This window comes from Choristoneura fumiferana, chromosome 9, assembly GCF_025370935.1.
Source record: "Choristoneura fumiferana chromosome 9, NRCan_CFum_1, whole genome shotgun sequence".
Classification (NCBI taxonomy): domain Eukaryota; kingdom Metazoa; phylum Arthropoda; class Insecta; order Lepidoptera; family Tortricidae; genus Choristoneura; species Choristoneura fumiferana.
The window spans coordinates 12,117,098-12,261,276 of record NC_133480.1 but is presented as its reverse complement, the minus strand read 5'-3'; the positions used below and the strand labels follow the sequence as shown (position 1 = coordinate 12,261,276).

Sequence of the window (144,179 nt, the reverse complement as noted above, 5' to 3'; positions counted from 1 at the left end):
GCAGCCTACGCGGATCCTAGAACATTGTCAAATGTCTGCGCGGCCACGGTGGAATGCTTGCTATTTTGTTTGTTTATGCGCTACTTGTTCTTGCCTTGTGAACTTGCCTTCGAAATCCAAAAGCTTAATGGTTACTTGACCTGAAATGTATATTTCAGAACTAAATTACTGTTATTATTATTTTAAAATTTATGACGGTGGAAGCATTTCTACACTTCCACTGAACGTAGATATAGTTTAGATATAGTTAATGTTTAGTATTGTAACTAAGGGACCCCGTACATCCCTGTATTTTTATTATTATTTTTTTTGTATTTTTTTTAAATCTCTATAATTAAAAAAATCTAATAATCTTATAATCTTTTTTTTAATATTCTCTTTATTTTTTCTCTTTAATTGTAAAATATAGGTTTTCAGTATTTTATTTGTAATTATATTATTATGAAAAAAATACTTTCTGCCAAGTTTCTTGCGGCGCATTCTTCTTGGCAATGATGGTCTTTCCGAAAGCGCTGGTAGTTTAAAAAATGACGTGTAAAAGTGCCCATTGCGACCTATTTACTGAATAAATCATTTGAATTTTGAATTTGCTATCCTTTCAAAGACAGATTTCTGTAATCGTTACCTATTTACTTTGCCAGTAAGCAGAGGCGGCCTTAGGGGGTGGCGAACACGGCAATCGCCCGCGGGGCCTCGCTCTTGCAGGGGCCTCGCGCAACAACCCAAGCAAATTTAAAAAAATATAGATTTTTTAACTTTAGTTTCGCATTACATACTTTTCACGAAGGACAAAGGGCCTCGCAAAGACCTGCCGCCCGGAGCCTCGCAATGGGTAAGGCCGCCGCTGCCAGTAAGTATCTATCTCTGTTGCCTCATACATAACAAACATTATAGTATGCAAAGGTATTCGCGTTTGTTTTTATTTCGCATCAAATTAGAAGAATGGATTAATAATAAATTAAACAGAATAAATGACATACCTAAATCAAATTGAAGGTTCTATTATTTCCTACAATTTCAACTCGAGTGTTCTTACATCATCGTTTTTTATTTAAGACGATAAAAGGCTTTTGTACTTATCTTCGTTATCGATTTCAAATTTAAACGAGTTTAAACGTGCCCTTGATATCAGCTTGTCTGTGATAACGCTTCTGCGATAACGAGATACGTTATTACGAAAGCTTTCTTTAAAATGAAACTTACCTAGTAGGTACCTAACTTAAATTAACCTTACTTACTGTACAGGTCAAGCCGTGGTGGCCTAGTGGTTTGACCTATCGCCTCTCAAGCAGAGGGTCGTGGGTTCGAACACCGGCTCGCACCTCTGAGTTTTTCGAAATTCATGTGCGGAATTACATTTGAAATTTACCACGAGCTTTGCGGTGAAGGAAAACATCGTGAGGAAACCTGCACAAACCTGCGAAGCGATTCAATTGTGCGTGCGAAGTTCCCAATCCGTACTGGGCCCGCGTGGGAACTATGGCCCAAGCCCTCTTGTTCTGAGAGGAGGCCTGTGCCCAGCAGTGGGACGTATATAGGCTGGGATGATGATGATGATGACTGTACAGGTATATATATATATAGATCAGTTCAATCATACGAATTATGCGCTCCACCAAATTTCATGAGTGTAGTGGGGTAAAAGTTTATGGTTAACATAGACATGTTTGCGTAATATGAACGCATCCACTAAGACATCGTTGTAAGCATAAAGCTTTGGGGCGCCTTTGGACTAAGTAAACATATGCTCGTTCTTGTAAGAATTTCATTTCAGTTACATATAGGTTACACAATAACAACGTAATACTTTTTAGTTAGCGTATATTGTAGCTATAATCCTTATTAGCAAGTTTGTAGCGTAAAGTTGGATTTTCCGTTCGACTCGCACGCGAGCAAAGCGTTATAATTGGGTAATCAAATATGTCAGTACGCTGGTGATATAATCTGTTGCCGTGGTGTCATCTGCTTAGAATGATGTAACTCTTAGGTTCCCATAATGCATTGAACGCGTAATCACAGACAAGGCAATAATTTTAACACTGGCAAAGGATTTACCTAATATTTTAACTTAAAATTATGTAATCAATGATGGTTTCTGTGCCGGGAACGTGTCAAAATAAATAAAGTTTAAAAATAATAATGGACGAAATACATAGTGGTTGTTTTGATACTAGTATAACATAATTTTCGGTGAAACTATTGATTAAACAAACTCTTATGATCGTGCAATCTACAGATTGATAACCTTTTTTTCTCTGTGTACCTGTTTTCTGTATCGCTTATTATGTCTGGTGTACAATAAAGAGTCTTTGTATTGTATTGTATTGTATTGTATTTCGTTACCATTATGTATTTGGTATTTTTTATAAATCTTTATACATATATTTGGATACATACGAGTACGTACCTACTCTCTATGACTGGCTAGTTGACGCTAGTGCCGGGTCCGTTTGGCAACTTTAACATAAATGCCACGTTTGCGTGTAGGTACTGCCGTTTCGCACAATTTTTTTTCGAAAGGTTTGATTTGGCAAATGTTCCATTTCCCAAGTATCGAAATTTCTCCGGTCTAGAGGTTAGGTTAGGTTAGGTTTGTTTTATGAAAGTTCTGAAAATATTATGGTTTCGGAGAAATTTGATACTTGAGAAATGAAACATTTGCTAAATGAAACATATGCGAAAAACATTTTGCCCAAAAACCTCCACGTTTGGGATTGGTTTAAAACTAATTGTACCAATCACAAGTCACGCCAAATGTGTAAATTTGTAGCATACCCATGAAGTGACACCTAAGTAACGTCAGAGAAAAAGGACGTATCTAATCCTTTTTGAAAGTTCTTGTACTTAATTAAAACCAACTTGATATCTCATACTCATATACGCTTTGTATGCCGTTTTAATTACCTACTGTATCAATAATTGCCGATTGATTTCAAAATCTATGTCAAAGGTTAGCACGTCCATCATTAGTACAGCGTTTGATAGCATATTTATATGTAACGAAAGAAATAATCTTTTATTATTATTAATATACTAAGAAATCGTTAAAAATATAACGATTTAGTGCGCAACTTATTGCAATAATTAGCAGCCACTAGATAGGTCGTAAAAACTTATATTTAGAAAACAGAAATAACACTTGCCTACGACCATCTTACAACATCAAAATAAAAGTTACACCGCTATAATGTAAATATACCTACATTACCATAATTACCCGAGAGTAAGGATAAAACCAGTGTTAATTTTATTAAAAATCCTTTGAATCTTCATTATACAAACCTTAACCCAACTATTAGGTAAAGTTAAATTAAAAAAAAACTATAAAAGCTGTACGTGTACGTAAATATACTGATCGGCAAAAAATCTGGCCATCATGTGTATGTAGGTATGCAGTTATAGGTAATTTTGTATGGAGAGTGGGCCAAATTTTGTGCCGCTCAGTATATCTAAAAGAAAGGGACTCGCTCTTTTCAAGTGAAACATGACGTGCTTATACCTATTGTTAGACACGAAATACGAAATAAAGTGCTACTGTGGCGAATATGTCGACACGATATTTGTCGAACCTCTAACTGCACTAACAATCGAAAACCATAATTCTCACAATAAACACAGCATAACGGTAGTTGACTTTAATGGTAAAAATCTAGATTCTTGCTCTAAATTTCACGGTAGCGATTGGACGGCGTCTACACACGACAAAGTCGTATACGGCCTTCATAACCAACATGCGTTCTCTGAGGGCGTACCATTACACAGATAATAAAACTTTACCTTTAACCTTTTATTATTTATTTTGAAACTCTTTCTCTCTTTGATAACAAGCAAAAAAAAAATGTAAGTACATCTCACAATTGATGATAACTAACATCTTGTCACATCAGCCAACCTGAAAGAAAAGCATTAACGCCATGTCTGAGGCAGGCAACTTTACCTAATACCGTAAACTGCTTCAACTTTGCTCTCTGGCCCCAACATTGCCTGATTCGATTTAGACTTAGCACCTTTTTGGTTTTTAAACTTTTATCCCCCCGTAATAATTATTCCCGTGTAGATAAAAGTTTAAAACCTGTAATAGTGCTAAGTTATCGACTCTTAATCAAATTAGGCAATGTTGGGGCCAGAAGGCAAAATTGAAGCAGTTTACGGTGATTGATGTTTTTAGATTATAATTATAATGAACGCATTATTTAAAAATTAAAAATAGTAGGAATATTATTAGGTGCGCCTAAAATATTACAATATCAACCGTTTAAATATAAATTCGTATTTCATTGAAAAAAAAGTAAGCTGACTTTACGACCCAAAAACTGGTTCTTAGCTAAAACGTAGACAGAATATACATCAAGCATAAAAATACACTATGAACCTTAATCAGGAGACAAAAAAGTAAAAAAAAAACTTATTTGCAAGAACATAACCGAATTAATTCAGCCGAGCGCACGCGACTATAAAAAATAATAGTATAATTACTTATCATTTCGAACACACAATCGAGAGTGCCCCAATTTATAATAAGCATCGTACAATAAGAAGAAAGTGAAATTACGTTCTCAATACAATCTTGTTTTGAGCCTTTTCCTCCATCGAAAATAAGTAAACGGCATTGTAATGTTTTTGCTCCACTTTTCGAGATAGTTTTGAATGTTTCCACAGCTATCTTAGAATAGAAGCAAACGGAAGTACCGAATTCAATGTTCAATTTTAAAGAAACAAGGCCATGTATCGTTTTTTTCTTACCATTATTTCTTACCATTGAATACATCAAAAGATATGGTTAACACTTCGTCCTTATAAGAGCACAACAGATAGATGTGTAGATAAGTCTCACCGGGCTATCAGAAGCACCTATCAAACGCGAACCTCTTACCTATCATGTGATTTTTCTAGTTGAAGTTCGGAACCAGCTTCTTCATAATCTGAGACGCCTTCTCATAATTTATGTGACCAATTCTATAAAATAATCATTCTATATAATTAATTCACCCGTGCTTGTATTTACCCAAAAAGTCTATTTCACAATGTGTTTACCTTACCTCATTAACCTTGAATATTCGAAATAGAATAAGGTAATTGCAAATAATGCGAACCTTAACTTGTGTGCTTAAGCGTTGACGCATACTATTACGACATCGTTCTATAAATATATAAAAACTTAAATACGTTCCTTAAATATCGAATGGCGCCAAATCTATAGATCGATAATGCTTAAACGACTGTTAAAGGTTTACTGTCAACCATATTTGATACGATTCAATTTGATCTGTTATACTACGCGAAGCAGATATAGTGTGCTACAAACTTATCGGACCAGTGACATTGTCGCTGTTAGTGAATATTGTGTTCTACACGAACATTGATATGGTTGGGGCATTATTTTCAGCTTAGATCACCCAGGTCAATTAAGTTTGTTTTACTATAATACATGTTATGTTGCTAGTTAGCTATAGGTACATACACTTGACACTGACATTAATATAATGACTTCATATATTCGCTCTGGCTTGCGGTTTTGTGTAAACACGTGTAATATATGAAGCACGATTTGTTGTTTATTTACTTATATTCATTAAAAAAACAAAAAGTTTTTCATTGTAAAGTCGTGGGTTACAGGTCAAACTCGCCTTTTTCTTTTATATTATAAGTATTTACGTAGACCTGCGATTTCTATTCACTCGGGCAGTGTATAATAATTGAATTTATATCCGTTCATTCGGATCGGACCACAATATCGATTCAGATCAAACTGGTGGTTGGATTTTGTAGGAGCTGTAAAGGCGTTCAGCCAAGAATCACTATTTTATTTTAGCTTTGTCAACTAATGGATTCAACAAACAGACAAAGTATCAGTGCGTCAAAGAAAATTGCTCTTAAGAAACATATTGAGAACTATCTAGATTATGCCCGCGACTTTCCATTGACTCATCCCCCGCAGGACTAATCGAACCCAACTAAAGGAAGATGGGGACGTGTAGCCGGGTTTTTTATCCGATGAGAAACCGGCACCGTCTGGGTTTTCCCAGTCGTCTATATGGATTTTTCCCGACTACATGTCCCTTTCTCCTATAAAGCACCTTATATAAAATTTAAAAAGTGAACAAAAGCAACGACATAGTGTATTTGGCCTTTAAGTCAACTCACCCAAAAAAAAACCCGGCTTAATTGTAGTAATTTTTCCATGCGACTATATTTCGATTACTGCGGAATACCTCTTCTCCCAGTGTTTCGTGAGGCGAGCTCATATCAAAACATCGCTATTTTAGTGCTTTATGGCTCTATTCTCGTGCAAGTTGCACCTTGAACTTCATGCATGAATTCAGAAATTATGCAGAAAACTGTTAGACTAAAATTCGTGCACGTGATATTTTCAATTGCGATTTGAACTTTGCAGTATAAATGTGAGTAGCTTCTATATAAAATGTAAACTGAATATTTTGTAACACATAAATAAAAACGTCTTTGATATGTTCCATTGCACTGAACATTATAATTGATCCGACTTCGACTGCGCGTTAAATATGTACTTATATAAATGTATGCATTTAATGCGAGGCTCTAGGGCACTTAAAAATACTGAATATTCTCATACGCTCACCTATCCCTATCCAGGCTTTTTCAATACAATAATATCTTAGATTTATACTTATCTCCCTACTTGAGTCGAGGCTTCATTAACATAAAAACTTATTTGAAAGCGCAAGGGCTCAGAATAAGCATCGCTTTCTTTCGAAAATACTAAGCAGATTGGTATATTTTTGTATACAAGCTTGTATCTAGTACCTAGTTGCTTGTAAACAAAACTCTCAGCTGTAAATATCAAGAGAAAAATTTATGTGAAAACTTTCATCAAATAAACTACACTTAACTCTAAAGAAGTCCTCATCTTGCGGTGTAATTATTCAATTATGCTAACAAGCCCGTCCACTACCACTAATTAATGTGCGCTTCACAGATTTACTCTTCACGGTAATTGCGAAATATAGCCATGATTGTAAATAAACAGAAACAAAGTTCGCAAGTACATTAAAAGATTTTTAAAAGAGGATCCTCAGTCCTTATTCTAAATGTCAAGGAGAAACATGATGGCGTTGATAAAATAAAAATGGTGGAACGTAATGGCGGCGCGGACTCACACTTTAGCATCCTAGCCAAAGGCTGAGTTTTTTTTTAATCAATATAACATGAGCGTTTCTCATTCAGACAGTAATAATACGATCGTGAAATTATTTAATGTTGGTAGGCGTGCTATTTAAAGCAATGATATTAAAAGTACCTAGTAGAGCTCTTTGAAATCGAAGATCCTGTTCGATACTCGTATTAGAAGATTATTTTTATTTTTTAATAGTTATTTGTAGGGTTCACACCCTTACTTAGCACGACTTAAAATAATCGTTATTTTTGTATTAAAAGTGGTTAAGTCGTCATTAAAGGTTCACTACACCTATCCTAACCGATGATCATGACCATTCCGTCAAGAGTGTAGCGGCTAAGACTTGGTGGAACTTCTCAGCAGGAACAAAGTTGAAGTTCATCAGAACACTATTCTAATAAAAAAAATCCTAAGCAAAATCTTCTAAAGCTTTAATTTTCATATCCTCAACTTCTACAGCATTATCAATTTAAAACGATATTTTAGCCAACTAAAAGCTTGACAACACCTTGTGACGTTGCCACCCGACTAGTTTGGAATCGGTCGAATCTTTCATTTAAATTATAACGACAAATAACTGGAAATTCGAGGTTTGTCGAATGTATCTAGCTTATTATCATATGCCGGAGGCCGCAGCGAGGTAAAGATTCTCGTGTTGGTGGCAAGCGTCATGTTTCTACATCTCATATGTTAAAATGTGTCAAAAGTTAAGGGCGAACTGGTGCTGACTTTACCCTGGCCAAGACAAGTAGGTATGATGCCGCCTATAACATTTTACAAAAAAGCAATAGTAATTTCATAATTTCTGCCACAGTTTTTAACTTAAAAAGGTTCATTTACATATTGACTGATTTCAGGAACATATTTACACTGCCCTCCCAATGCAAAAAGCGGGAGGTATCAGTTAAAAAAAATACACTTTTGTTTTACTTAAATCATCTGATGCCAATGACTTAAACTACACAATGTATAACCAACTTAAAAATGTTTTTTTTTTTCTAGATACCGTCTTTTGTCTTAAAATTGCAGGGCATTTTTCCACACTTGAACTCTATGCCAGCAGTGTTTTTTAGTATTTTTAGACTATGGATGAAAGACCGTTGAAAAGTCTAAGAGACGTTATCCAGTAAGTATATCACCACTCTGGTTTTTCAATTTGCGAAAAAAAATTACATTCACTACTTAACTTACGAACAAACCTGAATTCATATCTCTAATTGAAACACTACAAATTTTCCCCCTTATTCATAAAACTTAACAAGCCTATGTTAACTAACAAATGCTTTGTCCCTTTCTAACAAATACAAATGTCGAAGTGACAGATAAGGACAAACGAATTTTAGCGGCATTTTAACTAAAATAAGTTTGATTGTCGTTTATGAATAAGGGGGTTTGTCTACAAAATAAGATCTGAGTCAAGAATCTATCTTTAAATAGTATTATAATAAAGTGCTCAATCCAAGCACTTTGTCTCAGTTGGAAAACGTCGCCTAGCGCGAGCCGGTTTCGAGGGGTCAACACTTTCACGTGCCCATCCGCCTTTTTTTCTGATATTTCGTTTAAGATACGTAATAGAATCGCTTTATGGACGTTAGACTCTCACATAATAAATATTTTGAAAAGATTAGAGTAAAAAATTCATGTGCCAGGAAATCGAAGAAATGTGTGGGTAACCAACTTATACTTAAAACTGCGTCTTAAATTGTTACATATTTATTTCAAAACTCTGAAAATAATTATATACAGGGTGTCCCAGAAGTACCACGTCACAGTGACACCAGAGGTAGGCCAGCTCAAGAGGAATCTAACTAACCCAACATGACCCCAGTAAAAGTTGCACGGTTTTCGAGTTATTACCGAAATAAAGATTTTTGGGGATACTCCCCTTTGTCTTGACATTTTTAGTACCAGCATCGACTTGGAAAGCTCTTAATAACAGTTTTTATGTGTATCGAATCGTGAATAGTTACTTCAGAAGTGCAGTGTGTTATTTTGTCAGTAACTACCGTAAAATGCTGAAAAAAACTTTATTAATCTTGATTTAAGTTGTCTCAAAAATAAGAATTTCAACTTTAACCATCTGCCATGAAAAAAAATTACTAGAAACGAAACAAACAAATAACGCCAATAAATTAGACATGTTATGACTCCAAGAACATTAGGCATTCTTATCACTTTGCTGATGCCGCAAGCCGTCACTGTTAAGTAAAAACATGTTACATTACCTACTAATTTATTGAATCAGGCGTTACTTTGCCGAGGTTCATATTAATGAACTGAAACAATCACCTACTTTGCTCACCCGCGACCTTATGATAGCTACGTTTATACTAGAAATGTGTGTTCATTCAGTTCCTCCTCCTCCACACTGCAAAAATACAGGGTAGTTCGAGGGACTCGCGCTGCTAGCAGACTTGACACCCCACACTTCAGTCTACTCGTGACCACGGCCACTGTAATGTTGCCGAAACGTCGAGGTAAATATTACTCGTGTGTGTAAGCGTGATAAGTCCCGTTGGTGGTATTATGAATATGAATGAAAATCACGAAAGTTTAAAACGTTAGATAATATTATTTGTTAACGCTATAATCTGGACATCTTTAAGGTCAAAGTGAACAGACACCTTCTAGACAAACGTGTACCATCTTAGGCCTCATCTTCGCCTTCCATCAAGCGAGATTGAGGCCAAACGTAAGCCTATTAAAAATATTCTAAAACCCGAATTTTTTCAATGAAATATTGTGGACTGAAGAATCGGCTTGCAAAAGGGATGGATATTTCAATTTACACAACGTCCATAGCTGGCAGACAGAAAACCACACAGACACATGAAGAACGAGAAGATTGGTCCCAATACCAATTCAAAATTAATTTGTGGAGTGGAATTCTTAATGGACAAATTGTGGGACCGGTCGAGTTGCCTCCTATTCTTAATACAGTTTTTGCAAAACGACCTGGCCTGGTTTATTAGAAGTTGTACCGTTGGCACTGACACGAACCGTGTGGTACCAACAAAATGGTTTCTCGGTACATTACGCTTGGCTAGTCCGTGAGCACCTCAGCGAAACATTCCCTGAGAGATGGTTTGGTCGATTGGGACCAATTTTATGGCCACCGCGTACCCCGGATCTAAACCTACTAGATTTTTTTTATTGGGGATGTTTAAAACACAAAGTTTACGCGAAACGAATACGCTCTGAAGAAGGATTGCGGCAACGAGTATTCGACGCGGCCCGTACCATATCGGAAGTCAGTTTACTTACGAAAATTGAGCCGAAATTTTATTAAACGATGTTTTTTGTGCATCAGAGTCCATGTAAACTAAATTTATTCCAATAAATGAATGAAAGATAAACCTGTTTTAACCACCCACGCAAAAAGAAGGGTGTTATAAGTTTGACCGCTATGTCTGTCTGTCTGTCTGTGGTACTGTAGCTCTTAAACGCGTAAACCGATTTGAATGCGTTTTTTTTTATTATTTGAAAGCAGGTTTTCTAGCGATGGTTCTAAGACATATTCTATCAAAATCGTTTCAGCCGCTTTTGAAATATTGAACTTTGAAGTGACAAAGTTGGGGATTTTCCAACTTTTTTTTGGTTAGGTTATATCCGGTTCTTTAGGATCCGGTCCTAGCCTTGAAAAGGGAGACAAATATTAATATTTAACCTTCGTGCATTTGGAAAAATAATTGTATCAGATAATAGATGAGCTATCGCTATACACAGCATTTTTGTACCACTTAGCAGGGACTGCTTTCGGAGTTCCAGTTTTAAGTTGGTTCGATAGGGCTTCGCTAAAGTGATAAGAATGTCTAATGTTCTTAGAGTAAGATACATGTGTTATACCATTTCTGAATTTGCATAACATGTCTAATTTATTGGCGTTATTTGTTTGTTTCGTTTCTAGTAAATTTTTTTCATGGCAGATGGTTAAAGTTGAAATTCTTATTTTTGAGACAACTTAAATCAAGATTAATAAAGTTTTTTTCAGCATTTTACGGTAGTTACTGACAAAATAACACACTGCACTTGTGAAGTAACTATTCACGATTCGATACACATAAAAAACTGTTATTAAAAGCTTTCCAAGTCGATGCTGGTACTAAAAATGTCAAGACAAAGGGGAGTATCCCCAAAAATCTTAATTTCGGTAATAACTCGAAAACCGTGCAACTTTTACTGGGGTCATGTTAGGTTGGTTAGGTTCCTCTTGAGCTGGCCTACCTCTGGTGTCACTGTGACGTGGTACTTTTGGGACACCCTGTATATGTCGTTGCTTTTGTTCACTTTTTAAATTTTATATAAGGTGCTTTAAGGAGAAAGGGACATGTAGTCGGGGAAAAATCCATATAGACGACTGGGAAAACCCAGACGGTGCTGGTTTCTCATCGGATAAAAACCCGGCTACACGTCCCCATCTTCCTTTAGTTGGGTTCGATTAGTCCTGCGGGGGATGAGTCAATGGAAAGTCGCGGGCATAATCTAGATAGTTCTCAATATCTTTCTTAAGAGCAATTTTCTTTTTAATATTTTTTTAAAATTTCATTTATTTCAAGTAGTACGAGTATGAAGTTTGTTAGTAGCTATGTCTAAAACGTTAGAGAAAGAAAGCCTAATAAGTATAAAATAAATTCACTAAACGCATGTAACCCCTGACAGCGCATAAGAGCAGTCAATTCTGTCACCTACATTATCTCAAATATTTAGCTGATAGAGATTTTAGATTCAATAACTTATAAAAAAAATGTTCCCTAACGAAACGTAAGAGAAAATTTCACTTGGGTATTTAAACTATTAATTTACGCAAGTTACTCCATTTCAACAAATTGTCCGACTCTGTAAGAAACTACATTTGGCGTAGGTACAGTGGAACAAACTAAATCATGTACCAGGATAGAACCTTTATGCTACTAATGTCATGTTGATATCCCATACTTTTGTTAAGGAAATAATTGTCATGTATATCTATCATTACATAACATTATATAGGTTGATTCACATCTGGCACGAATGGATTAAATGAGTGAATGAGTATCTCTGTGTTAGCTATTTCAATACACTTCACATAAATATGAAAATGTCATGCATCTGTCATTTTCCATCAAAAATGTCTAAGTGTAAAATAATTACTTTTGTTCAATCCATTCGTGCCAGCTCTTGCGAATCGATCTGTTATTCTGTTTCCAAAAATTTACCTCTTTGAGTTTCTTGCCGGATTATACTCAACAGAGGTTTTTCCGAACCGGTGGTAGATTTTTTTGACATTCAGAAGTGCTTCTTATAGCCTAAATTGAATAAAGATATTTTGACTTTGACTTTCACTTTGAAATCATAGTAAAATTGATCATTAAAAGTTTGTTCAACTTTACCTAAAAAGACAGTAACTAACAATTCTAATACGGTAATAACTCAATAGAAACACCTGTTCGTTTGTCCTAATTGGCAACGCATGCGTGATATTCGTTAACTATAATTAGGTATAGTTAAATGTAATTATAGCAATCGGACCTACTTATCTTACAATGCCACCGATGTATTTATACAAGCAGTTGCAAAAATAATTTTTCATTGAAGGGAACATTTTAAAAGTCAACAAATAAAACGGATTGATTTATAAATTCGAACATAATATAATGTAAACATATAATATGAATATGAAATTGTTCGTAGTAATGAAATTGCAAAATATCTGAAAATAAATTTACTTAAATTATAATGTGAAAGTGTTGAAAACAAACATACCTACCTACTACACTCGTATTTATAAAACACGACGTAGGATTAGTATGGACAAAAGAGTGAGCGAGGATTTTTCTATTTGCGGCATTTTTATAAGATAAAACAAAACTTAAAAATTCTAAGCTTAGTTTATTATAAGAATATAATATTAACCACCTACTTACAATTAGTAGAATGTATATTGTAATGTGCAATCGCCAGCATCAATATCTGACATAACAAAGCGTGCATAAGGCATAAATACGAGTATATGTATTGCGACTCTATCTCTAGGGCCGGTAGACGTAGGAGGAATCCAGTTATTTTTGCACGCTCCGTTGTGACATATATGAATGCAGGTGGTATACATAACATGAAATTAACAGACAAGTATCAAGATAATAAAACGTATGTAAAATAATTGAACTAAATATTTATGTAATATTTATTTATATTTATCGTGTACAAACGTTTGATTTTATTTTTAATGTAAGTTAATTCGATGAGCTTGCTTCATCGTTTTACATTTTAATAAGTTCGAAGGACCATCTACGATGCTACAAAGGCTGGTTAAAAACGAAATATAAACTGGTTATGGTCAGAAAATTCTCGTGTGCTTTTAATTATCTATTAATAGGTAGGTATATGTTATCTTCATAGCAGTGATCATCTTGATTTTAAATAAATATGCCGTCTGTTGTTTTGGTTTTAGGTTAAGGCACCTAACTAGTATGAAACTTGCAATGTCAAGTCAATAAACAAATTTATCTATTTTTTTTTGTTGTAAAGATGAAAAAATATTAAAAAAAGGAAAAAGAGCAGATGGGTCACCTAATGAAAGCAATCATCGCCGTCCATAGACATCTGCGTGCGTTGCCGGCCCTTTAAGAAATTGGTTTGAGGTTAAAAAATATTATTTATAAAAAGTAAAACATTGAAAGATATGAAATTTAATTTAAAGATAAACGCGTGTATTTTCATCGTTGTTAAACAAAGTAGGTAGCAACCACATTGTGGTGCCAGCTAAGTAAAGAAAAACTTTGTGTTGCCAGTCATATTCGCTGAATTGGTTACAAAAGGTTTGGTGTAGAGCCAAAATTAAAAGCCTTGAATACCTACCTAAATTAAGCAAGTTTCAATCGCAATAAACTTGATTTAATTTACCTTTTACAGCGTAAGTAAGTATATTGTTTAATGCTGTAATGCAATATTACTTCACTTATAAAAAACCTTTTTGTTCTTATAATATATGGTAAAAATAATGAAATGAAATGGATTGATGATGATGAATGGACTGTATTAACTGTGATTATCGATGTCTCTACTTAGATTATATATTAGCAGTAAAGGGATATATGTATGTTTTTAAGGTTTCATAAGTACCTCAAAGGTAAAAACATAATCATCTAGAGATTACTCGTGTATCTGTCTGTCTGTCACAGCCAAGTTGCTTCGAATGTACTGGACCAATTTAGTTGATATATACCTAATATTTATATGAATTTCTGTGGCCCAAATACGAACGTGAATTAATTTTAAGGTCTCTTATGAGATGCTTAAAGACTAGTTTTGCTGACTATACTTACCGACCGTAAAACATATGAAATGAAAAGGCTTAATTTTTCTATAATGTTAAAGTAAAATAGATGAAAAATTATCAATATTCCTTACATTTCCGTAAATACGTTGCAATTTTAGGGAAAATACATTTTTTTTGCAAGAACACCCAGTAGGTACCTAACCTACCGTCTACCAACCATCTACCGTCCGTACGGGATTTTGTTTGAACATGTCCGGATTTTTTTTACCCGTCCGTACAGTTTTTTTAAGGAATGTTTAATGGTATAATTATGAACTTTCCCGCCTGCTAAGGACCTTGAAAAATTTGCATATTTTTTGTAAATATGGTCGTATCAAGAAAAAAAACTAATTTCGAAATGATAACGTTACCCCTAGGATAGCGAATAACCGGCTGACAGACTGCTACCATTGCCAGTTTTTTATTAAAAACACTTTAAAATTACCCATCATATTTATTTAACTAGTATACAGGCGTTAGTTAAATATCTAACTGAAAACCTGGAAATAGTTTGAGGATCGATTGGGCTACCTATAAGTACTTTAATCCCCTTTTTACTGTGGCCAGTCTAAAAGTTTACCAATGCAACATGCCAATTAATTGTCTTAGCGAGGTTGCATATACCTAAATTATTAAGATAATTTAATACTAGCCGTTTTTTGTAAGTGTTGATTTTCTTAAAAAAAAACAGCGAAACACAGCTGACAATGACGGCTATCGCGTATGAATTTCGCCACTAGAGGCGCTAGTGTAGCGTGAGGTCTCCGAAATGTCAAATCTCATAGTTTTTGGGTGAGCTACGCGGGTTTATTTAGAATAATTTGCAATATCTGAAATTAATTGTGGCAAATATGCGTTCCGGGGCAATGAATGTCTGTGTTTTGAGACAGTTTTGTCTTTCGGAAACCTTTTTCCTCCCTTTTTTCCGAACAAAACGGGGACTATGCAACACTGTGGCATGCTCGATATTTTTATGGTACGGTTTTAAGGTATATTAAATATGATTTTAATCTAAACTTTGTCTTTACGCCCGTAATAACTGACTTCGAAAGCCATACTTAAATACCTCACGCCACAGTGCGCCATCTAGTGAGACAAAAAACGATAGCCCTCATTACAAATGTTGAATGAGAAATTAAGTAGAATTTCTGCTACGAAACGAACATTTCTTCAAATATTTAAATTTAAAATAAGAACCGGTCGGGTTACCTCATGTTTTAAGTTTAACAATTAACACCTTGTATATTTTAAAGCTATTTTCAAAAATGGAAGAATGTCTCTACCTACAAAGGTAATTTTATTTAAATCAAATCAATCAAATTACGTAGGTACTTACCATCGTGCGTGCGCGAATTTAAAGTGAAGTCGATGATATACGGAACAAAGTTACAAATAAAGTACCTACTAACATGTGCGTACGTACTTACCAATTTAACATTATTAACGTTCTCTAACACGACAAATACTTCAAAATTAACAATAAGGACCACTTATAACTAAAGTTGTCCAATAAAAAGGGTCGTTCCGGCCAGTGATCATAACATATTCCATCAGTTTCCTGTTTTATTTAGGTTGGTACTACTTACAACAGCAAGTAAGGATTTCCTTCCGACACACTTCCGGTATCCTGACCTATTTTATTTATATTTACAGATGTTTAAAAATACCTTTAAATGTAATTGAATATTCAATTTACGTAGGTAAAGACTTAATTTTACTAAACTTCAAAAAAATAATAAATAACTTACCTTTCGCGGAAGCGCGAAGGGAGAGTGAACCCGTTCTTCCGGGCCTTATCCAGTTTCACATCCACTCCCTTTTGAAAGGGAATTCCGAAAACAGAATAAAACACTACTCCAAATTACAACGTAATCAGTCACATACAAATTCAAAGTCTATCATCTTAGTAAAAGATTCTGTCCACTTATAAATTAGAAAAAAAAAACACGATCGTCTGGAATTCGAAATTCGAAAATGGAACACTCGTCGCGGTGTTTTAAATGGCGGCGGGTAACGTGTGTGCGGCAGAGAGGTTGGTTATCAACTGCAGGTGAGTCGGCGAGAGGCTGGGCGTTTGAGGCCGCGTGAATGTAAAGGTTTTCATTCGAATAACAGCCGGTTTCCTAGATGAGCCGGTGCGTGCCAGACGGTGCATTTCGTGAGGTAGGTACATCCACTGTAATGACTTGAGGTTGATGGGTATTGACCAACTTGTAGGTAATCGGTAGCAAATAGTTATCTATCTTCAGGCGAATGGTCTTTAGGTAGGTCCTTAGGTCTTAGGCCTTGGTTCGTAGGTATATAGGTATAGGATTGTTTTTTTTTTGTAATCCAGTAGTACCTATTAGGATCATGTTCATAGTTGATATTACGTACTGTAACTAGTGTACGAGTTTTCCAGTTGTTTTTTGGTAATTAAAACGGATAAATTATTAATAAAGAAATAATTAAATATCTTACTTCAATAGGTATTCCCACTATTTCCCACCTGTTACCACTGATATCAAATTGGTGGTTACAGGTGGGAATAACCGTCAGCAGCAGAGGTGGATGAGCGGTCATGGCGTTCAAAATGATCTTACACGCGACTCCACTGCCAAGGTTATAAGAGTGTTTAGATTATTTTGAGCACTACAACCGCTGATCCACTTCTGCTCCTGACTGTACCTAGACAAAAATATGATATTTAGTTCGAAATCAAACAATTAAATTGTTTTATATCTGTTATTTCATTTATTTCTTTTTCTATGTAGGTAGGTATATAATTTGTATCCCACAGCTGGGCAAAAGCCTCTCTCCTCTAGACGTCCAAATCTCCCTATCCAGATTTGCTCTTTTTTGAACCGACCGAAACGATATAAAAACAGTTTTGGGCCCTAATTAATACTTATTTAAAACTATAAATTGCCTTTAGTACAGTCAAGATCACATATATTTATACGTATACAATACAATAACTCTTTATTGCACACCAACACAGTAAGCAGTATAGAAAACACAGGTACATACATAGAGATTTTCTAAGGTAAGCAATAGGCGGCCTTATCGCTTCAGAGCGATCTCTTCCAGGCAACTTTTACAATGGACAAAAGTAAGGAATAAATTTACGTATCTACGTTATCAAGACGTGAAACATGTCTAAACACTTTTATGCCAATAACTGTAAGGTCGATGTACCTGTACATATTATATGTATTTATGGCCTCGACTGTTCAGTAAAATTTGTATCAAGTGCGGGAGTTCACTTTAAAGTTCAAACAAAATGGATATTTTCTACTTTCGTTCCTGTGGATATTGCAGACCAGGTACTTAATTGTTATGTGCATATTTTTTATCATATAATTAGAGATGTGCCGACTAGTCGCCGACTAGTCGGGAAAGCCGACTATCCGGCCACTTTCGTAGTCGGCGACTAGTCGGCGAATAGTCGGCAAAAAGCGCCGACTATCCGGCTTCTTACTTTGTACGTATAATTTGAATAAAATATTTATTTTCATGTATGTATGGGTACACAGAGGGGGAGTTACATTATATAAAAACCTTAAGCTGTTAATTTTTGTAGTATAGTACTGTGTTTCCTTGCCCACACGAGAAATTATATTTTGTCATTAGTTATACCTACTTGACTTTACGGGAATCATTGTCTAATTGTTCAAAAAATCCATACACGAGACTTTCTGTTTGACATCATCATGTCACATGGACAGGCCTCCTCCAAGGCTCTCTCCACTCAGACCGGTCTTGTGCGATCCCGCGATCTTAACCGGGTCGTCGCTCCGTCTTGTTGGAGGCCTACCGACACCTCGTCTCCTGGTCCGCGGACGCCATTCGTGAACCTTCTGACCCTATCGGCCATCAGTTCTTCGAGCAATGTGCCCTGCCCGCTGCCACTTCAGTTTCGCAATTCTTCGGGCTATGTCGGTAACCTTAGTTTTACTGTGGATAACATCATTTCGGATTCTATCCCGCAGTGAAACCCCGTGCATAGCCCTCTTCATAGCCCTCTGAGTGACTTTGAGCTTCCTCATGAGGCCCATCGTTAGCGACCACGTCTCAGATCCGTAAGTCATCACGGCAACACACATTAGTCAAAGACTTTTGACTTCAAACACTGCGATAATTTGGAAGAAAAGACACTGCGAAGCTTCCCGAACGCTGCCCAGCCGAGTCGGATTCGACGAGTGATCTCTTTCTCGAAATTGGATCTACCTATCTGGACCGTTTGTCTCAGGTATACATAGTCGTTAACAACTTCGAGCGCAGAGCCTCCGACTATTACGAAAGTTGGCACAACATGGACATTAGACATGACTTACATCTTGTCTATGTTTATTTTCAGGCCAACTCGGTCGGAAACTGCTGAGGTCGGCGAGCATAGCACTGAAGTCCTCCATAGTCTCTCAGCCATGACTACAATATCGTCGGCGAATCGAAGATGAGTAAAGTACTCGCCATTAATATTGATGCCTTGTCCTTCCCAGTTCAGAATCCTGCAAGCATCCTCCAGTGCAGCAGTAACAGTTTCGGAGAGATCTCATCTCCTTGTCTGACTCCCCGCTGCAGAGGAATAGGCGTCGTGCTCTAGTCCGGTAGTCGGACGGACATAGTGGCGTTTTCGTACAGACACTTCAACACTTCGATATACTGGTAGTCAACTTGACACCGCTGGAGAGCCTGCAGCACAGCCCAAGTCTCGATCGAATCGAAGGCTTTCTCGTAGTTAACAAATGCAAGGCAAAGGGGGAGGTTATACTCTTCGGTCTTCTGTATAACCTGCCGCAACGCATGTATGTTATCTACGATTCTATAGCCTTTTCGGATGCCGTTCTTTTTGACATGATTAAATTTTAATTATTATTTTTTTAACTCTCACTTTAATGAACAATAATAGTAGGCATTATTTTTACACAATATTTTTTTTTCACAAAAACACCGCTTTGACACAAACGCTTTGATACAAAAGCAAAAATCTAGAAATAAAATAATACGAATAAAATAAAATAAACAGGTTCCGAGACGCTTACAGGCGTCGGTTGCGACTTCCGCCCAAATCAGCTGGTTAACAATGCGTCACGGAAATCCCCGAAGCTGTGATCGGCTAGTCGGCTAGTCGGCCAAAGTCATGATCGGCACATCTCTACATATAATAAACTTTTGAAATAATTTTTTTTTTTCAATGTCAACTCCATGGTTCGCTTTTATCTTACCATGCTACCGAAAACAACTATTACTAATAGGCACGTATCTGAATAGCGAAAATTTAAACATCAATAGTTAAAATATCGACAGACAAATAAATATTGAACCTAACCTAACCTAATTTCGATATTTTGACCATCGACTTTTTAAGTTTAGATATATTCACTTTCGATATTCAGATATGTCCCTTATATTAAAACTACGTACAGATCGATTCCTAAGAGCTGGCGCAAATTTATGGATTGAACGAAAGTAACATCACTTTAGACATTTTTGTAGGAAGCAACAGATGTATGTTGTTTTCACATTTGTATGAAGTGTATTCAAATTCATTTGTGCCAGCTCGTGTGAGTTGACGTAAAATGAATATAATGATAAGTTACAAAAAAAACAATTAAAAATTAAGAATGTGTTTACAATGAAAAAATTAGTTTACATTATTTTATAGCAACAGACAAAATGTAAACAGGTTAATCAGCATAATTTGTGTCAAACAGTTTGTTTGTACTCTATTACAATCTTACAAACATACCAATTTATATCAAATGTCATTTTATCAGTCACTAACTGTACTAATATAGTTAAGTTAGTGTACCAGTGTTTTTCAACCTTTGGTCCACAGTACCGTGACCCCGGGGGTCTATGGTCCTATATTACTGGGGCCATAGACAAAATCTAAGTAAATAAAAGATTTTGTTAGAAGTTATGGTAAGGGGTCCCTTGAATAAGGTTGGGAAAGACTGTCCTATATGAATATTTGAAAGTGAAACAACTTAAAAGCATAAGTTACACTAGTTAACAGTCCTCAATGTCATCACCGGTGGTGGTATCCACCATGTTTTTTTAAGTCCTATAACATTTTCCCATCTTTGTTCAAGATTTGAGCAGGGTTCTGCATATCAAGCTGAGATTGGGCAATGTCGCTGAGGGCTCCTTGGATCTTCTCAAGCAATATTTCTCCTTGACGGACCGCCTGTAAAAAAAAGTTTCGTTTTTGGTCATCTCATCTTTAAAAATGCCTAGACCACAAAAATTTGTATTTATTATTGATGTTTAGATTTAACTTGCGTTTATATTGAAGTTAGCTAGCACAATAAATTTGCACATGTGCCCACTGGTAATAAAGTAGAAACCCGCAAAGTTTTGTAGATGTTTTCATACTTCTAAGAAACAAGTTTGCCGTTTAACATGTATCTCAACACTTGTCAATTGTGTTTCTTTCTTCAGATTTGCACAATAAAGTGTTTAGTTTATACATCATATATTTCTTGATTTCCATTAGCTTAAACGGAGGCACAGTTCATTAAAAGAAACTACTTGGTAAATAAATTTTTGGGCAGCTTATTTTTTTTTATACATAATATAACTTCACAGTCACATTCTAAAAGGTCAACTTATAAAATTCACTATCTTAATGAGTGACATTAACAACCCATTATTCATTGCTCGCGCCAAAAGATCGCGTAGTTTACTAGTATATTAGTATTATAGTTTATTTTCAAATGACATGCTTTAATCACTTCTCAAAGTTCACTAACCTCTTCCAACCTCTCCGCAGCTTCTTTATTCTCGGCCTCCAGCCGCCGCAAGCTCTGCACTTGTAGCTCTGTGGAACTTTCCTCACTCGGCAGCGACTCTATGAGGGTGTCGATGTCTTTGGCACAGCGAGATATCAACGTAGCAAAGAGCAACGCATAATCTTCCTGACTTTGTTGCTGCTGCGGCGTTTGTGACCCACTACGATCAAACCCGGGGAATTTACTAGGCGTAGAAAACTGCTGCAGTATACCGATGCTGTTGCAAAAGTGCTCGGCTTGCTGAAAATTAAAAAATACGTTTCAAAAAACGAAACACAGCGATGGAGAAACATTATATCGACGCTCACCTGATTTATTGTATCTTGCAATTGAGTTAGACGATCTGCCATTGCGGATTCGTTCAGATATTTGGATTGATAGCTGAATTTGAACTCGAATACATAAGAAAAAAAATTGTAATGAAAGGAAATCTACAGCTTTCGAACAAAATTCGTGTCGAATCTAATCGAAACTGACACTGCCTGCCTACACTGACTGACACTGAACTGACGTCTGACCGAGCTGTCATCTGTATTCAGCAGGGCTACTACGAAACCGAGTCTAGTTTCGAGTTTCGTAGTAGCCCAGCTGCTGTCTGTCTGTCAATTCGACAGCCATCTTCAACACTATTTTTGAACCCACCCCACCCAACCTCTAGCGAAAGTTACGTAGAAAATAGCGCTCATTATGTGTTTTTTTTATTTATATAAAGCATAGTAAAGAGAGGTTTTTGGGGGCGAAAAATCTATGGAATTGAAATAATGTCTAGGAAAATTAATTTTAAATACATGTTTAATTTTGGTGTGTAACGCCATCTCTTGACGAATAGCCAAACGAAAAAATACTATCTTTGGCTTATGCTTTTTCGTTCGCTGTTTGAAACAACAGTAGGGCTACTACGAAACTCGCAAATCGAATTTCGTATCGCGTCGTCTCTTTCACTCGCGTCGTATTAAATGACATAGGCGTCAGCGAGTTTATCACTTCCTGGTATAGGGCCTGGACCTACACCAGGAAGTGACAAACTCGAACTTCGTATGTTGCCGTCCCGCTGACGCTAAATGTCATTTAATACGCGAGTGAAAGAGACGACGCGATACGAAATTCGATTTGTGAGTTTCGTAGTAGCCCTACTGTCGTTTCAAACAGCGAACGAAAAAAGCATAGAAGCCAAAGATATCATACCTATAACAAACTAGCATCACAAAACGACACCACCTACATAAACTGTGTCAAAAAAGGTGTGGCATCAAAACTGTGTCAAACGGCTGTCTATTATAGTTTGCACATGGCGGTGCAGCCTGATTTCAAACAGAAAAGCCGATTTGGATAAAATTAGACACATATACCACGCGCCATATAAATCTGCCTAAAAGTTCATTAATACTCAGTTTTGACGCATTTTTGAGATACATTTTTTATGCGACGTCTTTACGTTACTCCCGGATTGTGTTCGAATCACTGCCTATTCAATTATTGGAATTATACCTTTAATAGTTTTTGTGGTACTAGTCGGGGCAATGAACTTCTAGGCAAAGTTAGGCGGCGGAAGGTATAGATGATTTAGTTTACTTTGATAGCAATTATTATGCCGTAAGTATTAGCAATTTATGTACTACATACTTAAGTCAATTTGTTATTAAAAAACTACTTATGGTTCCCCTGTCTGAAATAAAGTTTTTTATTTATAACCAGGACTAACCCTTACAATTAAATAAATACATAATTCCAAACAAGGTGATTCTTACGAGGAAAATGAAACAGTAACGTCAAATTTTTTTTTTACGTAAGCGGTATCATTTATTTAGTAATTTCTGATGTAGAAGGAAAAATGTCACAATCCTTTATACATTTCGGGTGACGGTTACTATGGGATCGACAAAACAAATTAAGCGTAATCGATATAATATTACTAGATTTGTGTACAATAAAATAACTTATCTTTACTTAATAAATCTTAAAAATAATTAACAAAAATATGATTTCATGACTAGATCTGGTTAATACCTACACATTTAAATGATAAGCCTCAATGTAAATTACAATATTTAATATACATAAATAGAAACACTGAAAATGATTTGTTTGTTTAGCTTAATCTGGTTCAAAGGACCAATCTTAACTGACAAATAAATAACAAAAAATGGACAACATTTCAAAGCTTTACATTTATTATGTAAATAAATTGAATAGTCCTCTATATAAAAGTAAAGAATTTGGCCTAGATTATAATCACACATTGGTAAAAAACAATGGGTTGGTCCAAGCCAAATTAGGCTACCAAAAAAAAACTTGAAAAAAACAATAATTAGGTATAAACCACCTAATATACCTACTGACAACCTACATGATATGAACAGCGAATGTGATATGAGATACGACTTATACACTAATGCAAATGGCAGCGTGATGATACATTACAATACATGAATATAACATAGCAGCAAAAAATGTAATGCTTGTAACATAATTTCCTTTTACCGACCGTTATATCAATCGGCAACTTTTTTTTAAAACATCATCCAACCACAATCACAAACCTTTCACGCTGAGAATGCCACAAATATGCAGAACCTGATTTAAGGCACAGGCCAATACTGCCTCATGTCTGACAGGGCCCAAATCAAGCCCTGAAAATATATTTATAATATAAGGCTTATATCAATACAAAATAACACTGTTACAAATATTAAAAATAGTAGATTAACTTAATATGGTGGAATTGAAAAAGTTAGACCATGTTAACCGGTTTAACCAGTATATAAAAAAAAGAGTGACTAGATAAAGTTCTGTTGTGACATCAAAATTTTTGACAGTTGTATACTTTAATGTCTAACGCATAATGGAAAAATTCATACTATTTTTAAATACCTGTGATAAATGTCAACTATTTAAATTCTATGCCACTATAAATAATCAGTCCATACTGAGAGACCTGCCTCAAAGCAGCCTTTTTCAGTACTATCTCGAGGTCTGTTTCAAACAAAATCGTACCACCACAAGGCGGCTCTCTCAATGTGGACCCTTCATTGATGTAACACTTAATAATACATGATACAAATGTTTCATTTACATTATTTTTGAGTTAACTAAAAAGTTTAGACTAGAACAGGTGCACAACTCCGTTACAATGGACTTAATTAACAGTCTTTTAGGGTGAAAGGACTTAGTTTAAAATGCAGTCAATTCATATTAATGAACCCAAACGTTTGTTTAAATTAAGCAGACAGCCATTAAATGCTATAATAAGATCAGTTGTCTTATGTTACAATTAAAGCACTAAATAATCTGCTTTTAAGTTCTGGAAAAAAAAAACCTAATGCTTAATAGGGAGGTTAAACAAAGTTGTAAAAGCAATGAAATAATATTAAGCACAGTTAAAATATGAAATGAGTATTAGATACTAGAGATTCACAACAGTTTTAATTATACATACATATTACATATATATTGTGAAATTCAAAAATATAGTTTTTTTATTTTGCTAGAACACCTAGCTTTCTCCTCAATTCTGAATCAACAGGTAAGGCTACGGCCCATTTACGTAGACCTACAAGTATAACTGAACTGAGAACTAACACAGCGCCCATGACAGAGGCCTTACTAGGCATTTCGTTAAAAAACATAATTTGCCAAAGAAATGCAAAAACTATATCGGCTGAACGAGCAATGGCAACTGGACCAGCCTGCTCCATTTGTAGCGCCATGGTCAGCAAAATCTGACCCAAATAACTGAATAATGCAAGGCAAACAACTAAAAATCTCTCCGTACCACAATTAGGCATACATAGTATTCCTGCAATCATTGAATAAAGCAGTGTCTGCAAAATGGCATACATCCCAAAGTTAGTCATAATAACAGAAAAATGCAAACCCTTCAGTATTCTAAGCAGCACATAAGCATTGGCACCAAATATGGTTGAACCAAAAGCCGCGATGGCACCTCTTACAGTGTTATAATGGGCATTCTGATGAACCTCTTCGTCTCCACCAAATATGAAGGGTGGATTAGTTATCAAAATAACACCTAATAGAGTTAAAACAATAGATATTATATTCCAGATACCACATGGTTCTTTAAGTAGGACACAGGCGAATATTGAGACAAATACGGGTACAGAAAACACAATAACTGAAGCATCTGCTAGTGGCATGTGCCGGAAGGCATAAAAACTAGAGAGTAAGCCGATCGTGCCCATGAGTGAACGTAACGCGAGCATAAGCCTCTTTCCCTTAGGGAATAAAGGTTGATTTGTGTAAATGACAATAGGTATTGTAGGGAGTAAGATTCCTATGAAGCGACACATGGCGAGCTGGAGCGGGTCGACGTTGACAAGAGTCTTGACAATGACCGAGCACAGTGAAAAAAATAAAGAAGAGAGCGTCGCTAGGATCAAGCCGAAGAACGGGCATCTCTTTATGAGTGGTCTTTTATTTTCGAGCAAGTTAGGAATGCTTTCGTCGCCACTGCCCGCCGACATATCCACGAGGTGCTGCAGCTCCAAGTGTTCCGGCATTTTCCTTCGAACGAGGCCTGCAATTGCACTATTGTTTTACTGAACTATAGTCGACATGTCGACATCAAAAAAAGCCACTTTCCACGGTTATACTTACCCATTCAATTTTTAAGTCCGGTAATCGATTACTTTCTGTTGTCGTCCATTTCGTAATTTCATAATTAGAAAAATAATATTTTCTGCTATGTTCAAGGAATTGAATTTAGGAGTATTTTCGCTCTCGCCCTTTTCCTTTTGCTTGACTTGACGTGAACGTGACAGAAACGGACCAATATCTGCAGAGCTACTACGAAACGAAACTCGAAACTCGAAGTTTGTGTCGTGCGGTCCCTCTCGCTCTCGTATTAAATAGCATTAGTGTCAGAGGGACCGCACGACACGAACTTCGAGTTTCGTAGTAGCCCTGCTGAAAGGAAATGTCAAGATTGTATTGTGATCATCGAAATAGTAAGTACTACGTACATACAACTGGAATGTGCACCGTGCAGGAATAACGAGCCGATAGCTTGCCGATAGAGATAGTTACCACAGGGCTATTTTATCTCACTCTATTAGTATGACCATAATTGTATGCAACTAATGAGACATTCCTTCCGATTATCCTAGTATATAGACTGACAGCAGTCACTTTTTATATTCAGTGTTGCCATTCCAAAACTAATAAAGCGGGCCACTCACCTAGAGATTCGCGCCGGTCGCGACATGTCTAACGCACTCTGAATGAATCGTTTTCATATTTTCTTTCTGTCAAATGGTTAAAGATGAGGGTAGAAAGATATGGTGAAATCTATCGAAGGCACCCGAGCGTTAGACAATATAGTAGCAATATGGTCTCTGACCCTCATTTGAAATTCGTTTAATACCGTCCCTCCTACTCTCATATTAAAATACTATTAGCGTAAGCGGGACGCAACAATATGAAATGACCTCCAGTTAAAATTATTCAATCAGATAGGCATACCTACGTGTAAGAAAGGCACAGTATGGCGTCTAAAATACAGATTTATTCACGTGCAGTTTTTTTGTCGTAATTTTGTTCCATACATGTCATAATGCTAGAAAGAGACAAAAACGCAAGTAAAGGTGAACGACTCTGTCTCCAGCCCTGCTCATGTTGAGCGTGACATCTCCATTTCTTTTTATTCTTCTTGACACAGACTAATATTTTGATTTGATTTGAATGTGATATTCATGTTCACTGACTCACTGACTGATGTGATATTGATATAGTGTTGGTTTGAGTTTTTCTTTTGTTTTGAACATTATTACTGAAACAAAATGTATACAAAGGTTTAGGATGACCAACTTCGATTCTAACGTACCTACTGTTGCAGAATATACACTCAAAAATATCGAAGATCGAATTTGCCAAACTGTTGAAAAACATTGTAAGTTTACAATAACTTAACTGGTTTGCTAAAAGTAAAAAAGATGTTTTAAATTTATTTTTACCAGTTTCAGATAGCGAACTGCTGGCTTTGCATTCAGTATTTGGTGTAGTTTTACAAAGAGCATTGGATATATTAGAAAAGTACCCTACGCTCGTCGCATATACAACGTCTGATAAACATCGAGTTTTAATTGAAATTCAGGGTGACAACGACCGTTGCTACAGAGTGTTTCCTCGTATAAACTTCTGCCCGTGTCAAGCCTTTAAGCGCCAAGTTATAGAAAGAAGAATTCAAGTTACTTGCAAACATGTTTTGGCAGCTAGAATAGCTACAATACTGGCTAAAACCGTTCCTCACGAGGTTACAGCGGAACAGTACTTGATGTTATTAAGATCAGTATTCCATATAGAAGAAAAACAAAATGGATGATGAAATGTCAGAATACTACTTCACAGCCTCTATGGACTCTGGGAAGACTCTGTGCAGCTTGTTAAAAGCTATTCAATTTCAAGAGGTTGGTTACACTTCTGTTGACACTTAACCTTATTACAGTACAGTCACCGGCAACAATATCTGTTAAAACTATTTCTAACAGTGCTTGTTTGCCAAGAGACTATACTGCAAGGCGCAGACTTTTTTTCTATTTCTAGGGCCAGTAGAATGTGCCTGATATTTTAATATTGGTTCAGATTTCTCAGTTTTCTTTGTTTTCCTGAAGATTCAAATGACAAAAAAAAATCTCTTGTTTTGAGTTCGGAACGATATTACGAAACTAGATTAACCCCCTGTCTCACCATCCATTGGTTAAATTTATCTGACCCATGAGGGTGACATAGTCGCATTTAGTGTATGTACTAAAGCCTCATTAAAATATGTCAAAAAAAAACTGACAGATAAATGTGATGCCGTCTCTCTTGTTTTGTTTGAATAACTGAGACTGCATCACATTTACCTGTCAAAAAAAAATCAATGGATGGTGAAACAGCCCCTAATAAGTGTATGTTGAGTTGCTAATCTATATCTATCTTTTAGGGCTAATCTAACTTAGTGTTATCTTTCAGTTTGCTGTGTTTTGTGCCCTGGCCGAGGGTCTCAAACTTACTGTTGAGGAAGGAAAGTGTGTGCAGGCCTCTGCCTACGTCCCTGCTGATAACTTCACAGAGTACCATGTCCGAAGTGATGTTGATGTCATGTTTAAAGTAAGATTGAGTACTTTGTTTTAGCGTAAACTAACATCTTGTTAAGTTTTTGTAAACAATTTGATTTTCATTAAAAATTTGAGTCAATGTACTTAATCCATTGTAGCTACTTATTCTTTACTCAAAAAAATAACCCCAATAAGTTTTATCTATGTAAAAATGTCATTTCTAATACAAGCTTTTTTGCCATCGTCTGTACTTGCATTGTCATCTAAACTACTACATTTTTATTTTCAGATTAATATTTCAGTTTTGGCTGAATGTCTCAACATTTTTGGCTCCGGGGAAGAATCCAGCCTTAAAATGTACTACAGATGTGAAGGATCTCCACTTATACTTGTGTATGTTGAAATCTAAATTTATACTGAATTTGAAGATAAGAGTGTGTAAATGTTAGAAAGAACCATAGGAGTAAGGGCCCATTAGTGCATTGCGTCGTGGATCAACGCATTGTTTTGTCACACCTGTGTTGCGTCGACGCCCGCCACGCTGTCGCGGGTTAGTCCCACCAATTTTTATCAGTGGTAACAGCTGGGAATTTTTTTCCCATCTTTTACCACTAAAGTACTCAGTGGGAAAAAAAAACCCAGTAGTTACCACCAATTACTTTAGTTGTAACAGATAGGAAAAATAGAACCTTTTTTAATATGTTGACAATAAACTGCTGAAAATAAAATGAATGTGGTGGTAACTAACTGGATTTTTTTCCCATCTCATACCCACTAAAGAAATTGGTGGTAACTACTGGGGAAAAAGAATCCCATTTGTTACCACCAATTAGTTAGTAATAACAGGTGATAATCCCGCACATGAATTTCGAAAAACTCAAAGGTGCGAGCCGGGGTTTGAACCCACAACCCTCTGCTTGAGAGGCGATAGGTCAAACCACTAGGCCACCACGGCTATTACATTTGAAATTTACCACGAGCTATGCAGTGAAGGAAAACATCGTGAGGAAACCTGCACAAACCCGCGAAGCAATTCAATGGTGCGTGTGAAGTTCCCAATCCGCACTGGGCCCGCGTGGGAACTATGGCCCAAGCCCTCTTGTTCTGAGAGGAGGCCTGTGCCCAGCAGTGGGACATATATAGGCTGGGATGATGATGATGAATAACAGGTGGGAAAAAAGTTCCCACCTGTTACCACTGTTATCAAATTGGTGGTGACAGGTGGGAATAACCCGCCGTCGCAAATGTCGTATCGAATCGTCTGTTACCAACAAATTTATTGAATCAGGGAGGTCCATATCACAGAACTAAAACAATTTCTCTGCTCACCTGCGACCTTATGATAGCTATGCTTATGCAAGAAATGTGTGTTCATGCAGTTCCTCCACCTGCACACTGTAAGAAGACACAAATCGCACAAACCAATCTATCACCACCACCACCATCACACTACACTGACGCGTTTCGAACTCAACCTGGGCTCATCTGTAGAGCAACACAACCATGCTACCAGATGTTAGACTATCATAAAATGAGCAAAGTAATTGTTTTAGGCAGCTGTCTCACCGCCGGCGAGGAAACGATTGGCTATCGACTATTTTCTCGCTCAAGAAACGAACAAAAGATATAAGATCCTGTGTGAGTAAAAGAGACATATATATTAATAGTTGATCGCTGGCAGTTCACACTGCCGGCGAAAACTCGCTCTTACATCTTTTGTCGCAGCGACAAGAGCTATAAAACTATCTCAGCGATACTCGCTCAGCGCTGTTAACTTAGCGGCCGCCCGGCTCGAGCGAGTGGAGCGAGTAATCGCCCATCGTGCTCGAACACTCGCTTTTCACTGCTCGCCCACTCGTTTCTAGTTACTCGCTCTGCTCGCTTCTCGCTCATCGTCGGCGGTGGGACAAGTGCCTTAGTTCATTAATTTTAAGCATAAAATACCTACTTCTTTTTCAGTTTGCAGCCCCAGTCAGTTCATAATGTCATGACAGACTGTGAGATATCAACACAAACAGCCGACTCTGTTTTGGAACTCCGAGATGAGGACACATCAGAAGTTGCCAAACTAGTCCTAAAGGCTCCAGCGTTTCTTGGATTGTTAGCAGACCTAGAGCGTTCCTGTGATATAATGGAGCTGAAATTATCACCTGAACATCCTAATATCAGCATTATTACTTATGGAATGCAGGTAAAAACCTTTGTCGGCCATTTGTTACGAAGCTTACTTAGGTTTGAATGATGTCGCCTTAAATATCATATCCAAGGGGCGGAATTTTCATAGCAAAAATCAAAAGTCAAGAGGAATTGACCATTGCTTTTTTTTTTCGACTATTCCGTTGTCGATTTTTCGCATGTTACCGACTTTTAACTTTATTCTGTAAAATTTGACCTCTTTGATAAGCGACTTGCATCTCTTTTTTGAACATGAAACTACCATGAGACTCACTCATATTAAATGATATTGTAACGGATAACTCACGTCTTAAATCGAGTTTAGCGCGACATGTCGAGCCAAACTCGATTTAAGACGTGAGTTGTTATCCGATACAATATCATTTGACTTGCATCACATTTGATGTCGCTTGAGTTTTCATAAGTATTTGTTATTTTATTAGGTTCCCATGTTACCAAAATGGTTAACCCTAAGAGAAAAATGATTAACAAATGGGTAAAAACCTTCTCTTAATTGGTTGCTAAAACATATTTTGCTTACTGACAATTAAACATCGATAGTTGATAAAACACAATATCATTGAGATTTGTGAGTGTTTGTGATTTGTACCTAGGTAAGTAGGTAGGTACTATAACTGCAGAAGCCTTTGAGCCTGTCCAGACCCAGACAGAGGGCACTCGCGCTTAGACACTCGCGCGCAAAACGCTCCGTCTGGACAGGGTTTTATTGTCTAACACGGTTTACTAATATGTTGCATAAAATCGAATCTCATAATTTCGTTTCTTATAAACAACCTTGAGCAGAATCATCATATCACCGAATTACTTTTCGCATATATTTTTTCTCATACTATAATTTCTCATAATTTTGTAACGCAGAATATTAACATCACATAATGTTGATGAGAATAATATTTATAAGTTCGAATAGTTTCTAAGTAGAAAGACATATCTCATAATATTACTTTGCATAGTAATATTATGTGTCATTACGGTTGTGAATCTGACACTGGCTCAGTATAATGCTGAAGCGTTAAAAAAAAACGTTTATTGCCACAACTTAAAATTAAAATAAAAAAAAATGTGAGAGAAAAAATAAAAAGTCGGGACAATGGGTCCCCAGTCTCAGCATATGCTGGGCTTGATTGCCCCGCGCTGGTTTTCAGACTGGTCCCTCACAGGGAAGACGGCCACCACACCAAACAAACACACCAGCGTTGTTTTAATTATAGTTCTATATTAACCTAACCTTTATTGGCAGCAGTAAGATTCTGGCGCTTCGCCGGCCGCTGCCGCGGCACGCTCGGCTCGCGCGCTGTTGTGGTTGCTGTTCTTACATAACCTAACCTACTATGTAGCTGCTGTTCTGTTTTGGCACTTTGCCTGCTGCTGTTACAGCACGCTTACTTTGCTGGTCTTACCTTAACCCATTCTTATGGTAGCTGTTAGTTCCTTTAACTATGTTATTACGCCATGTTAAAGTCAGCGCTATTTAAAATTCCTTGAAAATACAATAGTCCAAACTAGTATTTTGCTATGCCATTATGCCATATAAAAATCGGCGATACTAATGTTCTGCTATTTAATATTCTGCAGAAGTATTTTCGGCGATAAGTGTTCTGGTATTTAATATTCTGAGAAATGGCTATAATTCGAACTAAAAAAATGTATGAGATACCTGTTATGCGAAGTGTATTTCGGAGAATCGATATTATGCAAGATAAAGGGAACCCGTCTAACACACTAGGAATTACAAACAACTATCCAAAATTTCAATACTCTAAACCCAGCGGTTGAAATTTCAAGATTTTATCCCTATCCCGTGAGAATATCGGGATAAAAAAGTAGCTTATGTGTTAATCCAGGGTATATATTACCTGTTTGCCAAATTTCATTCAAATCCGTTCAGTAGTTTTTGCGTGAAAGAATAACGAACATACTACTAATATTATAAACGCGAAAGTTTGTATGGATGGATGTTTGTTTGGAAGTAAGAGTAACGAACATACATCCAAACAAACATCCATCCATACAAACTTTGGCGTTTATAATATTAGTGAACCTGTACCTTAATAATATAATCTAATGAACTCGCCTCTATCCAGGACAGATCCTGTATTGACATGCCGAAGTCGTCAGAAATGGTTCAGAGCTTCAACTGTACCCACGCAGTTACGCTCAAATACCAGCTGCATCATATCAGGCTCATCATGAAAGCCCTGGCTGTCTCCACGAAGGTATATACCTAATTTAATTATTTATTGTGTGTAACTAGATCCACTTCCCACAATGTTTTTTTGTGTTATAATTGATTTTCCAGAGGATTTAATGTAAAACAGATACAGACAGACAGGTGGCAGATGGTGCAAATTTTCCATACAAACTCTCAACCCTCTTGTCGAACCCTGTTATTGAACTTTGAAAAATCCTTTCTTAAGATTTTGGAATCTTTTTGTATTTTTTATTTTAATTCCAAATTTTTACTTTTACGGTCATAAACCCGTAAAACCTAAATTGAAAATACAAACTGAAATATAGATGCACAGAAAAACCAGAATACCGAGGACCTGGGTTCGATTCCCAGTGCTGGTCTTATTTTTCTGGTTTTTCTGTGCATCTATATTTCAGTTTGTATTTTCAATTTAAATCCTTTCTTATTCCTAGGTTTCAAAAGCACATATGAAAAAAAAAACAGCTTTCTAGATTCAAAGGTTTAGGCTGGGCGTTGATAAGTCAGTAGGTCAAGTCTTCTCTTTTTATACATAGTATATGTATATAGATAGATAAATTGGGCAAATTTATAAATATGTTATATATTGTAAAATTGTAATATGTCATTGAAATTGAATTCTTCATGTCTTTCAGGTTGTAGTCCGATGCAGTTCCAATGGCCTTCTGTTACTGCAATTGAAACTAGAGAAGGAAGACCAACGGCAAATGTTTTCGGAATTCTATATAGTGCCTCTGCTTGATGATTGAAGTGATTACAGGATCAAGAAATATTTTTTCTTGCTGCGGTTAAGAAATCTTCATAGTAGAGGCACCACCAGTACTTTAAGTACCCTCCAAAAACAGCTCGTGCTGGAATTTATTTAAATACCTACTGTTACAATTAAAAAGACTTGAGTGAAGTGAACGGATTACTAACACACTTCGTCTTGTATTGATTTCGAATAAACATAAAACCTTCATCATTCCATTATCTGGGTCAATCATCTTTTGTGTTGTTATTCGGTCCCGTAACGCAGGAGACATCAGTAACTTTATTAGATTTTTTTTGCAATGTGTAGGTCCTATTAGCATGCTTAGGAGATGAACCACGAAGAAATTACCTTAAAACTGTCATACCTCCCAACTTTTAGTGGATTTGTACCCCATAAAATCAAACTTTTAATAGGTAACGCAGGAGACGTTACCAAGGCAACAAAAAGTTAACTAATCCATCTAACAGTTACACTCTTGTCTGTGGAGTATCTTCTACTTATCTCTCCTATGTACCATCCTCTTGCCCCTGATCGATGCAGTTGCGCCTATATATGTCGACCTCTTCGTCTCTTCCCCTCGATATTTCCTTCTAGACGTCTTAAAGAAGCCGTCGTGTCGTATCAAATGCCAAATCTTTTTCCCGCGTCTATTATCTATAGTATTCATGATTGTTCTCAGTTGGTTAACCATTCTCGAAACTTCCTTTTTGATCCTTTCCATCCAACTTAACCTTTAATTCTCCTCCAGGACCAGATATTAAAATCTTCCAGTCTTGCCCTAGCCTTCTGTGTCAGTGTTCATGTTTCACATTGACAGCAATACTCCAAATATACCTACACACTAATCGGAGGTCTCTTAAATTGCTTTTGCATGACAAGATGCGTTAAAACCTTAAACCTTGGTCTATGTTTTCGTTCACTTTTTTCGACATAGGTACGCTCTAATGCCACGTAAAGATGCTCCAATCTTGATTGTAGGTATGTAATGTACTTCAACTCATATTCCTGTGGCAATACTAATAACGACGAATAAACAATAAAATATCACAATGCAAAATATAATTATATTTCATATACCAAAATTTTACATACACTTACGTAAGGAATGTATAATTATTGTGGTAAGTATGCATGTGTACAATGTACATTGTTCGGCATATAAGTATAATGTATAATTTTTACGTCTGAGCATTATCTTGAATAAGCAGAAAACCATACTATTTTAACGGAGTCTTACATTCAGACTTTTATTTTTATAATTGTCAAACATTTGTTAATACTTAATTTTAATTTTGATAATTTTACTAACACGTTAACATTGTTAATAAGTTAACTCGTGCATTTCAATTCCAACAACATTTAATTTAGATGGGTGCATCCAGCAGAAATAACTTGGGACCAATTTTATCAGATTCGTAACAATTTAGCACTACTTCATTGTTTTACAGTAAAAACGACGGACGCTTTGTCAGGCAGTGGTGTTAACTTTCTGCTAAATGCAGCCATAATTGATATTTATTATCCTATCCTATTTAAATAACACACGCAACGATAGTCATTCTATCCGTCTCGAGGGACCAATTTACTTCAATGCTTTAACAATAGCTGTATTTACACGATAATTATATACCATTCAATTTATTTAGTTCGTAATTAACTGCATTGATATTACACTAACCCCTGTAGGTGTATCCTATTATGTAATGACTAGATTTTATATGCTTTGCCAGAAACTTCGTTTCTTTTCGGCAATGAACTAATATCTTTCAAAATATTGAATATCGATTTTCGCTAATTTGTTTAGACACATTGTTTTAAATTTCCGTGATGAATTCAAATGAGCACGCGTTTAATAATATCTGCGTCGCGTTTATGATTGATTACTTATATTCATAACCCGTTATCAGTGTTGCAGATCCATTGAAACTAAGTCATAGGCAAACCCCATTATCATGCAGTGTTGCAGAAACATTTGAAACGCTAGGGATGGCACTGCACATTTTTTTTAACATGTACCTAGGAATACACGATTTTACAAGCTTTTATTTAGTTTCACCTGTCCCGTTGTCTGTCTGTCTGTAGTCAAATGTTGCAAGTTAAATTCGACCAACTTTCAGTAGTCGGATTGACTTGAAATTTAGCATACTTATTTAAATGCGTGGCAATACAATAATCTGGTAGTGATATCCTGGTAGTCCAGCCAGGATCGTCTCTGCAGGACGGAACTCTTCAACGGTTAATGGCATCGATTTGAAATTTGGTATGAAAATGTAGTTCGGGTGACAATGCAAGTAAAGCCGACAAAAAATGCAGTCAGAAAAAAAAACTTGTGTTAAGAATGAACTACCAATAATGGAGTTTAAAAAAAGAATAAAATCTCTTTTGATTATGGGCTGAAAAGAGGGTTTATTTTGTTTTAAAACTAAATATATAAATAAAAAAGGTGCATCAAATTACATATACATACATATACTTGGTTTGGATAGGTATTTAACTATAAATGTAAACAAAACAACGTCAATGTCATAAATATTGAAATTCCCCCATTAAAGTATCTAAACATTTACATTTCTATTGAAATACACTAGTCTAGTTTGTATTACAATGATAGATTAGTAAAATGTTTAATATCTTTAAATGTAAGTACCAAATCTGGCAGCTGAAGTTTTTTTACATTTAGTTCAATACCTATCCAAACCAAGTCTAGGCATAATGCTAAATAAAATATGTGCAGTGCCATCCCCCCCAGCATTTTGAATGATTCTGCAACACTGATAACGGGGTTCTTATATTCTTTTTTCCCCCCTAGTTTAAACATCGTTACAAATAGCCGTTTAAACATGCTGAATACAGATAAATTAGTTTAACATACACAGCAAATACACCAATACCAAAGAAATTATTTTATATTTGGCTAAGCCTTATTAACTAAATTGACTTATAATAATTATAAGTTAATAAGATAATTACTCTAATAAGTACAGTTATCAAATAAATAACACCACACAATATTGCACAAAATGAACCACAAAAGAAACTATTGCATTTCACTTTAAATTCTAAGAACTTTCATTTAAAATTAAGCAGCAAATGTAATACCAAAAATTTTGCTGGACAAAAATATAATATCAGCTACAAATCATTCTGAGAGTAAGGATAATTGAGGTCTAAAAGTACAGCAGTTAACACGCAAAGTGCTTTCAAAACATTCTGAGAGTAAGGATAATTGATGTCTGAAAGTACAGCAGTTAACACGCAAAGTGCTTTCAAAACATTCTGAGAGTAAGGATAATTGAGGTCTAAAAGTACAGCAGTTAACACGCAAAGTGCTTTCAAAACATTCTGAGAGTAAGGATAATTGAGGTCTAAAAGTACAGCAGTTAACACGCAAAGTGCTTTCATAATTCTTTCAAAAATTGCCTAAGCCAGAAGCATAACCATAAAATACACATGTACTTTAATACTTGCAATGGCAACTTGAACACAAATAAAACATCGCTGAATTGTCCTTTCCCGTATTTAAATATGTAGTTGAAACTCGGTGCATTTAATTGAAAAATTACTTGTCGCTTTCAGAACGCGAGTTTTCAAAAATGATATTCAATCAAATTCAGACCAATCTTTAACTATAAAACCGCGGCTTCAGATATGTACAATCAGTCAAATATGTGGTCTACCACCCTAAAGTTAATAATCGTTTGTATTGTCATAAAACAATAATGCCAATAGACGTGTCTGTCAACTTGAAAGTTGAAAGACCTATTTCTTTGATAGGAACTTGTTTAAAAATTGATAGACCACTTATTTGGTTGATGGTACCTTATAATCGCAGACAAAACCATTTCTGTCCAATTGGATTAATTAGCTACTCCAACTAGTTTAATTGTTCATACATACATTCATAACAACAAGGTTACCGTGCTAGTTCTTGTCCAAGACCTAAAGCAATGTATATCCCTTTCTTTTACTTTTTAAGGAGAGCAAAAGGGATGGATACTTTATGCCCACGAGAAACGTAACTTAGCAGCAACTGTAGTACTGCATTTTTTACACAAAAAATACCCTTGATTGACCCCTATCTCACCTGGCGAAAACTGCAGATGAGACCAAAGGTAACAGCCTATACTCTCTTAGTGCTGAAGAGCTGTAGTTTGTATCTATCCGAAAATAAAGACATTTCTTAGCAGTTCGCATTATGTAAGATGAAGCGAACCGGTGATTTAATTTCAGTTTACACGAAGGTGTATTGGTTGTCGACGGCCCTTATGTCGTGGTGGGCGGCTCCAGTGGCGACCAGCAGTGCCTCCAACTCGGCTCTGTGCATTCTGACGTCGCTGCCGTGAGAAACGATCCCGAGCTGTTAAAGAAAAAAAAATGTTAAAGGAAAAAAAATGCAAAGTGGTCCATTTAGCTCAGAATGCTCGAAGATAGATCTATAGATTTGTTGAATTAGTAGTTATTCATGTCCAAATCTAAAATATAATAGGTGCGTGTAAAAACAATCGTGAAATCATCCAATACAATAAGCAAAACAAGAAGCCAAATAAAAAAACACAGAACACTTACCAAACACAGAAAGCACGTTCAAAACGGCACCAAACCAATACTCATAACAAAAAAAAACTGCAAATAAAAACTAAAAGCCATTCCACAGAAAAATCTTTAATAATAAAATTTACAACCAAGAAAAATTACGTTTAAAGCTTGGAAGAACATGAGTTCGATTTGTACAACTTACTTAGGTGTTATTTATAAACAGTAGTCTAAATATAAATACGAATAAGTAATTTATTTATGAGATAAACAGTCCTCTATCAATATTATTAAAAAGAGTCTTATTCTTTTTAACATTTTGGCTTACATTTGTTACTCAAAACAAAATGGATGAAACGAAAACCTCTGGCAAGAAATAAATGAGGTACTACTACTAAAATTTACGAATTTATGGATGATGCACTAAAAAACACTGATATTGATATATATGTACAAGACACCACTATCACGACTGCAACAGTGAAATGATTCAAAATGACGAAACCAAATGTATTTTTTCAAGCACAATGCTTACAGAAACATTTACTATCAACCACGAGGCTTTTCACTCCAATACGGACTATTTACGATATAGATGTACGACTATTGGAATCTAAACTATCCAGTCAAAAATTTAAAGCCTCACATTGCTTTGTTAAGATATATGGCTAGTTAATATAAAAAAAAACCTTTAAAATTGTTCCATGACAGACTTACACATATCAAACTTATATTAACATATTTCTTTTTGGGCTGGAGGTTAAAATGAAGTTTAAGGACTATGTATGCTATATCGCTTGAACCAACAGACGCTTTCATTTGTTCAAAATGATACGAGTCAATCCTCATCGCATGAGGAAGCAGAAAATGTATGAGGTGTTGCAGATGTTTATGGCCGGTGGTGATCTCTTACCATCAGGAGACCCACTTGCTCGTTTGCCATCCAGTCGAAAAAAAAAGGTGGTGTGAAACCACTTGCATATTGGTAAACTTTATAGGTTTTATAACTTATAATTTTATAATGTATACCTTGTGTATTTGATTTGTTTCACGACAAAAATAATAGAAGCGCCCAATGGAATTGATATTATCTGTTTCTTGTCTGTAGCTAACCATCGTAGAACGTTTTAAACGTGACAAAATGTTCGATAACATTGAAAGGCCAGTGATTGAAAGGTAATTAATTAATAATTAGTAAGTGGAAATGCATCGGGTTAAAACTATAAGTATACAAAAAAGACAACTCCAAACACAAATTTAAACATCAATCTTAAAATCATTGTGTTCCTTATTTTATGCAATACATTATACAATGTACCGTTTTTGTGATATCAACTTATTTCTACGCCAAATATCACCTATTGATATTTCATCAATTAAAACTTAATTACAATAACATAAATAAGAATTTACAAATTTCACAATAAATAAAATGCATATTTAGGAAACCACAAAATACTACAAACAAACTAAATATTACAATTTCAAGTTTGGTAGCATACACTCTGCTATAATATAATAAAATTATTTATTTAAAATAAACTACACTCCGTGAGCTGTTAAAGAAACCTTCGGATTTTAGAAGGATGCTTCGGGTATTGACGATGACACGCGATCGTGATATGCGGTTCTGTTCCGTTATCAACTTGCAAAACTTTTCAGTTACCGTAAAAAGTTATGTAAAGAATAACCATCAGTACAAAATAAACCTTACTGTAATAATATTACGTTTCTTTATCTTTTTCTAATTTTAATACAATATGACTTTTTGTCATGATACAAATAAAACAAAATCAGCATTTTCGAATTTAAATATAGAACACCCCGCCTTAACACACTACTTTTATTTCGAAGTATATAGAGCTGTTGTTATACTGTATCTACTTCTCATGGGTATGTCAAATGATTTTTTTTGGTCTGCTTTCGTTTAATATTTTTTAATGTAGGTACTTTTCGAAATCCCCGTTGCTCCTATAACTCGGTCTTGAACCTTATTATAGTACATTGTGTCTTAAGGGCGGTAAATAAGGAATTACGAACGAGAGTCTATTAGAAGCCCGAAGTCGAAGACTGAGGGCTTTAATGAGTCGATGTTCTTAATTCTAGTACCGCCCGTGCGACATACAATGTTTTTCATAACATTTGCGAGTAAAATTTTATATTTCTAAAATAAAAAATACTTCTAATTGTTCCAAATATTGGCGATACCTTGGGCTGCGCTTTTGGCAGCGCCGCCCTCCCCCTCCCTCAGCATGTGCCTGAGCCGCGTGTGCATGTGGTCCTGCTGTGCGCAGCAGCGCGCGCAGCACCATCAGTACGGGCATTTACTCATTTACCGACCTTGGGCTTTATGACAACCAAATTTGTACGCGCAATGACTCATTTACCGACCACGGGTTTCATGACAAGCACATTATGGTCGAGGGTTTTATTTGGGGGGTTGCAATCAAGGTAGCCTTCATGTTTTGACACTGTTTACGAGCAAGTGTGATGAAAAAATATTTACGATTAACATTTTTTTTGGAACTTTCAGCTTTTTTACAAAATATTTATATACATTATAAACAATTTCCTGTGATTGGACATTTACAGAAATACCCTGTTTAAATTGACTCCACATGGAAATCAGTTTCCGAAAAATAACAAAGTAAAGAAATATGTAAGTGGTGATTTTAACTGCTCTATATAAATCAATGAAAACGCAACGAGTGCACTCTTCGCGTGATGGATTGCTACTAAGTCAAAAAGACAATTGTCATTTTCTACTAAAGAATCCTTCCGATTTCCCCCGAAACCCGAAGGTTTTTCTAAGAGCTCACGGATTGTACCTAAAATGCATAATCAATATCAGATCATAGGTTTATATTCATTGAAGTACTCTGAGCAAATAGTAAATTGATTTTCTTATTTAAAACAAGAACTGGATAAAGCATTTTTGATGTACTTTCAAAATTTGGAAGAAAAAGAACAACCGTCAGATGAATATACGCGGATACTAGTGATCTTATTGCCCAGAAATAAACTTATTGAGATTTAGACTAAAACTATTTAATAACTAAATTGCAATGGCAATTGTGCTTCCGATAACCCGAGGGTCTATTGCGTATCGTTTCTGGCACTCGCAATCACAATCAAATGACAGTTTTCGCATACAAAAACTGTCATTTGATGATGATCGCGTATGTCAGAAACGTTAGACAATACGTCCTCCGGTATCCTAGTAAACTGATGAATATCCAGATCCAATCAGGGACTGAGGCTTGTGAAATAATATTTTGCGTTGGGCAAGTCAAACCACCAGAGTTCACTAGCTTTCAATGTAGAAAATAAAATGAAATCGATGAACACAGATTCAACTTGTTTAAAATAGTTGGACCTAAAACTGCCCACAAGTTGCAACTATCGCAAAACATTAAAGGCACAAACAAAACAAAGAAAAAAGATATAGGAGCTGAATAAAAATTGTTAAAATTAAATTAAATTGATAGGAAAGTGAATAGAAGATTGGAAGATAAGAGTGAAATTTTCAATTAATATAATTAAACTTGAATCGTTTAATATCCCAATAGACAGGCATACAGAAGACATGTAAAACAATGTACTTACACGTTAAAAACCATGCAATAAAAAACTACAATGCATTTCTATTTGTTTCATAGCTTCTTTTGCATCCGGTGGGAATAATAATTGTAAAGTTTAACTTTCCTTTTAGATTTCCAAATTAGGCTAGGTATATAAAACAATAGCATCCGTAACAGCGTTGTCAGACTTAACTGAGCAAATTAAATGCACAATAACTATAATCCGACCATTGCCTTTGTTTTGTTGGCGTTAGAATAATCTTATGACAAGCAGCATTCACCATCAGAAAATTGATCATTTTGAAACACTGAACTACACAATATCTTACATGTTAGTCAGATGGTTAAAGCTTAGATAGTGTATGTTTTGACGTCAGAGTTTGAAAAACTTTACTATAGAGCTGTTAAATTACTCCTTCCATGTAGGATTTGAGTGTGACGGTCCAATAGTATCAGATCTTGATAAAATTTAGATCGGATCCCATTACATATTAATGCCTCCGTTAAAAAAAAAAGCAAATTTAGGCCAGATGAATTAAGGTCCCCATTTATAGTCTGCTCAAACGCTTGATGGGCGTGATGCTTACTTGTGGGTTGGCGTAGCAACTAACAGTACCGTCAGAGACTTAAATTGAACAAAACAATTGAGCGTTTCAACTGCTTCATTTTCGTGGTTACTTTTTATGAATGGGCTGTAGAATTTGATGACATTACGATTATTTTTTAGACGTCCTGTACTTCTACTTAAGATAACCATGATAACCTGGATTTTAGGATTAGGATAACCTGGAAACTGTACCAGAATCTTCTACCATGTCAACAAAGATGTGTCCATGAAATTCAAACGGGATAAACCCTCGAAGAATAACGTACCTAAATTCGTATGGCGGATATCGTGAACATGCTCAGTACTAAAGGTCTAAACGCTACATGGTTGTGATGCTCACTTGTTGTCGGTTGGCGTCGTGGCTGACGACGAACTCCGTCAGCGTGACGTCGGCGGCGCCGCCCGACTCCAGAGGGATTGGGTTGGCGCGGAAGTGTTCCAGCATGTCGTGGACGTTGGGAAACCAGAGGTGCTGGACTCGGCACTGACCCGTCTCGTTAAGCGTCATCCGAAGATGCTTTGCGCGACCCTGGAGACGAAAATAATGATAATTTACTGCCATAACTTAAACTGACAAGACACTCTTGCAAATTTTATATTACTCCTTTAGTAGGTAAGGTGACCCGGGGATATTGTGTCTGAGCCGTCTGATGGCGTTCCTACGACGCCATGTTCTTCTCGGCCATTTTACGTTGTGTTCGCCAGAAGACTGTCTTCACACAACAGACATGAACATGGCGAACATGGCGTCGTAAGGACGACATCAGACGGGTCAGATACAATATCCCCCAGCTATAATAGTCTCGGGTCACCTTAATGTAAAATTTTCAAGTGTGTTAAGTATATTTTCTTAAAAATTTACACCTCAAGACTTACGTAAATTGACTGAAAACCGATAATCTTTCTCAGTGAACTTTAAGAACATATTCAAGGGTATCCTTTTCGACGCCAACGACCCATACGGTTCCACGCCTTGCGCCACGCATATAGAAACCTGGCGTATGGGTGATCTCTTTGTATTTGACGTTGTGACGAAAAGGTTAAATTTTTTTGACGTATTGGTTTGAGATACGCGCCCTGAAGTCCAGTAGCGTTCACATCACCACACAGTCTCACCTGAAAGTTGAAGGTGAGTACATATTCCCCCCTCCTGGTCTCGCTCTGCCGCACGAGGTAGCAGCCGTGCGCGCCCACGCCGCCGGCCAGCACGAAGGCCGCGGCCGCCGAGCGCGCCAGCGTGCCGTGGAACCACGGCCACTCGGCCAGCGACACGCGCGGGGACGACTCGCACGCCTCCTCTGCTATAGAACCTGTATGCAAGTGGAAATAGCATTAGGGAGGGTCAATTCCAGGGCAGGCAGCGCTATTTTAGTAACTGCCTACCCTGCTGTCTACTCAATGAATGCCATCGAGCAGGCATGTTAATATTATACTCGGGAGCGCCAAAGTTCGCATACTATGCTAGTCATACCGTATTTTTTGTCCGAATCATTGTTGTCATCATTTTTTTCCCACTGAAACTTTACAATTTGCTTAAATTTTTAAATGGTCATCCTATAGAAAACTATAGGCTTGTTATATAACAATTCTGAAATGACAAATGATTTTTCTGACAAACATTACATTCAGACTTCTAATAATATTATGCGAGCCGATATGAACCCATTATACTCATATAGTATTTGTCCAATTAGTGGTGTAATCTTATGCATGTACATGTGCATACTACTCAATCAAGCAAGGGTGTTAATATTATACTCGTGTGTATTCATCCAACCAGTGGTGCCTTCAGCATGCATTGGGTTAATTCCAGGGTAGGCAGCGATAGTTTGCGCCGCAGCACCGCGTTGCAGTAATAATATCTAGAAGATTCACTCTAATACCTAATTCAGCCTCTTCAGGGGTGTCAGTAGCCAAATCAGCATTGCTGGTGCTCGCAGGAAGGTCTCTTCTTGGCGGCAGATCTGGAGGAGCTGGTTCCGGCATTCCGGGCAGCGCGTCGGGCGGCGGCTGCGTCGTCGGTGCTGCCCTCATACAGTACTTGATTGTTGCCAGCCATGACTTCATGTCGTCTACATCTGCTGCTTCTATTACATATTCCATGTTGTTGTCTGCCTGTAATATTTAATGATAAAGATTAGATTAAGCAAATTTTTGGAGAATGTGGTAGTTTTCTACTTGACATGTTTTCTTTTTTCTTTAAATATATACATGTGTAATGTGTGATCATGATCAGTGAAAAAATACGATTTTCCTTCCAAACCTGTCTATGCAAAAGTGACTTCATCAGGGTGTCAACTACAAATCCAAACAAAAATCCCTGACTTTCCCTGACCACATTTCTGAATTTCCCTGACCAATCAACTCTGTACATATCAAAGCAGGTTACATGACATATATATATGACTCTTATTACTGCCCAAAATACTAAGCTAGATCCGATGAAGGGAATTCACTGCACACAGTGTGTTTTTTGTTGACTGTTTTTATAGTGCCACTCTTTAATAAGTCGCCCAGACTGGTGTAAAAATATCAAGCTAAGCTTTGGGAAATCACAAGTTTTTTCCCTGATGTTTTGGATTTCTAGCAAATTTCCCTGATTTTCCTTACCACCTTGAGCTTCCACGACTTTTCCCCAGAAAGTGGAGCTTCTGTTCAATAATTAAGCAGTCCAAATGATATCATGCCTATAATATACTGTCATAAGGCTGCATTGGTGTTGCTTGTTGGCATCTCTGTTGCTTGTACTAGAAATATGATTGCATCTCTTTTAACTATGCAAATAATTCAGGGCATAAGCCAAGTGACTTGAAGGATTAAGTTTTAATATTTCACTTACATTAATAAATATAAATATCACAGGCCACTTGACATCAATTGAACAAGTCCCAACTCAAGTAAAGCTTGCGTTATGGGTACTAGACATTGGATAAATATACTTTTTTTTTTTCCCTCTGATATTTTAACGAGGCTTTAGCACACCAAATGTGACTATGTCAATCTCATGGGGAGCCTCAGATATACACCACACTATAGACAGATATTACACTCTCCCTTGCACTGAAACCACGTCTCTGGATGCAAAGGCCCATCCAATGAATCTGTAAATTCACATCGCTTCTTCTGAAAGCGGTCAACTGAGAATAAATATACTTAAATAGATAAATACATATAAAACATCCAAGATTTGTGAAAACATTGATATCTTTTTATACAAATATCTGGCCCAACCAGGGATCTAACCCGAGATCTCGAGATTTGTAGTCAGGCTCTCTAACCAAGGGGCTATACGGAAAGTCAACTATTTTTGCTATCAGCATGATCAATACAATACCTAAGTAAACTGTCACATTATTTTTACACAGATCAGAAGCATTAATGGTAATATTGATGAATCATTTCAATAAAAATACTCAACTGTGACAATATAAACATTCATATCAGTAACTTGGTAATTAAAGAAACGGGCTTCTCAATTGTGTCATAAATTTTGAGTCATTGTAATAACAAGAATATAATTAATTACTTTAACATAATTTAAATGTGTCATCCTTAAAGAATGAAACTACTTTACAAGAAAATGGTTTATGTATGTTTGAATACCGTACCTTTAATACAAATGTGTTTTCGTGATCTGGCATTTCTAGAGCAGTTGTCTCCCTTGCTTCTGATATGAGAAAACAAAACACACCACTTCTTGGTTTTTGAGCTTTTGGAGGGGAGTAGAATTCCAGCATATAGCCTCCAACAGTTTTTACTAAGGCTAGTCTACACTTCTCCCATTTTTGGGGACCCGAAGGTTGCTCCAGGCTTTCGGGCGTTAAATAATTAACCAAACCTTCTTTCCTACATTCTACAACTATTTTGGCTAGTTTAGTCTTACTCTGTTTGTTCAAATTCGTCGATAATTCAACCTCATCTGAATGTTGTTTGTGAAAGAGACCTTTGCCTCTTCTCAAACCTTTGAAAGATAACCTTCTAAAGAATGGTTTGTGCTGCGTTTTGGGTGAATCTGTGTCTTCGGAATAGTCGCTCTCGTCGTGGCCCGTGTGCGTCCCATGCGTGCCGTTTGGGACCTTGTGTTGCGCTTTCAGTTTACCAATTTCTATCTCGAATTGCTCAGAAAAACAATCGACAAATTTCTTCAAGAGGTCCTTGTGGGATACCCCGGTTCGGGCGGTGGGGTCTACGGGGCCGGTCTGCACGTACTGAAAGCAAGCCTTGGCGAATTCCTGAGCGGCGGCTTTGGCCTGACGCTCGCAGAACTCGACCCATCCGTCGGGATCTCCGTCGGACGGGCCCGCCATGGCTAGCAGTTTCTTTAACAGCTCCACTTGGATTTTATTTTCTTCTTATGGTGTACACAATAACACTGCTACAATAATTCAATATTTCACGATATCTTATCTACTTTCATGATAATTTCGTAATCAAAATACTCATTCCGAATGCTTCTTCACAAGCTTCACAAGTTTTCTCGCGAAAACAAGTTTTGTTGCCACATGAAAATTGAATATAACAAGTAACGAATTACAAATGAGAATAAAATCAAGATAAAATATAAATCACATACCAAACTTTTCAAAAATAAATGTTCATAAAATGATAATAAAAGTTTACTAATTGGTTAATTACTAGAAAATATATATTCAAAACCTAAGCCTAGATTAAAGTAATAATCTTTAAATCTGTACAAAAAAAGGAACTTTAAATCTTCAAAAAAATCTTTAAATTTGTACAAAAAAAATCTGTAAAAATGTAAATTGTATTTTGATGACAAAAAAATACTGCCCTCTAGTGACGAATAGTTGAGAAAAGATACAAAGCTACAAATAATCATCCTTAGATGGCACTACAAATGTATCTGTTATCTTTACCCGTTTAGTTTATCAAACTTTTGAGGAATCTTAATTTGGCTTTCGAGTGACAACCGCGAATAAGAATACGAAGTATGTCAGGCCCTCAGGTCAGACCATAGTGAAATAACAACTTTGTGAGAGTTGCGAGCAACCGTTGGATGCAAGTGGCGAGTTGCCATTAATTGTGGCATTCTAAGTGGAGTCTTCCCTCCGGCTGATGATGATGAAGGGCAATCGAATCGCTTCTAAACAGATTCTCTGTGAAAATGTTCTAGCTGTTGAATTTACAATGAAATTATTATGAAATTTTATGCGTATGAAATTAAGGTTTGAGATTGCAGGTGTTGCTTTACATCGCCCAGCATCGCGTCGCCTGCGACGGCTTCTGCTGCTCCCATTTCATCTCGGGTGCAAAAGGATTCCTACGCGCAGGCGTCTCGCGGCCCGCCGCGCCGCCCGCGCCCCTTTAACTCTGCAAAGGGAACGCAGGAACAGCCTGCGGCCGCCGATCAAGCAGCGCCGAAAGTAATTGTGAATGATGATGGCTTCACTCCGGTTGTAAATCGGAAACGCCGTTTAAAGCGCAATCGCAATCAGCGTGGGACCATTCCTGCAGCGTCGTCCTGTATCTAAGCTGCAGTACCGTTGGTGAACATCTACCTATCGCGGTTGGACACGAAGACGACGGAAGAGAAGGTCTTCGAGCACATCCGCGAGGCAGCTCGGGGTCGGTTGAAGGGAGCCGAGGTTTTTATCCGCCCGCTCGAGTCTAATACAGCCAACAATTTTCGCTCTTTTAGACTCCAAGTGCCGGCTAAGCACCAGCAGGCGTGGTCTTCCGTCGCTTTAGGGAAGCAAAGATAAAAATCCCTAAATAACTTTTTTTTGTTTTTAATATCTTTTTGTGTTTTTTATTGTATGTATAATTTGAATTTTACAGCGCATTGGTTTTACTGTACCTAATGCTGTAATTTTTTATTGGCAAATAAATAAATAAATTATTGCATGGTGGCGGCCATCTTGAATTGAATTTTTTGACATAGTTTATTGTATTTTACTAGTCGAGCACTTTAATTTGATTGATACCCATATTGAAGGGGTTGTAAAGAAAAGTCAACAGAAAGGCGACCAAATTTCAATTATTAGATTTGTGAGGACAATCTCGCTCTACCTTGATCAAGGACTAGAGCTGGCACTGCAGATTTATATTATTATGTAATGGCCTAAAGGCGAACCCGAACTACGAAGTGCCACCTTAACATTGAGTTTGATGATTGGTATCTGAATGCATATAGAGCGTAAAATAGCGCAGTCGAGTTAAAAGTGCGGAATAAAAAATTCGAACGCAAATTCTACCTAACTTTTAAGCGAATACCTACTTTGATGTCAGTGCTGGCCTATAGGTGGATAATATAATAGGTAACTAAGTAGGTATATTGTTATTTAGGTATATACCTGCTTTTGCAAATGTTAAATCTGAAACCGAGTCAGCCATTGAAAACGCATGGAAATTAGTTATTTCTGTGCAATTTGATCGGCCTAACTGACAGATTTAGCTAACCTACGTAGAGCGCCTTTCAACACTTCGTTCTACCCTTGTCTCAGAAAAATCGAGCAAGCTTCTATTTGTACCGTCCACAAATAGTCACAAGGACCACTTATATGCGTCAGCAGCAACAGATCTTTTCACATAAAACCCGTCTAGCGGCGTCGATCATAAAGCGTGCGTGTGTGTGTCAAATTTCCAATAATCTTATTTTGGCGCGCATCAGACGGCCCGTTGACGGAAATATGGGCGCCATCTTGCGAACGACGCGCGCGGCCATTCACCTGGACCGCGACGACGGCTTTACGACACGATATAATAAATCTGCTGATGAAAATAATACACCTTGACCATTAGGTATTGATCCGTTTATTGATCTTTTTATCGCAGTACCTATGGTTCAGTACTGGTTGGTCAACAATTTCTTTGTAATTTTGCTTTATCTTTTAACTTCGCACCCTACTTTGCCCGGTGGGCCAAAAAGCTTGTATAGGTACCTAAATAAAGCGCAGCCGTAGCCTGTCAGTAAAGTTTGTTCTTGCAGTAGCATACGTAGTTTTTAGAAACAGCCAAGCTTTTTGCGTTACAACTCGTCAAAGTTTGGTACGAGTAGCTATTTTTCCTCCGGTTCGCCCGGCAAAACTGCGCGTCACGGGTAGGATTGCTAGTCGATCAGGGTAGTGATAGTTTAATTCACGTCACTTGATAATATTTATCATCCGAAAGTAGTACAAAACAACGTATTACCATAAATGTAGAGCTGAAATTAAATACTTTTATGGACTAGTTGACAAAGCGTAGAGCGAGCTGAGTCAATAGAGCATTAATTTTTTACTACTCTATCTACTCGTATTTCCAATTTTGTATAATACTTTTCACCACTTTTGAATAGTATTTTTGAGTGATGTTTAGTAACTACCTACCAAGTAAGTACTTAGGTATAATTAGTCTTATCACATCAAAAGCGTCAAGAGTTTTTTCTCTCCACTAAAGATTTTTGAGTAGAAGTTCCTATATATACCTAGTCCAAATTGCAAGGCACCAAACTATGGCCAACATAAATTATAAAATGGTAATGACAGGCAGCGTAAGTGCCAGTTTAAGTACCAACTTACGCTTCTCCAAGTTGAAAGTTTAACGACGGCACTCGATACTGTTATTGGTGGGAGGCCCATCTTCGAGGAAGCGAGCACTTGAGGGCCAATACGGAATTAGATAAGTTTACAATCTAGTTTACGAGCTCCCGGTAAACATACGCCACTGTTTACACAGAAAGTGTAGTGGGAAGGGTGACCATCACCTTAGTATTTTTACTTAGATAATACCAAGGCCTTTGGGAAACAACGAATTTTGGGCCCCGTTTAAAGTTGACAACGAGTAAGCGAATATATCCGCCTTTCCGCGAGCCTCCATGAGGTCGAGGACCCTGGTTATGGGCCCTGTGTACCCTTAAAGGACGGTTGGTACCTACTGCCAGAAACTATCAAATGCTTAGTTAGAGCAAGGGTTGGCTGCATTTTTCATACTTCTTAAGTACACACAAATATTGGGACCGCGAACACCGGATTCGAAAAGGGGGCAACTCAACCAGCATTGTGTTGATCTCTTGGCCAAACACTGTGCGAGATAGCCAAGCGAGTAGTATAACATTGCACAACCTTTACACGCAACTTCGTTAGCCTGAATAATTAGGTCGAGCGGTTAAATTGAAATTCCGGTATTTCGTATGAATCTCAAAAATTACATAGCAATCTTCCTTTACGTTCAAGAACACCCCCGTGTGAAATTTATGGTGTATATCGGAAGTTTACATACATAGGTAGGTATATCAAGATTCCGTAAGAATATCAAAATAAAAAAATCAGGTTGTACGTTGTTTCGCAGACAACATTTTAATAAAATTTCGTATAAGAGATTTTTTTCTCATATTGTTGTTTCATAGAATAATCAATACATGGGACACTTACCTACTTTGAAGAAATTTGTATTATTGATTTTTGTTACAAATAAAATTCATTATTTAGGTATTCATTTCATAGAATAACAAATCAAATATTCTTTATTCTTTTATTATTTAGTTCATATAAAACTTTGTATTTTTTAAAATGCCTGTATAGTGCCTGTATAGTGCCCACTGCTGGGCAAAAGCCTCCCCTCCCGACCTCCACAACTCTCGTTCTGACGCAATGTCAGGCCAGTCCTTTGCGTACGTGTCCAGACGAAAACATTTACAAACAGTTACAAAGAAAAACATTTCATGTGAAGTGGTAGTTTCTACACGTTTTAATTCATACTTGCGACAAAATGCATACCCTCCTACCTATAACGGTAGCGATTCACTGTCTGGTGTGGTCACAGTTCTTACCTTACCTAACCTTCTTTTCTGGTAGCGATTCGCTGTCTGGTGTGGTCGCAGTTATTACCTTACCTAAACTTCTTTTCTGGTAGCGATTCGCTGTCTGGTGTGGTCACAGTTCTTACCTTACCTAACCTTCTTTTGGTAGCGATTCGCTTTCTGGTGGGGTCACAGTTTTAATCTAACCTACGTTTCTGGTAGCGGTTCGCTTTATGGTGAGTTTACAGTTCTAACCTAACCTAATTTTCTGATAGCGATTCGTTTTCTGGTGGGGTTACAGTTCTAACCTAACCTACTTTTCTCGTAGCGATTCGCTTTCTGGTGGGGTCGCAGTTCTAACCTAACCCAACGTACTTTTCTGGTAGCGAGTCGCTTTCTGGGGTCACATCTAAATAAATGTAACCTACATAAAATTACTATATTAAAATGTGTTAATTTTTATTAAATTATGGACGACATAACGTCTATCTATTTTTACATTTTCATTGAAACCAAATATCGCCAATAAATACCTACCTACAAAAAATATTCTTTAAAAAATAATTGTATGGTTTGACACAACTGGTAAATAAAACAATTTCATTATAAAATCCATTGAATTATTTTTCTTTTAAATATGTTTCATTCAAGTAAATAGTAATTGAAACAATAATATTCGAAGTAAAATTACAAGAACTAAATATTATATGAAACATTTTCTGCGAAACGAAATTCTGTAGGTAGAATTTCAATCTGTGAAAGAAGGGCACACCAAAAAATCAACACTGTTAAAAATAAAAATAAAAATCACTAGAATTCTGGTAACTACAAACTTACCTAAATGTTAGCAGTCGGGAGCCATTTAAAATCGTGACCAGCTGCTTAAACCTTCCATGTAATGGGTTCCTAAGTACTGCTTGGACTACCTACTGTACTTGTTTTTTTCCATTTTAGTTTTTACTTTAAATTTTGTTAAGACAGTCGGGTTTTGGATTTAATTAATATCTTTATTTCATATTTTTTTTGATTGACCTTAAAGTTAAGCCTTACAGTTAAGCTGCGTTTCTACCATTAATGTGTGAGGATGTGGTTTTCATTAACCAATAGAAACGCTTCATTTACCATCGCCTCGCACAGCACATCTGTGGTGGAAACAGTTGAGCAGAGCGGGGCGAGGTAAATGCAGCGTTTCTACTGGTTAATGAAAAACATCCTCACACATTAATGGTGGAAACGCAGCTTTAATGATGAGTTTAATGATACCTCATAGGTAATTATGTTGAAAATCATCCAGGCGTTTAGGCAACAGAGATGACTAGACAGACATTATTTATGTAATTACCAACTCTTGGCCGCGGCTCCGCCCGCGTGGTATTCGGTTATCGCGCGCTGTTCCCTCGGGAACTGTGCATTTTCCTGGATAAAAAGTAGCCTATGTCACTCTCGGGCTCATAAACTATCTCTATGCCAAAAGTTACGTCGATCCGTCGCTCCGTTACGGCGTGAAAGACGGACAAACACACAAACATACAAACACACTTTCGCATTTATAATATTAGTAAGTATGGATGTACCCTCTATACTTACCCTCGAAAAACATAAACCTCGAGCAGTCGGGTAAAAAGTGCTTATCTATGTGTTATATACATATCGTTTTAAATTTTCGTAATTTTCGCAAAAACTAAGTATTACAGCACCCGCGGCTGCTCTAATAGCTTAAGTACCTACCTATGTGTTATTTCTGGGATCCAACTATCTACTATACTCACTAAGTTTCATTTGAATCTGTCCAGCGTTTTAGCGTGAAAGGTGCTCCGAGTCGTCGTAATGTACTAGGTAGGTATATACCTACTCATTTCGCACAACTTTTCTCACAACCTAGGTAACAGAACACCTTTTAGTGCACTAAGCATTTTACCTTCTACTCTGCTTGTTTTCGGTCTTATCTTAACATTCCCGCCTATTGCTCACCTTGTAATTTTTTCTCTGTGTATCTGTTTTTTGTATCGCTTACTATGTCTGGTGTACAATAAAGAGTCTTTGTATTGTATTGTATTGTATCGTATTCCACTTTCAGTTACCTACAACCTTATCTTTTTTCCGATTGAATACAAACCTACTTACCTACAAATCAGTGCTATTCATGATTCCAAAAAATCCAAATAACTTACGATCAGGAAAGGTCTCGCCTTCGGCTGAAGCATACCGCGTTTCGGGTGCATCCGGCGCAGGCGCAGGCGGTGACGACGGACAGATGCGGCGGAAGATGGCGTCGTTAGCGCTGTCGTCGCCGCGCGTAAATACGGCGGGAACAGCGCCTGCGCCGCGGCTGGCTGGAGATAAATAAATAAGGAAAAAAAAAGTTTCTTTAAGTAGGTTTATTCCTAAAAAGTTTTTTATGAAATAGCTAAAGTGAACTTTAGGTCTTAAATTATCTAAGCTTTAAAGTGTAAGGCGCGCACTGGTGTGCCTGGCTGGAAATTAAAGCATATATAGAAAAGAGTATTTTTTATTTATTTCTCTTGCAAGTTAATTTTGATCCATGTGTATATCGTCACCTAGATTACTTAGTACGTACGTCACTTAAAAGTAAGTATAGGTAGGTGCTTACACTGATGGTAAGTAGGATAAGATCGTTCTCTTGTTATAGGTAGCCATAGCGCCAACGATAGAAATAGAAAGCTTTTACGTACCTATAGGTACATATTATACCTAATTGTATTTTATTTTAAAATAGCCAAATGGTAGCAACTTGTGACGTAATATGAAAAATAAAATTCTAAGTGACATGCCGACTAGTGTTAATGGTAGATTATAAAAAGGCAATAAACCTACTGTTCTTACATAATACCTAATAGATATGTATTGCGCCTGCATACATTTCTACATATACCTAGGTAGAACAGCACATATGAGCTAAACATTTACAAGATTTCCCATTCATCGTTTATTTAGTCTAAGTAATAAATTAGCTTCACATGCACATTGCACAAATAGGTAAATATCGTACCTAAACGTGCGTGTATTTCTGTAGGCGGGTATTTAAATCAAGAGTATTTGTTGGGATATGTCTGGCGAAGTATGTATTTAAATTAACTGGCCTCACAAAGAAAATGTTTGGCTGATACATTTAATTAATACTGGCTGTTACCCGCGACTCTGTCTGCGAGGGATTACTTTGTGACTGTTTTGTGGTATTTACTATGTGATTTTTTGGGGTTAAAAGAATCCTTTGTGTTAGGATATAAACTGGACGCTGTTAAACCAGTGTGTCAACCCTGATTAATTCTGCAATACAATAAGTAAGGGTTGACCGTACAGTGAGTTGACTCAGTATTGCAAAACAGCGTCCTTACTAGGTATCTCTGGCCTATATCCTATCGAATTTCATCTGCTAATCAAGTATCTGTCTATGGTATAGTTTTCTGGGTCATTTCAACCTATAGCACCCTATACAGAAAAAGCATTCAAAGTAAAAAAAAAATCGGCCAAGAGCGTGTCGGACACGCCCAATATAGGGTTCCGTAGCCATTACGAAAAAATTAAGTAATATTTTTCTAAGGATTTCGTATTTTATACGGAATCTTCCAAGTTAGGTATATTTTATATCTTAGGCTGCTATTTACTCATAAACTACTAATAATTCTCAAGCAAACTTAGCCGTTATAGTTTTCCTTGAAAGTTTGATATACTTACTACCATGCTGATTTTTTTCAAATTTTTCGACCTACCGGTTTAGATTTTAGAGGGGGGGGGGACGCTCGATTTTAATGAAAATTTGCACTTTAAAGTTGAATATTTCGCAAACAAATGAACTGAATCGAAAAAAAACGTTTTAGCAACCCCCTAATGGTTTTAATAGACCTATCCAACGATACCCCACACTATAGGGTTGGATGAGAAAAAAAATCACCCCCACTTTACGTCTATGGGAGGTACCCTAAAAAAATTTTTTTTGAATTTATAATTGTACCATTTTGTCGGCATACTTTACTTATATATCCGTGCAAAATTACAGCTTTCTAGCATTGATAGTCCCTAAGCAAAGCCGCGGATGGACAGATAGACAGACAGACAGCAGACAGACAGACATGGCGAAACTATAAGGGTTTCGTTTTTGCCATTTTGGCTCCGAAACCCTAAAAATGGAGCATTCAGTATAGCTGGGTTTACAAAAGTTGGCGTTATTTTAAGTACCTAGGTAGGTATATTAGTTAAATACTAACATTGAAGTTAAGCCAAATTAATACGACAATTAATCAATTAATTACCTACCTATTTATAAATCTACTGTTCAAAAATGCCATTAATCTTTTCTTTGTGTTCTTCACGCTTCGTGAGATATTTTGCTATCGAGTGATTCATTAAGGATCTATTAGCTGGTGATTTGTTTAGTTATTTCGTTTTACAAAAGATTTTCTTCGAAACCCGCGTGTGGGAAGCTGCGCCTGAGTCGATGCTCCGCCCACTGTGTTCTCGTCTCGCTCTCGGGGCTAAGCATAGACGAGTAAGAGTGAAGCGGCAAATCGGGAGAAAGTAACGCCCACAAAAATGCATAAAGTTTTAAAACCTCAGTTGAATTATGGTACCCATGGTAGTTGTAATATATCTTAAAAAATATATTTATAGATGTTGACTCACTTTGCTCTAGCATATAGCATTTAGGTACATAGGTACTTTGAAAGTTGGGTTTCTATTGGGCTCCTAAAATTACCTACCTATGTACTAAACAATAGGTACTTAGGTATTTGGGAAGCCGTGATAGCCTAGTGCTAGGGGTCACCAATTAGTGTCTATACGGGTCGAGTTTTTAAAATAAATTTACCATCGCGGTCCGGTCGTCCGTTGTCGAATTGACGGCAACTAAGACAATTAAAGAGTGGCATACATTTTATCAAACTACGTCTCAGTAATACTATACAAGTTACCCTTTACAATAAGGTCCGCACAAATTATAGATAGTGGTTTGACGTATGGATTTTCAAGCAGAAGAGTTCAGTGTCCAACGTTCGTTGAAGCCGATATTAATTACCTAAGTAATATTTGTTTTGGCACTTCGCGTCCTTGGTTTTTGACAATTATATGAAATACGAAGTAGCACTATTCCTCTATGGGGCGTTTTTTTTTCGTTACCGGTTGACCGAAATATTACCAAAAGAGATAACCAGTCAGCACCAGCTCTAATCCTTAATCAGGGTAGAGCGAGATTGTCTACACCGCTTCCGTGCCTCTCAAGAGGAGCCATCATAATTAGGGTTCCGTACCTAAAAGGTGCCAACGGAATCCTATTGCTGAGACTCCTGTCTGTCTGTACGTCTGTCTGTCCGTCCGGCTGTCACAGGGCTCTATCTCTTGAGCGGTAATGGCTAGGCACTTGAAATTTTCACAGATTATGTATTACTGTGCCCGCTATAACAAAACATACTAAAAACAGGTTAAAATAAATATTTCGGGGGGGCTCCCACACATCAAACGTGATTTTTTCGCCGTTTTTTGCTTTTTAATCACCTTAAAAATAAATAATTAAATTAAAATAAAATGAATATTTAAGGGGGGCTCCCATACAACCAACTTGTTTTTTTTGCAGTTTTTTTGCTAATGTCTAATGTTGTATAGATAATGGTACGGAACCCTTCGTGTGCGCTCTTACTTGACCGATTTTTTTTATTTTGCATTGGAAACTGGAAAATCGTACCTAGAGTGACCGCTCCTCTTGCTAAACCCAAGGGCCGGCGCTGACCATGGTTAACTATAAATAAAACTAATAGTAGATTGTTCAACAAGGGTAGTGTTTAAGTAAACAAGCCATAATGCCACTCGAACTATAGCCACCCTCGCTCTGCTCGGGTGGCTAAACATCCCGTGTCATTATGATTTGGTTGTTTAGTCTCGTGTTAAACACTCTACTTTTCACTTTGAATGCGAGGAAAAAAACAATGTTCTGTTCAAAATTATAATATTACTTTTTAGAAAGGTACGCTCGACTAGTGGACAGGCCACTTGTTCAAAATTCAAATAGAAAAAAAAACTGTTGCGCGGTGTTTTCTTTTCGTTTATTGTTTATGAAGTCACATTTTAAATGCTTGCATGTTTAGCCAACAGTTTAATAATTTAAAACTATTTTAAAACTAATTGGACTATGCATAATAAATGAATTAATCCTTAATATAATTGAATAGATTCATATTCGTAATCATTAATCGTGTTTCACGAAACTAAATCGTGTTATTTTTTTAATATTTTTGCGCAGTTGGCATTTTGAGGTTATTTCCACGCCCTAAAAATCCTCCATTCACAAACACCGTGTTGGCTGTTTAGGGGTTTACAACGTAAATTTAAAAAAAATACTTTAATCCCTAGAGAATAAAAAGGAGCTTTAGACCCGATATGCAGAGACTAAAGTAACATTTTAAGAGCATGAGAAGTAAAAAGATAGTAAATAGGCAGTTTAATCAAAATTCTTGCAACTTGTCATTCCGTTGTGTCATAGGTAATCGTAGAATGAAAGTGGGTAGTTCTACGAACGTTTCAACCGCTATCAGTTTAAAGAGAGACCGCTATCAGTGAAGAAATAAGAGACCGTAAGCAAGAAATTTTAATAAATTGTAATTGTACCGCGTACCGCATTCACACCAAATCGTTTTATAAAATCCTTCCATTCTTCGGGAATCATTTCTTTTGTATAAGCGACAGGAAATTGATAGCGGTTGAAACGCTCATAGATCTAAACAAGTGAGGTTTAACCACGCGATTAAAAGCTTGAATATCATTTTCCCGCTTTTCAGATTATTGCAACAGTGGTTGACAAAATGAGTTGTTTCACCTATCGCCTCTCAAACAGGGATTGTGGGTGAATCCGAACTCGTACTTCGTTTTTAGGAATTCTTCTGCGAAATTACATTTGAAATTTACCACGAGCGGCTTACGGTGAAGGAAAACATGATAAGGACACCTGCGAAGTAATTAAATGGTATGTGTGAAGTTCTTAATCCGCACTGGGCCCACGGAATAACGCCCAAGCCCTCTCAATCTGAGAGGACACTTGTGTCCAGCAGTGAGACGTTTTATAAGCTGAGATAATGGTTGAAAAATGTTTCCAATTCCATACTTTTCACAAAAAAGTGTACCCTTTCTTTTTTTTCAATTTTAGAAGAAATATGGTTTTTTCTGCTCGGAATCGAAAGCACAATCGATTCCGATGGCTTAAAAAAATGTTCCAATGAAAATTTTATAACAAAAAATTTAACCTACTACAAAAAACCATGAAAATAATTTTCTACCAGTCTGAAGTCGGTCGGTGCCTCAGCACAAGCCAGCAGGAGTGGACCTATAGTCATCTACTTCACCTACGCACTTTATATTGGGCTTCAATCACTCTTGCTGGCTCTTACTGGGGCACCGACTGACTTCAAACTGGTAGAAAAATATTTTCATGGTTTTTTTTTTACGCTTTTTAGTGTAAATAATCTAAGATACAATAGTTTAATATCAACTGCTCGTCACCTTTTACGAAAGATTGCTTTTTCCGATGCAGAGACGTTCATAGTTGAGGAGTCCTGGTGCTTCACCAGCCGTTTTACCATATGCATTACGAGGAGCATAAATTGCTTAGCAACTGTGTCAAAGTAATTAAAATTCAACCAGTGAAATACCTACTTGTCATTGAGTAGTAACTCCGATGGTCAACTGTGGTCTTCACCATTAGTTCTACTTCGCCAAATGATGATTTTCAAGAGCAAATGCAAGAGTTACTATCACTACTAAATATATCCATTTTACTAGGTGTCTCTACAACATTTGGAGAGTTCCGTCGATTTCCTTAAGATCCAATCACCAGATCCTTATTTGGTGCTTATGGGACCTAATTGAAGACATTCCTAGACGAAAACAAAAAAAAATTCAAATCGGTTCATAAATGACGAAGTTCTGAGGTAACAAACATAAAAAAATACAACCGAATTGATAACCTCCTTTTTTGAAGACGTTTAAAAATGTCAGTTTTGTGACGTTTTTTCATACACTCGGTATTGGACATGTAATCTCTACACTTGTTTCCATTTTCGCTACCACCTCTATATCTTCCCATGAACTGTAATTGTTTACATGCTACCTGGTGAATCAGCGTTGCAGCTTGTTTACTTGTTGGCGCGGCGTTGACTGAGCCTCTCCGCTCGCGGCTGCCCGTTAACGCTGCAACTACTTACACACTGCATGAATACAGGGTGTAACTGAGAATGGCAGTTAAACAAAACTCTTTAATGTATATGAGTAAGTACTGCCCGCACCGCAATTGCCTGTAGAGCCACATTGCTAAATGAAGGGTTCACGGAAAGAAGATGCCCAGTCACCTTTTTTAAAAATTGAGATTTGAATCTCAAATGTAGAGCTTGCAAAGTACCTTACCTACTATGTCTTACCATTGAATTAAATAATCTGAAAACAATATAAAATTTTTTTTTTCGTATACTGCCGTTCGCACAAATTTTTCCCCAAACGTTTCATTTGGCAAATGTTTCATTTTCCAAGTATCAAATTTCTCCGAAACCAAAAATTGTTCTCAGAATATTTTCTTATGGATTTATAGAGCACAGGTTAGGTTTGTTTAATGAAAGTTCCGAAAATAATATGGTTCCGGAGAAATTTGATAAGTACTTGGGAAATTAAACATTTGCGAAAAATATTTTGCCTAAACCATTTTTTTACTTTTCTTGTCTGATTCATTCAATCGGAATGTTAGGTGCGACGACGAGCGTAACGAGGAGGAGCGTGATAGGTTCAACTGTGACCAAAACAAGCACGAGACGAGCCAGCGAAGCGAGCGTGCCGCGACAGCGGCCGGCGAGTGCCAGAATTAAATTCTACCATTAAGATAACTTACTTTACAGATTTTGATAGATGTTTATAGATTCATTAAGTTTTTACCCAATGAGACATGTTTTTTTATTACTTTGCCCAATAATGTAAGTATAATGCCCCCGGGTGTAATGTAATTTTTCCTAATGCCCGGGCATTTACCCATTACATTGGCCGCTAAAATTCATCATTCGACATTTGCATTTCTTTCATCTTGTTAAGTTTTATGTAAGTTTCATTAACATGTACGAGTACTCGTTACAATATGAAGAAGGTATACAATACAATAGTAGGTATTATCTTCAGGAATCGAGATAATAAATAAGGTAGCCTGTGTTCTTTATGCGATAAGTTTAATAATGAGTTGTAAAGGCATCGAAAAGAAGTTTATAATATTAGGTAAGTTGTTTAGAACAAGGATGAGGAAGTTCGAGCATATGCCAGCCAAGCTCAGTTGTCCAAATTGTGACACCGAATGACACTGTCTTAAGGCAGCGTTCCGGTCTTGGCGCTCGCAACCTGTGACTTTGACTGTTGACTTTGACTTGACTGATTCAGTAGGTTGCGTGATCCGGTCGTGGTCGCCATCATCGGAAACTTTAGCCGTGAAGCTGAAAATACCTACTCATTGCAGGAATCAATCCTTTGGTTGTGGCTATGTACTATACCTATATAGGTAGGTTCTAGCTGTTACATCGACGTCACGGGTCTGCTTCAAAATAAAAGCACTAGTGGTAGTTAGTCAAAGTTTACAAAATACGATACCTATTCGAAACACCCAGGGTGACGCTAAGTCGTCTCGGCTTTACTTTCACAATAATGTAGAGCAAGCAACATGTGCCTTTCCTTCTACAAATACATGAAATAATAATGAAATAACTCTATTCAAACGTAAAGATTATAAACATAATAATTAACATAACATAGTTATAAGCAAATTACTAATAATGTATGGATCTTTGTTGTCTGAATAAATAAATGAATTATTATTATTATAAAATCAGTATGTTTTTAAGTACCTAATATTTGTAAGTTTCATTTTGCAGCATTTTTTTGTATTTTGTAATTTTGCATTTCGTTCCTGTAAGTCTAACTGACTCTACACAGCCATGCTGAAACGAAACAAGTTCCCCAAAACACCGTTGCATTATAGATCACCTCGTAAACCATCCCAAAACAACCTGGAGCTTAGCGCAGGTAACTGGAACAGTACATAAATCGGGTTCATAAATAAAGCTGGTGTCGGTGCGCGGGAGTGGGCGGTGGGCGTGGCGGGGCGGCGGCGCGCGCGCCGACGACAGAAGCGGTCACCTCGCGCGCGCCGCCGCCTGCGCCGCTCGTCTGATTAACGTGCAGAAAACTGATTTATTGTGTCGCGTTGAAAAAATAATCGGTCGAATGTTGAGATGGAGGGACAGGAATGGCGGGGTGAGTGGCAGCAACGCCAGCTAGACGGTCAGTGCATAGTGCTTCTTTATTGATACTTAGTCCTAAACTGCATGTACTAGTAGGTACTTACTACCCAAACCATAGGTATATTAAAGCGGCGGGTGCTTTGACAAAGGCAGAGCTTCTAGGTACCCGTACCAGAATGTATGTTGAACTGATGTGTTTTATGAAGGGCTTATTTTAGCCCTTATCTTGAAGATTAGCCATGAATTAAGAATATTGTATGGATATGAAAAGTATAAGGTACCTATAATAGTAAACTGCGATCATGTAAACGCCAGTTTGTTAAATATCTGCTGTAGTACATTTGTAAATAATTCTATAACGTGATTTTTTGTACCTAAGTGTAAGTGTTAAGTTTTTCTTTCAGTTTTCTCTTTCAGTTGATTAAATTAAAAGTGTCCTTAAATTACCAGTAAGTGGAAAAAATGTGAAATATTAGCGTACCTAGTTTTTTCGTAGAGGTGCAATTTGTGTTAAATTTGTAAATTTGTTGGCTACGCGACCGCTACGACGTTCTCGCCCTCTACGCCGTAGAGGCTGAAAGAGCTAAACTGGCCAAAGCTCGCAAAAATAATGGCGTGAAATGAATTTAAATTGTTAAATTACATTATGTTAAATTAAAATGATTATAACTTTCGTGAGAACTAAGCCAGCGGTAAGTTTAAAATATGTCTAATTTTTATCATCTTTGGCTTTTTGTCCCGAATGGAAAAGGATAAGATGCAATATAATTTATAGATTTTTTTTACTTGCTTGGTTAATCTGAAGTTAAATTAGTTGTTAAAATTGTAATTTACCTTCTATCTGTACTTTGTATGAGGAAAGATTGTGAAAATGAATAAGACCATATTATAAATATTTTTTCACTTCTCATGCTCGTAAAGTTCGTGTTTATTCTGTATGTGGGCGACATAAAATGACTTTTTATGCTCTAGTGCATAAAATAAAATCTTCGTCTAAGGCCAAGGTAATCAGGTGTCAACAGTTACAAACAAAAAAGTTTCTACATATATTTTTTAATAATTTTTAATTTGTAGTATATCTTTGTAGCGGTCCGAGGGTCACCAACGGTGCTGGCTGATAATCAGCGCTGGGATGTTTATTATTAACGCTTCAGCATTATGCTGAGCCAGTGTCCTATTCACAACCGCAATGACACATACTTTCCTACGTGTTGTCTATTTGTACTTAATACTATTGTTGTGTCTTGTGTTGTGAATAAATGTGTTTTCTTTCTTTCTTTCTTTCTTTCTTTCTATTTCATTTCCTCGCAATCTAAGTGAAAAGCAGACGCAAAGAAAAACAGAGTGTAAAACTCGAGCATTAAACCCATTTCCCCCTCGACGTGTATATCCACCCTCTCCGCACCGGCTCGGGTGGCTACATGAACGTCTTGGGTAAAATGGCTCGTTTTATGCTCTTGTTGTACAATCTACTATTGCATTAGGTTCCTGTAATGTCCCCATATGTAAATCACAAATTCAATTGAGTTCAATTTCATTATGTATATCTATCCCATACACGCTTTGTCGTTTTTGGTCCCATCATGAGAGGTAGGTAAAACGGTTGTTCTTTTCTTCGAATTCATTCTCAATGTTTTGTCATCTTTTTAAAGATCAATTATCAGCACGCTAGTAATATATCTATCACTTTAATATCTTTGGTAAGAACCCCAAGATTTTAAAAAGCGACATAGTTTTTCGAGTGTGCTTCTTGGGATTTGAACCATAGTCTTAATGTTTACCGTGCATGTGCTCTATCGTCCATACTTACAACAGCAGGGCTTTTTTGATACCTAACTTTTTGTAGCGGATGAGTTTTATAACCCCCAACGCAAAAAGAGGGGTGCCTATTAGTTTGACGCCAATGTCTGTCTGCTTTTGCGTCTGTGTGGCATCGTAGCTCTCAAACGGATTGACCACTTTCGATAAGGTTTTTTACATGAAAGTTAGTTTCCGTGCGGTAGTTAACTAGGTTTTATTGAAATCGATTCAGCCGTTTTTGATGTACGTACTAAACTTTGAAATGACAAAGTTGGAACTTTCAACTTCCCTAAGTTGGGCAGGTTATTATTACAGACGGTGCTTCAGATCAATCCGAGAATACTTTTGTTATTTTGGAAACTAAGTAGGTACCTATTTCAACATACTTAAAGTTTTTATTTCATTAAAAAAACCTAGTGCATTAGAGCCCGTTCCCAATTGTCGGGTGTCGGATCCGTTTCATGTCGGATGTCAGTCATTTCTACAGAAAATCGTGTCGGGCAAGTGTGAATAGCTTCATATAAAATGTTTTGCCACTGGAACATCCGATTAAAATCCGACATCCGTCAAGTGGGAACCAGCTCGTAGGCAACTGGCTTATATTATTAATAACGTATGATTTGTACAAACATTATAAAGTTCCTACACTAGGATTTACCAAGTTAGGTAACATAGAACTTAACTTTCACAGGTTTCTATGCTATTTAAAAGGGCCTGTGTCACCGCTTACATTTTATGTGACAGATATAAGTGACGTCGTTGCTGACTACTCGAGACTTATCAATGTGTGGTGAAACCGATTCTAACCCCCTGTTTCACCATTCATTGAAAAATTTATTTGATGGATAAATTTCATGCCGTTTCTGTTTGTTTTGTTCGAATAGACGGAGACGGCATCACATTTATCCGTCAGTTAAAATCAATGGGTGGTGAAACAGCCCCTAAATGTAGCAAAGTAGATGAAGCTCGAAACTATTGACAATTGTGGGTAGTTACGTGGGTAAAAATAAAACTAAATGACGGACTAATTAGTATTAAGTATTTCATAGGACATTAACCTGGGCCTTTAATGGTGACTGGATCCTTAAGGCCGCTTGTACTCGTAGACGTCCGTTGTTTTCACCGGATAACGGACCGTTTTTTTGCCGGACTTGCGGTGTTGTGTGGCTTACAATGAATGTGTGTACATGCACCGGACACTTGTCCGGCGACGAAGCCATACAACACCGCAAAAAACGGTCTGTTGTCCGGTGAAAACAACGGACTTCTACAAGCGGTCTAATGGTCAAGCGTTTAAATGTTAGATTAATTCCATTTGTAATTTTTCATCTCTCAGTGACCTAAGTGCTGTAATTCAGCGCGTCCGCCACGCAAAAGGCCATTCGCGCTCGAGTTAAAGACTGTCCTCGTTTTTAAATTATTTGTTTGTTTTTATCCTATAGCAATAGTCTAAAAACAACAGCTCCCGCGTTTCATTCATATATCTGTCATCGCGCTGCGCCCGCGTCGACGGACGGGCGACGCAGCGCTGTCGTTCCCACAACACCGACTTCTCCTTAAAAGGATAGGCCGGGACTTTACTGTTACATGTCCTGATATAAAGGATGCTGGGCCGTAGGCAATCAAGACTGCGTTTTTAGGGTTCCGGATCCAAAATGGCAAAAACGGAACCCTTACAGTTTCGCCATGTCTGTCTGTCTGTCTGTCCATCCGTACGCGGCTTTGCTCATGGACTATCAATGCTAGAAAGCTGTAATTTTGCACGGATATATATGTAAACTATGCCGACCAAATGGTACAATAAAAAATAAAAAATAAATTTTTTTTTAGGGTACCTCCCATAGACGTAAAGTGGAGGTGATTTTTACCTCATCCAACCCTATACTGTGGGGTATTGTTGGATAGGTATTTTAAAACCATTAGGGGTTCGCTGAGACGATTTTTCGATTCAGTGATTTGTTTGCGAAATATTCAACTTGAAAGTGCAAATTTTCATTAAAATCGAGCGTCCCCCCCCCTCTAAAATCTAAACCGGTGGGTGGAAAAATTTGAAAAAAATCAAAATGTTAGTAAGTGTATCAAACTTTCAAGGAAAACTATAATGCTTAAGTTTGTTTGAGAATTATTAGTAGTTTAAGAGTAAATAGCAGCCTAAGGTATAAAATTTACCTAAACTATGGAAGATTCCGCATAAAATACGAAATCCTTAGAAAAATATTACTTAATTTTTTCGTAATGGCCACGGAACCCTATTTCGGGCGTATCCGACACGCTCTTGCCCGGTTTTTGAGAGATGCGAGGATGTGTTGCAAGGGATGTGTTTTTCCTGAACCAATAAAAACACTTTATTTCCTAGTCTCGCACAGTACATCTCTAGTGGAAACAGCTGAGCGGAGCAAGGCTAGGTAAAAGAAGCGTTTCTATTGGTTCACGAAAAACACGTTCCTCGCGACACACTCTCGCGCATCTCAGGTGAAAACGGAACCTTATGCAAAAACTAGATTTCTACAGCTATTACTAAATAGGTACGTTATTAAGTAAACTCTTCTAAATTATTTTCCAAAAGGCCGTCTTTTAAAAGGTCAAAACAAAGTCTGTTAGAATAAATACATATTTTATGTACGATATTAATTATGTCGAGTATTGACGGTTGAATTCAAAACTGAATCCGGTGGGAATCGAGTTGCTATGGGGTAAGTATCAAAATATGTATATAAAATTTAAAAAGAGTAATGGACGAAATACATAATGGTCATTTGATATAATGCATTTCATTGTTATAAAATAAACTCAACCTAACCTAAACCAATCTGTAAATTCCACAATCTTAAAAGTTTGTTATCATGTTATAACATATAAAAATCAAACTTTTTAAATTATAGAAACTAAGTACTCAGGCGTGGCCAGACGCAAGAACAAACTTAGGTATAAATACTATGAAAGATCATGCGTAATTGTGAGTGGGCATTTTTTTCTCCGGCTAATGAGCGTAAAAACGCGGCCACCCCGGCGGCCATCAATCTCCGTGACATGTTGTGAGACCTGGCTTTTTGTTACTTCGACAGTTTCACTTGAGATTTTGAAGTGTTTTGCGACCTTTATTGCGTTTTGTAATATTTGCTGGCGAATGTTGATACTAGGATCATGTTACGGGATAAATAAAAGTATTAATTTTATATTGCTCGGTAAGAATCGCAAGATAAACTTTATTAAATTACAATAATAAACAGTTCAACTCACGATCATAAGTCAGGAACGTTCGGTCCGATTATGCAGTCGTCTACGCACTTTCCCATGATAAATTAATTTTAACATACAACAAGTGGGGTTAGTTCTTAGAAGCATGAATTTTATGCACATTTTATGACTTTCTAAAAATCGGCAAAACGCAAAAGAGATTGTAAACTACTCGAGAAAGAAGTTTACTGCTCATAAAGGCTAAGAGCTTTCTAGTTAATTTATTACTTGAAGACCACACATAAAGTACCATACCTACATAAATTGATTTCGTTGTCATATTTTGTTCCTCAGTTATTATTTTTATTTCAAAATTTACGGTACTTATCGATTGAAAACCGTGAATTATAAGGCCAATTAATTACCAATCGAACTACCTATCTATTAATTGTTAATAGTAATTGACTACCATCATAAGGAATTTGTATCAGAGATTTGTTACAAAATCGATTTGTTACATTTGGTATGCGATCCAAATTCTATAACCATAATTGTACTATTTATGTAGTTACAAAAAAGCCTAACATAGAATTGTTGCAAAACTTTTAAAAATATTTTTTAAAACAGACCTGATTGATTACTAAATAAAAACCGTTACAGGCTGCACACAATCTAATCGAAAATCTCTCTTTTTGTCAATCTGACAAATAAACTACGATGTAAAGGGTGCTCGTCGCCAAGTCGCCCTGGCACTTGACAAACAAACTTGCAGTCAAATATTCCACTAAAAGGCAGGCCAAGTGAGTGTCGAGCCACGTGCAGTGTAGGGTTCCGTATGCGGCAAATATCCAATATTGAGTTTTGATTGACTATTATTATTATTTATTATTACTCGTTGGATTGGACACACGCTTCGAGGGTCGAATGATCACATGCCCAAGCAGGGTCTCCGTTGGCAATCTACTGGCAGAAGACGGCCAGGACGTCCTCGGACCACGTGGAGGCGATCAGTTGAGAAGGAGGCTGGCTCAATGAGGGCTATCGTTTTTTGTCTTTCTAGATGGCGCCACTGTTGCGTGAGGTTTTAAGTGTGGCTTTCAAAGTCTGTTATTACGGGCGTGAAAACAAAGTTTAGAATAAAATCATATTTAATACACCTTAAAACCGTACCTTAAAAATATCGAGCAACCACAGTGTTGCGTTGTCCCGTTTTGTTCGGAAAAAAGGGAGGACAAAAGTTTCCGAAAGACAAAACTGTCTCAAAACACAGACATTCATTGCCCCGTAACGCATAATTGCCATAATTAATTTCAGGTAATGTAAAGTATTCACAAAAATATTCTAATTAAGTATAAATATACCCGCGTAGCTCACAAAAAACTATGAGATTTGTCATTTCGGAGACCTTACGCGGTAGCCCTCATTGGTCTCGGCTGGGAAGAGCTGGAAGAAGCCGCGCAAGATCGAGCCAAATGGAAAACTCTTCTACGAGCCCTATGTCCCTAGTGAGGGATAACAGGATCACATCATCATCATCATCATCATCATCATCATCATTACTCGTTAACTTGTAAAATCTACTAAATAAGCTGTGATGGAATTCCTATTAAATTCATTATATTCGTATACCTACTCGTATAGATAGCGCTACGAGAGTTGAAGTGAATGATTACACACACAGCTACAAAAAGAAATGATTGCACAAAAGGAGAATGAATAAAATGAATAAGTAAATGGTAAATCCTGTAAATACATGTTGTAGCTGTGTTTAATCATTCACTTCAACTCTCGTGGCACTACGTATACTAACTAACATGACGATTTTTCTCAGATTTTTTATGCCAATGGTTTAAGTTCTGGAGGGGGAGAGGGGGATACCTACAGTTGCTTTTTTGTATTAGTTTTTATTTTTTTATTTTAGTCTTTTTCTAAATTTTATTTACTACTTTGTCTGCGTGATTTTTATGTCCATAAAAATTACAGCTTTAGCTGGCACTGACGGGCTCTAAGTTATGCCGTGGATGGATGTACGGACATAGAGAAAACTATAAGGGCTCCTTTTAGTTAGTCTTATAAGGATACGGAACACTAAGCTAAATCTTTTTAGCTTAGAACAAAATAAGTACGAGTAAATCTCCATTCCGATCTAATTCAAATTGAACCATAAACTAAGGTAGTAAAGTTTCAAATGAACTGCAGATTTTGTTAAAATTTGTTCCTTATTCTAGACGCGCGAAATATCTTTTTTACTCCACTGAGTGACAGAATTCAAAGCAATTTGTAAAGCTGCCAGCATTTAGTAACAAAAGACAGTGTTTAATTGATGTAAACACATTAGAGAGGAATTAGTAACGAATAAAATATAAGGTAACTGTCACTTAAAGTGATTGATTGAAAACGTGACAATTATAACTTTGCTAATAAACTAATACGGATAGTTTCCAGGGGAAAAGATATCCTATTTAGTTTAGTCCGTCAGTTATGTTATTAGAAAAAATTGGACACGCATTTTTTTCTTTTGTCAAAAAAAAAACAAAGATGAAGCGTCATAGTTCAGTATTGGGGTCCATGACGTCACGCCGTGTTGTAAAGTGATGAAGGGAGTGTCACCACTCGGGACTTTAACTGGATGTTAACTGGCTATAATACCGGGTGTGGCCTGTAATAGGAGCAAACAAATAAAAAAATAGATCGTCCTCCTCAATCTGAATAACATTAGTTCAGCGACTTTTAAAAATAATGGAGTCTTTGTTGAATTCTCCTTTTTTCATACGTATATCAATGTACGCCATCCTAGAACACAACTGACGTCGCCTATCACGCTGCAAACATCAAGCATTTTGCTTTACATTGCTTTTTCGAATAAAGTGTAATAAAAATTTAAAAACCAATATTTTTTAAAAGTCGCTGAACTAATGTTGTTCAATTTGACGAGTATGATCTATATTTTAATTATTTGCTCAAATTACAGGCCACACCCGGTATTTGATTAATTGACAAAAGAAAAAGGGAGTTTATTCTTTTCTGATAATCTTACTGAAGGTAAAGTAAGGTCACGGGTGAGCAAAGTAATTTTTTTATAGTTCACCAATCATAAAAGTTAATTTGTTTCTTCTAAGACAGTACCTACAGTGTTTATGACACACATGACTTCCTCACTCACTTCCTCTTCTCGCACTCTTTTTGACGATCAAGAAACGGCCCTTAATTGCCTACTTTTTATTTAAATTGTAATGTGACAGGGCGGGTTTTTCAAATAGTGCTGAATCATGGTGATGCCACCCGCGCTCAACATTCATGTGTGGTCTTGCAAACTATTTTGCATGTTAGATATACCTATGGTAATTATTGTATTCCGATATCTCTAGAACTTTAGACAGGTATAAAAAAGGATCATTTGCAAACAGATGTGATGCACCATAGATAGTGCGATTTACTATTATTATTTTAACTGCTTGTGTTATGTCGTTAGTTGTAAAACAAGTTTTGTTTCTTGTTAAACTTTATATAGGTATTATTATATTAGTTAACAAGTTTAATGAACTTAACACTTTTAAACTTAATTCATTAATAAACAAGTCTTCACCGATTTCATTTTTAATGTAGACTTTTTGCTGACTGGATTTGTTGATTTTACTTGCATTGGCATCCCATGTAATGGAAGTGCCAATTTCAAGATAATCTGACAGCAAGAAATGGGTTCCTCTGACTTGCAAGACTTGAAGATAGCTTACTAACTAAGAACATGGCAAATAAAAAAAGTCTGTTAAAATGACAATACTTTTCCAACATGTGTTAGAACGAATCATCCCTTTGCCAGCCCGGAACCCATTCCCAAAGACATTTAAATTTAGAAAAAAAAACCTAACATATTGCAGACTTCGTCACATTTACACGCGCTATCTTATCAACACATTTTGTGGCCATTATTCATTACTGTAAAACTTTTTTGAAAACGCAAAAACTATGCAATCTTGAAACGTTCAAAAATAGAGTGTAGAAAAAAAGATTTGTTCGTTGGAGCCGGAGTCGATTAGAGCGATCAGTCAGTCATCGAGTCGAGGCGCGCGAGCGACGGCACGCTGTCGAAACAAGCTGAACATAGGTGGCTGAAGGGAACGATTCGTACGGCATTTCTGTTTGAATGTGGAACGCGGCTGTTCGGAATGCAACTACAGATGAGACCAATGCGAGAATGTTCAGACAATGACAGCGATTAGCAGGTTTCAAAGTATCGCGCGAGTTTCTTTATTTGTTTACTATGGTGCAGGGATTGGAAAAGGTCCTCTCAAACCGTGGCATACGAAACCACAGATGATAAGCGATAAGCGCACTTTTACTTTGTAGGTTTAACGCACTACTTTAGTCTAGAATCTACATATAAGTATTCAGGGATTTACGCCGTGTAATGTCGTCAGTTTGTCGTGGAACAGTTTAGATATTTTGTATATGGTTGAAACCTTTTCACTGCAAATGTCATGTTGACGTTTCGTACCTACATCTGGCAAAGATATGATCGTAAAATTTATTGTTAAATGGTTTCATCCCGGTACGCATTAAGATTTTTGACTGTATGTAGAGATGGCCCTGAAATTGACTTAAAGTAAATCTTTCTGACTTTGAATATGAAAGTGTAGCCAAGCACATCCAGACCTTTTGTAAACTTGACTCAAAATTAAGTCCAATTCTCGCGTCAAATCTACAAATTGTTCAAGTACCTTTGACATTCCATTAACAATTCTCACGCCTTACGCATCTATTTTAAGTGTTTGAAAATATGAAACATAAAAAGCGGGTATTACACGCTTAGTAAAGCAAACAAACAGGCTGCCCGTGGGCGGGCGGTACTGTCTCGATGATTTACTGGGAACTTATTATTTTCGGAAGCGTTTAGCTCAGCCTTCACAAAACAACAGAGTGTGGCTGACGCTTTATTTTTGAAATCTGACAGCTTAAAGATATGATATGATACTCGTTGAATAAGCTGTCCCATCCATCAAATCTAGAAATTGCGCCTAGAGTGAATCTTAATCTTATTATAATGCAAATGTAATTTGTTAGTTACCGTTTCAATTCAAGCTTAAATTACTTGGTAGGTACTCATTTTTGATTAAAAAAAAATAGTCATGGACATAGTTTGAGACTCTGGGAGAGACATGATTTTAGTAATTCCGGACAATTACAATTACAAACTTAAATGATATTGTAGCGCGACATGTTATTATTTAATATGAGTGAGTCTCACGGTAGTTTCATGTTCAAAATACAAACTACAAAACAAATTAAAAGCCATATATATTGATAAAAATATTTTAATTCCATTAAAAACGGTTTCTTCGATGCAGACATTAGTAATTTTACATTAGAAGGTGCATTGTAAGATTGCGTACATAGCAAATTAGATTGCGATAGTATTGTTATGTCTGATGAATAAATTATTATTATAATTATTATTAAAGTTTTGATAAATATTCAAAACACCACTTTCATACGGCCCGAAATAAAGGCCAACAATTTACCTACTAACATATTGATGGTTAAAACGATTAAATAGCCCTTCGGCATATCTAAATCGATATTTCTGTATGAAACCCTTCCGATACCTTATCTTACATTATCTATGTAACTACTAAGCAAAAACATTTACACATAAGCAGAAAATAACAGATCGATTTGAAGTGCGTAACTGAGATTAATTAACAAGTTCTTACTACAAATTCCGCAAACGCAATTTCCTCTTTCCCGCCAAATGTTTTGACAAGCCCATCCAGCCAGCATAAAATCCGCCTAGACTAGACTAACATTGATTGTTTTCATTGAGCCAAAAACGTTCTAATTTGAAAAATGATTGTTTTTAAAACGTATCAATACGTTGCGTAAATATAATTCAATATGGGATTGAGATAAACGTCTTCTGTGAGTAACGGATCGGCGGCGCGCCGCTGCGCCGTCCAAATAAACGGTGGTGGTCGTCTTTTGTTTGTTGCTCTTATTTTAATTTTGAACGTTTGTAATAAGCGGATTAGAGCTTTGAAGTAGCTCTACGGAAGTAAGACCGGCTTGTATAGGTATTTATTTATTTTTATTAAAAAATCTGTAATGTATCTAGAGACATTTTAAGTATGCCTAAGTTTTTTTGTGACAAAACCTGTTAATTAAATCGGTGACATTTTGTTTGTGATTGTGTTTCTGGATGAGGCAGCCAGACTATGTCTTATGAGCCCTAAAGTCTATTCGCCGAGGGTTGATAAGTAATATTAATATGATAACGTCTCTGAATAGCGACTGTCCATTAATTATTGCATTACTCGTAGGTACGCCGCTTGTCACCGCGCGCGGACTGAGTTTTGTGGTATATAGGCATTGAATCCTTGACAAATGTGCGGCCCGTTGCACGCGCGGACGTGGCGGCCCTCAGTGCCGTTGCGTTCTGGAATGGGCTTTGAGTGTGTGGCTGGGTGTACACGCTGTTCATACGGTCTGTTTTATACAGTTGATAATTATTTAAAACAATTGTTTTTACCTGTTAGAATATTTAGCGGGCGGCATTTCCAATGAATGAAAAATACCTGTTTTTTTTTATCGTCGGCAAAATAGACTATACCCACCTACATTGATTACGTGCCTAAGTATAGCTTACAAGTTATGTAACCTAACCAAGTAAAAGTTGGAAAACCCTCGACTTTGTCACTTCAAAGTTTAATATCTTAAAAACGGCTGAACAGATTTTGATAAAACATGTCTAAGAACCATCGCTAGAAAACCTGCTTTCAATTAAAAAACTGCATTCAAATTGGTCCACCCGTTTAAGAGCTACGGTGCCACAGACAGACACACCGACACACATAGCGGTCAAACTTATAACACCCCTCTTTTTGCGTCGGGGGCTAAAAACCAAAAAAAAAACTCCAATATCGTCGTATTGACTTTTCCGCAAGCCTACAACTAACATTAAACAAAAATATCCTTCACAATTCTTTGTTCCGTCACTAAGTTTATTTTTTGCTTAGTTTACGTAAACACAAATCGTTCTCATAAGGATTCATCGCGAACAGATGCGCGGGAGCCGCGTTGCTATACTACAATCATACATATTATACATAAAAGCTACGCGAAGATGTAGAACCACGTGCAATAATAAAGCAATTAGTCCTCACTTTGACACTTGAAGTGTTTTAAAATTGAATATAAGTACTTACCGATTAACTATGAGTTTGCCGAAAAATCCTCTACTCCCGCGATGTCCAAGTGTTGTGCTCATACATAGTTCTAACTGATCCAGCACAAAAGAAAAACATATCTACGAGTACACACATCAACATCAGGTGGCAGGTATTCTCACCTAAATCACTTTCTAGTGAGGTTTACAGGCCTAGGACATTTTAAATGCTATATGCGCATAATATAAGGAAGGGTCTTGTAACACAGGGCATCCCTTAGTTGTATTTTTTTTTTGTAAAATAACTATTGGAATAAATACTTTTTCATTTTCATTTTTCATAGACCGCGATATTAAAACTATGGTAGAAACCACCATCACCAAAAATCATCTTAACGTGTAAACTGCAACCATCTATCCGGGACGGTACAGTGTAGCGAGACCATAAATTCTCTCTGATGGTTACGACGTGATGAAAAGTCAACGGTGCATAAGAAGTGTGCGAATAAAACTTTATGACGCCTCTCGACTTCGAATTGAGCAAAGAAAAACATATATTTTATAGTGCTATTTATTACAGTTAGTTCCGCGGTGGAATTAAATTAAAAAGGACGTGATATCGTGATATGCCTGGCCAACGTTTAGGCATATCATGAAATGGCGGCGTTTCACGATATGCCTAGGAATTTCGTGATCTGGCGGATTTTACGATCGGCCGCCGACATCAACATCCCTATTACGTTGGGCGTGCATGGTCATTGGTAATTTCGAATATTTTTATTGACCAAAAAGCTTGTGTGCAAAAAAGATACGGGTCGTATATTTTTCCATAGAATATATATATTTTTTACCCATGAAACTGCCCTAGGTCAGATACTTTAAAACTGTAACATTCGAGCCAAAGTTATGCCTTGAATACAACTGTCGGGGTTCCGTCCCGGACACCCTCGCTACAAATCACCGGCCCCGTAACCCGAGCTATGCGAGTTCTGGATAAATTAGCCTAATTAGTTGCGCCAGCGCAGGGTACAAGTAAAGCCATAGTGAAGGTTATCATTAGATGGATCTTTAAAAAAATTATATGTTTGCTGAGAGCATTTCTGACTTAAGCGATCCTTTTGCAAAATATTAGGCTTTAAAGTGTTAATTTTTCTTAGAAGCACGTGTCCACAAGCCATTAGCTTAAAAAGTGTAATTTAGCAGTATATGTCGTAATGAATTTAAAAGGTAGATCACTCAAAGTGTTACCTACTGTTTTCGGTAGGTATAGACCCCCTGCTGCTACATTTCTGCTAGATAGGTAGATTTTTTTTTTATTCCACTGGATCGCAAACGATTGATCTGTGTCTTTGGTCCTTAAGGCGACTCAATCCCAAAAAAACCTATAGCAAGCGTAGCCCGATACGCACTAGGTGGTTTTATTTTCTTTAGCGTTGTTAACAGGATTTATTGGTCCAAATATGCTCCTTTATAACGGCTCTTTATTTTTTAATTTAAACAACAATATTTTTTCACCCTTAATTTTTAGGAACCCTTATAGTTTCGCCATGTCTGTCTGTTTCTCCGTCCGCGGCTTTGCTCGGGGACTATCAATGCTAGAAAGCTGTAATTTTGCACGAATATATATATTTAAACTATGTCAATAAAATGGTACAACAAGAAATTCATAACTAATTTTTTTTAGAGTACCTCCCATAGACGTAAAGGGGGTGGGGTGTTTTTATTTCCTCATCCAACCTTATAGTGTGGGGTATCGTTGGATAGGTCTTTTAAAACCATTAGGGGGTTGCTAAAACGATTTTTCGATTCAGTGATTTTTTTTACAAAATATTCAACTTTAAAGTGCAAATTTTCGTTAAAATCGAGCCTCCCCCTCTAAAATCTAAACCGGCAGGTGGAAAAATTTGAAAAAAAAATCAGGATGGTAGTAAGTATATCAAACTTACAAAGAAAATTATAACGGTTAAGTTTTCTTGAGAATTATTAGTAATTTAAGAGTAAATAGCGTAAATATTAAATACGAAATAATTAGAAAAATATTACTTAATTTTTTCGTAATGGCTACGGAACCCTATTTCGGGCGTGTCCGACACGCTCTTGGCCGGTTTTTTATAATGAAGTTTCATACAAATGACGAGTTGGTAAGAATGCTAACTAAACGCCACTTAGCTCCCGCGGTTGATTTAATGCGCGCGCAGGTCGACACTTCCCGCCCCAGCTCATAACTTCATAATCTGTCGCGCGGCCATATTTGTATGGAAGAGCTCTATCTAATTTACGATTGAAAAATCTTTCAGACCGCGGGTCGTAGATAGTGGCCCATACGGTTACACCTTCGGTTTCATATCAGGCAGTAGATGCCCAGTGCTTGACGTAGGCTATCCTTGACCCCATAAACCATCGGTTTGTGTTAGATCGTCCGTCCAACTTGTGAAAAGTTTAATTCAGCAAAGGTAATTATTCCATAATAACTAGCTGTTGCCCGCGGCTTTGCCCCCGTTCCAGCTTTGACTTTGTCAAGTTTGACACAAACTATGTCCTGACAAGCAAACAACAACAAAAAAACTAATTCGGTGCTGTGCTGTCGGTCAGAAGTTATACGTGTACATAATGTACTTACATTACGGCGATTCACTTTTATTTAGACAGATAGATAGATTCCGTTGAATCTCAATTAAAGTACATATTTACGTATACAGTAGGTACTTCTTAATTTTCTTTTTGTATTACAAACTTTTGTTTATATTTATTATAGCAGTAAAATTAGGTAGGTACTTACATAGTGTTTATTCTGACCATTTAAATAATTAAATTAAAACTATATAAAAGTGTCCTTAACAAAATTACTTCGAGTAACAACTTACCTAAATCAGAATCCTTTGCCGCACTATCTTACCCCGTCATAATGAAGTGCTCCAAATGACAATATTTTCGGTGCGCGGGCGCTTACGATTTATTTGTTGGACATTTGGTGGAATTTACTCTTACAAATAAAAATAAAATATTGTAACAAATTTCCTTCGCTCAGCTTTCATTCACATTAATTATTCTGCTCAACTTAATTTCACAGAGACAAGAATAAAAATAGTCCAGCCCATTAAATTGACAGCCCCTATGTTATACTGCCTACGTAAATATATTAGACAGGTGTTTTTTGCTCAATAAAAATATATAGGTTATTGTAATTACTAGGATTTGATGACGTCTAGGATTTGATACCTGTAAAATAACCTGGACTATAATATGTGTGGCGACTGTATCTCCGCTTTCGTTTTGATCATTCATTATGCGCATGTGCGGATATTGACATGGGCTTTTACCAACTGTCTTCTTACGGACATATTGTTCTAGATGGAAAATCCTATTTAGTTAATTGTGTTTTATTGTGTTTTGTTATACTGAGTATTAATTTCTTCTGTACAATTGTTGATGTAAATATACTGGATGGTGATAAGTGTGTATTTGACTATTTCATTTCGAATTCATATCCCATATTTGTAAGACCGAATCCAGGCGATTTAAAAGATACCTATACAGGATGATTTTGATTGAAGTTGTTACAAAATTGGTGTTTCAAGTTCATTTAACACTGGAAAATGTTAACGCATTAACATTTTTTTAAATTATTCTGATTGATTTTGCAGTTTCCATACATTGAACCCCATTTTACGTATATTTAATACGTCTTTATGGGACCCTAAGTAATATTTTTTTTCCTACATTTTATTTCACCATTTTGTCTTGCTTCGTATACCTATCCACGCAAAACTACAGTTTTCTAGCACTAATAGTCTCTAATCTCTAAGCTATGCCGCTGACGGACCTGCAGACAGACAGACGGACAAACAGACAGAAATGGCGAAATTATAAGAGTTCCGTTTTTGCCATTCTGGCTATGGAACCCTAAAAAGATGTCTGATCTAAAATTGCTCCCTGTATTGTACCCGGTTCAAAACTCCCCATAACTGGTTGCATATCCTCTCTTATCGCAACCAGCCACGACCCAGATAGGGGATATCAAGCTTGGTCAGCGATCCAGCTCCCTAAATAAATTCCAAGCTTCTGAACATCAGGGCCCCGCTGTCTCCACCGCAACCGGTACAAAATCCACCAATACACCAATTAGTTTAACTTGAGTATCGTTTATTTTGGTCATAGTAAGCAAGTCTCACGGTCCGCCGCGGCGGCTAATGGTGATTTGTGTCGCAGGCCTCGTTAGCTGGTAACTGATCCAGTGCTCCTGCGCGCCATTTGGGTCGCACGGGTTTACTAATAGGTTATAGGTTTGTTAATAAGTATCTGGGCGACCGAGCTTCTCACGCCTTTTCCTATTGATAACGCAAAAAAAAAACACAAACCCAAACCCCCGGCCATATTCCGCAGGCCACATGCCACTTTTATACTTTCAGCGTTTTCGGAAAAACCATCATTGCCACGAAGATGCGTCGCAAGAAACTTGGCAGAAAGTATATTTTTAAGAGAAAGCAAAGGCCAAGCTAAATCAATGGTCGTAGTCAAAAGGTTGAACCGTTGGATCGGTGGAGCCCGAATTAAGTAGACAAAGATTTATTTTGGTTCCATAAGCTCATCACCTTACAGTAATAAGAATAAAACTAGCAAAAAAACTAAGTTACTTGGTGACACGACAGGACACCAAAAAGGGTCTCCACTCAGCATATGTTGCCACACGTTATGTGCAGTAAGGCTGGTTTTTTGTGTAGTCCAAGATTACTCTTATAATATTATTGATAATAATAATAATACAAGAAATGTCTGTTAAAATTATAAGATAGGTATATTTAGTACCTAGTGATATACTTTTGTTAGGCAACATGGGCAGTGAGAGAAGCGCAGTTAAGCATGTCTCTGAATGTATCACCTCGCAGTTAACCTTTGCCATACTTGAGATGGCATACGTAAAAAACGTTTTCATCACTTAAGCTCTGAAAGTAGGTTGTAAATTCGATTTACATCTTTAGGGATGTAAGTAAATTTAAAAATCGAATGGTGCTCCTTTGTATTCCTGAACTGGTAAACAAGGAGATTGTAATGCGTAATACTTACCTCCAAACCTCCATGCTGGCATAATGATGCTGGCCAGTGCTGGCTTAATGTGCCAAAGCCAAAGAGCGCGATGCCATTAAAAAAAAGAGACGGTTTGGCGCCATAAATTTTCGGGTGACACTCTTTCCCGGCCCGGATAATACCGGGATGGAAATTCCGACCCTGTTTTTCGTGGGCGAGTACACAAAAAACGGCCGGTATTTCCATGTCGGTGTTATCCGGGCCGGGAAAGAGTGTCACCCAAATTTTCTTCCGCTTTGTTACAAATTACGTATACATTTATAACGGTTTTCTTTATTTCCTCGCATTTGTGATGAAAAGTAGTGTTCAACTCGAGTGTAAATGATCAATTACACCCGCGAAAATACTCAAGAACCCCGGAATAGATCCGACAACATCTCGTTTGTTTTCTAAGTCTCTTGCGATATTGCGTATACATCATATCATCACTAATATCCAGTTAACTACAGCTATAGTAAATCACGTACGAGTAGCTCCACATTGCTGTAGCCTGCCAGTAGGCGCGGTGGGCGGACCAGAATAGCGACTTGGCAGCGGTCTTTCAGCAATCACAACATAGTGCATTGCCGATGCCGATACGTGCAACGTTGCTGAATTCTATTGCGTCATGCCCATACGTTTTGATTTATGATACGATAAAAAAGTTACTTCCTTATGAGTGGGAAGTTAGTGCCTATTTAAGTATGTAAAATGTAGAAATTAATAATAAGTTAAACCACAGTAACCATAAATTGTGACATAATTTTACCTACATTTAGTCCAACTTTATCGCAGCACTAACTTAGACATAGACAAATTTATATGTATGATGAATAGTTACTTTTAAGATTTTATAGGAGTCCGAAATTTTTCAGGAGAACTAGAGAAGAGAATAGTCATGAATGTAGTAAGAATATGGCAGAAAATCTTGACGACATTTTTACTTTGTAATTTTGGTTTAGCTTATATTTGGATTTCTAATTGTATTTTATAATATTTACTATATGTATAGCTCCATACCTTTGAAAAATACTTATATACAGATAAAGATACTTATACATTATACATAGAGTTGAGTTAGAATAATATTCTGTATAATATAAATAACGCAGAATGTTGAAATAAACAATGCCAAAGCCTGTAGGTATCATAGTGAGCTCTTGCCACAATTTCGTTGATAGTTAAAAAAAAATTGAGGTTTTTTTTATATAGAAATTTTGCGAATTTGGCAACTTCTTTTCAGTCTAATACCTACTTACAACACCAATTGAAAATATTTGATTGATTCAGTCACCTACTTTGGAAAGGTCCATTTGAATAAGTACACTATTTAAGTTTTGATAGTGTAGTTCAAAAATCAGTTCACTTGTAATTGCCGTACTATTTTTATCTTTCATTATAACTTTATAATAACCAAAGATGCGATAGTTCTTCCCAGATTACTACTTAACGTCGCATAATGGCCACTTTCTTTGTTTAAAGTGACATTGCAAGTGTCATCATTGATCCAACTGCATCTATTACGCCGCATTCGGATACTAGCATCACGCGCGATCGATCGCTCCAAGAATAGCGATGGCGGCAGCATCAGTCAATCACCAGTCACAACAATGCTGCCGCGCGACACCTCGTCTGCTGTTCCCAGAACGCATCAGCCGATGTTGCATTGAGCAAATAAACTTGATTCCATGTTAATCTATGGTTCCGTAAACGTTCGACCGTTGAGTTTCTATAATGTCTGTGGCAGTGGCAGCAACAACAGAACTGTAACAAAGCTTGTTGCTTTGAATTTATATGTTTACTAGTTTTTGCCGGCGACTCATTTTGTTTAGGTACCGCTATCCCGCGGGAACTAAATATGCAATTCACCATTCACCTTTTGCGCCTTTGTGCATCCTATTCTCTTGTCATCTGTTATTTTTTTATGTGTTTTAATGAACAATTATGAGTTATATTTTCCTATGTCCTTCCCATGGTCTCAGACTATCTCAATGCTAAAGCTAACTTAAATCGGTTCTGTTGGTTTAAGCGTGAAGAAGTAACAGTCAGACGGATGGACAGATTTAGTAGTTAGCAAACAGATAGTTTGACATGTAGGGAACGACAAAAAAAATCTGTACAATAAAAAAATATAATAATTGTGTTTCTGTAATTGTTATTCGTTATTAAATACGCGTACATAATTATCGGAGAGGTTTTCTGAAACGGTGGTAATTTTTTTGACATTCATAAAGTGCTTGTTTATGCCTAAATTGAATAAAGACATTTTTACTTTTACTTTTTTCCAACAAAAAACAGTAACTTATACTTATATCGTCAGTTCTATTGATTATTGGTACATGCATTTTATTTAATTTTGTGCCATTTAGTTTGATTTATCTTATGTACGATTTATTGCCAGCCATTGTGCCTACATCATAGTTTGTTCTTTTGTTTATTTATCACCTAATTGTATTTACCTACCCTTGGTCCGTGGGGGTCCTAGCGCTTGAAAACTTTTTAAATAAATTTCGAAAAGGCTAGTAAACGTCACAGGGGACCGAAGAGCTGGCAGCTTCCTCGGACAAAGAATTAGCTTGGCTATTCAAAGAAAAAACGCTTAGTATCTTCGGGACCTTACCAAAGGGGTACTCTTTAAGTAATTTGTTTTAGCTTTAGGTTTTATTTTATTTTCATCATCATCATCCCAGCCTATATACGTCCCACTGCCGGGCACAGGCCTCCTCTTAGAGCAAGAGGGCTTGGGCCATAGTTCCCACGCGGGCCCAGTGCGGATTGGGAGCTTCACACGCACCATTGAATTGCTTCGCAGGTTTGTGCAGGTTTCCTCACGATGTTTTCCTTCACCGTAAAGCTCGTGGTAAATTTCAAATGTAATTCCGCTCCGCACATGAATTTCGAAAAACTCAGAGGTGCGAGCCGGGGTTTGAACCCACGACCCTCTGTTTGAGAGGCGATAGGTCAAACCACTAGGCCACCACGGCTTTTTTTTATTTTATTTTATGTAAGTATTTTAGGTTTAGGATAGGTAGTTTTATGCTTATTGTTAATAATAATAATTGGTAAATAGTATTAATAAAGTTAACCTATGTTGACGAAATAAATGAATTTGAATTTTGCTTTGTTGTGCCAGATATTGGCGCTTTTGACTGTACTCCGTGTTGTGCTTATGCTATCCGTCATGACAAAAAGTCAAATACTTGCTTCCAACATTGAGCTTGAGTGGTTCTCTACCTACAAATACATCCCCTTTCTTCCACTTTTAAAGGTAACATCCCATCTATAATTAAGATGACCTCCCATCGCCTTGCGCTTGTTAGCGAGGCACGCCGGCTATGCTGACACACTGATCAAAGAGGTACCCAACAGAACATCTCCTTTGCTAATTCGTTAGCGGCATCGCTTCTCTATTTGTAAGCAAGCTTAAGTGCAATGAATCATGACCGACTCAAGTATGGGAACGTTTGAAATGCTGGAGCTTTTACAAGCTTTTATTTAGTTTCACTAGTCCCGTTGTCTGTCTGTCTGTAATCAAATCTTGCAAGTTAAATTCGACCAACTTCCAGTGGTTAGATTGACTTGAAATTTGGTATACTTATGTAACTTGCATGACAATACAGTAATCTGGTAGTAACATCCTGGTAGTCTGGCCAGGATCGTCTCCACAGGACGGAACTCTTCAACAGTTAATGGCATCGACTTGAAATTTGTTATGCAAATGTAGTTTGGGTGATAATACAAGTACAGTCAACAAAAAGTACATTCAGCAAAAAAGCTTGTATTTAAAAATATTTTTTACCAATTACTTATTATTTAGTGGCGATAAATAAGGTAATTGTACGAGTGCTGGTAACTGTCCCAATAGTCGGCATCTTTAATCTTATGTCATTAGCAATAGAGATGACAGCAGGGTGTCGTCTATTGGCCATTAGAGTGCCGAGCACTCGGACGTTTACCTTTCTTATTTGTGTGCACTGTGCAGTGATCTGATTATAGGTACGTTCTAAATTGTGCAGTACCTAATAATGAAATTACATCAATATGTGTAAGCGTAACCTATCATTCTCAGTTATATAAAAGTACCTAAACGAAATATACCTTATAAGTTATATTAAGTAGGTAGCAGCATCTCGGTTGCATCCCACTGCAGGGGACAGGACTCCACTCGGAATGAGAGGGCTTGGGCTGCAGTTCTCACGCGGCCCCAGTGCGGATTGAGAATTTCACACATATTATTGAATTTATTCGCAGGTGTGTCCGGTTTTCTCATGGTGTGCTCCTTCAACGCTCATGGTAACTTTCAGATAAATTCCAAAGTAAATCTAGTGTCTACACTTCACGATCGAACTGTAACTTTTTATAATCAAGAGTCGTACCATTTATTTATTTATTTTGTTATTCTCAAGAAGAAACAATCCAAAGCGATTTTAAATTCGTAACACGTGTTATTCTTACCCTGTAGTTTTGTATTTACAGAATTTCTGAGATAAATAGTTGTTTCGAATTTTGATTTTTTTTTGCTCTACATACTTATCCATAGAGGTTTGTTTTGACTCTTTGACATTCGTTTGACACGTGTCTTTACTTCCTGTAGAAATCATCTGAGTGTCTGCCAAATGAGGTCATCTGGACAGTAACTGATTCCCTACTATTTTTCTCTTTTAGAATCAGTTATTTATGTTTCTCTCCTCTGTGACAATTACGCTACGATTTCTTTGACAACTATACCTATACCTATAGGATATCAACGTAACATTTATATTTTGCACAAAGATTCCACTCTGGTACCCATGTGATTCAGTTTCCTTAAATATACCTAATAATTATAAGAGGTGCAGTTTTTCTTCTGCTTGGTGGTGTGGTGGTACTTTTAGGACTGTTTATAAAATATTTTTCTTTCTTTCTTTCATTAGATAAATACGTGTCGTAGTTTAATAACAGGCCAATAGTTCTAAATTAAAAATTCGTCAGATTTAATACGAGCATGGTACAAACAAATGAAGCCGCTATCCACTGCTCCTAACTCTTCATAACACGACACAATCTACTTAAGATTAATTCGTCTGCAAATAGCGACGTTCTTTTGTTCCCTTTAAGTTCTAACTTATAATATAATACGTAATGCGTTTGTTGGGCGGGTGGGGCAATTTGTTGCGCTTGCGACGTAAATCACGCATGCCCCCGCTAGGTGGCGCTGCACACGTGGCAGCTTTTGTTCAGGGCTGCCAATGATCGTGTTTTGACAAGCTTTTATTTGAATTGCTATGTAAATATATGAATATCATGGGACAATTGACACCGAATTTACCAAGTCCCGAAATGGGCAAAGCTTGTACGGGTACCAGGCAACGGATAAACATACTTATATAAAGAAATAAATACATATTTAAATGTATATTACACATTCACACGACAATGTATGTGGCATATCTTCAAATCTTGCAAATTCACCACCGTCCAATGATCGGGTTACCTTGAAATTTGACCCACATACGTTAGTTTGAATGATAATGCAAGTTCAATGAATTAAAGTACAGTCAGCAAAGACCTTGTATTAAAATCATTTTTATTTTCAAAAACTTAGTATTTATACGAGAGTCTGAGTTATTTTATTAAATTAACAATTAAAACAAAAACCGATAGCTTGGCTTTATATCTTGCTATAAAGCAAGTGGTACATGATTTTAATCCCGGTAGGAACAGACGCTCGTATACTAAACACAAAATAATATTTAATCATGTTTATCCATTGATTTAGTATCCATTAATTGGTGTAGATTGTTAAATCCGTCAATTGTATTTGTTTTTTGAAGATCCAGTTCGAAGGATCAATTTAAAATGTACTGAATGAGAATTCCCTATAGACATTGTGGTTTATGGTAACAGAACATTAAATAAAAATTTGTTAATATTACAGCACGTTTATTACACTCACTTACATTTTAGAATTAATGACAACATTTCCATATATATGTCAAAGGACGTGAAAATATACTTAATGTTAGTCATAATCAACTGATTTAGTCGAGGAACGCGTCATTTTCTCTCAGACAAGCTCTACACCTACATATTTGTGTGTCATATTAGTGTGAACTTCCAGCCCTGTAAGGTAACTGGAGCGCCGCCTGCGCAGATTTATAGCCCTCAATCAATGCGGATTTATTGGTGAGGAAGCGCGCGCTCCTTTTGTTGCGATCGGCCTGTTTTAGAACCAATGTAATTGGCTGAGTGGCACGTGCTATCAGATATAATTATAGATATTGTCATAGCGGACAGTACTTGAAACATCTAAGCATACTTAATCATAAAATATGGTACTTATTTGCCACTCAGAAAAAATTGACCTAGTCTCAAAATACTTTGGGTACAAAGTAACGGATAAATAGAGAGATACATACTTAAATACTTACATATTAAACATCGAAGACTTGAGATCTCGTATTTTTCATACAAATATCTGCTCCGAACGGGAGTCGAAAACAGGACTTCAAGCTTCGTTGTCAGGTTCTCTAACCACTAGGTCATCTAGTTATCAAAAACACTAAGTATTAATGCTATTTACTGTTTAGGGTCTTCCATGAGCGTTTTAACCGCTATCAGTTTCCTGTTGCTTCAACTGAAGATGAGTCAGGTAGAACGAACGGGCTTTATAAAACGATATGGTGTACGATCAAACAAATTGAATCATGATCATGACCCAGGGTGGAACCTTTTCATAATCAACTTCACTATGATTTCCTTGTCAAAAGTATGAGATGTCAACAAGACATTAGTAGCACAAAAGTCCCACTCTGGGTCATGATTCAATTTGTTCGACTGTACATGTGGTACAATTACAATTCAATAAAATTTCTTGCTTACGGTCTCTTATTTCATCGATATGTGCGACAGGAAGCTGATAGCGGTTGAAACGCTCTTAGAGCTACCTTAAGATAGAAAGTATGCAGGCCTTTATATAGTTTTACTAGCTTTTGCCCGCGGCTTCGCGGTTTCCAATTCGGTTATCGCGCGCTGTTCCCTCGGGAACTGAGCATTTTTCCGGGGTAAAAAGTAGCCCATGTCACTCTCGGGCCCATAAACTATCTCTATGCCAAAAATCACGTCGATCCGTCGCTCCGTTTCGACGTGAAAGACGGACAATCATACAAACACACAGCGGCGACCTTAGGGGGTGGCGAACAGCAGGGCTACTACGAAACTCGAAACTCGAAGTTCGTGTCGTGCGGTCCCTCTGACACTTATACTGTTTAATACGAGAGCGAGAGGGACCGCACGACACGAACTTCGAGTTTCGAGTTTCGTAGTAGCCAAAATTCTTAATAACCCAGACCAAATATGTATATTTGCCGTTAGATATCACCACTTTAAACGGCGAAGGTTTTTGTTTTTTCTGCTAGTATTAAATAAACTCGTAAAAAGTATTAATAACTCATGATACAATTGTATATTGTGATGTGAAACTATGCTCGTTTAAGTGTGGTAAAGATAAATTATAAACTGTTGCTTTTCTTTTGAAACAAAACCGTTTCAATCTGGAAACAATTACCTATGTATTTTAAAAGTCAGCAAAAAATTATGCATCGTAATATAAGGCTGAACAAGATATAATTCAATACCAATCACAAGAGGCACTTTATGCAAGCAAGTTCTTACCGTTATATTTATTGGTTGGTACCTACCTTATGAAATTTTACTTTGACAGGATTGTCAAACAAAATAAGTTAGGAAATTATGTCTACCATTAACGCACTGTCGTTGTTATTTACCTCCAAATATTTCATTCGACCACACCATTTGTAACGCATTTAAATTATTTACGTATAAATTGTCACAAATTGCGTTACTAAAACAAGAATATCGTCTTGATTTACTCTCAAATGTGACACATTAGCGCCCACAAATAACTCATACCCTGACAATAATTATGCTGCCCGGAGAATGCTAAAAATTTATTGTTTCCGACTACACGACACGGTGACTTTATCGCGAGTGAACGCTGCTTTTTGTTGAATCGAATACTAATTTAGCTCGATACGCACGCACATGTTTCGCTATGAGGAGGCAAGTTAAGTATGTACCATCAGCCAAATATGTGGTCTACCACCCTAAAGTTGATAATCTTTTGCATGTCTTCTTCTTCTCTTTTAAAATATCTCTTTTCTGTCCTAATTAATAGGACAATTTCGCCAGTGTCAAGTTAAACTCTCTTTGAGAGGCACGTTGTACGGTGATTGTAGTTTTTGCAACTTGATAGTAAAATTCCAGAAACCACGTGGAGACCACTTGCGCATTAAAAAATGTTAGACACGAGAGCAATATAGGATTTTGGGATCACTGTTCACTGTTAAGGTTAATCGCCGCATCACTATCAAAATTATATTTCAACTAGCCAAAGAAACAGAAATAGCAAAATTAGATATTGTCTACATCCGCCATCTTCAAATGCTACAAATCGAATCCGTTTGCATGTCATAAAACAATAATGCCAATAGACGTGTCTGTCATTGGTGTACCTAGGGTTATTTTTCAGCGGGGGCCTGGCCTGGATTTTTGTGTGAAGATATCAGTATTATAGAATTTTGAATCGGTAGCCCAACATCCTGGGGCGGGCACTAGACCATACTGGGGTGGGCACGGCCCACCCGGCCCCCTCCACTATATACGCCTATGGTGTCTGTCAACTTAAAAGTTCGACATTAGTGTCATATTCATTTGACAGGAACTTGTTTAAAAATTGATGGACCACTTATTTGGCTGATGGTACAAGATAGGTAGCTCCGGCTAGAAATTATATTTCGAATTCGCATACTTACTAACCAGAGTAACTAACCCGCTCGCAGCTTTCCAAAATTGTTCGAAATATGTTATTGCATTTCTAGTCAAAATACGTATTTAATTTTTTTATATATTCGGGTATTTTTAGGAACAAAGAACCACCCACCAAATGTGTTTTAATTTAAATCGTTAAGCACGTATCACGTATTTAGGTTTTTAATCTGTCCTCTCCCAGAGGCACAAATTTGTGCCCAAATTCCTTTGATCCTGTTATCCTGGGAGATGACAGATTAATTGACACATTTTTTCATCTACTTGTTGACAAGAATAAAAATGATTTGACCAACCAATACAGGGTGGTATGTCCCACTCTAACAAATCCCGTTTTGTAGTCTTACGAAATTATAACTATCCTTCTGTCTGATACTTATATATCGCCCAAGAATTTAGCAGTGTGTAAGTATTGTGGGCAAGGGCAGTACTGTAAACAGATTGGTCAGTTGCGAGTCAATTAGATAGCCAAACTGCTATTCCAGACTTCCAGCGGATATGAATCCTTTAAGGCCATTCGTATTTCACAGCTCATGATAAAGTTGTGGCTACCGACAGGCGAGCCGTGCAAATCTTAGCACCAGTTGAGGAAAGTATTGTATCAATGACGTCAAGCCAACTAAGTTTCAGCTCTCCCATGGTGCCGCCAAATAAAAAGCACCTACTGACATTTAAACATTTTAGCAATATATTAAATTCGAAAGCTGCCAAAACTGAGCAGAGCATTCTCTTGATTGACTATACAAATACTACAAAACAAATTTAAACGAACCATCCCTAAAATAAAACAAGATCATTGTCGCCTCCGCGCGAGTATAGTTCTCATCACCCGTCTTATTTATAATCCCCGCTTGACACGTCCCAATGAAATTATAGCCGCCATTTTAGAATTAAGGGTATTTCGAGTTTCCCGCCATCCGACCATTATACCAATTAGTTGAGTGAGATGTCCGCGACCGCGAGGACGTTTACGGTTTTATTAAATTACGATCGCATAAAACTTATTGTAATAATATTTCTTTTTGTTTATTATGTAAGTGAGAAGTGTGGTGTTTACTAGTTTTAAATTGCCAGCGGGAAAAGTAAAATGAGGTTGGTGATAACAAGTTTAACTGTCTAATAATTCGCAAAACACATTTAATTTACACAGGTAACGAAAAATAATTTAGGTAATTTTTTTTATTACTTTTGTATTTTGCTACAAATAATTCGAACTATGTTGAATACACTTTAAATAGGTTGGTACTTTTCAATCTTTACATAATATCAGTCAGATCATGATAAAATTCATTAAAAAATTGAACAGAACAATAAAGCGTCAACTTTTTGGGATGACAATACTTATCTTATCTTACTTAATATAAGTGAAAGTTTGTGAAGATGTCTGGATGTTTAGATGATTGGATGTTTGTTATTCCATCACGTCTAAACCGCTGAACCGATTTAGATGAAATTCGGTATAGGATAGTTAGAGTCCCCGGAAAGGACATAGGATAGTTTTTTATCCAGGAAAATTCCATAGTTCCCGCGGGATAGTGATAAATGAATACTGCGCGGACTTCCATAAATAAATATGACAGCTCTTTCAGTGTGCATTAATTAAAAATAATTGCAGTTGTCGACTTTGAAGACCAATTAAGAATGAGGCTCAGCTTTAAGTGATTTTTTTTAACATAATATACAAATAAATTAGAAAAAAACAAACTGCTAAAAAAACACGTGCATTTAAAAATATGTAAATAAAAAGGAAAACAAATATAGTGGTCTGTAGTTCTTTAAGTAGGTATCTTAAACTTCTTCAACAGTCGCGGGGGCGGGACCCCTGCAAAATCATGACCAGCTCAAAAAATTCTACCAATGGGATGTTGGATGGTGTATTAATTGTTTACCACTAACACTAGTTTTAAGTTTGCACAAACTATACTAACAATAATATGGAACCTTGGTCTGAAATAAATTTATTATTATTATTATAACCTTGATATACAATATAAGAGTCCAACCGAACTATTTTCGGCTTCGCTGTTAATGACATTTCGCTACTTTTTTATTAACAAAAAAAAAATCGAGCCTTCGCACATTTTTACACCATGTATTTATTTGTTGGGACTAAATCGAAAACTGATGCATCTATAGGTATATGAAATGGTTATTTGTACCAATTGGTGTACTGTTGGCAGTGTAACCCAATACTCACAAAAAAAAATTGAAATATACCTACTGAATACTCCTACGGTTTTTCATCAGACATTTGACTCCAAATTCTTTACTTTTTTGATCACTGTTAAAAATCCTGAAAAATGTGCATGCAATTTATTATGCATCTGGGCTGTGGTATATTCGGGGACTATTTTATGACACGTTGTATTTTGTTTGTCTGCAGGAATAATCTCGAGCGGCCAGTGTCCGCGGAGCGGGTTCCCTCTGCCGACGGAGCGGCGCGACCTCGAGCCCGCCCTGCCGCCGCTGCCCCACTCCATCAGAGACGTGAGTTGAACTACCTACAATCGAGTTACGATTGATTGACACACAACCCACAGCCTAAACCTCTACTGCCACCTAAAGTAAGTTTCCAATGAGCACTGTGCCCACGTGGGCCTTTTCGTGACAGGGCACGAGAGTCACGAGAGGAAGCATATATGTGTCTCTTCCTATACATCCGGTAAAAGCAATCTTTTGTTATTGTGGCATTCAGTTATTAATTGAAACTTGGATTGTAAAAAGCGAGAGAAATAAGTTATAACAAAAAACCGGCCAAGAGCGTGTCAGACACGCCCGAAAAAGGGTTCCGTAGCTATTACGAAAAAATTAAGTAATATTTTTCTAAGGATTCGTATTTTGTATATGTATGGAATATTCCAAGTTTAGGTATATTTTATACCTTAGGCTGCTATTTACTCTTAAACTACTAATAATTGTGAAGAAAACTTAACCGTTATAGTTTTCATTGTAAGTTTGATATACTTAATACCATCCTGAATTGTTTCAAATTTTTCCTCCCACCGGTTTAGATTTTAGAGGAGGGGGGGGGGACGCTCGATTTTAATGAAAATTTGCACTTTAAAGTTGAATATTTTGCAAACAAATCACTGAATCGAAAAATCGTTTTAGGAAACCCCTAATGGTTTTAAAAGACCTATCCAACGATACACTACAAGCTTGGATGAGAAAAAAAATCACCCCCACTTTACGTCTATGGGAGGTAACTACTCTAAAAAAATTGGTTTTTGATTTTTTTATTGTACCATTTTGTCGGCATAGTTTACATATATATTCGTGCAAAATTACAGCTTTCTAGCATTGATAGTTCCTGAGTAAAGCCGCGGACGGACAAACAGACATGGCGAAACTATAAGGGTTCCGTTTTTGCCATTTTGGCTACGGAACCCTAAAAATGTAACCTTAGCACGAGCCAGCAGGGTGATAGAAGCCCAATATATAGTGTATAGGTGAGGTAGAAGACTATAGGTGCTATAGGTCCACTTCTGCTGGCTCGTGCTAGGGCACCGACTTCAAACTGGTAGATTTTCTTTTATGATAATTTTATTATGATACATTCAGATCAGACCGCGGCGCCACTGTTGCTTCCCATTCCATTTCCCATTCACATTGCGTTTTCAACTATTTGCTGCTGCAGTCGGCAACTTGCAGTTTACTGTTTTAAGTTTGTTGTTTGTGGTTTAAGTAAGAATAGTTAAATGTTTATAGTTAAGTATCTGTTTTTATTGTTGCCAGAACTCGGTATGTCCACGGAGCACGTATTCGCCGCTGCAGGCGCTGAGCGAGAGCACTTGCCGCGACCACAGCGCCGGCGCGCCGCCGCCGCCGCAGCCGCCGCCGCGCCTGGTTAGTCTTGCTTGACGCAACCGGGGGTCTACTACGAAATTCGAAAATCAAAGTTCGTATCGTACCTACTGTCCCTCTCACGCTCGTATTTAATAATATTAGCGTCAGTGGGACGGCAAGATAAGAACTTCGAATTTTGCATTTCGTAGTGTAGCCTGGGTCAATATTCGAGGTTTACCTATTCCTTATGATTTACGTAAGCAAATTTTTGTTGACATGGTAGAAGATTCTGTCACAGGTTATCTTTGTAGTAAATAAGTTTTTGGTAAAAAAAATATATTTTTATTTCAAGATTCTTTTGCTGACTGTAACTTTTGTCAACTTTACTTGCATTGTCACCCAACACACATTACTACATTACATTTAAATACATACCAAACTACATTTTTGCTAAGTAACAGACATACCAAATTTTTAATGGCTGTATGTCATTAACCGTTGAAGAGTTCCGTCCTGTGGAGACGATCCTGGCCGGACTACCAGATTATTCCATTGTCACGCGATTTACATCAGTAAGCCAAATTTCAAGTCAATCCGACTACTAGAAGTTGGTCGAATCCAACTTTCAAGATTTGACTACAGACAGACAACGAAACAAGTGAAAGTAAATAACTAAAAGCTTGTAAAATACGGGACGTCTGAAAATTATCGAAAATGTCATCAAATTTTACAGTCTATTCATAAAAAAAATCTTGAAAAGAATTACCCTCAGAATATCTGCTGGAAATACCTCTTCTTATTTTTCGAAGGGCTGGTAGGTCAACTGAGTCCTTACGTTCGTTTCATTTACCTATCCTCGCTCCGCTCAGCTTTTTCCACTAGTCACAAGAGCTGTGCTGCGCGAGGATAGGTAACTGAAGCGTTCATGAAAAATAATTCCTCGCACATCTCCGGTGAAAACGGAGACTAAAGCTCGCGTCCACTGCATCGGAATCGGAACGTACGCACCGTACGGAGCGAACGGATTTGTTGCTTTGTATATATACAAAGCAACAAATCCGTTCGCTCCGTACGGCTCCGATTCCGATGCAGCGGACACGCATCTTATAAACGGCGCACAGTTCTGCGGGCAGGGCGGCGCGGGCGCGGGCGCGGCGCTGCACCCAGCGGTGGCGCGCTGCTCAGCGGCGCTGGAGCTGGCGGCGCTGTGGCGGAGCTTCCACGAGCTGGGCACGGAGATGATCGTGACCAAGGCGGGCCGGCGCATGTTCCCCGCGCTGCAGGCGCGCCTCGCCGGCCTGCTGCCCAGCGCAGACTACCTGCTGCTGGTAGACTTCGTGCCGCTTGACGATAAGCGGTACCGATATGCTTTTCACAGGTTAGTATTTGCGAGTCGCCCCCAACTTTGTAAACTATTCAGCAGGGCTACTACGAAACTCTTAACTCGAAGTTCGTATCGTACAATACAGTACTCTTGTATTATACAGTATGTTCCTTGCGGGATGGATCAATAAAAATCTGACTCCAAAAATAACATGCGTGTAATGCAAAATCCACAATTTTAACCGCGGCCGAATTAAATAAAATATCACGTGATGTGATACGGTGGGTGCCTTGCGGCTGCTCTTGGCTAAGTGAGTAAAAAAGAGAAAGGGCCGTGAGTTCACGTCCCGCACTTCATACGGCACCATCGCTTGATGCGCCACAGCCACAACACAGTATAAGTGTCAGAGGGACGGCAAGATACGAAGTTCGAATTTTGCACTTCGTGGTAGGTATAGGACCAGGATATATTTCAAGACTATCCTGTTGATACGTATATAGAACCCTAGAGGTTAGGTTAGTTTCATAGCAATCCTGCAGTATGGAGTATGGACCTATTTACGGTTTCAAAAAAATACATCCATATGAAACAGTTGTCAAAGGAATCATTTGGGAAAATATTTTTGGCGAAAAATTAGAGAACCAACTCCGACAGATGACATAATAACGCCACTATTGGCGTATAGATGTAGCGAAAAACGATTTTACACAGGCCAAGTAAAAATCAATCTTATTCCAATGTCATAAGACTTGGACATGGAATAACTTTTCTCACTTTAACTAGGTATATGGATTATACAATTTTATTTCTGTTAATTATTGTAAATAATTTGTTTATAAATAAATTTAACTTTATGGAAGCGATTAATAAATGTCGAATAGGTTGGTTGAGCGGCGTGGTGCATTATTAGCCAAGAGATGGCTTGAAATCCCGTTCGGCGCACCCGAAATATATTCGTTATTAAATAAATCTCTCGACAGGGACGAATAGCGGAAACAAAGGCCTTTGCCCAGCTAACTCTTCTTGTATATCCAGTTCGAGCTGGGTGGTCGCCGGCAAGGCGGACCCAGTGTCGCCACCGCGCATCCACGTGCACCCGGACTCGCCAGCGCCGGGCGCGCACTGGATGCGCCAGCTCGTCTCCTTCGACAAGCTCAAACTGACCAATAACCAGCTCGACGACAACGGACATGTAAGTCGAAGAAAAAAAAACAATGTTGGCATGGTTCCGAAGGCACTGGCAGTGTTTCCTCTCTGAAAAAAAAAAAGTTATAAAGAAAATATAGAAATTATAAAAGAATCTGTATAACACTAGGAACATCAGAGCTTTGGAGCTACAAACCATCTTTTAAAGTCAACCCTCTTGCTGACGTGGCTGTATTTATTTCCGCTTAGAGCTAGGCCGCACTGCCAAGTGACTTTGGGAATCAAGTAAACTTAAAGCCGCTAGTGCGGCCGCTGCATTAGTTTACTTGATTCACAAAGTCATGCGGTTAAAAACCGCGGCGGTTTAGCTGTAGTGCGGCCTCGGCCTAAAACAGAGTTTCTATCGTCATTGACATGCAAAGAAGAACATTTCAATGCAGGGAAACATACTTACTTATAATTCTTTCTGCAGATAATATTGAACTCGATGCACCGGTACCAGCCGCGGCTGCACGTGGTGTATCTGCCGGGGGAGGGCCAGGGCACGCCCGGCACCGTGCCGTACCGGACCTTCGTGTTCCCGGAGACCGGCTTCACCGCCGTCACTGCTTACCAGAACCACCGGGTGAGGATTAATGTTGAGCACCCTTGTCTAGGCCATATCAGAGCTCTCACTTCGTTTACCTTTACTTGCCCGAATTTCATTTGCCCGAATTTCACTTGCCATACCAACGTTTGCCATATAATATATAGAAACGTGCTGTTTTCAGGATTTTTTTAAATCATATAGAATGCAGTAGGTTAGGTTAGTTTAATACCAACTCTGAAGAAATTACTATTTAAGAAATTAATTACTTTATGGAAAATTAAAATTTTAGAAAACGATACTTTCGGGCATATGAAATTCGGGCAAACGATAGAGAACCCTCTTACCAAGCATGGGTGCCGGGATGGGGGAGATGGGGGCATAAAAAAATTAAATAGAACTAAACCAAGATACAGAATAAAAAATATTAATGCACCTTTCCTATATATGCAGATGCAAGATGCAATGCACCCTTCTGAATATAATACTGCCGGCGCCCATGTCACCAAGCGCAGTCATTAGTGTGTTTCGGACATCAGGGTCTATCGGAGAATGAAGTTTGGCTGAATGCTGCTCGTAATGACCGACAATCGACGAGTCTAATTATAATAACGCGTACAGAGGCACAACAGAGGTCTAATCTCTCTCCATCTCTCACTAATCTCTGAGATCTAATCGATTTACAAATCTGAATCAAGTGTGGAGTGCATACGATAAAAACGGTGCGCATACTCCTTCAGACCGTAACTTTGCGGCAATCGCTAGAAAAAGACGTGCATATTGTGTTAGACGTTTCTATAGTACAGTCGAGTTCATAAACTTGTGAGCAATAATTTGATCAAAAATATCTGAACACGACTCTATTGTTAACGGCGTAGAAGCGTGTTCAGATATTTTTGATCATATTTTTGCTCGCAAGTTTATGAACTCGACTGTACCAACGATATCTTGGGTGTGTTTTCGGGCCAGTAAGGCTGTTTACTGATGAGGAGATGGATCTAGCTTTCAAATATCAAGGCAATCGGAATACTGAAACATTTATTTACATTGTCAGTTACGAGTGCAGGTGATAAAATTGTGTTAATAATAAAGTGTCAATCCGACTGTTCGTCACATAACATAGCGGTATTTGATGAGTATTTATAAATAAACAAATAATAAAAATTAATCAATAATCATCTAGCGTAGGTACCTACCTATACACATATAAACTGACTCCACACTGCATACATTTTGCTTAAAAACAGGGCTCTACTACCACTGCATTGTTATAGATACCGTTTACAGCGTATATTTTGACTGCCCGTGTCGGACTTTTTACAGTGAGCTTGACGACTTGTTTCAGATAACGCAACTGAAAATAGCCAGCAATCCGTTTGCGAAGGGATTCCGGGACTGCGACCCCGAGGACTGGTGAGCCCATAAAACTTTCAAATCACTTTAACGATCGAATAAACGAAACCACATTTTTCGGTACATCCCCCATGTCACAACACTGGCCATGAATCAAGCCATAGACACGAATGAGATGTTTTATTACGAGTGTTCGTCTACGGAGGAGGTTTTCAACAGCCGGTGACAATTTACTTTTACGACTCGGCCATAGAGTAAAGAGTTACGAGCGACAGTAATGGCGGACACCGCGTTTCCCTTTCCCGCCAAAAGAAAAAGTAATATTAGAGGATGCTCTTTTAAATCTGTAAGTTGTTAAATAATTTTGAAATACAAAGTCGATAAGACGTTTGTGTAGAGTCAATTACGTGTTGATTGAAAAATATGAAACTAGGTAGGTACGTATGTACTTCGTATTATCACAACACCACAATTACTTTCCTCACTTAATATTTACTACATACCTAATTTCAGGCGAACCACATACTCGTAGGTAAAGAGGTAATCTATAAAATTTCACGAACGATGCTTGTTTCTGCTTTCGGTCCAATCAGTCAGGTGAAGAAAATTATGAGCTCGAGTTGGTGTGCATGATGTTTCATACGATGCATAGTTTTACCTATACTCGAAATATTATGCTAGGTACACTAAGTATGCTACAGGTGTAGATATTAAATGATTTTTAAACGTTACCCTTCGTTTCTACGACATAAACCTTTCATCAATGTGTGATTCTTGCCACACATTGTGGAAATGATGGAGGTTAAACATTAGATTCTTCAAAGTCGCTACATTACAATTTACAATGAAGATTTTTACTATACTATTATAAACATTGCCGTATTTTATTGGTATTGTTTTTTCTTTATGAATGATTATAATTGTGCCACGGCAAACCAAACAAAACAATAAAAACTTGACTTTACAGATGCATATATTTAAATTTTTTCAACGTGTAATAATATGTACTTAAGTGCTTAGAGAAAGGTCTTCGTGTTTCATTGCTGCAAACAAAACTACGTAGCTTCTGCAGAGACGATAAAATCTCAACAGCGCCTGTGCGCCTGCGCATTGAATGTTTACGGCGCGCGTAACTGCCGCTACGCGGAGTTGCTTTACTTTATCTTTGCGCTGCAGTTACCCCGCCACTTTTAGCGGGGGAATAGTTATACACGTATAATTATACACAAATAGTCAGTCAAAAAAAGTGCACAAATATGTCCGTTAACTTTAAGGGGACAATGTACAGGTCAAATGATGTTAATTTCACTAAGACACTAGTGGCTTAACGCTTATTGTTTAAAAGATATTCAAGAGTTAATATAATTAATAATTAACAGTAAAATAGCTTAAAGGTGTTTAATTTATGAAGTTTTTTCAAAGTCCATAACTAATCCGTGTTTACACATATAGCAAAGGAAAGTTATATGTTGATGTCGGCCCTCGACTGTACTTTTGATCGACTATCATTCAATCTAATTAGAGTCCGAAATATCATTACGTCATCACCATTCAATTTACTAATTACTACCTAGAATAAACAAACCCTAATTCCGCGTAAAATATAAAACTGTGTAAACAATCCTTAGCTTACGTAAACAATCAAGTCATTAATTTTATCCGAAAGCAGAAAAAAGCGAATCGCCATGTGTGCAGAGTGGAACAAAAACTTCGCTCTTTTTTTAGCTTCCTGGTAAAGTTGATTAATAATGCCGTATCTTGGAGTAGGTGACGTATGAATGCTATTTGTCGCTCGCTGTCAAAATAACGATTAACGCGTAATAGGACCCCGCCTACTGGGCGGCCCAGACATTTTGTATTTTGTAACCACAATTTATTATTACTATAATGACAAGGTATTTTATCCTTGTTATGGAATGTCACCCCATTCCATAACAAGGATAAAATACCTTGTCATTGTCAGATGCCAATAATTAAGTTCTAGAGAACTCTACCTTCTCTCTATCTCTCTCTAACTCTATCTATCGGTAATCGTTTATCCCAATTTAATTTGCCAGTACGAGTAGTTGTACCTATCATTTTCCATTTGCAACAAAGTGATTTATTTGTGAAAATGTATTTTTTCAAACTTTATTTTACTGACGTAACTCAACCTACCGCATTCTACATCATCATCATAATCATACGCTCTTTATTTTTTGTGGTCAGACTGGCTGGTATGAATATCTTCCTGAGTCCCGTTTTTTAAAACAAGTGTAGTGGATAGACGAGAATCACCAGTTTTGTTATTTTGAAATATTTCAACATATTACTATTTAAAATTCAATGATCAATTACGTTCTTGATAAAGTACAATTTTATTGCTTTTGGTTGCCAAGGGTTTTTGTTTATCGCTGTCTCACGGGATCACGGGAACCATGCAATTTTCTGGGTTAAAAATTATCCCTTGTTCAGTAAAGGAAACTGAATTGCGTACCAGGGTGGGACCTTTATGCTACTAAATAAATATCATTTTGACATTCCATACACTTGCCAAAGAAATAAAGCGAAATTGAATATGAAAAGGTTCCACTCTGGTAGGTACCTACGTGATTCAGTTTCCTTAACCGTCCTTCCCGCCCAAGGTCCCAAATTATTTCCATCAGCAGCAGCAGCAGGTGGTAGGACCTTGTGCAAGGTGTGCCCGGATTGCTACCACCATCTTGCTCGCTAATCCTGTCATGAAGCAGCAGTGCTTGCACTGTTGTGTTTTGGCGTGGAGAGTAAGGCTTACTTTGGGACTAGGTCAATTTTGGTGTGAATTGTCTCGTGATATTTATTTATTTATTTATGATGATGAAAGAACGCGAGGACTTACGAGGTTAACATGGCGTGGTTTGTGTTCCAGTGGTCCGGAGCAGAGCCAGCCCCGCGGCGCGCCGCGGCGGCGCGAGCCGGCGGCGGAGCCCTGCCCGCAGCTCACGCAGCCCTACGCCGGCGAGCCCAGCGCCTGCGGCCCGCTCTACGCGCACGCGCACACCGTGCGGTCAGTACAACACTACATTGCTGCTAATATTATAATAGTGGCACTTCACTTGAAATGAAATATGTAGCTAGGTACATCTCTTTCGTACACGCACATATTTCGGTGAATATATGCCAAGTGAATTGCCAGCATAAAAGTGAGTGTGTGTTTCAGTGAATATAACACTAATTTAATATCGTAAAACAGCGTTAAGTTAGGTATTATCCTACTTGATAATATTATTAGTGGCGTTCTACACGCGACGAAGATTTAGTACCTGTATTGTAAGATATTTCCATCACTAATTGTGACGCATGAATTTAATGAAGCTTACTTTGGGACTAGGTCAATTTTGGTGTGAATTGTCTCGTGATATTTATTTATTTATTTATGATGATGAAAGAACGCGAGGACTTACGAGGTTAACATGGCGTGGTTTGTGTTCCAGTGGTCCGGAGCAGAGCCAGCCGCGCGGCGCGCCGCGGCGGCGCGAGCCGGCGGCGGAGCCCTGCCCGCAGCTCACGCAGCCCTACGCCGGCGAGCCCAGCGCCTGCGGCCCGCTCTACGCGCACGCGCACACCGTGCGGTCAGTACAACACTACATTGCTGCTAATATTATAATAGTGGCACTTCACTTGAAATGAAATATGTAGGTAGGTACATCTCATTCGTACACGCACATATTTCGGTGAATATATGCCAAGTAAATTGCCAGCATAAAAGTGAGTGAGTGTCATTTAAAAAACACTATTTAATATCGTAAAACACAGGTTTAAGTTAGGTATTATCCTACTTATAATATTATTAGACACGCGAAAGTTTGTATGTATGTAAGTTTATCACTATTTGAATAGGCAAGACCAAATTTAATGAAATTTGACACACACATAGGTAAACTAGTTTACAACCTCTTTACGTGTCAGTTTTACAAAAACTACTTGTCAATCTCTCAAAGGGCCGGCATACCCCTCGTGTTGCGGGTGTCTACGGGTGGCGGTGATTGCTTCCCATGCTCGTTTTCCCCTCTTACATAAAAAAATTGAGTTTGTAACTCTTGTGTGTGGCAAAATATTGCTAAGTTTCTTTTCATCACAGATAATTGCATCCCGTGGGATATCGCTGAGCTAGTTCTAAGCAGACGAAGATTACTTCTAGAGCCAGAAAGTTCTTTTCATTACGTGTATAGTTTGTTGCCTGTGCCATTTGTATGTTATAGAGAGTAAGCATTATTGGTTACTAGCCGTTACCCGCGACTCCGTCAGCGCAGAATACGTTTATCGCTATCCCGTGGGAACTATGCAATTTTCCGGGACAAAACTATCCTATGTCCTTCTCCGGGACTCAAACTATCTGTATACCGAATTTCATCTAAATCGGTTAATTGGTTTAGACGTGATTGAGTAACAAACATCCAAACCTCCAAACATCTTCTCATAAACATTCACATCACAAACTATTTAATAACTTTTTAATTTTAATTTTAATTTTTAATTTATAGAAAATTAAATTAATTCTTATTTCCCTTGGTCACGGCATCACGCGTGAGAACGGCTGCACCGATTTCGCTAATTCTTTTTTTGTTGTGTTTGCTATTGTCAGGAGAAGGTTCTTATAAAAGAAGACTTAGAAAATTAAAAAATAAACTACACACGGGGCGAAGCCGCGGGCACCAGCTAGTTTATAATAGTAGTGGGATAATTTTCTTGATGTTTATATTTTCAGGTACCAGCCCCACACCGGCCACAATGGCGCCTACAGCGCATACTACGCGCACAGGTAGCCGCCAGGGGGGCTACTACGAAATTCGAAACTCGAAGTTCGTATCGTACCGTCCTTCTCACTTTCGTATAAAATAAAATTAGCGCCAGCGGGACGGCAAGAGACGAAGTTCGAATTTTGCACTTTGTAGTATAGGGCCAGCTGCGCCGGCGCCGCAGGTCTCGCTATTGTAAGATAGAGTTATACTAACAAAGAAATTTGATTTACCTATACCAAATATAAATACCAAAGTAAATTGATTCATGGATATTTTGGGAGTACTTAAGTACTTACTTTATACCGGGTGTGGCTTGTAATATGAGCAAATAATTAAAACATAGATCATACTCCTCAAACTGAACAACATTAGTTCAGCGTCCTTAAAAAATAATTAGTTTTTAAATTTTTATTCAACTTTCAAGTTTATTCGAAGAAGCAATGTAAAGCGAAATGCTTGATGTTTGTAGCTGACGGCGACGTCAGTTGTGTTCTAGGAATTCTAGGATGGTGTACATTGATAGCAGTATTTAATTTGTATGAAAAAAGGAAAATTCAAAGACTCCATTATTTTTAAAAGTTGCTGAACTAATGTTGTTCAGTTTGACGAGGACGATCTATGTTGTAATTTTTTGCTCCTATTCCCGGTATGAAAAAATGGGATATATTTAATTGTAACATTATGTAAATTAAGTTTAACTGACTCTGTAGTGCAAAAAAATATTATTATGATGAACACTTGTAGGTATAAATTACCCTATTCTAAATTTCAACAGAACTTTACGATTTAATTAGGTACTTAGGTAAACAATATCAAAAACTTTAATATATAATCCGATTGTAGGTAAACTACCTACTTATTTTTATTTGTGCCTAGTGAACATTGTGAATAGTCAAGTCTGGCCACTCTAAAGTCTTCAAAAATGTCACGATGTCTTTTAGCACATAGAAAAAAATGTTCCTAGGTATGCATGAAAGGAAAATTGGTATAGCATATTAATTAAAGTTAAACAGTAAAGTAGATAACTACGATTAGTCCTTGTCGCAAACGTATCTAATTTATACTCCATTTATTTTAACATTTGAAACTTAACGGTAAAATTTGCACACGTTTTTAAATAAAACAACGAAGCTATTTAAAATTGTGTTAAGTTCTGTGTTCTGTTTTTAACATAATAAATACAGCCAATAAATGTATATGTAGGTATTTTTAGTCCATTTGTGTTCGAAATACCGAGAAACGTGTGCTACAATTTTCCCGTTAATTCAAACCTGAAATTAAACGGGGTATAGGTGAGCTGCATGCTCGTTTGCGATTATCTAACTTATAAAAAAAAGTAGATCAATTCAGCTGACCTACCCTATTAACAGTTTTTTAATGATTCACGTTTATTTACACCCTATATATTGTTATGTTATGGAATTATTTATATGATCACTATACCATTTTGCTTTTCATCCATCGATATACTTAGTGCCTTTTTCTTTGTGATAGCTAAGTAGTTGTAAGTTTCGCAACTTTAGTGTCGTAATTATAATATTTTGTAAGTTAAGTATTCCTCGCGACGATAATGTAAGTTACCAAATAGATATGTAGTTTAGTTCCGTGTAAAATATTAGAAATGTATTCTAATTCATTTTGTTACGAAATGAGTAATGATGAGTGCAAGCCAGTCAACTACTAAACCAAATATAGCCAAAGGATAAAGGGAGTATTAATTAAGAATGTATTGTATTTATTAAATGTATCATAAGCAAATCAAAAATTTATCATTTATTTCTATGCAACACAAAATTTAAAGCTCGGTTCAGAGCTGCAAGAAAAATAGTGCAAGTTCCTAATGGAACCTAATGGGTAAGTCCGGGGTAGATGGTAATAGTTTTTATTAAAACCCAATAAAAAAAAGGAATTTATGCGCTACAATGGAAATCTACATATATAATTAATTACACTTTCACTAATTAACTTTCTAATGTCAAGCCAGTAAGTCATAATTTCTAATAAAATCGTTACCAAAATATGAGTTTGAAAAAAACACAGTTGGCCGTCTGTCTCGAAGTGCCCGGGTGTGATGGCCATAGCAGTAGGTATAAGATGGCCATATCGCAATTCTAGATTTAGCGTAGTTTTTGGTCTATATTTCAATATTTTTTTTATAAGGGACACGTGCAAATACAAAACAACAGGATTTTATCTAATCTTCGATTTAATTCCTTAAAATTTTGGCTATACCGTAGGTTCCACCCATGATAGAAACTGAAATAAACGGTAACTGGTGGCGTAAAGTCGTTTCTTCTATGAATTATTTCGATTGGCCATCTCTCCGTTATGGCCATCTACCCCGGATTACCATTGCAAGGCCGCAAAGCCAATGAGTTTCTAGACAATCGAGCGCCGCAATGTGATTAAAACCACTTACCTACATTGCACGATTCTTGCAGGTCTAAACTGGTCAACAATATTCAAAATTACAAATAAAAAAACGTAAAAAAGGTCTAATTCATCAAAAAGAAATAGTACTGCATTTGTTGCGGCAACTTTTCAATCTCTGGGGTTTTGAAGTGAGATTTCTCAGAGACCGAGTACGTCATCACGTGATTCACGTCAGTCGAACCGGGCTCCTCTCCCTTCTCGATAAACACTTTATTAGAAACAGTTTCTTCGTAGACTTGTCCTACTAACTCTGGTTTAGGTGCCACAGGCTCTTCGACTGGCAGGACTATGGTAGTTGTTGTAGTAATAGGTTCCATAGGATTGCATGGAGGACGATATGCTGGAGCGGGGGTAAAAGCGGGCTCGTATCGCTCATTCGCATAGAAAGGTGGTCTTTGGCAGACTGGAGCAGGCGCATGACGGGCTGGAGGTGCCTGTATCTGAGTTTCGAGAGCTTTGTAATGGGTTTGCTGCGGATGAGGGGCCCCATAGTGCGCAGGGCTGACTGGGTACATGTATTGTACTTGTTCAGGCATGTACTCATAAGATGGGAAAGAATTTAACTGAGATTGGACTTCATCTTCAGGAATGTGCAGGGCGTAGATATAATAAGTGCTGTTCTCGGCCGCATTCTCTCTGTCTTCCTTAACGTCTGCTAGCGGAACGAATTCCACTTGTTTTTTATTTGTATTATAAGCGGCCGTTAATATAGATGACAATTGTTCACTTTGCTGAGAGGAATAATCGACAAGATCAGTCAACAAGTCTTCATCCGGGGTATATTTCACTCCATATTTATCAGCAATCTCCTGAGCAGTCATCATTTTTTCGATGGCGATATTTTGGTATTCGTTATTTGCTTTAATGTGCTTGAGCAATCGCATCACAAGTTGGCTACTGTCCATAGGCGTTTCTATGGATCGCTTGTGTTTGGTTTGTTTACCTCCTTCTTCCCCTTTCTCACAGTGAGCAATAGCATAAGAGAGCAAATTGGTCATTTCACTTTGAATAGCTTTTGTTATTTGGTGAGCCATGTCTTTGATGTCTTCAACTTGTTCTTCGGGTGTTTTATTGGGATTCGTAGCGTGTGCCATCAACGCTGCTGAAGTCGATGGATAGAGTCCATTGGTTTGGCCTATAAACATATCGATCCAGTCTTTTTGTCCACCGTCTTTGACCATATTGTCAATTTCGGGCACTTGCCCTAAAAGTTCTCGGGTGTCAGCGTCATCGAACTTGTTGCTGTACGCATACGTTAATGAACCCTAAAAATAATAATAACATAGTGTAAGCATATCAATTTATAAACACATAAATACATAGATACTTAGGTAGTACAATAAATATGTGGGTCACAGCTAGTCAAAGATTGATGGTTTTAGTCAAAGTTAATTTAAATGTATCTGTTTAGGTACCTGTATGAGTAATGCCAGGATCAAGCAGTAAGGAGCCATTTTAATTGGTACGTGCGCCTGTAACTGGCTTCGTTATATAAGCATTGTTTATCATGGAATTGAGAAACAGTTCGGTTTAGTTGCAGGGCCTATATCAGGCTTTTTGATTGGGTATATTGCATTAACAGTCGTACCTATCAACATAATTGTGAAATTGAAATTTAATCGCACTTTACCAATACCTAAAAAGCAATTTATACCTACGATGCAACAAACAACACACGAGTCGCGGCACATTAACGTCAATGATCAACTATTTAACAATGGTTTGTAATTAATGCAGCTTGTTTAAATTGACATTTTCACCTTCAAATTTAATTAGTTTTCCAATGAATTAATGAGGTCAGTGACATAAAACTCTCAGCGACCGTACCTATACATATTGTTCATGGGCAGATGTTTATGGACGGTGGTGATCTATTACGATCAGGAGATCCACTTGCTCGTTCGCCATCCAGTCGAATAAAAAAAAACACGATTATAACCAAAAAGTATCGTGATCTTTTAAAAGTCTGTTCAAAGCAGACCAGTGGCTGTAGAGTATCGTAGACCTGTTTGCTAATGTAGTTTGAAACGAAACAAAAGATCAGTTTTCTTTTTCTTTCTCATTTGAATTTTCGGAAAACCGAAGAAAATCGACGAGTGCTGAGCGACATTAACATTCTGGTTATACTGTAGGTACTTAAGTAGTGTTAAAGGTTGTCGACGAAAGAGAAATTAAGTAGGTACACGTAAGGTTTGCGCGGATAATATTACGCTTACGGCGAGTAAAGTTTACGCATTACACCAACTTAGACTATTTTTTCTCTCTACTGGCTGCGTCAGCGTGAAATGTGTAGGAATTATAAACGATTAACTCACATGTTTCATTGCGACAGAATTGTCTATGTACCTACACTCAGCAGCAAAAGGGGGTGAGCAGTTACCTATAAGGTGCTCAAAATGATCTAAATACTCTCTTATTACACAATATATTTTTGACTATAGCGGTCTTTACTAATTTTATGAATTAAGCTTGATATTTCGTCACAGCTGCATCATCTTGTGACCATGGCGCATGCAACTGTGCCGAAATATCGAGCTTCAGTAAAATCAAGGTAAGCGGAACAAAACCCGAACTTAATCATAATACTATCTTATTACTTTGGCAGTAGAGTCGTTTGTATATCATTTTGAGCACCGTATTAACCACTCATCCCCTTCCGCTGCTGACTGTATTTTGTTGTGGATGATGTTTATTTGCAGGGGTATCGATTTCCCGCGGGAACTTTTCAATTTTTCGAGATAAAAGTATCCCGTGTTCAGCTCCAGGTCATGTTCCTAGGGATATAAAAATACATTTAAATCCGAGCAGGCTTACACATAATTGTCCAGCAAACAAACAAACAAAGCAAGAAAAACAAACAAGAAACTTGGTTATTTATTGTCTGTTTGCTGACAATTGATAAAAAAAAAATTCGGCCCGCTAGTCATTTTGACTGATAATACCATTAATTTCAAAGTATTATTAACTGAATTGAAAATACAAACTGAAATATAGATGCACAGAAAAAACAGAAAAATAAGACCATCACTGGGAATCGAACCCAGGTCCTCGGTAATCCGTACCGCGTGCTATACCGCTACACCACTGATGGTCAACGGTACCGACACGAATTTCCCCTATGCACCTCATATCTCAGCTTGTTTGTTTCTTACTTAGTCACTTAAGCAGTGACGCTAGCGACATCTATGCCGTAGCCCTCATCGAGAAACTTTTTCGGCACTCAATTGGAACTAACCGCTCACCCGGACAAGAGATATCGTTACTAAGCAATCAAATTAAGATTGCTTTTTTGGAATCTTTTTGTATTTTTTTTTTCAATTCCAAATTTTTACGTTTACGGTCATCCCGTAAAACCTAAATTGAAAATACAAAAAATAAACAAAAAAACAATCTTAATTTGATTGCTTAATTACGACATCTCTTGTCCGGGTGAGCAGTTAGTTCCAATGGAATGCCGAAAGTTTCTCGATGAGGGCTACGGTATAGATGTCGCTAGCGTCACTGCTTAAGTGGCTAAATAAGAAACAAACAATCTGAGATAATATTATGTGGTGCATAGGGGAAATTCGTCTGTGCCGTTGACCAACAGTGGTGTAGCGGTATAGCACGCGGTACGGAATACCGAGGTCCTGGGTTCGATTCCCAGTGTTGGTCTTATTTTTCTGGTTTTTCTGTGCATCAATATTTTGTAGTTTGTATTTTCAAATGAGTACCTATCTAATTCTCATTCCTACGTCTTTAAATATTTAAAACAACTACTACTTTTTAATATTTATATCTTAGACGGTTGTGAACTCTAGTCCACATAGTTCTATACTATTTGCATTTTATATTAGACGCATAATAAGCACTTAAGTAGCCATTTGCTTTAATGCATAGTAATGTTTTCTTTGTTATTCTATTTAAATGCAAAACGAAGGTCAGAGATGTACCAAAACATTTCGTTATCATACTGAATTTTCTCGACATGTGAAATAAATAAAAAAATATCACGTGATTTACAGTTTTATACTATACCTAGTTCCAAACCAAGAAAAGTTTGTACAGTCACCTGCATCAATATCCGACACAGTAAGGCGTGCATAAATATCTGATACGACTGTATTTGTAGAGCACGTAGGGCGTGACAGATATTTTTGCACGTTCCGCTGTGGCAGATACCTACTAAGGGTCTCCCCACATCATTCATAAGTGCTTGTCTAAATTGAATAAAGATATTTTGACTTTGACTTTGATCTACTCGTATCGACGCGGAATCGGCTTAAGCCGACTAAAAAACGCTGTAGGTCCACGCAATAAGAGTGAAAAAGACGTCTTACCGTCGATAAACGTCGTTTCGCATCGGCCGGCTTATCGGCGTCTTCTTCGCTCTTATTGCGTAGACATAAAGAGATTTTTGATTGGATAAAACCGATTCCGCGTCGATAGGTTTGGGGAGAACCTAATGCAGGTGATTGTACTATGGGTACTAGTATTATTTCCCCTCAAATTCAAAAATTATATATTTACAAAAAATTGACGATAAACGAACCTTGAGAAGATGACCCAGTACAAAATAACGTGAAGAAAGGTGTGAATAACGACGATAGTAGAAGATGACCTAGTTAGTAACGTATCAGTACAAAATAACGTTTCATATTCGAAGACGGACCTTAGTCTCGTTATCAATTTTGTGAATAACTACATATTAAGTTATTTGTGATAGGTAGGTTGAGATAGTCCTAGTGAGGATTTCTTGGTTTTTCTTGACAGACAAAATATCGTTAGATGGAGTTGATATCGTGAGGTCCGTTTGACGTTACAGTCTTGCTTGTGATTGGCTAATTTATTTAGTCATGTGACCAATTACAAATGCAAACCAAATGTCAAAGTTGTCAAACGGACCAACTAGCCTCCTCATGCCACGTTTATTCCATGGTTCTTAGGGCTCCTCATTCCATGGTTACGCTAGCTGACGCGGTTTGCACGGAGCGGGTGTGGACGCTGTAGAAAAATAGTATGAGCAGCGCTAAATGCTCGCGTCGCGTGCGCCGGATTCTACCCGTTAACCAAATCATGACATCGATTTAATTGTCAAGAAAAACTGCATACATTAACAAAAAACCTTGTATTGCATCGAACCCGGACGTATTGAAAAATTATATAATCCCAGCCTATGAGGGCTATATAGTACGTCCCACTGCTGGGCACAGGCCTCCTCTCAGAATGAGAGGGCTTGGGCCGTAGTTCCCACGCGGGCTCAGTGTGGATTGGGAACTTCACACACACCATTGAATTGATTCGCAAGTTTGTGCAGGTTTCCTCACGATGTTTACCTTCACCGTAAAGCTCGTGGTAAATTTCAAATGTAATTTCGCACATGAATTCCGAAAAACTCAGAGGTGCGAGCCGGGGTTTGAACCCACGATCCTCTGCTTGAGAGGCCATAGGTCAAACCACTCGGCCACCACGGCTTGATTGAAAAATTAAATTTAAGTAATTTATTTCTATTTAGAAATCGATTGTGTAGATCGTGTCATGAGCAGGATATGTTACTATAAAACATTATGTCATAAATGGAATAAAAGGCATTGTATTTCATATTTACTTTAATTAAGTACCATACCAGAAATTAAGACCATTTTTCCAATGGTTTTCATTTTATAATATGTAGGTACATACATATCTAACAATACCTACATAAATTAACAATAAATAACTTAATTATGTACCCGTTTGTAATTAGTATAGTGGGGCTTGCATTGCATCGTGCGGATTATTGTATGTAGAGGGTGGTGGGTATTGCGGACCGCTGTAAGGGTAAGCGGGTGGCCCGTAAGCCGGAGAAGGGGGGTAAGATGGGGGCGGCGGATAGGCTGGTGGTGGGGAGCATGCCGGTGGTGGGTAGCCCTGCGGCTGCGGGTACGGCGCCGGCGGGCACGCAGGCGGCGGCTGGCACGGGGGCGGGCAGCCGCGCGCGCGCTCCGGCTGCGCCGGCGGTGAACCGTAAGCTTGCCTGCAAGGACAAACCGGCGGCGGCACTGGATACTCGCCTGGGAACTGGCAAGTACATTCCATCGGCGGCATGTACGGCTGAGGCGCCGGGGGGTACGGTGCTGATGGACCGTACTGCGGCGCATACGAGAATTCGTAGTATTGCGGCGGATAAGACTTAGGCGCTGGAGGATACGCATACTCCTGTCCTTCGTACTGGGGATAGCAGGGAATCGGCATTCTTGTAGATGAGATGGTGACGGTAGGTGGGCTACCCGGAGCTGGCGGTGAGATAGCTACAGTCGTTGGCGCTTGTGATTGTTGCTGCGACATGTAGTACACTTGGGGTGCTGGCGTGGAACTCTGCTGGCTCTGGTAGGCATGGTAGTAGGATGGATCGTACTGCGCTACTGGCGTCGAGTATTCCGTAGGCGGCGCCGGGGTTGTAGTTTGGTACGTTGCTCCAGATGATTTATTCTTCGAAAACGCTACGGAGGAAAGTAAATATTTAGTATCTTACTCGGCAGTTTAATATTTGCTGTTTTATATGTGGCAGTCATTTGTTTCGACTTACGTGCGGCGTACAATGCACTGATCATCTGATTCATTCGCTCATTGAGTGACGCCAGCTAAAAAATGCAAGAGTGACAAAATTAGCATTTAACTAATTTGTTATTCAAGTATTCATTGGGTACAAACATAGATATACACGAAAACTACCTGTGACTGCTGCAGAGTGTGGCAACTTGACGCATGGCTCAGTCCTATGGTAAAAGTACTCAGTCCGATGAGTAACAGAATCATAATTACGTATGAAGATAACCATAAAATAGTTTATTCTTCCGTTTCAATAATGAAATTGGCTTCATTGGTCAGTGCGCATTGTTTTTAAATACAATTTATTGACTAATCGAGTTATAGACGTGATCTGATGCCAGCAGATACAAAAAGGCGATGGTAGGATCGATAGAGTGATAAGACAAGTTTTGATAACGTCGAGGTTTGGTAAGGATACGTGCTTTTATATGAGTTTAGGAAAGTTCAATTATTATTAACGGAGAATACTTACGACATTATGTAATATGCCGTACCTCCTATATTATTTTTTTAATATTCTAAATATTTATTAATATAATTTTTCGATTCTTTTGTCTTTACATTGTAGTGTCTACCTACTCTTGATTTTTAGCCCCCGACGCAAAAAGAGGGGTGTTATAAGTTTGACCGCTATGTATTTCTGTCTGTCTGTCTGTTTGCTTGTGGCACCGTAGCTCTTAAACGGGTGAACCGATTTTAATGTGTAAAAATAATAATACATATGTCGTTTGGACTCATTTTGATCAGTCATTGATTCTACATACAATGCAGTGGTGGCAACACGACGAGCTGATGCTGCAGCCAGGATATCCAGTACACCAGTATACTCTTGAAAAAATAATAGCAGATATCTCGTGTTTGATTCCTTTTGATCAGTATTTGATTCTACATACAATACAATGGTAGCACAACGATGAGCTGATGCTGCAGCCAGGATATCCAACACACTAGTACACTTTTAAAAAATAATATACCAGTTTAAAAAACATGAAATAAAGAAACTTAAATTAAAAAATTTAAAAAACCCCGGACTCAATAAAACGTCATCAAAAATAAAAAAACGCCCGAAAAAAAAACGCCGACATAAAAACGCTGCCAAAAAAGACAACTAAAAAGTAAAAAATAATTATGCACTACCTAGCTGTTGCCCGCGACTTCATCTGCGAAGAATTCGTTTATCCCTATCCTGCGGGCCTATTTTAATTTAGTATAAGTACCTAGTAATATTTTTTTTATCTAAGCGTCGTCGTGTCAGGGGACCGCTAGGTTAATACTTTAAAAATACAACATATGTACTTTAGTTACCTGTTAACCTTAGCGGTCCTCCGACACCGACGACGCATTACTTAAAAAAAATATGACTAGGTACTTAGGTATACTAAATTAACGCTAATTTTGCGGGAAATCAGCATAGTCCCCGCGGGATAGGGATAAACGAATTCTTCGTAGATGAAGTCGCGGGCAACAGCTATGTAGTGCATAATTATTTTTTACTTTTTAGTTGTGTTTTTTGGCGGCATTTTTTTGTCAGCGTTTTTTTTCGGGCGTTTTTTTTCGGGCGTTTTTTTGTTGTTAGGTACTAATCATGTCCTATCAATCGTTCAAAGGATGAATAGAATCCCTTTAAGTTCGCCTTTGTACATCTCTTTCTCTTGTTAACTGTTATTTCATGTGTTTTATGTACAATAAAGAGTCATACAATACAATGAGAGATAGAGAGAGAAACATTTATTTATACATACGAATATTGCATAGACATCAAAATACATTAGAGGGAAAGAATAAAAAAATGTACATCGAATAGTACAAAGTCGGCCTCATTCAGAATACCTAATGTTACGGCAAGCTGCAACGCTGTTTTTCAGTGGGACCCATTTAAAAACTAAACATATAATAAGAAGCAATATTTGCTAAAGAGAGAGAGAGAGAGAGAGAGAGAGAGAGAGAGAGACATTTATTTACACATATTCGATACACAGAAAAAACACGTTAGGATGAAATAATAATTAAAAAAAAACATCGAATAGAAAAAGAAATAAAATATTATAATTTCTTCAACGCTGAAATAGCCATAACAATAACAATTGCCGTATTTCTATAATTCCGTATGAATAAATAAAAAACGGTGGTTGAAAAGGCGGTTTTATTTGTGCGTGTAACGCAAAAAAACAAGTAGATAGGTACAAAATTTAACTAAATACTAGAATAATATGCGATGCAGTTTTATAGACATAGATATACTTAGTTTAAATATACATAATAGGTATCTACTGGTTGTGCAAAACTAACGGCCATTACAAATTCCATATTCAATTTTGGTGCATGACGAGTTGTCCAAAATTGCCAAGACAATAAATACAAAATCAATCAATGTCATCGTCATCTGTTATTCCACTATCGTTATGAATTGACTTTACATTAGTAAAACCCTTCCACCTCGCTACAGCTCTCTCCACGAATAGCAAAACTACGGATGCTATGAACCCGACAGTGGTCAGCACAATCAGAGGTGCGACGTCGCCGTATTTGACGCGCTCGGCGAGCAGGGCCGCTCGGCAGGGAGGGGGCTTCACCTGCCAGCGGGACAGGAGGCGCTTGGCCAGCCCTGTCTCGTGGACCCAGCCCCCGGCGGTCCGGAATACGTCTAACCATTGGCCGCGTTTCGTTGTGGTCACCCATGACATTATCTAGAAACAAGTAAAAAATATTATTCCAAATCTGACCATAATTTTCCTAGTTAAAATTGTTGAATTGAATAATCAAACAGACCAAAATACAAGCTATTCCTTTTTTGAGCCAAAGCTGGATACTTTTACACAATAAGTAAAAAAGTTACTAAAAAAAGAAACAACTACAAAAAGGAAGAATTACTAATATCTGGGTAAAATTGTATTGATACTATCTGTATTGCATAACATCAGCATGTTCCTTATACATACAATTTATGGCTTGAATAAATAAATAATAAATATAAAATGGTGTATTAAAACATTAAGTAGGTAAAATATGTTAAATTATGTACTTAGGTACATACATATTTTTTGGGGCCAGTGCCTGCGTGTGAAATATACAGTAAGTTACTGATGTTATTGTTTCTTTTAAATTGTCTCAGGGTAGCACCGACCTTCAAAAATATTTCTTCCTATTTGTGGTCTATATAATTATTAAAACTCCTGTTCCTAAAACTGTGCGCGAAAACCTATTCTGCAAAGACGTAATACCGGCTTGAACAGAAAAGAGTCACGCGGTGATTAGGGATCTCACAGAGAGAGAGAGAGAGAGAGAGAGAGAGAGAGAGAGAGAGAGAGAGAGAGAGCGTGTTCTCATTTCTTCTAAAATACCTCAGGTACTGTGTGCACATATTGCACCTTGCAGATCTGCTCGTCACTAAAAATATTCATCAGCGGGTACACGTGGTTGTATTCAGCGTGGAAAGCCGTGTTTCCTTCTAGAACGAGCTGCATGCCACGCTCCGTGCTCTGGTAGAAGTTAGAAGTCATCTTCTTTCGCTTCAGATACTCAAGGTCTTCCCAGTTTGTCTTCACCTGTCGGCGGTAACCAAAACGTAGTAATTATAATAAACAAGGGTCGAGGATAGGCATGCTCCCCGCAAGGTATTTTATACGCCGAGTCTTTTCTTCTAAGTCACTACACTCTTGACAGATTGGACTCTGATTTTACCAGTTTTTTTATCAGTTGGAAATCAGAGAGGAGAGGTCGAATAAGTAGCTTTAAAGTTTGTCAGAGAGAGATTCAGGGAATGTTCACTTACTAGGTATATCGCTAAATTTAAGCTAATTTTACGTGCCATTAAAAGTATGGTGGAATGAAGATTTGCGAAATGTAGCAGCAGAAACTGGATGTGATGGGCCGAAGATAGTAAAGCTACGTGTTTCAGAAGAGGCCCATGTTCAGCAGTTTACTGCTATAGGATGAAAATCGTATGGGATTTGGTGTCCGAAATTGCATTATATAAGTAGAACTTACGTCAAACATGAGGTATCGGATCCAATCGTAGTCTTCCGAAGCGAGAGCGTAGCGTGAATCAGCCAGGTCTCGTAGAGAGGTAGGTCCGCCGCCTCCGGCCGCCATCAGCGCCGACACGATTGCTGACGAGTAGTACGCGTACACGAGCATTGAAAACATCGACAGCATCATAAACGTCATCCGTCCTGACGCGCCATCTGGCACGGCACTAGCGTCTGCACATGTTAAAATATCGTTTAGTTGGGGAACACCCCAGAGCCACGCAGGATGGTGTCGCCGGTGTCGGTGAGGTATAATCACGCCATTAAGCTCCCTTTTAGGCTACAAATAAGGCTGATGTGTCAAAGCTTTGGAAGTATAATTATACACCTAACTAGGCAATCGGTTAGATGAGGCTGCATCGGCCTTAACAATTAGATGATCCATAAAAAGTCTGATGTAGATAGCCACAGAAAACTACTGCATTAATATCCCTAAGAAATTCGCTAAGAACAGAGGGTCTACTCCGAAATTAGAAAATCGATCGTATCATACCGTCCCTCTCATTTTCGTATTAAATAGTAGAAGCGTCAGAGGGACGGAACGACACGAACTTCGATTTTCGAATTTCGTAGTAGCCCCGCTGTTCTAATGGTGACTGATCATTGTTCATGCATGCATGATCGCAATCCTCAACAGTGAGGGAACGAGAAAGAAGAGGCCGAAATTAACAGAAGTCTTCCTTTCATCCTCCAACTACAAGCCATCATCATCAGCATCGTATCAGCCGTAGGACGTCCACTGTTGGACATAGGCGTCCTCCATAGACCTCCAGTTGCTTCGGTTGGAAGCGGCCTGTATCCACTGTGAACCAGCTTTAACCAGGTTATATATGTACTCTGTGAACCAGGTCATCCGTCCATCTCATTGGAGAACGTCATGGCTGTGCTTGCCCATCCGCGGCAATTACAAGTGATAAGAGATTCTCAAAACTTCATCATATCTTTATAATTTGATGATACTCTAACCCCATACTACGAAGTTCAAGATTCGAACTTCGTATCTTGCCGTCCCGCTGACGCTTATATTATTTAATACGAGAGTGAGAGTGAGAGGGACGGTACGATACGAAATTCCATTTTTGAATTTAGTAATAGCCCCCCCTGACCTTGCTGTAGCCAGGTGGCGACGACGGCAACGAAGGCGCCGTCGCGCTCAACGGGCGCCTTGGCCGTCGCGCGCTGCGCCAGCGCCAGCAGCAGCACGAGCGCGGCGCACGCGCCCCACACGGCCCCCGAAAACGGCATCACAAACATGTTGCTGCTGCTCTCTCGCTCCGACAAATATGTGAAGCCCACTCTATATCACGAGGAAATTGAATTAGTTTGAACAATTTTTAATATTAAAAATATACACATGCTTCCCGTGTAAAGCACTTGTACTACCTATTCTGTGGTAAAGCATAGGTATCTATTTATTGAAAACAGTACCATCATACCAAACATACGCTTCTACTGTGGTACATTCATATTGGTCAAGCTATGTACTTCAGTCAGCCTCAGTAGGCACCCATCAAGACAGCGTCAAAGACAAGGTAAGCGACAAGGGAACGAATTATTCACTACAGCTGTAAGAAGCTACGTCATGCAGACATGCACTGATACATAGATGTCACTTAGGGAAAAAAAACTTGCATCGGTTGCATTTTTTCATACGGACATACCCTAAGAATCGGGTAAAAGAGAATTCAATTAAAGCATTCAGCCCTTGTCATATATCAAAGGGTTTTGATCTAATTCGCTCGGTTACCGCCACTAAGCAATCTGCAGACTCTGAACTTACATGAAAGGCCATATGGGCATGACGTAATCTAGGCGCTCGATGCGATCTGTCCTCATGCGCAGAGTGGATCCGCTCAGCTCGGAAGTGCCGTCGGCCAACTTCGTCATCATGCTCGTGCTGTTACCCACCACTGTGCTCCACAGCTGCACTTGCACTATCATTTCTCTGTAAGTGTGATCCGCTTCGTCAGTACATCAATTCCAGCATTTTTAATAGAATAGTAGTGGGCAATCTGTCGTCCATATAAAAGAAGCAGAGCACTGTTCTGATTAGGTACCTATTAGATTAGAGCTGCCGGTTTGGTATAAGATTCCCATTTTACTGCGCGTAGCAAACCATAGCAACTAACGCCCAAAAAAATTGTTGATGGGTAAGTATTTAAAGTATCCTACTCATCCTGTAAGTTCGGCTGCACCAATTCTAAACGCCTAGAGTTAGGAAATAAAAAGTCAAAACTAAATGTGTGGGTAGTAGCCACAGAAGATCTTAATTTTACTAGTACCTTTTGTTAGTATTGATCTAGGTCAAAAATGTAGCTAGTTCCAGGTATGGGAAAATAGTTGAAGAAGTACAAACACCCATATTGTTCTGTTGGTACTCACTCCGCGTTGAGTGCTTCCAAGATGAGCGCTGAGGCTCCGTAACCACATCTGATGGCGGAGTCGCGTTCCGGCATCGAGTTGTCCAGAACGTACTGTGCGAAACTACCGCCGTATTCGGCCTCGTCGTAGTGTCCGATCTAGAATATTATTTTCACACCACTCATTCAGAAAAGTAACTTTTCCTTCCTGACGAGAGGGAGCATTGTGAAACTTTTCTGTTTAAGGCTTTTTTAAGTGTTTTATTGCAAATTAAATTTTTGAAATTGATAATTGTAAAACCACAAGGTAAAGTCACAAGGGAGCAAAGCGATGTATTTACGGCGAGGGCGGTACATTGAATCCAGAATGTAGCGAAGGATTCTACAATAGAATCCTGAGCGTAGCGAGGGATTCTAAAGTACGATCCTGAGCGTAATGAGGGATTCAAGTGTTAACGCCTAAGATGAAAATAATTTTGCTCCCGAGTGACTCATACAACTTTTCACACCGAGCATGACGAAAATTTAAATATAACAATTCTAAATATAATTAAAGAGCAACCAGCATAGAAAATGGCGTGGTTATACAATTATCAACTTCAAAATATTGCATTTGCAAAAAAACACTTAGAAAAGACTCGAACTTGCACTTTGATCCCTCTCGAGAGCGAGGAAAAGCTACTTTTCTGAATGAGAGGTGTGAAAATAACTATTATGTGTCCTGTAAAGTTTGGATAAAGGATCCATCCCGTATACTCTACGCGTCTATTCGATGACGGGGCAATCGTCAAGTGAGGCGTCTTTTTAAAATGATTACAGTGAAGGCCTATAATCCAGTTTGACCTGAATGTATGTACTAATGAGCCTGTACAAGTCTAAACTGATTGAAGTCATTAGGTACATTTGTCTTGATGACGCTGGTGTCACTAAAACTTAAATGGCGGATTTTACGCGTGTACGTTACATTGGGCAGATATAATTAGTAATATGTGCATTAAAACCTCCTGCACATTTCAAAACATACTGGCTGAATGAACTTTCCGCTTTCTCCCGCGCGGCGGCGCCACCAGGAGTCTCGCAAAATTGACAGCTAAAAATGTATGCCGGCCGGCGCGCGCTCTTTTAAATTATTCATAAAAAACTGTGAAAGTGCTGTGATTGCGTCTTAAATGTGTCCCTGGGACTGAGGAATAGAGCCAGAACAAACTGTAAGTGACCTATATCTTGCCCAATTCGGTTTTAATTATTTCAATATTCAAATGTCGTAGTTCAAACAACGCGCTTTAATGTGAGAGCTGAAAAATTATGTAGTATCGTTTTTGACCTGTCACAGTGTATTTCTTGAACATCAAGGACCAATTAATCTGAAATTAAGTAGGTACCATCAGCTAAATAAGTGGTCTATCAATTTTTAAACAAGTTCCTGTCAAATGAATACTATGTCGCTAAAGTCGAACTTTCAAGTTGACAGACACGTCTATTGGCATTATTGTTTTATGACATGCAAACGAATGTCAGCTTTAGGATGGTAGACCACATATTTGGCTGATGGTACATTATGTAACCTAAATGTAACAGAGTAGGAATTGGTAAGGTAGTTAGTTGTGGTCATATACGAATGATAGACAAAAAATAGTGTTTCAAGTACCGGAGTAGCAATCCTCATGGGATAGCGCTTCAGGTCGAGGCGGCGCAGGAGTCGGTCCCGTTCGTGGCGCAGCTGTAAGCCCCCCGCGGGCGCCCACGCCGCCCACGCGTGCCGCGACGAGCCGCCGCCGGGGTGCGCGTACACATCCTCGAAGGACACAGCTGAACTCGCTAAGGATGTCGTATTAGCAGTAATACCTACTGGGAACACACCAATAATACAGTGATCGCTACACTGGAATAGAGTAATCAACTCCTGAAATTACTTTTATGAGTTATTCCGTTGTTTTACGACCACAGAATTTTAAGTACGTATAGCTTTTGAGCTATAATTATCGGTCATGTTTTTAGCTCACGTGCCATTTCTATTTCTATTACTATTAATCCTATGTTCAGGACGGAAACAACCACATTTGCGTTTAATAACATCAAAATCTCAGTGATACATATAACGTCGAAACAAAATTAGCACTTTAATAATAAATAATTAATATGATTTTTCATCTTTTATATAATAATAGTAATAATTCATTTATTGCATGAAAACGTATCTATCATACCTACGAGATTGACTGACTGATTGACAGACAAGAAGTCTTACACACTGTAGCTAGAGACGTACACGCCTTAAGGATCATACAGAGATGCACTAAGAAGCGATTTTTAGAATTTCAATCGGGCAGGCTAGCCTTTTTAAGGCTTTCCACGGTTGTAAAGCTTTGGGCATGAGCTAGTCTAAACATCTGGGGATAAAAAAAACCGGTTGCGTAAAAAGACTGTACACAAAAACTGAAAAAGAACAGGTTTAGTTGTTAAAAAAATATATATCTACACCAATAAAATGTTCTAATGATTGATACAATACATACGTCAAACAAATATAATATATCGTAATGCGGAATACGAGTTCAACAGTCGGGACCCATTACTGGGAATTTTCGAGGTTATCCACTATTTTTAACCCCCGACGCAAAAAGAGGGGTGTTATAAGTTTGACCGCTATGTGTGTCTGTCTGTCTGTGGCACCGTGTAGCTCTTAAACGGGTGGACCGATTTGAATTTTTATTTTATTTTAAAGCAGGGTTTCTAGCGATGGTTCCTAGATATGTTTCATCACAATCGGTTAAGCCGTTTTTCAGATATTGAACTTTGAAGTGACAAAGTCGGGGTTTTCCAAGTTTTTGTTGGTTAGGTTATTAATAGGTCCCGAGTGTTGAACTCGTTATCGCTGCAGTTGACGAAAATCGACCTACAAGCAAGTCATTATTTCTAGGTCTAGCTCATTATCATTAGGTCTAGTAGGCGGGCACTACGCAATTTTCTTACCGGTCAAATAACCAGCGTCAGTCTGAAGACGATTCAGCAGCACTACATCGGCATCATACCGCATACTTTTGAGCTTCCCAGGTATTTCTTCACTTACTACAAGCCACTTGTTCCAAATTGCAAAATGATCTTGTTTAACCTATTGAACAATTGACTCGATTTAGGACGATAGTTTTCAATATATTTTTCATCACACTTGCTCGACAATGATGTTATTCCATGCCTGTATACTAAAGGACAATGGCCTCACTTGTTCCCGCGGGAATTATGGATTTATGTATACATTTTCTTCTCAAGGGAGTAGTTATAAGTTTAGTTTTAAAAAGTTAGTAGATACGTCATTTCAGACTAAAGAGGTTTCAAGTCAGCCAATGTTTTATTTTCATCTTTAAAACTTAGCTATAACCCAATTTTAGACCATAAAAATTTTCCACGCATCATGAAACTACGTTATTGTTATATTTTAAATGTATGTATATCAAATTGTTTTGCAATAATTTAAGTAAATATTTTTTTTGCATGTTGGAATAATTGGCTTAGAATTATCTATGGTAGATGACTCGAAAAAAGTGACAGAGGGGCTACTACACAATTCGAAAATAGAAGTTCGTATCGTTTTACTGACGCAAATATTATTTAATACGAGAGTGAGAGGGACGGTACGATATGAACTTTGATTTTCGAATTTTGTTGTAGCCTCCTGTATTGCCATTATTTTATTCAGTTGTTTTCCTAGCGGTTTTTTTTATTTTGCTGAGCTGTGAAGTGTTTAGACACAAAATAATTTAATTTTTTGCATTTTCTCCCCGCAATGTGATGAAAATCATTGTGTGTATCACGGGCCGTAAGGGGATTACAAACTCGAGTCATTAAAAGTCCTACGCTTCCGGCGTCGGGCTTCTAATAGTATCTCGTTGGTAATCCCCTTCTTACGCCCCTTAATGCACAATGTACTATGAATATCGGTACGGCTGAAATGCCGAAACAAAACAACAGACCAACTCTTATGCTCTCGATAATGGAGTTGTATTTCGATATTTTTGATCACGAGTAGACCACGGCAGCTGCAATGTGGTTACAACGACGAGCTTTAATTAAAACATCAATATAATATTAATTATCTTGATAGTTCAAAACATTATTTTTTGGCAGTTTATTAACTATCGTAATATTAGTATAATAATAAATACTGGTACAATATAATATGCCTCACGGGTACACGGTGAATGCAGGCCGATGCCAACCGAAGCGACTCTCGGAGGTCTATGGGGGAGGCCTATGTCCAACAGTGGACGTCCTACGGCTGATATGATGCTGATGATAATATAATAAAAAATAATAAAAAGAGGAGATGATAACATACCTAGGTATAATTGTAGCCGTTGTCTGTTAGGTACTTCGTCTGCGTACCCGCCGGGAACTTTATTATTTCCAGGGAATAAAAGGAGTAGATACGATTGTTTTTATGTTGTATGTTTATAATCACTGAGTTACGCATAACCACTTATTAGTTTTATCGTTTTATTAACGCCCGACGCAAAAAGGGACGACGACGTAAGTTTGACCGTTGGACCGTGTGTTGCTGTGGTTTATTTGAAATCAGGTTTTCTAGCGATGGTTCTTAGACATGTTTTATCAAAATCGGTTCAGGCGTTTTTGAGATATTGAACTTTGAAGTGACAAAGTCGGGGGTTTTCAAACTTTATGTTGGTTAGGTTATAATTTAAGTTTACCTACGCTTTTTTAAGGTCACAATGAATCTTTTTTCACCCTTACGATATTAAATTACGTACTTACTTCAAAATTCTACTTTTTAGTGACCTACCTGATCCAGGATAGTGTCATTGTGTTGCGCTACGTACAGTACGCCTTGTAGGCGAGTTTGCATTTGGTCCAGGACGGTCGGGTAACAAGTAGCCGTAGCGCGTAAGCCATGTCGTGACAGCTGACGCAGCACTTGGATTTGCTCTAGGATAGGTACATATATTAATGTATGATCTAATTTTTCAACTATCACAAACCTCGTAACCTACTTGTTTTTTCTTAAACAGTATAGGCTTGCGTTTGGCCACATTCACGACAATTTAAAATGTAATTTAAATAAGAAGTTGCTAGGTTGATTAAATGTAGTTTGAATTCGTATTACCTACAGAACTACAATTGCATTTATTAGTGGCCCACTGCACTCGCTACATTTTTAACCACCGATGCAAAAGGGGGTTGTTACAAGTTTAACTCCAATGGCTATCTGTGGCATCGTAGCTCTCAAATGAATGGACCGATTTCGATGCGGTAATTACGTGAAGGCGAGTTTCTTGGCGACGGTTCTAAGCTACTTTATGTTTGATAAAAAATGATTAGCTAGGTTAGGTTATTTATTGTAAAGTGGCGGTCCAAATTCACAATACAGCCAACTAACACATATTTTCTGTCTTTACTTAGATTATTTAGACCAAATTAAGACGCATCTTTTGTTCTTATTTCAAAATGGCACAGTATCTGGTCTACATGAGGCCTCATGGGTTTAGTTTGCTACTTCGTGACCAATGTGATGCAAGACCGAGCTATGAATGCAACTCGACTCAAAACTTATAGGTAAAGTAAATAAATTATCGTAAATAGGTACCAAATTTGTTTCCACATACTAAAACGATGACGCTGTATACGATTTTGTACTTGAAAAATGCCGCTACAGCCGGCATGTACAACATGACTGCGCTCTGTCGGAATGATGGTACCTATCTAGTGTTTACAGTAGCTATAAGCAAACTATTGAAATATTCACGTATACTCTACACATTAATGATACTCTTATTCATCAGAATACCTATGTCACTGTAAGTAATATTAATTCTGTATCAACTTATACTTCGTTCCATTTAACATTAAAAAATTAACGGATACATTTGCATATCCAACTAAAATGCGAAAGTTTGTAAGTCTGTCTGTTACTTTTTCACGTCGAAACCGCTGAACGGATTTAGATGAAATTTGGGATACATAGTTTTGAGTCCCGGAGAAGAACATAATTATAATACTCCGGGACGTAGAGGTAGTTGCAGGCAACAGTCAACAACAGGACAGTCAGAGCATTCGTGGGACGCCATCACTGATATCCGTCACTTAAAGTTAGTCGATGGCTAAATCATGGCTGATGTTAACATCGGTTATTAAGTTTAAAGAATATATTTATTGCAAAATAAATTTGAAAGTCAAATCAGTATTAGAACTGTGCATAGGAGTGTACTGAAAAGGGAAACTTGCATAATGAATGGAATGGTAAGGGAGTAGGCGTACCCTGCCGTCGTAAACAGCATATAAACCGCAATCGCGATGAATAATGTAATAAACAAGTCAAAACATGAACTTTAAAGCACTGTAAAGTTATGAAAATCGTGTTTATTGCAATAAATATGAGTAATCCTATTGTATTTCACTAAATTTACAAATATTTGCATTTGCATTTGCACGGGCATGGCGGCGACAGCAACGGCTTAGGTTCTAGAGAGCAGGGGATCGGCGGCGACACGATGTAGCTCTTGACAGAGATGGGCTGCGGTGCGGGTGCGCAGCCGCAGGGCGGGGCGAGGGCGGGCGCCGGCGCCGGCGCCGCGTAGTACGTCGGCGGCGGCGGGGCCGACGCGCAGCCGCACGCCGGCGGCGCCTGGTAGTACGACGGTGGCGGCGGTGGAGACATGTACACTGGCGGCTGAGGGCAAGGGGGGGCCGGTAGGACTACTGGCGCTGGCTGGGGCGGCGGCAGCACAAACTGCGGGGGCAAGCATGGCGGCGGCGGAGGCGCTTGCAACACTAACTGTGGGGGGGGTGGCGCCTGCCACAGAAACTGTTGCGGCGGAGGTGGAGGCCCCTGAATGGCTAACTGTTGAGGCTGCGGCCGAGGTGCCGAGTATAACAACTGCGGTGGTTGGGGTGGGGGAGGCGCTGATATAAAGCATGGCGGAGGACAAGATGGGGTGGGGGTAGGGCCAACTTTGGTGGTGGACAAGGAGCGGGCAGCACCAGAGGGGCTGGTGCCGGCGCCGGTAGGAAACAGGGCGGTGGCGGCGCGGGGAGGATGATCGACGGCGGCGGCAGCGGTGGGAGACACGGCGGAGGAGCAGAGTACGCAAAGCTAGGTGGTGGGGGTGCGGCGTATGACAGCGGCGCGCACGGCGGCGGCGCACCCGTCGGCACTAGCAGGATCGTCTGCGGCTCGTCAAGGCACTTTTCATCTGCAAACAGCCACACAGAAATGAACATATTAAATATATTGACCCGGATAACTCACGTCTTAAATCGAGTTTAGCCCGACATGTTTCGGGCTAATCCGTAGCCCTTCGTCTTCGGAGCAACGCGACTCGGCGGCTGCTGCAACACGCGCACTGCGCTCTGCTCGCGCGACTATCCGACGAAACTGACACCGGCACACAACTAGCCGCGTTTTCATCATCATTTTCATTACAACTGTCAAATGTAGGGTAGCACACAACACTAACAACATCGCTTTGTAAAGTGCGCGTGTTGCAGCAGCAGCCGAGTCGCGTTCCTCCGAAGACGAAGGGCTACGGATTAGCCCTAAACATGTCGGGCTAAACTCGATTTAAGACGTGAGTTATCCGGGGGAATATATGTATTTAATATGAGTGAGTCCACGGTAGTTTCATGTTCAAAATTGCAAATCTTTACGGAGCGATATGGCAAAATAAAGACTATATTACTGAAAAAAAAACCGGCCAAGAGCGTGTCGGACATGCCCAAAATAGGGTTCCGTAGCCATTACGAAAAAAATAAGTTATATTTTTCTAAGGATTTCGTATTTTATACGGAATCTTCCAAGGTTAAGTATATTTTATACCTTAGTCTGCTATTTACTCTTAAACTACTAATAATACTTAAGCAAACTTAGCCGTTATAGTTTTCCTTGAAAGTTTGATATATTTACTACCAACCTGATTTTTTTCAAGTTTTTCCACCCACCGTTTTAGTTTAGAGGGGGAGGAGGGGCGCTCGATTTTAATGCAAATTTGCACTTTAAAGTTGAATATTTCGAAAACAAATCACTAAATCAAAAAGTCGTCTTAGCAAACCCCTAATGGTTTTAAAAGACCTATCCAACGGTACCCCACACTATAGGGTTTGATGAGAAAAAAAAATCACCCCCACTTTACGTCTATGGGAGGTACTACTACTTATACTATGTTGTCGGCATAGTTTATATATATATCCGTGCAAAATTACGGCTTTCTAGCATTGATAGTCCCTGAGCAAAGCCGCGTACGGACAGACAGACATACAGACAGACTTGGCGAAACTATAAGGGTTCTGTTTTTGCCATTTTGGCTCCGGAACCCTAAAAACTATAATTTGTACCTAATAACTGCAATTTCTTACTTACCAAAAAGTTTTTTACTTTTCAGCGGTTTCAATAACCTGCAAGTAGGGAATACATTGTAATAATTAGGAATACCTTGCAAACACAATACATAAATTCAATAATTTACTGAGACAAATACGTACGAAGACAGAGCTTCTTTTTTGCACTCCTTCAAGTTCTTGAGAACCTCAATCTGAAAAAGTAAGTATTGACTCTGAATATAAATTTGCTTTACACTATTAAATGGTTTGTTTTGATGCCTAAGTTCATTGTCAACTTGTTTAAACTAGTTTATCGATTAAACTTATTAATTTACCAAGCACAATCCTTTTTCATCGCAAGCGTGGGCGTAACTCGCAGTCAAGAGGAAGATCCCGAGGGAGGACCAGAGGATTTGTCCCCCCATCTTGACTAGTTTCTGAATGGGATCCGGAAGTACTTATGAATAAAATAATTTCTTTATTTCGTATTTAAAGATTTGTTATTTCGTATGGTTGCGAGATAGTATGCATGTGATAGCGAGTGTATGATGTCGATAGAGATCCGGTCCCAAAAGCGTTGCCCAAGCTCTCCTATGATAAGATCATACGTGCTGATAGAGTAAAGTTGTCGAATCTGTTTGCAATAATGAACTATGTTTATTGTGCAAGTGTTCTTTGTTCCGAAAAATTTATACTAATTATCATCATGTTTCGAAATCACTGAATTGAAGCGTAAGAGTTGGATAAGAGCACCTGTTGTCTACGTGATCTAGATCTTGTACACCAGTGTACTTTAAATATTTATTTACAATCGCATTTGCTTATTCTTTGCTGCAGGAAACCGATATTGTGGATCGTGGAACAAGTTGATCAATTATTTGTCAAAAATGTTGACTGTGCGATGTAATAAAATCGATTTAAACGTGGTTTTTCATTAATAACTATACTTACACGTATCCAGTCGCCATCATAATCATCGAAGCTGTCTAAAAATACAGGATATCTACATATGTACAGACGCCATAGACAATACGATTGTGATTAGTGATTTGATTACATATTTAAGAGCACGTAGGTAGTAAAGTAACTGTGCTCATAATGGCCACTTTGCGCTACATATCGTATGAATGATTATTTATTACCTTGCTAAGGCATAATAGAAAAAACTTGGCTTGTGCGTATGCGATCGTCCCAAATAACACGCTAGCATTATTTTTAAATAAAATACTACCTCAATGACGTAAGCGTCTTGTAATGAAACCACTGGTAAACACTTGGCTCGTCGTCGTAATAAACATTCTGATTCATGTTTTTGAATCCATGAACATTATTTGTTTTAATAAGGTTATTGTTTTTTTTTACTTAAGGTTGGTTGGTCTGCTAACTATGAAAATTACAAAATGAGTAATCGATTAGATAAAAGTTAATTTGTGTATCCATTTTCTGCCGTAACAAAACAATTCAATTCAAATTTAGGAGAAAGTGGCTTCATCAATTTTTTGATGATTCTGCCAGTGTCGAGGTGGACTTAGACACGGCGAGTAGGTGGACGTCTTGTGAAACAAAACAAGTTTTAAATAGTGCAATAAAACTATATAATATATATATATATATATACTAGCTTTTACCCGCGGCTTCGCACGCGTAAACTATTCGGTCTGGTGGTTGCAATTGAAATTTTCGGGATTTTACAAAATTCCCCTGGAAATTTCCAAAACTTATATCGTGGTCTTCATTGAGGTTGTGTTGTGAATAACTGTACAAAATTCAAGACTCTAAACACAGTGCTAAAATTTCAAAATTTTTCCTTATCCAAATTCAAATTCAAATCATTTATTCAGTAAATAGGCGGCAATGGGCACTTTTACACGTCAGTTTTTAAAATACCAGCGCTTTTGGAAAGACCATCATTGCCAAGAAGAATGCGCCGCAAGAAGCTTGGCAGAAAGTCATTTTTTCATAATAATTTATAATTACAAATAAAATACTTAAAAACTACAGTAAGTATACAATAAAAGAAAAAAATACAAAATAATAATAATAATAATACACGGATGTATGGGGTCCCTTAGTTACAAAACTATCTCGTGGAAATATCGGGATAAAAAGTAGCGTATGTGTTGTTCCAGACGTCCGGCTACCTACATACCAAATTTCATGACTCTAAGCCCAGCGGTTATTATTCCGAGATTTTATCCCTATCCCGTGGGAATATCGGAATAAATAGTAGCCTATGTGTTATTTCAGAGGTTCAGCTACCTGCACACTAAATTTCATGGCTCTAAAGCCCAGCGGTTGTTATTTCAAGATTTTATCCCTAGGTATCCCGTGGGAATATCGGATCAAAAAGTCATCTATGTTTTATTCCAGACGTCCAACTACCTACATACCAAATTTCATGATTTTAAGCCCAGCGGTTGTTATTTCAAGATTTTATCCCTATCCCGTGGGAATATCGGAATAAAAAGTAGCCTATGTGTTATTCCAGAGGTCCAGCTACCTACATACTAAATTTCATGGCTCAAAACCCAGCGGTTGTTATTTCAAGATTTTATCCCTAGGTATCCCGTGGGAATATCGGGTCAAAAAGTCGTCTATGTTTTATTCCAGACGTCCAACTACCTACATACCAAATTTCATGACTCTAAGCCCAGCGGTTGTTATTTCAAGATTTTATCCCTATCCCGTGGGAATATCGGGATAAAAAGTATCCTATGTTTTAATCCAGGTTATAAACTAACTTTCCGCCAAATTTCATCCAAATCCGTCCAGCCGTTTAAGCGTGAAAAAGTAACAAACATACTCACTCACTCACAAACTTTCACATTTATAATATTATACTAGCTTTTACCCGCGGCTTCGCACGCGTAAACTATTCGGTCTGGTAGTTGCAATTGAAATTTTCGGGATTTTACAAAATTCCCCTTTAATTCCAAAATTTATATCGTGGTCTTCATTGAGGTTGTTGTTGTGAATAACTGTACAAATTCAAACTCTAAACCCAGTGCTAAAATTTCAAAAATTTTCCCTATCCAAATTCAAATTCATATCATTTATTCAGTAAATAGGCCGCAATGGGCACTTTTACACGTAATTTTTTTTAAATATACCAGCACTTTCGGAAAGAACCATCATTGCCCAGAAGAATGCGCCGCAAGAAGCTTGGCAGAAAGTCATTTTTTAAAATAAAAAAAGTACAAATAAAATAACTTAAAAACTACAGTAAGTATACAATTAAAGAAAAAAATACAAAATAATAATAACAATAATACACGGATGTATGGGATCCCTTAGTTACAAAACTATCCCGTGGAAATATCGGGATAAAAAGTAGCGTATGTGTTATTCCAGACGTCCGGCTAGCTACATACCAAATTTCATGGCTCAAAACCCAGCGGTTGTTATTTCAAGATTTATCCTCTAGGTATCCATCCCGTGGGAATATCGGGTCAAAAAGTAGCCTATGTGTTATTCCAGAGGTCCAGCTACCTACATACCAATTTCATGGCTCTAAGCCCAGTGGTTGTTATTTCGAGATTTTATCCCTAGTTATCCCGTAGGAATATCGGGTCAAAAAGTCATTTAAGTGTTATTCCAGATGTCCAGTTACCTACATACCAAATTTCATGACTCTAAGCCCAGCGGTTATTATTTCGAGATTTTATCCCTATCCCGTGGGATATCGGAATAAATAGTAGCCTATGTGTTATTTCAGAGGTTCAGCTACCTACACACTAAATTGCATGGCTCTAAGCCCAGCGGTTGTTATTTCAAGATTTTATCCCTAGGTATCCCGTGGGAATATCGATTCAAAAAGTTGCCTATGTGTTATTCCAGAGGTCCAGCTACCTACATACTAAATTTCATGGCTCAAAGCCCAGCGGTTGTTATTTCAAGATTTTATCCCTAGGTATCCCGTGGGAATATCGGGTCAAAAAGTCACCTATGTTTTATTTCAGAAGTCCAACTACCTTCATACCAAATTTCATGACTTTAAGCCTAGCGGTTGTTATTTCGAGATTTTATCCCTATCCCGTGGGAATATCGGGATAAAAAGTATTCTATGTTTTAATCCAGGTTATAAACTAACTTTCTGCCAAATTTCATCCAAATCCGTCCAGCCGTTTAAGCGTGAAAAAGTAACAAACATACTCACTCACTCACTCACTCACTCACAAACTTTCACATTTATAATATTAGTAGGATAGGATATACCAACCAATCAACCAATTGAAAGAGCTGCAAATAGTTGTTTCCGAAACGAAAATCGGCGGAATGAATTTCGGTGAATGAATCGGTCGTGCCGCAAATAATTAAGTAGGTAATATAAGAAGGTACATCTTTTGTATTTTTTTCTTACATATACCGTAACTAGAAGACACTGGAAAAACAGGAAAAGGTAAACTAGGATCGGGTATCGACTCAAGCTCCTCATCACTTCGTGATGTGTGCTTCATCATATACCTAGCTACACTAATCCGAGCTATGGCGTCTCGAGACGGTTATTTTTCAATTTGCTTTTTGTCGCCAAGTGCCATCTAGGTACGTTCTGCTAATAAAAACAAATTTTCAACAATTTTTATTTTTATTTTTTGCACTCTCTTGCCTTATTATTTGCTTGCCAATCTTAGTAAATTTTCCAATTTGTGGTAAAAAATATTCTTCATTTCGTTCTATCATGACCTAATCATGTTGTAGTTCTTTTATAACAACAAGCCACTCGATATATAATGAACTGTTTGCAAAATAAACATTTTTATTTCTGACGTGATTTATCGCAGATGTGGTGATAAACCAAATGTTGTCATTCAAAAGAAACTCTATATAAAGCTATTGTGAAGTCTACCCCTGTTTAAACAAACAGAAAACATGGAAGTTACAAGAACCTATAAGAAGAATATTTATGATTTATCTTTACTCGTGTGTTTGTGTACAAGTGTAAGTATTAAACGTTAACATCACCATGAGTAATAAGATAAGCACTGTGTGAATCTATGAGTGCCAATTCGCCAGTTGTGGATTATCTGAATTTTTCAACCAGCCGCCGCCTGCCATATTTTTTAACCGACTTCAAAAAAGGAGGAGGTTATCAATTAGGTTTTTCTTATGTTTGTTACCTCAGAACTTTTTTTGCGTTCGTCTAGGATTGTCTTCAATTCGGTCCCATAAGCACCAAATCAGGTTCTGATGATTGGATCTTAAGGAAATAGAGGGAACTCTTCAAATGTTGTAGGGACACCTATAGTAAATTGTAGTATATTTAGTAGTAACTCGTGCTTTGCTCTTGAAAATTATCATTTGGTGAAGTGGAACTGATAATAAATACTACAGCTGACCATCGGAGTTACTACTCAATAACATGTATTTTACGGGTTAACATTTAATTACTACCTTGACACAGTTTCTAAGCAATTTATGCTCCTCGTAATGCATATGGTAAAAACGGGTGGTGAAGCACCAGGACTCCACAATAATGATCATCTCTGCATCGGAAAAAGCAATCTTTCGTAAAAGGTGACGAGCAGTTGATATTAAACTATTATCTTAGATTATTTACACTAAAAAGCGTGAAAAAAAAATACAATTAAAAATTGAACAGACTACAAAAAACCATGAAAATAATTTTCTACCAGTCCGAAGTCGGTCGGTGCCTCAGCACGAGCTAGCAGGAGTGATTGAAGCCCAATATAAAGTGCGTAGGTGAGGTAGATGACTATAGGTTCACTCCTGCTGGCTCGTGCTGAGGCACTGACCGACTTTAGACTGACATTTTTGTAACTTTGACTGCTTCGTATCTTTGTAGTTGACTGCACTTACGTAAAAAAATGTAGCGATGGGATAGTCTATCGAGCCTACACACACACACACACAAACATCACGCCTGTATTCCCAATGGGGTAGGCGCTTCGGAGCCACTGTTAGCAATTTTAGGTTTTAAGCCTGTCACCTACGTCACCTTAACCTATATCCTCAGTCGCCTCTTACGACATCCACGGAAGAAATGGAGAGGTGTAATTCTAACCCGACAACACACGGGTACGAGCGCTCCTACAAAAATATAATTAAGGAGTTTAATTCATTGGCCACCATGGACCATTTCACAGTAAACGTCATAGTGACATCGCATTAATTAACAAGGAAGTCGTAATGACTTTTCCTTTGAAATGGTTCCATGGTGGCCCATGAATTAAATTCCTTGACTGTACGTCAGATTAATAATAAACAGTTACCTTAGTGAGGTATATCGGATGTATTTGAGTCGCAGTACTTTGTCTTGTGCGATATTATTGACGGTGAGTACTGGTACATTCCTTACGATTATTGTATCGTTTCAGATTCCCGTATCACAAAGCATCACGCAAGGTCTCATTGTCGATGATCTGCAGCGATCAGAAAGTCCAATAATAGTTCGAAAAGTTTCACATAACGTTTCCGAACACACCAACATAAACCCTGGAAACGAAAAGTTACCCAGTTTTGTAGGTTTATCACCGGTCCCTTTACCGAAATTGCCTACAAAGCCTCCACCTGGACCTTCAGTTACAAAATCTTTGATAAGACGCTCACGATCGCCGTTATTACCTCCACTTCCAATTTTACCACCACCTATTTTACTTCCACCAATTCTTCCTCCCGTAATCCCTAAATTACCCTTACTTCCTATTGTTCCGAATATTTTACATCCGTTATCGTTATCACCAATTTTTCCATCACCTTTGCTTGGGATATCAAGGCGTCTTATATTACCTGTAAATCCACTGAAGATTCCTACTTTGGGAAGAACGCCGTTGCAGAAAGCGTTACGAAATGCTAATTTACTAGGACCAGGACAGCACAACGCCGCCAGACGGAATGTATTACGAAACATTCTTAAGTTAAAAAGAAAAAGATCGTTGAAGACACCTATTTTAATAAATGCGACATAAACTTTCATCATTGAAAAAACATACAGACGAATTGAGAGCCTCCTAATTTTTTTTTGAAGTCGGTTGAAAGTGTAAACTTAGTGTCAAAATGAGCTAGATAGGTACTTATATTTTCAACCACTATGGTGGCAGCATCGAAAAGCTTTTATAAGTATTTATTATTACAAAGGTTCCTTGTTTTTTTTATTACAAGCTTTTATTTAGTTTCACCTGTCCCGTTGTCTGTCTGTCTGTCTGTCGGTCTGTCTGTAGTCAAATCTTGCAAGTATAATTTAACCAACTTTCTGTAGTCAGATTGACTTGAAATTTGGAATACTTATGTAAAACGCACGACAATACAATAATCTGGTAGTGAAATCCTGGTAGTCCAGCCAAGATCGTCTCCGCAGGACGGAACTCTTCAACGGTTAATAGCATCGACTTGAAATTTGGTATGTAAATGTAGTTTGTGTGACAATGCAAGTACTGTCCACAAAAAATAAAAAACTTTTATTAAAAATGTTTTTTTTTACGAAAAACTTGCAAGTTAAATTTGATCCACTTGCCGGTTTCCGATTGAGCTGAAATTTCGCATGCATGTGTAAATCGGATGACAATGCATTATTATTATGACATGAAGCTCATCTGATGATGAAGCTGAAAGGTGGCCATAGGAAGTCCGTAATGAAACGACACAAACCCGTCGAGTTTGGGTCCCTTTGATTTGACTTGACGAGTACTTTGGTGCTAGATGGTAACCAGGGTCTGATGATGGAGCTGGAAGGTGACCATAGGAATCCGGTAATTAAACGACGCAACCGCATCGAGTTTGGGCTCGTTTGATTCGTCTTGATGAGTACTTTGGTCGGCGTGAATATGCGACCCTCTAAAGCTCTTTTAAACTTTTTTTTTTAATTTAAGTAAGTACCTAACATTTGTCACATGTGTATGTAGTAAGAATGCTTTAGGTGCAAGATAACCTCTCATGTAGATACTCGTCATTATAAGATAGCGTGTGTAGATAGTGAAGTTCTAGAGACTGATATAAATATGGATGTACTTTCAAAATGTAATATATATCTTTTTAAAAGCTTGAGGCACCTGTGTAGGTACACTTCCTTTATGTGATTCAGGTTTAGTACCTAGTATGCAATATTATTGCCTCAAGCTTTTAAAATAAATGAAAAAAAAATTTGAAAGTACATCCATATGTATCAGCCTCTAGTCTAGAACTATCTACACACGCTTTCTTATAAAATTCAAAATTCAAATTCAAATTCAAAATTCAAATGATTTATTCAGTAAATAGGCCGCAATGGGCACTTTTACACGTCATTTTTTAAACTACCAGCGCTTTCGGAAAGACCATCATTGCCAAGAAGAATGCGCTGCAAGAAACTTGGCAGAAAGTCATTTTTTCATAATAATATTATTACAAATAAAATACTTAAAAACTATATTATACAATTAAAGAAAAAAATACAAAAAAATAATAATAAAAATACAGGGATGTATGGGGTCCATTAGTTACAACACTAAACACTTACTATATCTAAACTATATCTACGTTCAATGGAATTGTAAAATGCTTCCACCGTCATAAATTTTAAAATAATAATAACAATAATTTAGTTCTGAAATATACATTTCAGGTCAAGTAACCATTAAGCTTTTGGATTTCGAAGGCAAGTTCACGTCTGCCGCCCCCAAAAGTTAGCTCACACGCACTCATGCCATGCTCTGAATGCAGAGCGGTACCGAGGGCATGGTATTACTTCCGTTCCCATAAGCTCTATGGGATCGTCTTGGGAACTTCGACGTCGCCAGCCTGTGACTAGAAATTAAACTAAAAATATAAAAGTTTAAAATCCATAAGCTTAACAATATACAGCCTTAAAAATAGCAAGGAGATGTATAAAGTCCCTGAGTTAATAATAAAATTATTATACAGCAAGGGGATGTATAAAGTCCCTATGTTAATAATAAAATTCCTAATCTAAATAATTCAGAGATGTATATAGTCTCTAAATGTCAAAGTAAACTAATTAAATTCATTTAATTATACAATCTTCAGAGGTGTAAAAAGCCTCCAAGGTCAAAAACTAATAATAATTATTAAAATAAAGAAATGGAGATGTATAAGGTCTCCAAATGTCAAACTAATAAATATTTTTAAATTCAATTCTGCAACGCGGACAACGGCAATAGATACAGACACGAAATGCGCCGGGACACTGCCAAGTCACACTTCACAACACTATACAATACAAATACATCGACATAAACACACACACACACACACACACGAGTACATCACATCACACATCAACATCCCAATTTTCATCGGCTTTCAGTTTCGGCCATGTCGCATCATCACATAAGTACTCCTCAACTTTATAGTAAGCTTTCTTCAGGAGTGCACTCCTTATGACGTATTTTTTAAAAGAGTTGTGTGGCAATTTCCATGCTTCTTCAGGAACTTTATTGTAAAATCTCACGCAGTTTCCCACAAAAGATTTGCTTACTTTCCGTAGACGGAATTTAGGAACTGCAAGCTTGTGCTTATTACGAGTATTGATATCATGTACGTCTGACACTAATAATCTATCGTCTGTAATGACGAGTGACCACATAAGAGGTTTTCCTGAACATGTGACAAATGTTAGGTACTTAAATTTATTTTTCCTTCATCATCCCAGCCTATACGTATATACGTCCCACTGCTGGGCACAGGCCTCCTCTCAGAACAAGAGGGCTTGGGCCATAGTTCCCACGCGGGCCCAGTGCGGATTGGGAACTTCGCACGCACCATTGAATCGCTTCGCAGGTTGTGCAGGTTTCCTCACGATATTTTCCTTCACCGCAAAGCCCGTGGTAAATTTCAAATGTAATTCCGCACATGAATTTCAAAAAACTCAGAGGTGCGAGCCGGGGTTCGAACCCACGACCCTCTGCTTGAGAGGCGATAGGTCAAACCACTAGGCCACCACGGCTATTTTTCCTTATTAGATCATTATTTTTTTCTAATAAAAGCTTGTTTTTAAAAAGGTTTTTTTTTGTATAATAAGCATAGGTAAGCATTAATAAAGAAATATCGAACATCTCATCTTTTATTAAAACATCACATTAATTTTATAGCTTAGTACAAAACTTAAACACATATCCACATATAATATGTGTACTTTAATTCACATATACTTCTACAATCTTTTCTACATCTATTCTATTTCTTAATCTTGAAACATATTTTCAACGAAGTATACTTAATTACCTTACATTTTATTTCTTTAGAAATAAAATGAAAGGAAGTCTAGTTTTAATTTTTGCAACCCATTTTGTTACCCTGCTACTATGTAACTAACACTAGGGACGTGACAAAACACAAATAGGTACCGCAATCATCACAAATCGCAAAAACTTTTGCAAAAGGATGCAAAACTGTACAATTGTAATATAAATAAAATACACTTAAAGCTGCATAATTGACCTTAAATAGAACTGAAACAAAATATTTATGCAATATATTAAAACGATCATATCTCAGTCACTGTCTCAATCATATTATGAGCATTTTCGCAGCACATTTGATCAAGGCAGGCCCCCGAAAGATCTTGCAGACAGCTGTAGCACTTTAACACTTTCTAAGTTAGTTGCTCCTTCGCACTAGCTACGATAGTCTTGAAGGCTTTCACGGCCATGTCCTTGATCTTGACAAAATGGTGGATGAGCGGGTAAGCAAAGGGCCGTTCTCCTGGCTTGCAGGTGAAGCATTCATTTTCGCGCTGCAACAGCGAGCGGCGCACCAACAGACTGCCCTGAAATGAAATAGGTACTATAAGTTTTGAGGATTTTTTTATTAAATAAAAACTATTTTTGATGATCATACTTTTTACTGCACTAAAAAGGTTAATATTAAGCATGTATTTTATGAAAATACAACGCAAATGATCTCAGTAAGAAACTCCAATGACGCGCGGCCTGCTAGTAAACGTAGTCTGTTATTTTTTTATAATTCGGTCCAAGAAACGAAATTGTTAACGACGGCGTGATTATTACGCTGCATATGTCATGAAATGGAAATGTATTTTAGGAGACAAAGATAATTATGCATATAGTTTTTCTTAACATTTAAATTGAAATAGAAAAGAGAGATAGTAGAACATTAATTTGCGGACAAACAAACAACTTTCATCCTAAAAGCATACACCTTCCCCGTTCTGTCGGGGGTAAAAATGATTTTGTTTCGTTCGTTTCAAAATGTTTCTCTTACCTCAACCAATTATGAAAATTTTGTATGAATCAGTGGAGTTTAGATACTTGTAGGTTTATTAGAAATATTGTTCACCTTGTTTTAGATGTACATAAAAATGTACTCCCGTCCGTGGTTAAATTTATTCCCGTCTGGAACTACTGACACTCACATATATAGTTACAATTGTAAATTTTAGCGAAAAAAAAAGATTTTTTCACTTCTATTGCTCGTAAAGTTCGTGTTTATGCTGGATCTAGCCGACATAAAATGACTTTTTATGCTCTCGTCTAAGACCAAGGCAAGCGGGTGTAAACATCCACAAACAAAGAAGTTTCTAATTTTTTTTTCCAGTAATTTGCTATCAGTCTGAAAGTCCGAACCAAGGGCTATGTTCAGATGTGCTGTTCCAGTTACTCGCGTTTCAGAGCGTGCCCTCCAGCGAGGCGCAATCACTCATACTAGACAATACACAGAAGCTAGAAGCGTGTCTTCAGTTCTTGGATGGTAACATATTTAAAAAAATATTTTTTAATTTATATAAAACTAAAAATCAATCAAAATAGATCACTTAAAAAAATATATTTAATATAAAAATATTATAATAGTAATGCGTGAACAATAAAAGGTACATAGGTAGTAAATGAACAAGAGTTTCTACTGTTGCTATTTCATTTCCTCGCCAACGAAGTGCAAATCAGAGTGTAAAACTCGAGCATTAAACCCATTTTCCCCTCGACGTGTCTATCCACCCTCTCCGTACCGGCTCGGGTGGCTATATAATCGTCTCGGGTAAAATGGCTCGTTTTATGCTCTTGTTGTACAATCTACTATTGTAACAAAAGAAACCAACCTCTGACACAGTTGTAGCGACTACAGCCGTCACAACAAGAAGGAGAAGCTTTTTTAATTTCATTCTCGAAGTAGAACTTGGCTAACAAATAAAACAAAAGACTACCGGCATAGCAGCCCCTCGCTAGCCACTGCATTGTCAAATAGTCCACTGCACATTAAATGAAGATCACTTTAGATGAAAACACGTAGTCGATAAGACAAAGTAGATATGAATGTGTACATTCATTTGATTTATTGTGTAATTGACCTTGTGGAAGAGACAAGAAGTGGGTCGCGACCGGAGCGCCTCCGATTTGCTGACGCTGCGCCGAGATGGTCAAACGTGCCTGTGCTCAGACTACAATGTATGGAGTTTAGGTTTGGATTAAAATGTATCGAATCGTGTTTATTATTACTGTATTTAAGGTTAGTGTTTAGTTTTATTATTGTTTGTGACCGTGAAATAGAGGTGAAAGGAATGCTTAGTTGACGACCTGCTTGAGTTACTTGATAGTTGACAGAGTAAAGAAGTTGTTTAAAGATTTTATGTGATTTTTACTGAGTTATATCGTGTTATGTTTTAGGTGATTGCTGGTGCGCCAGCACCTTTTCACGTAACCATCAACTGTGGATCTAAGGAACGTGTAAGTTATAGACAGATTCCCATACAAAATGAATTAATTAGTTTAATCTTTGATCTATTCTTGATATTTGGCCCCAAATAGGTGTATATTTAAGTTTTAGCACAAATATTTTCAAATCAGTCTAATAAGTATATAGAATTACAAAAGCTGACTAATTAATTACTTTGGTTATTCTATCCTACTTAGGTATTATCATGCTTATAAACTTCTTTAACTCTTCTTCTTCTATATCTTTATCTTAACATAGCATAAAATAAAGTAACTTCCCGCAGTCTGTCTGTAGTGTGTATAATATGTATTGTTGTGCGCTTAGATATTTTAAAATACGCAACGGATTTTAATGCTATTTTCAGCATCTTTCAGATAATTTTTCACGGAAGGTTTATAGTATGTCTAACTAGCGACACACTCCGACTATGCGCGGGTGTAGTTTTAAGGAAAGGGTAGTGAAGTGCTCTTGATTATAGACCTTTTTTTTTCATCTTTTCTTTTCAAAGTTCCGCCCCGTGTGAAGCCGCGGGTCGCTAGTAATATTATAAAGGAGAAAAGTATGTGAAGATATTAATGTTACACGTGTAGTGCATAGTTTGGGAAGTTATTAATGTTACACCTGTAGTGCAGTTTGGGAAGTTATTAATGTTACACCTGTAGTGCATAGTTTGGGAAGTTATTAATGTTACACCTGTAGTGCATAGTTTGGGAAGTTATTAATGTTACACCTGTAGTGCATAGTTTGGGAAGTTATTAATGTTACACGTGTAGTGCATAGTTTGTGAAGTTATTAATGTTACACGTGTAGTGCATAGTTTGGGAAGTTATTAATGTTACACGTGTAGTGCATAGTTTGGGAAGTTATTAATGTTACACGTGTAGTGCATAGTTTGTGAAGTTATTAATGTTACACGTGTAGTGCATAGTTTGGGAAGTTATTAATGTTACACCTGTAGTGCATAGTTTGTGAAGTTATTAATGTTACACGTGTAGTGCATAGTTTGGGAAGTTATTAATGTTACACGTGTAGTGCATAGTTTGTGAAGTTATTAATGTTACACGTGTAGTGCATAGTTTGGGAAGTTATTAATGTTACACCTGTAGTGCATAGTTTGTGAAGTTATTAATGTTACACCTGTAGTGCACATTTTTTCATCGTATTTAGTTTAAATTTTTATCAGAAAAGTTCGTAGATATTCATCGTGTTCTCTCAATAAGTTTCAATATCCATCGTACATCCGTTTTGGACATTCGACACTAAATAATAAAGTCAAAGTCAAAATATCTTTATTCAATTTAGGCCAAAACAAGCACTTATGAATGTCAAAAAAAAGCACCGGTTCGGAAAAACCTCTGTTGAGAAGAATCCGGCAAGAAACTCAACGAGGTATATATTTTTAAACAGATATACAATATTATTAAATGATATCTACACATCATAACTATTTAACACAACTTCATTTTTTAACACAGTAGGTTCGCTATTTGAAGGGATCGCTAAGGCGGATCGGAATTGATTAAATAAAGTTCCGAAGCACGAAGGGTTGCGTACCATTATCTATACAACATTAGACAATAGCAAAAAAAAAACACGTTTGATGTATGGGCGCCCCCTTAAATATTTATTGTATTTTAATTTAATTATTAATTATACTACTAAATATTCTATGAATATTTCAAGCGCTTACCTGTTGCCGTTATTAATATCGAGCAAAAAACGGCAAAAAATCACGTTTGTTCTATGGGAGCCCCCCTTAAATACTAACTTTATTCTGTTTTTAGTATTTTTTGTTATAGCGGCCGCAGTTATACATAATATATAAAAAATTTAACTGTCTAGCTATTACGGTTCATGAGATACAGCCTGGTGACAGACGGACGGACGGACGGACAGCGAAGTCTGAGTAATAGGGTTTCCGTTTTTACCCTTTGGGTACGGAAACCTAAAAAATATGCCACTTAATACAATAACCGATTGACACTTCGGGTGCCGTCTTTATCCTAATGAGATCCGACTTTTCTCGATAGAAATAATATAATGCAGAATATATTATCAGAGCCCGGAATTTTCGTGGCATTTTTGATCTGTCATAGTGACTTTGTCACTTATCGACTTCCGATATCCAATTTCGATATAATCGATAACACAACATGTTAAAAAAGAGTAAAAGTAGACGTACCAACCAACCCCCCCAACCCAAAAATAATTAAATAAATAAACTAATCAAACACTTACAAAAAAACACAAGTAATAAATAAGTGCAGTGATATACACACGCATCAGCTCTTAGAGCAGTTAGTGTATTATTTCAATAATAATAATTAACTTTTGAGCAGTCGAAAATCTGAAATAGACATAAATATTATGGATTATGCAATGAAAACAATGAATAGTTAACAATTTCTAATTTAACAATTCAATTCCATATTTAATAGTTATTTACGCAACTATATCGTAAAAGGGGTCTTTAAAACACGAGTGTGGTTTTATGAAACGAGGCGTAGCCGAGCTGATTTTATTAATAAAATATATGTATTTAAACGTGAGTTACAGTTAGTAATACATAATAGTATGAGTAGGTACATCGAAAGTAACAAGTAGTCCCCAAAAAAAGTTAATGTTAAAAGGCATGTTAACACTGCTCTCACTTAATATAATATTTTTCGCTCTATTCTAGGATTCCTCCATCCTCGGATCTATTCTGAAGGCAAAAGCGTCAGATAAGAAAGGCAAATTCGACGTTGAATCTTTCTGCGACCTCATTCACAATGCAATCCCAGAGGCTGTCAAAGACGGCAAGTTCGTCGTGGTGGACGACGCAGACATGGACCAGGAAGGATATGGCGATACCCAAGTTCCAATTGCCATCGCCCCGCCCAGCGCTTTTATACCGAAGCTTGGCTTACCGAAGTTGAAAAAACCAAAATTAAGAATTCCAACCATAAATGTACCTAAACTGAGTGTACCTGTTAATAAACCGTTGACAGCTCCGAGGTTAGGGTCTACAATGTCATTTCGAACATATAGAGACTCTTACGAAGAGCCATCCAGTGCAGAAAAGATGGAAGAGTTTAAAAAAGGTGTTCAAAAAATGTTGCATTTCGTCAAAGTACTAGGTCAGGTCGATCAATATTTAACGGATAGGACCCGAACTGTAATAGATAAGCTATCGAAGACATTTGCTGAATGAAAATTACGCAAATTAGAAGTTATTAAAGTTTTATTTTTATTTTTGTACACTTCATTTTGTCGTTTTTTTTAATCTTAATACTTTATGTAAAGCTTCTACACCTTATTTTTAGTGTGCCTCTCTGTCTATCCATATACCAAAAATGGTGACCCATCGTTTCGCCGAGTTTCATTACGCAGATTTTCGTTTTGCAGACAACTATTGGCAGATTTTTCTTTTGGCCGAGCAACGTTTGGTGTAATTTAGTTACGCCTATTATTCGTTTCGCCGAGTAGTCGGTAGGAAGAATAGCGATAAGCAGATTTACGTTTAGTAGATTGTTTGTTTCGTAATTGTTTCAGTAAACCAAACAACTGTTCGTCGAGACACGATTAGCAGAATTATCACATGGCATTCATATTGTTAAGTAGATTTAATGTTCAGTCGATTTTTGTTTCGTAATCTGCGTAAATAAAATCGGTCAAACGACAGGTAGGATTTTACTGAGTTGACTATATAAATATACTAGATGTTATCAAAATGTGGTAAGGTGCGACGATGAGCGTTAGCTAGGAGGAGTGTTAGGTAGAATTGCGACCAATTGCCAGAACCGAACTGCAAGCATCGCGACTTTTAATAGGCTAAACGAATTTCTGTGAATAGTTGTTCGGCTTACTGACTCATATGCCAAGTATAAATAGTCTGCTAAGGTTGAGTTACAAAACGTTAGTCTGCGAAACAATACATCTGCGTACAAATTCATCAGCGTACCGTTACTAGGCGAATCGTTGTCTGCCAATCAATAATCTGCCTAAAAATAGTCGGCGAATCATTAGGTAACCAATTGCACATCTTAGAAAAACATAACCCGCCTTCTATCGCGGCCGGGTAAAATCGCGTGCAACATGAATTTATTCCCTGTTTTATTGTTCCGTATCTCAAAAAGAAAAACTGCAATGGACTCTCTTCTTCTGAATATCTAACACTTCTGAGATTAAAATGAATCAAATCCTAGACTGTCCAAATATTGAGCAAATATACTAAAGGAAGCGACTGCAGCGATTATATATTTTTAACTAGGTTTTGCTCGCGAATTCGTCTGCCTGGATTTTTATATTTACACAAGACTCCATAGGAATGAGGTTAATGTCCCGCATTGCCCTTTTCCGTTGAATTTTCAAAAATCCCATCAAACTACGGCTAAATAATGAACTGAAAAATCTGATCACCAAGTTTCACATCTATAATGCTCAAGGAATAAGATTTTAAATCCTTACTTTCTATTTTCCTACATCGAGCGATATCAAAGATTGCGTACGATATCTTTGGGATCGCATCGCAACCCAGAGCGGCCTGCCTGGCTAGAGCGCCACTGCTGGGTCTCTCACCGCGGTCTTCCTCAGACTCCTGAGACCGTGCCCCTTGTAGCCTAAATGCGTTGCGAGACTTTCGCGAAAGATTCGTTTTTTCTTCGGGAAGGCATGGTAACGCGTATAAAATAAGAGATACCTATAGAGAAACGAGATCCAAATCATTTGACATTTACTCCGCAAACGACAGAGAAAAATGTTTTTTTTTAAGTACCTAACTGACCACTTCGTAACTATGTAAACTCATTTTTATTTCACTTGTTTACTTAATGTTTACTCAATTCCCCAAAAGATGGCACTGTGCAATGTGTGGCAATTAATTTATTGACATTTAAATGTGTTGTATCTTCTAAACTTAGTGTTAATTTGGCAAAATCCTTCCTCAGTGGCTTAGAGCGTTTTCACATTATTCGATCCGATATCGGTATCGGACGACGATACGATATAGGGGCAAGTAAAATTTATGAAATATTTATTATTTATTTTATTATTTTAAGAACACAAACAGTGTACATTAATGAGTATACAGGTAAACCAAAAACAATATAAAGACCTCGAGGTTCATAAATATTCATAGGTACTAAAAGTTATTTAAAACTAATGTGAGTACTATGGTACTGTGTGCGTATGGTATGGTATGGTACTGTGGTAGTATGTACCTGTCTTTCACATTGTCCGGCCCGATATCGAATATCGGAGCCGACACTGATATGTTCACGGCACCATCGGACGCCCGTGGGCTGTCGGACGATAAAGTTTGTATGTGTGCTATGCGTGTATCTAAATTGTCTCTGTGAGCGCAGAGCCCGATGAATGGCGACCATTTTGAGGCGGCCGTATCGGAACGATTTTGTCGGAAATTTGTGAAAGCAGCACATGGTGTCGGCTATCGGATGTCGTCTATCGTCGTCCGATATCGATATCGGATCGGATATTATGAAAACGCTCTGATTCATGTCACAATCACAAAGTTATTTTAAGCCAGTGACAACGTATTAATTTCAGAGCTATCTGTTAGTTTAGCAGGGTACTCGATAGTCGTAGCACACTTGAAAAAAAGTCTGCACCTGCTTCCTAAGCAGCGTTATAAGATTCAGGTGCAAACTTAACTCAATTGAGTGTAGGGGCTACTCCCCTTTTAGGGTTTGAATTTTTATAGCCTATAACTTGGCCGGAGATTTTCTCGACAGATTAGTAAGGTTTGCATCAAAATCCGTGTAGCCATTCTCACGTGATGCGCGGTCAAATAAGCAGACAAACAGATAAACAGACAAACATGTGTGTTTCTGTTATCGATTCTAAGTATCCCCAGTCACCTTTTTTTTGGATATCTTCTATGTACAGATTCTCTTCAGCTTTATTGTATTGATAGATAGACTAGGTAGGTACTATTTAATAAATAAAGAAATGAATAATAAAAAATAATAAAAACTTTTATTTCGAACATTACAAAAATTAAAAACGATGTCACCCGCAGAATTTAAAAACTGTGTCGCAGGTAGCAACGCCCCCCTCCGTAAACAGTCACTAAGTTCCAAAACTAATACAGGAACTATAACTATCTAAAATTTAATTACACTAAAGAAAAAAAATATATATATAACCTCCTGCGACCCACCATACAACAAAAATTTACATCGAAATTAAAAACTTAATGTCTCACAGATAAAGTTGAATTTATTTCACGTTTGTGCATGGGTATATTTTTATGAGAAATACTGAAAAGCGTTTAGGCTACGTAATTTTAATGGGCGGTGGTGATCACCTACCATCAGGAGACCCACTTGCACGTTTGCCATCCAGTCGAATAAAAAAAATATTTTTCGAGTTATTGGATGGTATGGTAATCAAGGTTTTAAATTCTATTGAACGACAAGTGATGCGTGTTATTTCGGAGTGAATAATAAGTAAAGGAACAAAATGAACTTAACCGTTAACCTTAAGGGCGGGGGTCCGCAATTGTTTAGTCTTAGCAATGTATCAACATCACAATTAAAACCAACTAAATCCATACAGCAGGCGAAAACTTTGAATTCTCTCTTGAAATGTGATAAGAACTGTTAATTAAATGACAAAATTAAACGATTCTGTGATACTAATATAATCCTAGGTACTAATATTATAAATGCGAAAGTTTGTGAGTGAGTGAGTATGTTTGTTACTTCTTCACGCTGAAACGGCTGGGCAGATTTGGATGAAATTTGGTATGCGGATAGCAGAACATCAGGAATAAAATATATAGGCTACTTTTTTCCTGATATTTCCACAGGATAGGGATAAAATATCAAAATAACGACCGCTTTGCTTAGAGTAATGAAATTTGGTATGTAGGTTGCGGACCACAGGAATAACATATAGGCTACTTTTTATCCCAATATTCCTACGGGATAGGGATAAAATCTTGAAATTTCAACCGCTGAGCTTAGAGTAATGAAATGTGGGATGGTTGTTTTTAATGCAACGCTACTTGCATGCTTGCTTACAATACACGTTTACTTCATTTTTTGCTTAATTGCCTGCTTCTATAAAATATTTATAGTTCACGCGAGCGAAGCCACGGGTAAACGTTACTAATTGATAAAATTGTATCAAATAGGTATGTCTCACGAGAGCTTACGTAATATTGAGTATAATATACAATTATTAACTTTGACTTTTTGGTTACCAGACAAATATATTATAGGTCCCCACCCACCCCAACCAAGAAGGGGAATACAAAATAGGTCCCATTGTTTTTCCATTACAAAACTACATAATTATGAGTGTCGCTTTACAGTACCAAATTTCACTTCATCTTCTTTTTACGGGTTCAGTTTAGTTAGGTGAACAATGACTTAATAAACACGTAACTCTCTTCGCCACAATTTTTCTTCGCACGAATAAAATAGTAATACTAGTTAATAGTTTCTAGTTACGAGCATTAATGTACAAACCACATTGTGTTTAAGTCAGATAAATTTTGAGTTATCAAGGCAAGGGATCAAAAGTACCCACCCCAAATGGTTCAAGTACCTAATACTATGAGTAGGTGCTTGCACTTTCAACACAGATGGGCATGGTGAAACTATAGGTACCTTGACAAGTTCGTGTGTGACACTCAGTAGAACCCTGTCACAGGGAGCCTCTGCTGCCTATCAAGATTTTTTT

The 144,179-nt window shown here is 37.6% G+C and overlaps 11 protein-coding genes and 1 pseudogene across 19 annotated transcripts in view; 4 read left to right on the top strand and 8 right to left on the bottom strand.

Moving 5' to 3' along the window:
• The window catches only part of LOC141431309 (uncharacterized), a 99,819-nt gene extending 83,189 nt beyond the window's left edge, over positions 1 to 16,630 (bottom strand). The window contains exon 1 of the mRNA XM_074092425.1: positions 16,199 to 16,630. The gene's annotated coding sequence lies outside the window, so the exon portion shown is untranslated. The remainder of the gene's footprint in view (positions 1 to 16,198) is intronic.
• A 2,960-nt stretch (positions 16,631 to 19,590) lies between these two features.
• MED21 (mediator complex subunit 21) lies at positions 19,591 to 21,751 on the bottom strand. Its single transcript, XM_074092431.1, has 3 exons — positions 21,535 to 21,751; positions 21,188 to 21,466; positions 19,591 to 20,622 (listed from the first exon to the last, which is right to left on the bottom strand). Exons 1-3 carry the CDS (start codon positions 21,574 to 21,576, stop codon positions 20,500 to 20,502), a joined length of 444 nt encoding a protein of 147 aa, XP_073948532.1. The 5' UTR covers positions 21,577 to 21,751; the 3' UTR covers positions 19,591 to 20,499.
• Positions 21,752 to 23,306: 1,555 nt separating this feature from the next.
• Positions 23,307 to 26,357, bottom strand: LOC141431310 (solute carrier family 35 member G1). Of its 3 annotated transcripts, none has more exons than XM_074092428.1 (3): positions 26,206 to 26,357; positions 25,841 to 26,029; positions 23,307 to 25,760 (listed from the first exon to the last, which is right to left on the bottom strand). In XM_074092428.1, the coding sequence occupies exons 2-3, from the start codon at positions 25,842 to 25,844 to the stop codon at positions 24,703 to 24,705; spliced, it is 1,062 nt and encodes a 353-aa protein (XP_073948529.1). In that variant the 5' UTR covers positions 25,845 to 26,029; positions 26,206 to 26,357; the 3' UTR covers positions 23,307 to 24,702. The 3 variants fall into 3 exon arrangements, with proteins under 3 accessions (XP_073948529.1, XP_073948530.1, XP_073948531.1); XM_074092429.1 differs by having other exon boundaries at positions 26,270 to 26,338; XM_074092430.1 differs by having other exon boundaries at positions 23,307 to 25,771; positions 25,841 to 26,357.
• A 423-nt stretch (positions 26,358 to 26,780) lies between these two features.
• LOC141431308 (zinc finger SWIM domain-containing protein 7-like) lies at positions 26,781 to 27,563 on the top strand. Its single transcript, XM_074092424.1, has 3 exons — positions 26,781 to 26,826; positions 27,078 to 27,131; positions 27,199 to 27,563. Exons 1-3 carry the CDS (start codon positions 26,796 to 26,798, stop codon positions 27,561 to 27,563), a joined length of 450 nt encoding a protein of 149 aa, XP_073948525.1. The 5' UTR covers positions 26,781 to 26,795.
• Positions 27,556 to 33,658, top strand: Rad1 (Radiation insensitive 1). Its single transcript, XM_074092423.1, has 6 exons — positions 27,556 to 27,648; positions 28,196 to 28,333; positions 28,571 to 28,674; positions 30,241 to 30,472; positions 32,562 to 32,693; positions 33,322 to 33,658. The coding sequence occupies exons 1-6, from the start codon at positions 27,556 to 27,558 to the stop codon at positions 33,433 to 33,435; spliced, it is 813 nt and encodes a 270-aa protein (XP_073948524.1). The 3' UTR covers positions 33,436 to 33,658.
• Positions 33,659 to 34,484: 826 nt separating this feature from the next.
• Positions 34,485 to 46,652, bottom strand: Lnk (SH2B adapter-like protein Lnk). The gene is made up of 5 exons (XM_074092422.1): positions 45,770 to 46,652; positions 44,045 to 44,276; positions 43,278 to 43,471; positions 42,502 to 42,690; positions 34,485 to 37,797 (listed from the first exon to the last, which is right to left on the bottom strand). Exons 1-5 carry the CDS (start codon positions 46,466 to 46,468, stop codon positions 37,672 to 37,674), a joined length of 1,440 nt encoding a protein of 479 aa, XP_073948523.1. The 5' UTR covers positions 46,469 to 46,652; the 3' UTR covers positions 34,485 to 37,671.
• A 14,389-nt stretch (positions 46,653 to 61,041) lies between these two features.
• Positions 61,042 to 101,307, top strand: LOC141431293 (T-box transcription factor TBX1-like). 2 transcript variants are annotated; one of them, XM_074092412.1, is made up of 9 exons: positions 61,042 to 61,209; positions 89,579 to 89,682; positions 90,931 to 91,041; positions 92,103 to 92,359; positions 93,341 to 93,497; positions 93,924 to 94,076; positions 95,383 to 95,450; positions 98,843 to 98,980; positions 100,117 to 101,307. In XM_074092412.1, exons 1-9 carry the CDS (start codon positions 61,161 to 61,163, stop codon positions 100,172 to 100,174), a joined length of 1,095 nt encoding a protein of 364 aa, XP_073948513.1. In that variant the 5' UTR covers positions 61,042 to 61,160; the 3' UTR covers positions 100,175 to 101,307. The 2 variants fall into 2 exon arrangements, with proteins under 2 accessions (XP_073948513.1, XP_073948512.1); XM_074092411.1 differs by lacking the exons at positions 98,843 to 98,980; positions 100,117 to 101,307 and adding an exon at positions 98,278 to 98,488.
• A 557-nt stretch (positions 101,308 to 101,864) lies between these two features.
• LOC141431292 (uncharacterized) lies at positions 101,865 to 104,106 on the bottom strand. The gene is made up of 2 exons (XM_074092409.1): positions 103,999 to 104,106; positions 101,865 to 103,848 (listed from the first exon to the last, which is right to left on the bottom strand). Exons 1-2 carry the CDS (start codon positions 104,035 to 104,037, stop codon positions 102,646 to 102,648), a joined length of 1,242 nt encoding a protein of 413 aa, XP_073948510.1. The 5' UTR covers positions 104,038 to 104,106; the 3' UTR covers positions 101,865 to 102,645.
• Positions 104,107 to 108,153: 4,047 nt separating this feature from the next.
• Positions 108,154 to 109,434, bottom strand: LOC141430837 (uncharacterized). The gene is made up of 3 exons (XM_074091699.1): positions 109,277 to 109,434; positions 109,131 to 109,185; positions 108,154 to 109,044 (listed from the first exon to the last, which is right to left on the bottom strand). Exons 1-3 carry the CDS (start codon positions 109,358 to 109,360, stop codon positions 108,305 to 108,307), a joined length of 879 nt encoding a protein of 292 aa, XP_073947800.1. The 5' UTR covers positions 109,361 to 109,434; the 3' UTR covers positions 108,154 to 108,304.
• A 1,446-nt stretch (positions 109,435 to 110,880) lies between these two features.
• LOC141430835 (ionotropic receptor 75a-like) lies at positions 110,881 to 121,584 on the bottom strand. Of its 6 annotated transcripts, none has more exons than XM_074091694.1 (10): positions 121,141 to 121,584; positions 120,340 to 120,482; positions 118,515 to 118,653; positions 117,190 to 117,389; positions 115,564 to 115,700; positions 114,962 to 115,126; positions 114,288 to 114,478; positions 113,141 to 113,355; positions 112,522 to 112,698; positions 110,883 to 111,840 (listed from the first exon to the last, which is right to left on the bottom strand). In XM_074091694.1, the coding sequence occupies exons 1-10, from the start codon at positions 121,223 to 121,225 to the stop codon at positions 111,517 to 111,519; spliced, it is 1,776 nt and encodes a 591-aa protein (XP_073947795.1). In that variant the 5' UTR covers positions 121,226 to 121,584; the 3' UTR covers positions 110,883 to 111,516. The 6 variants fall into 6 exon arrangements, with proteins under 6 accessions (XP_073947799.1, XP_073947795.1, XP_073947797.1 ...); XM_074091696.1 differs by having other exon boundaries at positions 110,885 to 111,840; positions 112,495 to 112,698; positions 113,141 to 113,262; XM_074091692.1 differs by having other exon boundaries at positions 110,886 to 111,840; positions 112,495 to 112,698.
• Positions 121,585 to 121,893: 309 nt separating this feature from the next.
• Positions 121,894 to 124,337, bottom strand: LOC141430834 (uncharacterized; annotated as a pseudogene).
• An 11,806-nt stretch (positions 124,338 to 136,143) lies between these two features.
• On the top strand, positions 136,144 to 139,737 carry LOC141431302 (uncharacterized). The gene is made up of 3 exons (XM_074092418.1): positions 136,144 to 136,283; positions 136,442 to 136,501; positions 139,171 to 139,737. Exons 1-3 carry the CDS (start codon positions 136,248 to 136,250, stop codon positions 139,681 to 139,683), a joined length of 609 nt encoding a protein of 202 aa, XP_073948519.1. The 5' UTR covers positions 136,144 to 136,247; the 3' UTR covers positions 139,684 to 139,737.
• Positions 139,738 to 144,179: the final 4,442 nt, after the last annotated feature.

What these genes read in the sequence shown, in the direction of transcription:
- MED21 (XM_074092431.1), bottom strand. Translation starts at nt 21,576, where the DNA reads ATGGCAGATCGTCTAACTCAATTGCAAGATACAATAAATCAG. An exon ending in TGCAAGATACAATAAATCAG is followed by an intron (nt 21,467 to 21,534) that starts GTGAGCGTCGAT and finishes TTTAATTTTCAG; the next exon opens with CAAGCCGAGCACTTTTGCAA. An exon ending in CTGCGGAGAGGTTGGAAGAG is followed by an intron (nt 20,623 to 21,187) that starts GTTAGTGAACTT and finishes TTTTTTTTACAG; the next exon opens with GCGGTCCGTCAAGGAGAAAT.
- LOC141431308 (XM_074092424.1), top strand. Translation starts at nt 26,796, where the DNA reads ATGCTAGAAAGAGACAAAAACGCAAGTAAAG. An exon ending in AGACAAAAACGCAAGTAAAG is followed by an intron (nt 26,827 to 27,077) that starts GTGAACGACTCT and finishes CTACTGTTGCAG; the next exon opens with AATATACACTCAAAAATATC. An exon ending in CCAAACTGTTGAAAAACATT is followed by an intron (nt 27,132 to 27,198) that starts GTAAGTTTACAA and finishes TATTTTTACCAG; the next exon opens with TTTCAGATAGCGAACTGCTG.
- Rad1 (XM_074092423.1), top strand. Translation starts at nt 27,556, where the DNA reads ATGGATGATGAAATGTCAGAATACTACTTCACAGCCTCTATGGACTCT. An exon ending in ATGTTGATGTCATGTTTAAA is followed by an intron (nt 28,334 to 28,570) that starts GTAAGATTGAGT and finishes TTTTATTTTCAG; the next exon opens with ATTAATATTTCAGTTTTGGC. An exon ending in CCCTGGCTGTCTCCACGAAG is followed by an intron (nt 32,694 to 33,321) that starts GTATATACCTAA and finishes CATGTCTTTCAG; the next exon opens with GTTGTAGTCCGATGCAGTTC.
- Lnk (XM_074092422.1), bottom strand. Translation starts at nt 46,468, where the DNA reads ATGGCGGGCCCGTCCGACGGAGATCCCGACGGATGGGTCGAGTTCTGC. An exon ending in TACTCACCTTCAACTTTCAG is followed by an intron (nt 42,691 to 43,277) that starts GTGAGACTGTGT and finishes TTTCGTCTCCAG; the next exon opens with GGTCGCGCAAAGCATCTTCG. An exon ending in ACGACGCCAACCGACAACAA is followed by an intron (nt 37,798 to 42,501) that starts GTGAGCATCACA and finishes TTTCTTTAACAG; the next exon opens with CTCGGGATCGTTTCTCACGG.
- LOC141431293 (XM_074092412.1), top strand. Translation starts at nt 61,161, where the DNA reads ATGGAGGGACAGGAATGGCGGGGTGAGTGGCAGCAACGCCAGCTAGAC. An exon ending in CGCAGCCGCCGCCGCGCCTG is followed by an intron (nt 91,042 to 92,102) that starts GTTAGTCTTGCT and finishes AACGGCGCACAG; the next exon opens with TTCTGCGGGCAGGGCGGCGC. An exon ending in GCGCACGCGCACACCGTGCG is followed by an intron (nt 98,981 to 100,116) that starts GTCAGTACAACA and finishes TTATATTTTCAG; the next exon opens with GTACCAGCCCCACACCGGCC.
- LOC141431292 (XM_074092409.1), bottom strand. Translation starts at nt 104,037, where the DNA reads ATGGCTCCTTACTGCTTGATCCTGGCATTACTCATACAG. An exon ending in TCCTGGCATTACTCATACAG is followed by an intron (nt 103,849 to 103,998) that starts GTACCTAAACAG and finishes TATTATTTTTAG; the next exon opens with GGTTCATTAACGTATGCGTA.
- LOC141430837 (XM_074091699.1), bottom strand. Translation starts at nt 109,360, where the DNA reads ATGATTCTGTTACTCATCGGACTGAGTACTTTTACCATAGGACTGAGC. An exon ending in ACACTCTGCAGCAGTCACAG is followed by an intron (nt 109,186 to 109,276) that starts GTAGTTTTCGTG and finishes TGCATTTTTTAG; the next exon opens with CTGGCGTCACTCAATGAGCG. An exon ending in CAGTGCATTGTACGCCGCAC is followed by an intron (nt 109,045 to 109,130) that starts GTAAGTCGAAAC and finishes TTTCCTCCGTAG; the next exon opens with CGTTTTCGAAGAATAAATCA.
- LOC141430835 (XM_074091692.1), bottom strand. Translation starts at nt 121,225, where the DNA reads ATGTTGTACATGCCGGCTGTAGCGGCATTTTTCAAGTACAAAATCGTA. An exon ending in TGACGCTGGTTATTTGACCG is followed by an intron (nt 117,390 to 118,514) that starts GTAAGAAAATTG and finishes GTGTGTTCCCAG; the next exon opens with TAGGTATTACTGCTAATACG. An exon ending in ATGCCCATATGGCCTTTCAT is followed by an intron (nt 114,479 to 114,961) that starts GTAAGTTCAGAG and finishes CTCGTGATATAG; the next exon opens with AGTGGGCTTCACATATTTGT.
- LOC141431302 (XM_074092418.1), top strand. Translation starts at nt 136,248, where the DNA reads ATGTATCGAATCGTGTTTATTATTACTGTATTTAAG. An exon ending in TTATTATTACTGTATTTAAG is followed by an intron (nt 136,284 to 136,441) that starts GTTAGTGTTTAG and finishes GTTATGTTTTAG; the next exon opens with GTGATTGCTGGTGCGCCAGC. An exon ending in ACTGTGGATCTAAGGAACGT is followed by an intron (nt 136,502 to 139,170) that starts GTAAGTTATAGA and finishes GCTCTATTCTAG; the next exon opens with GATTCCTCCATCCTCGGATC.